General features: G+C 38.7%; 4 protein-coding genes, 2 long non-coding RNA genes and 1 pseudogene across 6 annotated transcripts; 4 read left to right on the forward strand and 3 right to left on the reverse strand.

Moving 5' to 3' along the window:
* Window positions 1-3869: 3869 nt before the first annotated feature.
* LOC144645790 (uncharacterized) lies at window positions 3870-10243 on the reverse strand. Its single transcript, XM_078505334.1, has 2 exons — window positions 9992-10243; window positions 3870-5939 (listed from the first exon to the last, which is right to left on the reverse strand). Exons 1-2 carry the CDS (start codon window positions 10241-10243, stop codon window positions 3870-3872), a joined length of 2322 nt encoding a protein of 773 aa, XP_078361460.1.
* A 2200-nt stretch (window positions 10244-12443) lies between these two features.
* On the forward strand, window positions 12444-23143 carry LOC144646261 (uncharacterized). The gene is made up of 5 exons (XR_013569377.1): window positions 12444-12696; window positions 17356-17415; window positions 18417-18489; window positions 21559-21645; window positions 22507-23143. It is a non-coding gene; the product is annotated as an uncharacterized LOC144646261 (long non-coding RNA).
* On the forward strand, window positions 13402-15618 carry LOC144646192 (uncharacterized protein KIAA1958-like; annotated as a pseudogene).
* Window positions 23144-30625: 7482 nt separating the features above from the next.
* LOC144646121 (nucleoredoxin-like) lies at window positions 30626-39744 on the reverse strand. The gene is made up of 6 exons (XM_078505644.1): window positions 39339-39744; window positions 37380-37634; window positions 35570-35777; window positions 34290-34378; window positions 33461-33551; window positions 30626-32459 (listed from the first exon to the last, which is right to left on the reverse strand). Exons 1-6 carry the CDS (start codon window positions 39621-39623, stop codon window positions 32164-32166), a joined length of 1224 nt encoding a protein of 407 aa, XP_078361770.1. The 5' UTR covers window positions 39624-39744; the 3' UTR covers window positions 30626-32163.
* Window positions 39745-42433: 2689 nt separating this feature from the next.
* LOC144646198 (vacuole membrane protein 1-like) lies at window positions 42434-69733 on the reverse strand. Its single transcript, XM_078505744.1, has 14 exons — window positions 69424-69733; window positions 69254-69318; window positions 67039-67100; window positions 66594-66795; window positions 66205-66295; window positions 65231-65341; window positions 64435-64514; window positions 58620-58704; window positions 57989-58040; window positions 55910-56073; window positions 45546-45662; window positions 44661-44722; window positions 43454-43559; window positions 42434-42926 (listed from the first exon to the last, which is right to left on the reverse strand). Exons 1-14 carry the CDS (start codon window positions 69577-69579, stop codon window positions 42774-42776), a joined length of 1506 nt encoding a protein of 501 aa, XP_078361870.1. The 5' UTR covers window positions 69580-69733; the 3' UTR covers window positions 42434-42773.
* On the forward strand, window positions 56837-65382 carry LOC144646264 (uncharacterized). Its single transcript, XR_013569380.1, has 2 exons — window positions 56837-56966; window positions 65220-65382. It is a non-coding gene; the product is annotated as an uncharacterized LOC144646264 (long non-coding RNA).
* Window positions 69734-71834: 2101 nt separating the features above from the next.
* LOC144645938 (5-hydroxytryptamine receptor 1B-like) lies at window positions 71835-74371 on the forward strand. The gene is made up of 2 exons (XM_078505453.1): window positions 71835-72723; window positions 73317-74371. The coding sequence occupies exons 1-2, from the start codon at window positions 71835-71837 to the stop codon at window positions 73736-73738; spliced, it is 1311 nt and encodes a 436-aa protein (XP_078361579.1). The 3' UTR covers window positions 73739-74371.
* The last annotated feature ends 41401 nt before the right edge of the window (window positions 74372-115772 follow it).

The following is a 115772-nucleotide window of genomic DNA, read 5'->3' on the forward strand; positions in this document are numbered from 1 at the left end:
GTGTATGCAAACTTTAATACATTGACTTTTGTTATTTACAATCAGTGTTGAATGTGTATCTGAAAGTCTTAGTATAATACTGTGCTTTTGGGATATGGCAATGTTGCTATAACTTTACTTAATTCTTATCAAGGCTTAAAAAATAAATTTGTAGCCCATAAAATGAAACACTTACAAATTCTTACTGTACTTAACATGTTCAGTAAGAAATACTATCATTAATTTTTAAGTGATGGTGTCATGGCTTTATGTCATGGGCCAATGGACAGGGCTTTTTGGTTTGTTGCGCTCAATCGAACATAAATCAACTAAAAGTTTACCAGTATTCCAAGAAATCCCCAAGTAGAAAAGCGAAATACCCCGGCGTAGTTAGCAAGTGTCACTAAGGCCCCGTCCACACTGACCCGGGTAAATTTGAAAACGCATCTTTTTTTCTCCGGTTAGGCCAACCGTCCACACTGAAACGGCGTTTTCGGTGACCAAAAACGCCGTTTCAAAACGCTCACCAATGAGCGTTTGGACTTGGAGCGTGAAATAGTGTATTTTTATATTTTATTGTAAATAATTTTAGAGGGCCACTGGTTTGTTAGTATTTTTTATGTTATTTTAGTGCTACCCTCATTAAATAAAGACTTTACTTTTACTTTTACTTACTAATGAAGCGTATCGTTTTCAAATTTACCCGGGTTAATCTGGACGGAAAACATTTTACGCGGCGTTTTCAAATTTCTCCGTTTTCAAATTTACCCGGGTCAGTGTGGACGGCCTAACAGTGAATAAATGGAAGAGGCTAATAATATGTGATGGGCCATTAGATAAGACAGAAATGCTTGTTAATTATTTTAATAAACAGGGCCATTAATTAGAGCTGGTGTGGTGATTTTTAATAGATTATTATGTCAATCCTTTTTCCAGCTAGTGTTATATTCAGGGCTAAAAAATGCAGGGCTCCAGGGCTCCAAGACGAAAATGTCAGGGCTCCAGGGCTCCATATTATCGGCTTTCGGGCTCCGGGCTCCACTATGCATGCACTAAAAATTATTTTGCAACGCAAAATCGAGTCCGCAAATTAAAACGTCCGCAATTCCGACCAGTTTTCATGAGTTTTTAAACCCAGGAAGCCGGTTCTCATGTCTCCAACTATTAAAAGTGGATTAAATATTTACTGAACTCGAGGTATCATCTTGACATCTTTCACGTGGCGTTGATCTTTGGTCAATTAGATTGTTACTATCTATTGAATAAAGTTATCAATATATATTTTACATATCTTTATATTATCTCAAACCTAAGTTACAAGTAGATTAGCCTTTTTCAGAAGTAGTATAATAGTGGTTTTAAACATCACCGCACAAATTGTATTGGCTTTGATGATTATCTGTATAAACAGTGGTAACCACAGGTTAAAAAGTGCGGGCCTTGACGCACTTAGAACTGAAAGGTACTGGTACGAGAGTGCGTATAAATGTTAGATGGCAGTGTCGATAAATAAATGATAAAATGGACAAAAGACAATGGTATTCCGAGTAACGCGTCGCGCAAGGAATGCATGTTTTTATCATTTCCTATTGCAGCGAACCAATCTATGTTGTTGATTACACAGTTTTGTGTAGTGCAATCGAGCACCCGGTGTGAACTGAGATGTGTTTTTCTCAGTCGGTAAACTCGCTATGTTGTGCTTGCCTTTTATTAACGTGGCGCGATTAATGAAAAATCTCTGGACAAATTAAAGACAATTATTCTGAGCAACGCGTCATGCTTTAATAATTGCCGCGAACTGGCCGCAAACCAGTCAGAGTTGTATTTTGATTGACAGTTGATTGTGAAGTGTAGTCGAGCACGTGGTGTGAATTGAGATGTGATTTTCCTCGGTTGATAAACTCGCTATGTTGTCAGTGCTATATATAACGAATTCCTCGAGAATAACCGTTGCTGGAATCATTCGCTTTGCCGTTGTTTTATCTGTGATATAATCACAGCAAATTTTCTCAAAAGCAACACCTATAAGACAACGTCTACAAATTGTAATGTTTGCAATCTTCCATGTGACAGAAGCGTAGATCTTATGTGACAAACTGTTGAGAGATTGACTCATTTTTCGCATTCTTATCGTTCTTGGAGAAGAGATTTTTCTCTTCCGGTGTTACGACAAACTATCGTGATTGACACATTTTTCGCGTTCCGATCGTTCTTAGTGGAAGAACAAAATTTTCAACTTCCGGTTTCTATTCGCCTATTATTAACGTGGCGCGCACGCGTAAAATGTCACTGTCAAGATTAGGGTTGCGGGCCTCTCTTGGGCCCGAAATAAAATTTATCTTACGTTACCTTAGCTACATTTTTAGACTACGAGCAGTCCCTATTTTTTCGCAGAGTCCGTCGAGCTTGAAGCGAATTTTTTTTCGAAGAGTTCGTCGAGCTTATAGCGAAAAAAATTACGCGTGGGGGGAGGAGGCGGGGCAAGGCGAGAAGCGAAAAAAATAGGGACTACCCGCTAAGCCACAGTGTTTGAATTATGCGTTGCTCTCACAACGCAAATATATGATTGGCTAACGATTGGAGCGTTGACAGCAAGATGTCAATACGTTGTTAACACTTGCATGTCATATTGCGAAGCGATGGGAGCGGGAGCTTTTGAGCTCTCGAAATCGCTTCTTGAATCGTACTTTGTCGCTATAAAATTGCATCTCCGAAGAACATTTTTAATTCAGTGTATGAGCAGCAAGCCGCCAAAGTACGGAGCGAAAATAAGAGAGGAGAATTCAACCAAAAGTAGCTTTATTCCACAGAAATTCAAGGCTCGTAAACAAGACAACGGCTGTTTTGCGCGAGCTTCGTAATTACAAGCCGGGAATAAACAAATTTAAACAAACAGAAGCGCTTTAAACACTTACATCAAGCTGCCTTTACATTAAGTAGCCCATAGAGGTGAATCAGTGTTAAAAAATTAACATTGCTGGAACTGTATAAATCGCCAGAGATAAAACTTTGCAGACGATTCATCAAAAAAGCTTTGAGTTTGATGCGTACGTGACAAACCCAACCAAGTGCAGCGGTGTCAATTGACAGTACGTCAAAATGCGGAAATATTATTGGACACGGCAAATTAGATTTGAAATTGAAGCCAAAAATCACTCGGCCGTGAAAGGTCAAACGCTGTGGCTTTGCGGGTAGTCCCTATTTTTTTTCGCTTCTCGCCTTGCCCCGCCTCCTCCCCCCGCGCGTAATTTTTTCGCTATAAGCTCGACGAACTTTTCGAAAAAAATTTCGCTTCAAGCTCGACGGACTCTGCGAAAAAATAGGGACTGCTCGTAGTCTACTACATTTTATTCGAGCATTGGGGGGAGGGGGGGGGGATCTGTAAAAAAAACTGTAGTCTCACTAAAAATCTTTGAGGGTAGCAAAGGGGGGGGTGGTGGTCCCGTTTCACGCACAAATTTTTACTTAATTCCCGCGTCACGTATACTTAAGACAAAATTTCACGCGTCACGAATTTAAATTGGCATAAGCGACAGCTCTTACCTCATTTTGCCTCAGAAACAATGGATCCAAGATACTGTGGTCAAATCATGAGGGTAAAAGAGTTTGTGATTGTTTATCATGGTGTCAGAAGCAGTTATAATGAAGTGTTTTATCATTTTGTCTTTACGATGTAGTTCACTGGGATGTAAATCGCGATGTTCGAGGATGTTCAACTGCTTTCTGCTAGCGTTCGTAAGGCGATGAGCTCGACTTAATAGTTCAATTGTCTGTAATTAGGATGAAATCTTATGTGGATAGCTTCCTTGCAATTGACCGTATAGCTACGGAATGATTTCATCACAGGTGAGAGTTTCAAACAATGAACTATCAAGGGAATAATTATTGTTTTACTGGTACGAAGCCAGCGCTCTGTGGGACAGAGAAATAACCCTGCCAGAGCGGGTATGAATTGATCTAGATAAAAAGTTTATCGCATTTCTGCTGACATCAGGGTCCACCGAGGAAGCTCCGCCTGGGTCTTCGGCTAAATCAGTTGACTCCTCGTCCGAGCCGGAGTCATATTCCGAGTCTTGATTGTCTTCCAATGTTACTTTTTCCCCAATGGGTAACTCCTTTTGGTACATGTTTAAAGGCAGAGTTCCTGCGTTATGTTTTGTTGTACACTGCCTCACTGTCCGTTGCCTTACTGCCTTGCCGTGCTCGTGAGCCCATTCACGCATTGTAGATTGGTCTTTTTGCGACATTTCTTTATTGGGCAGAGGGGACATTTTTGGGATGTCATTGAGGGATACGTGGTTTTCAGGAACTGGATAGTACGAGTTTCTGTGCGTGAAGTAATACGCTGCCCATTGTGACGTGCGCTTGAGAGATTCATGCATTGTGTTTCCGAAATCCTTTGCGTACTCAAGAGCTGTACATGAAGGATGTTTGAAATGACTGACGGCATGTTGAGACTCGACTTGCAGTGTTAAACAGACTTTTGGTTCCATGTTGAAGTTTGGATTTACCTCTGCTAGATTCAATCTTAGATTGTTGAGTCCTTTCTCCACAAGATGCACAGACTTAACTGTTTTCGATGCTACAGTGCCCTGTGGCCCGTTTGTTACTCCGTTGGAATTACGAATTTCTTGCACACTTGAAACTGTCGAATTGATGTAGGAAGAAACATCTTTTACCATCAGGTAGGCCTCCTCAATTGTGTGACTTTTTACCTCTTTGTTTTTTAGATGGACAGAAAAGGCACCATAGAACTTTCCCAGGTGTCCCAGAAACTGTATCGTCCCAGTAACTGTCGTCACCAGTTTGACTGAGCCTATTTGGCCATCCGTTACGAAAATATTGTCGCCCTCGGTGCACAAACCCATGGGCTGACCAAAGGAAGCGAAGCTACCACAGCCATTCTTGTTTCCTTCTTCTCCGTTGCCAGCAATGATAGTTACGGCGCCGTTACTTTCAATCTGCTTCACTTGTCTACTTGTCTGGTCGGTGAAGGCTACTTTCCCTCCTGAAAGCGGAGCAACTGCCTGTATACTGGAGCCTGCTTGCCCTCCATTGGCGATTGGATATTCTTCCACATCCTGATCTGCCATTTTGAATTTGGTGATTCCGTTGTTATGCGCTAACACAAGATAGCCATCGGTGGATAAGCACATGCTTCGGACTGGATCACACAGAGGTGTAAAGTCACAAAACTTGCTAACCGTTCCGCTCAGAAAGTGACCATTTGTCTGGACCTCGATAGTATATACTTCTCTACTTGCGTCACACGAACATCCCAGTAAATGGTCACTTAAGGCGCAGATAGTGGAGGGCTTGATATCTTGATCTAAATGAACAATGTCGGCCTTTTTTCCTTGACTTAGGTACATACGCTGCTCCGCTAGCAAGCATTCTTCCAATCTTTGCTTGAGACATTTCACCGTCCCTTCAGGTGATTCTCCGCGTCTTTCCAATTCTGCCACTAGGGAAGCTCGATCTTTCAAACGAGAAGCTTTCAATGTAATTCTATCTTCTATGTCAACAACTTGAAGAACCTGGTCTTCATGACAACATATAACAACACTACCGATCCCTTTCAAGTAGCAAAGCGAGCGGGCCATGGGAATCTGCGTTTTGACGACTTTTAAACGAACCGGGTTGTGCAAATCGGCTTCCACAAGACGCGTTGAACGCTTGAGAGGATTCAGGTCGAGGAAGAAAAGCTTCCCTTCCTGGCCACAAGTTATGGTGATCGGGTGGGGGAACATACCAACTTTGTTGCTCTCTGAATAGCGGTACTTCTCAGGGACTAATTGGTGAACTACGTTGCTGACTTCTTTAAGGGCATCTAGTACCCCTGGACTACTTAGGCGTATAATTGGGTCGACAGCCATGCGATCTTTATTCTGCACATCCTCTGCCTTTAAGAGTTTCCGTAGTTTTTTTCTAATGGCTGGATTACTATCATCCCTCAAAGTCTGAATTATTGATAAGCACCCTCTTTCGCCATTTAAGAGAATAAACCAGTTGCAAAAGCTACACTTCAAACTTTTTCCCACATGGACGCTGTCAGGAAAAAATGTTAGATATTCTAATGCTGGGTCAATGGTCTTACTTTCTTGCATTTGCTCGATCAACTCCATCGCTTTCTTATTACCCTCTTCACAGTCAGTTGTAAGAACAAGAACGACACACCGTTCACACTGTCTTTCATCTCGAAGACACTGGTCACAAGCTCGCAGGCATGGTGCATGGCTTGGTTGGTTCTTCTCTGCACACGTGTTACAAACTTTCCTGTCTGCCAAGCATTCTTCACAGCTACTAGCACAGACTCCTTCCGCGAAGTTCACAGTTAGCTCATTTGCAGGTGTCCGCTCCAAACAGCCTTTACACAACTGTAAAGTTTTTATTTGGCCAAGAAGAAGCTCTTTCATATCCTCCCCCGTCTTTCCCCCCTTAGTATGGTAACTAACAGCTACAGGCATGCTAATAGTATTACAGAGCGATGTGATGAATGAAACATTCACTTCAGTGATTATGTTTTCTCGAAGGAATTCTGCAGTTGGACTTGGATTCTCTTTAACAAATTTCAGATCAACGTGTTGCTTTAGGCCGATATTCCTTTTCATCCTTTCATCAAATTGAATTCCTGGTTTAATAGCCGTTCCATCGTTTTCCATTGCAATCCCAAAAACTTTCACAGATTTTGTCTCAACTAAGGGGGAAACCTTGGAAGGGCTTTCGCCGGCTAAAGTGATAAACGCTAGATGCAAATCCTTCAAAACACCACTTCTTGTAGTATATCCTCCTTTCCTTTTATCTCGCGTTGTTTTTGATGGACCCCCTAAGTTGAATGCAGCATTCTCTACGTTTCTTACTCCTCCCCTACCCTGTCCATGGTACATTGGACCCCTTATGAAGTTCACGGTACTCCCACCACCTAGATACTCAATAGTGTTGAAGAATTCAACGACGTCGTCATCAAACTTGTGGTCATAATTAATCATGATGTGCACCATGTCGTTTAAATATTTATAAAATATTTTGTCTCTCGGTACCTTGCCACTCTCAATAAGTTCGCTCAGTTTAACACACACATTGTCTGCGGCTGTAAGAACAAGAGGGAAAATCTTCCAATCTCCATCACTGACTTCATACTCTTCATCCGACATAAAACTGTCATTAGCAAAGGAGGATTCATTTGACGACAGATCATCATCTCTGAAATCTGTATCTGATTCTGCTGTAGACGCCATTACTTCCTCTTCTGTTACAAACGAACACTCGCCGAAACTATCATAAGCGTGGAGCACGGGACCTTCTAGGTCTGCAGTTGTCAGCTGAGCATAGGATTGATGTGAAGTCCCCCCTTCTTGGACACTACAAGTGGTACAATTATAAAAAAAAAATTATTGATACAATTTCTCCTAAATGTTCACATTGAAATCAAGCGGTAGACAAAAGTGTTGAAATGCACTCATTTGTCCAAAGCAATGAAACTTTTTTTATTAATTCTAAACCGAACATATTCAATATTTTTGTAACATACGTCTATAACAATGATAAAAGCCTCTGTTTTTTTTGTTTTTCACAGGCACTGGCTAAACAAAATTTAGATACAAGAAATGTAACAAGCATGTAACTTTACTTAGAAGATAGGTCTAAGTCTTGCATATCCAGAGGATCTTGGTAATCTGGAAATGTTTCCACCACCGTAGGCCTGGACGTTGACGTTGTTTGACCAGGCGTGTTTGCAGGTACTGACGTGGCGTTAACCCATGATGATAAGAAATTCCTAGACCTCTCTTGTTCCTTTTGCTCTCTGGTGGATGCAGCGGCTGCAGCGGTTGCAGATGCCCTTTTCCGGCAACAATTTTGATAATGTTCTGTTGAAAAGTTTAAATAACAAAAAAACATATTTTAAAAAGAAAAACTATGCTTGGTCAGTTTTTAACTTGGGTATCTTAGGCGCAGCAGTAAAGCTTCATTGTTTACTTACTTCTTTCAAAATAAGCTACTTTGCCTTTGCTTTTTCTGTCGGTCGGTAGCTCGATTTGCTTCCCACATACTCTGCATTTCCCACGTAAGCCATCAGTAGTGGTGCTGTGTCCTAGTTTCAACAGCCCTGTTAATGAAAGCAAGAACAACGGTTTTAACTTAGCTCGCGGTCTCGTAGTTGAAAGGTTACTGATTGAGCACATGTACACAGTTGCTGTGTTAGGGAGTTTAGATTAGCTTATCTCAGTAGCGTTACCGAATCACTGATCTTGATTGTTTTCTAATGGGAAAAATGCTTCAAAAGGCCAAAAAAAAAAATGTCGGTAGTAATTGTTAATGAAACAGTGCATATTGTCCACATAACCCACCTTCTTTTAATCGTGACAGCTCTTGTTCTTGTCGAGCATTCCGTACATAGGAGTCCCCTTTTCTGAGCTTGGCGCGCATCTCGTCATCTTCTAAGGAGCCAGCACGTCGTTTACGACTTTTCGATGAAATGGTTTCACTGGTTGATGGTTGATGAACTGGTTGCGTCGACTGAGGATTATTGGAGTCTGATGACTCAATCACTAACTTCAAGACTGGCACACCAGTAACCCAGGCAGTTATCCGTTGGACTACGGACGCTATATGAAATGTGAAAAAAAAAAAATCGTAAAAGAATTCGTAAACATCGTTAAACTATTAAACTAACAGTACAGGCTAACTATCCCCTGTTTCTGCATGGTGAATTGTGCGCAAATCGAATTATTTTTCCTATTTTTTGTGTTTCTTCTCCAGGCCCTGATAGATCTCTTCAGACCAAAATGTCTTCAAAATTCATCGGTTACCGCAAAGCGGAAGAGGGGTTTGACAATGATTTTGTACCAGATATTATTTTATTTCCTGACGCCATTATCTTGGCTGGAGGCAAATGTAAAGAGTAAATGTATAAGAAAAGTGGAGAATTTGACTTCTTATAGTTGACTTAAAATTCAAATTCCGAAATATTTATTGTTAGGGTTTTCTTTTTCCAGTAGTTTGCCAAATCATTGCTGTATCATCAACTGTATAGTGAGTTATGCTATCTTTTATTAGTAAATATTTTCCCTGAATCGTAATTCATAAAACCTCATAAAAAATTCAGAATATTAAAAATCTTCAAATAGGCCTTACGCAAAGCGGGAAGAAATTACAGTGTTTGTATGGGAATCGGAAAAAAATTGCGACGTTATTGAGCTTACACAGGTCTACACAGTACTTATAATTTCTCTTATTACGCGCCATCTTGACGGGTAGGCAAAGCGGGTAGAAATTACAGTGTTTGTATGGGAATCCGACGGCAAATATCTTTTAAAAAATTGAATCCTGGACAACTTATGAATTGTAAAGTTAAGATACTAGGCAAAAGTTTTTATTCACCAAGTTTGAAGGATTTAGCGGGGCTAGAAAGCATTCAGTTCCCTTTTTTCATTTTCCATACATTTGTCTTTAATTTTTTTCCCGCGAACCGCGTCAACTCACTAAATCTGCAGAGAAAATACAGACAAATGTATGGGAAATTAAAAACATAACTGAACGCTTTCTAGCCCAGCTACGTTCTTCAAACTCGGCGAATAAAAACTTTTCCCTAGTATCTTAACTTTACAATTCATAAGTTATCCAGGATTCAATTTTTTTAAAAGATATTTGCCGTCGGATTCAATTACTGTGATTTCTACCCGCTTTGCCTGCGGGTCAAGATGGCGCGTAATAAGAGAAACTACTGTGTAAGCTCAATAACGTCGCTAACGTATTTTATTTTCCCCACGGAGACCACTCAGACTCAGTGAAAGCGAAAGACAACATACGAAAATTGGATGTCATTGTTTACTGACCCTTTACTTATATGAAATAATTTTTTGCATGTTAAGATCAATTCAAATCGCTTACCTTGAAGCATCCCGTTTCCGTTCATGAGACCAGGAAATTCGTGTTCCCAAGCATCTTGAGTGCGTATTGAAAACACGTCAACGCCGCCGCTTTTGTTTATTTGGACCCGAGCGATAGTGACTTCGGGATTTTTTCCCAAACCTTTCGCTAAAGCAATATCCTTAAGTGCCGTAAATGCCACCAAATGCTTTATAAAATTATGCAAGTCCTTGTGACTGGCATCGATTGGCACATTGAACTTTTCTTTGTGAGTCGCTTGATTCATTTGTCTACTGGCTGATCCGGAATCACAAAGGAAGAAAGACACTAGAACCTTCACGTCGGTAGTTGTACTGTTGGTCGCAGAAGACAGGATTTCGGCATTGTTTTCCATGCTGACATGAAAGTCATGAAAATACTGAAAAACGAGAAGGCGCAACCGTGACACGCGCGAGAAATCCTCAAGACTCAAAGGTCATGCTGTCGTGATGTTGACCTTTCGAGGTCGACACCGCGGCAGAACGTCTACGCATGCGCTGAATTTAGCACTTCCGGTCCTTCCGGTCGCCTTTGCAGTCACTCAACGGGCTTCACTCGTCGACACTCGTCACGCTTTCCGTTCAAGGTCAATCATTGCCTACGTTTAGTTGTTTTGCTTCGTGAATTGCGGTGTTTTAATCTGCTGTCGTCGTGGATAACAAGCTAAATATGACCGAAACAATACTCGATAGATTTAGAAAAGGTAAGTCGCGGATTCACTAAGGTTTTGATTCTGAATTTGAGCAGTAGATGAGCTTTAATAAGCTTAAATTTAAGCTTATCTTTCACACAAGGCGGGAAGGCGGAGTTTTACTTGCCAGTTTCACCTCATCGATTAACCTTGACTAAATTCATAGCTTTGATTATTTTCAGTTCTACATTTATTTAACCTAAAACTTCGGACCTTAATATCTTTTTGGAAATGAGAGCACGCGATCGCTTCGTGTTTGTTTTTTGTTCAGAGGTATAAAAACTCAGTTGGATTACACCCGGCAGTGAGTCCCGATTTTTAATTATTCGGTTTTCACTTTTTGGTTTAAAGCAAGTTGTAAAACAAGTCTATGATTCTGCTTTTCCTTTCAGATTGAAGAGAGAGAACCGGTACGATAGTCTGAAAGTTTGAATTGGTAAATTGAACGCCATGTGCGAATCTGCAAGTTTCGTGTTTGCGCGTGAGGCAGCCACACGGACTGGAAATGTAGAAAAACATCCGCCAAGTAGACGAATATTCGACCTTGTGAGGAGGATTAAGAAATAAAATTGCCTTTGTCTTGAATTAAAACACATTATAAACTTGTTTAGCTTCTCGGCTAACAGCTTTTAATCCAGCAAAAACTCCAGGTAGTACGGGAGTATCGATCGAAGACTCAATTCATTCTTGTTGAACCAAGCAAACACTGAGCAAATGTTGTTTTCTTTCTTGTTTTGTGACTTTTTTCTCAGTGAAGGCAAGATTTATTTAACTCGCCTAAACCTGAAAGTTCAGTGGTTCTTTATTTTGGTTTTACGTAGTTTTGTTTTCTCATTTGTCGCACTTTATTTGCGAGCAATTTAAAGCGGGAAAAGTAATAGAAACCGTGAAAACGAATTGCTGCTGTCGACTGTCGAGCGCTAGCGACCTGCAAACTTCAAGCATCATTTTCAATGTTGGTGCAAGCAGGAAACCCCATGGTGCAAAAGTATGAAGCTACAAAAATAAATAAACTTTTGAAAGAGACCATTCTTTTCCTTAAGTTTCTTTGCTATTTCTTAAGTTTTGTGTTTAAACTTCGCGCGACGGGAATTTTGTATTTACGCGACTGGATTACATAGTCAACCGGAAATACAAAACTGACCGGATGTTAATTTTCCACCCATGCGCAGTGCGTTCTGCCGCGGTGTCTTCGAGGTCTGGTACCTAGAGTATTTCACAATACTTGAGCGTGACGGAAGTGGCCGAAAATGACATTTCAAATCTTTGTCTGTGTTTTCCAGATGATGTCGACGTTGGAAAAGTTGGAAAACCTCAGAAAAACTTGAAATTTTCACGAAATGAAACAAATAATTCACGAGTCACGCATATCCTACGAGACAAATCACGCGTCACATGCATTCATATATTCACGAATCACGTTTCTCTTTTAGTTATTTTCCCGCGTCACGCATTTATTTTTGCCTTCATCACGCGTCACGCAAAAACCCTTTGCTACCCTCATCTTTGTGTCATTACTTTAAAGAAATAAGCTAAAACAGCATTTAACGTTTCTACTTAGATATAAAATAAACTAATCCTGCCTGAAAGAGTATAAATAGACTTTAATTAGTCCCTGAGTCGATTCAGCTTGAATGAAATTAAAGATGATTCAAGAAGATTATTTTTTTTAAAACTGTTACTTTTAAAACTTATTTTCCCATGGTTCGAAGCAAAGGTATTTTCCCGTAATCATTTTCATTTTTGTGTGAAGACAAACCAATGAAAAATTCATAAGAAAACTATTCGGTGCGTGGTCGCATACGTTTGAAAATTTAAATTGCAAATTATTCATATTACCAAAGAAGTGTCGCGTTGTTATCTTTGGTCGAACGTTGATCCAAGTTTTAAAACTCAAGCAACAGAAATCCAGGAAATATATCTTTGCTATCGTCTATTGCTACGGGAAAGGACTGAGCTTTGGTTTGGGATTGCTCATACCTTTGGAAATGTTATGAAACACAAAAACGTGCAGCAAGAACTTGGCTTCAAGCAAACTTTTCAAGCACGTGCTTCGGAGAAACCAAAGTTATTGCAGTTTATTCCCACTCAATGGAGTTTGGGTCCACTTTAAAAAGGTAAGAACTGCCTACTTAAGTAATTTATAATTTGTAAGCGTAACTTACGATTTAGCTTACCGTTTTCTTGGGGAAAGGTCGTACAAAATATTCAAAGTAAGATATATGAAGTTAAGAGCTAACGCGCACTTGACTGTGTTAATATGTATTACTTGTCAAACAAAGATGTGTGTTACATTTTGGAATTTTACCCATCTAGGATTGACCCCATTTGACATTCCTTAGTATTCTTTGGCAGCAAATTTAAATTATAGAGGGATGTGATGTATTTTACGTACTACGAATTTGGTCATAAATTCAACAGCAGATTTCCAAGTATGTTCTGTAAAACTGGTCGTTTTTTACTTTCACTCAGTTAGTCCCTGATTCTTCGGCATACTGATGTCATCGCAGTTTCTTAATTAAATCTAATCCTTACGGCTGGTTTCAATGAAGATTGCTGGATTTGGATTTGATTTCATATACGTTCGTAATAGTAATTGGACAGAGTGGAGTACAATTCAGGGAGTAATCATAACCATTACAATTTCCTTGAATGTGATTGGTGAAAAAACTGCTTTATTTTTCAATAATTATTCTGTAGAGTTGTAATCGGACAGTGTAATCGGACAGTTGGCTGTAATCGGACACCTGTAATCGGACAGTTACAACAGCCAATCATAATAAGCAAAGTAAATTAAATACACCAATCACAGGACTGATGACAGTATCCATAGCAACTACAACTTACCCTCTAAAACTGGGGATTTCCAAAATGGAGGAATTTCTTACTTTAGACAATGTCTCCACTGGAGATATTTTCCCCAATGTCAGTTTTGAGTTATTTCCACAGTCATTTTGGGAAAGTGAAGCTAGTTTGTTTGGAGAATTGTCAACAACATTACAAGAAACACAGTCCGTAGTGACCGCCGCACCGTCTATGTCCGCAGAAATGCAACGAACGGAAGAATTGCAACAGCAAAAGTCCACTCCAGCTGAAAACATTTCAGAGACGTTAAACTTGGTTCCACAAATTGAAGAAGAAGACCAGTCCCGTTTTCCTGTAGTGTCAAACGAAGAAATAACAGAGATAAACGAGTCGGCTGCAAGCAAGAACACGAAGCGAACAACCCAAACATGGCTGACAGTGTGGCAAAAATGGTGTCTCGCTCGTAACGTCGATAATAAAATGGAGAGCTTCAGTCCACAAGATTTGGATGTAATTCTGACAAAATTCTACGCAGAAGTCAGAAAAAAGGACGGGTCAGAATACGAGCCTGATTCGCTTCGCGTAATGCAAGCATCACTCGACCGGTATCTTCGTCAAAAAGATTACTCCGCATCCATCATCAGCGGGCGAGAGTTCAAAAAGTCTCAAGAGACTCTAAATTCGAAAGCAAAGTCCCTCCGCCACCAAGGCAAAGGGAAACGGCCCAACAGGGCTCAACCCTACAGTCGAGATGAAGAAGAAATCTTTTGAAGGGAAGGTCAACTTGGAAGCCACAGTGGTCTTGCCCTGACAAACGTAAATTTCAAGAATCTCGCAGAGCACTTGGGTTTTAGAGGTCGCCAGGACCACTATAACGCCTACGTTGAAGATTTCTCCATCGTGGAAATGGCAGATGGTGACAAATGTGTCCAGTTTGAAGAAAATCCAACCAAAACGAGACAAGGCGGATTGAGAAACAAAACCCGAAGCTCTCCGCAGCAAATGTGGTCAACCGACGGCGGTGATAGAGATCCAGTGCGACTTTTTGAAGAATGGCTTGAACGTCGACCCCAACAACTTAAGAATTCCGGTCCACTGTACCTCGCGATCATCCCTAGGCCAAATTCAAATGTTTGGTACGCAAAGTCAAGAATGGGGGAGCATCGAATCAGCCAAATTATGAAGTCCGTGGCTAGCTGTTTGCCAGAGGGTTGTACGAAGAAAATTACAAACCATTCCACAAGAAAGACGGTCGTAGCGAAATTAAAGGAAGCAGGTCAACCACGTCACAAAATCATCCAAGTCACCGGGCATGCCAGAGAGTCATCTTTAGATGATTACGACCAAACCAGCGAAAGCGAACGAAGGCAGTTATCACACATTACAAGCGGGTATACAGCACCGTCGTCGACTTCGTCAGCTCCTGTCCAAGCGTCAACATCAGCAGTTCGTTCTTTCAATCGTCCAGAGCCGTGCCAAGAAGCATTGAACGCGAAAGAAAACATCCCCGCTAATCCTTTCACGGCACCATCGTATTCCGTCACAATGGCCACAAACCATCTTCAACAGGCGCCGTTTCAAGTCTTCAACCAGTGTGTGTTCAACACAAACAACGTGTCTTCTTCAGATCGTTCCTTGCAAAGCCAAAAACGTCGGAAGAGGCATGTAATCATCGACTCTGACTCGGACTAACCAACTGATTACGTTTAAAGTTTCTTGAGAGAGTTGTTGTATAAATTTTAGCTCCTTGAGACAGCTGTACTTTGAAAAAATACTGTACTTTTGTAATCTGTGAACTTCACATGGCGCCGTTTTACCAAGATTTTTCGTTCCTTGGTGGTTGCGCTTGGTTGATTTTTGATTGAATGACATTTGACGGAATGCATGACGTAAATTTCAAATTCTCTTTTTGTTGCTAAGTAACCGATTCGACTGAGTGGTTTTTGTCTTTATTCGATCTCAGGTGAACTTTTCATCGTTTTTTCATCGAGGTCTGTAATTGTTATGCTTTTGAATAGTTGAAATTAAAATCTCTTACTCAAATAAACGTGTTTGTTTTTCTCGGAAATTGTAATGGTTATGATTAATTGGTAACAGGACTGAGTGTCGTCCAATTCAGTCTGTAATCATACTCGTGATAACAAATCGGACTCCCGCTACGCGGTCGTCCGATTTTGTTAATCACTCGTATGATTACAGACCGAATTGGACTCCACTCAGTCCTATTACCATTATTAATCGGGCGAGTTATTTCGAAATCGGCCGAGCGCGCAGCGCGAGGACGATTTGAAGTTACGAGCACGATTACTCTCTGAATTGTACGACACGAGGTCCAATTACTAATTAATCGTGTCAATAACAAAATTGGAGGTTGGGAAGTCTTTAGGAACCTTTTCTGTAAGAAAAAGTCAAAGGTAAATTCAATTCGTTGCACAAAAAGTTAGAAAACAGCAAGAAAAACCCCATTCAAATGCGCGTGATTGACGCGCGGATGGCGTAGGTGTTCAATTACAGGTATCCAATTTGAAGTTGCTCAAATTGGATACCTGTAATTGGACACCCACGTGATCGCGCGCCGATTACGCGACAAATAGGCGCGCGCAGAACCAATCAAAATCGAGAATTTTGTTATAGATACGATTAATATTCAAACAGTTTTTGTTTTTGGGAGTGTATTATTATATGTTTATATCTACACTGATCTGACAAAAGGTGGATTCCGGGATCCGTGCTTGAAGGCCAGTCCCGCGCGCAAAAAGTGAGGTGGGGGGGGGGGGGGGATAGGGTAGGGTGGGATAGTCCTTCACCCAAGGTTGTGCCGGACAGCTGAGTCAAAGACCTAACAGCCCTAAGGAACCCAGGCTCAGGAATTGAATAGCTGGCTTGCTAGAGGGGCGGTCATAGTCAGGTTGGGTCACTTTTAACATACTTTGCCAGTCACACAAATGACATGGTATTGTTGTCATGATTGTCATGTTTTTTGGCATCTGAATCCAGCTGACCGCAACCTTGTGACAGCTTTAATAGCTGTGACCGTGGATGACAAGGCACTCCACCTACCCTCCTGGGCCAGGGGCCCTCAGGGGGAGGGAGGGTGGGTGCCGGTGAATTGCAGGCCTTTCTGTCAATCTACTAGGCACCTTTCGTTGAAACAAGGCAGAAAAACAAATAAGAACAGAGTCAAATATTCGCATATATTTCTCTAATAAAGTCCGTTATAATTTGAGGGGGGTGCAGCAAAGCCTACTCTAAAAATTAAAAATTAAATTTAAAAATTAAATATATACTAGTTATGCAACGCTTTCGAGTGGTATACTATGGAATATCCCACGAGTCACTTGTATTTTCTCGGTATACACACGAGCCTTTAGGCGAGTGTGTATACGAAGAAAATACAAGTGACAAGTGGGATATTCCATAGTATACCACGAGAAATGTTGTGTAACTATTTTATACCATGCCATAGAAAATACGCTCACTAAATTTCATCGAGAATAAGATCGCAGCGCACGATGGGAAGGTTGGGTTGAATACCGTCGAATATACAACGGCTTTCCTGTATTCTGATTGGCTGTATTTTCTATGGCATGGTATAAATGTTTATAGTGGTCATGCACTTAGCTTCATATCTCAACGAGATAGCTAGTTTACAGGCATGCCACTGAAACAGAGGAAACAAATAATTTTTAAATGAACATAACAAGGTTAAAAATCCCAACTGGCAGGAGGCAGACCAGTTGGCTATATACAAAGCGTGGTCGAGGGTTTGAACTCGGGACAACCGAGAAACAAATCCAGCTAGTGGCAAGGGCAGGTCTTGAACCGGGGACCTCCGGATTACAACACCAGCGCCCTAAACCACTCGGCCACGCTTGCCTCGCGCTTGCCTCGCTTGCCTCTAGATAAAGAAGAAAATAATTTCATCATTGTTTAAATCATTTGCTTAAACGTTTTTTATCCTTTTCTTCCAGGAATGGAAATGGGTGGAAAATGAGATTTCAAAGAGGTCATCGATGACACAATTACTTCAGGTAACTTCAGTACTATGTCTAAATTAGTCCAAAACGCAAAATATAAATATTTGGTACTTACTGAATGTTAAATGTTATATTCTGAGAACTAGAGCGGTTTTCACTTGAGTGTCGAAAGTTAATTGCGTTTGCTTTGGTTTTGCATTACTACGCTTAGTGATTGGCTTAAAAATCTCGCGCCACTTTCTCAGCCAATCAGGAGTAAAACCAAAACCAATCGTGTCTCGCTCGCGCACGTTTTCCCGCGCTTCGTGCCGGCGACATGTATTTGCTTCGAGTTTTGATTGGTTCACTGGATTGTCTGTTTCCTTTTTGATTGGCCAGAGTAATTACTTTGGTTTTGGTTTTACGACACTCAATTGAAAACTGCTCTATTGAGTAATGCATCTAGAAGCAAGAGGTCTTTCAAATCACAATGCGTCCAAATATCTGAGTGTCGAGGGAGTGGAGGAGGGGTGGGGAGAGGTTGGGGAATTTGGGTATAAACGTATCTAATAATATCTGATTCCACCTCAATTAAATGGAATAATTATATTCCTGCAACCTCAACTGGCCAGTGAACTTGTATTTGCCAAAGAAATATTGTACAATTAAATGATGACATTGGTTTGTTAATCGGCTACGTTAATGCTACTAGACGTGAATTCGATCCAAAGCTGAAACCGTATTCTTTTGAGTATATGTACTTTTACAATATTGTATCAGTGTTTTAAGCACTGTTACTTCGTGTCCAATCATTTTGTTTTCTCTGCATTAAATAAGGTGTGATTATGTCTTGTTTATTACAATTTAATGGCAATTGACAAAATGAAATAAACGGAAACAAGAGAGAAATGCCATAATGATTGTCCGTAAAACATTCGAAGACTCCAAACACCAGACAGACCATATAACTAAATTGTTTTCCATTTCTATATCTGTATTTATAGCTCATTGTCAGTTTGTTTTGGCTCCTTTATACGAAAATCATCACTTACATTGTCTTTTTTATTTCTTTGTAGATTGGTATCCCTGTGCTAAGCAAACTGATAAATTAAACCATCGTGGGCATCGAGTTGATATAGATGAACAATGGTAAGTCATTAGCTCTAAGTTAATTGTTCAACTATCTTGCATTGACCGTTTTACAATACAAATAGTTTTAAAGCCAATTGACGGAGTAACTTTAATGGTGTTTCAGCTATACTGCGCTGTTTTGAGTACGTGAGGGAGGAGAGGTAAGGGGGAGAACCCAGGTGTAATGGGGATGGGAAACTATCGGATTTTAAATTCCCGAGGTGGCGGAAAACGAGAGAATTTGGGGAGAAAAAAGATTCTCAGCATTGACGTTGTGTACAATTTTGCAACGGAAAAAGCACCATGGGGAAGGAACTTTTAAGGATGTCGCAAAAACCGGGAAATACAATATAGGTAGCAATAATTTTAAATCCCCATCCCCCCTCCCCTCAACTTACCATAGCATTGTAAGCGCTACCTTATCACCAATATGCTCCGGGTTTGACTCTATCAAACTTCATTGTTCATTAAATATCAGACCCCGTGCCCCTCTCCCCTCCACCTCCCTCCCGTGGTATGGCAAGCAAGACCCTCTCATCAATATGCTCAGGGTTTGACTCCGTATCATAGTTAATTGTTCATTGAATTTTAGACCCCCTACCACCCTCCCCCCCCCCTCCACCTCCCTACCGTGATATGGCAAGCGAGACCCTCTCATCAATATGCTCAGGGTTTGACTCCGTATCATAGTTAATTGTTCATTGAATTTTAGACCCCCTACCACCCCTCCCCCCTCCACCTCCCTGCCGTGGTATGGCAAGTGAGACCCTCTCATCAATATGCTCAGGGTTTGACTACGTATCATAGTTAATTGTTTATTGAAGTTTAGACCCCCTACCACCCCCTCCCCCCTCCACCTCCCTACCGTGGTATGGCAAGTGAGACCCTCTAATCAATATGCTCAGGGTTTGACTCCGTATCATAGTTAATTGTTTATTGAATTTTAGACCCCCTACCACCCCTCCCCCCTCCACCTCCCTGCCGTGATATGGCAAGTGAGACCCTCTCATCAATATGCTCAGGGTTTGACTCCGTATCATAGTTAATTGTTTATTGAATTTTAGACCCCCTACCATGCACCCCTCCCCCCTCCACCTCCCTACCGTGGTATGGCAAGTGAGACCCTCTAATCAATATGCTCAGGGTTTGACTTCGTATTTAGGTCGATATATTTTTAACAAGTTCGCCATGTTTTTATTGTCATTTTTATTTTTATTTTTTTATCAATTGTAATTAAATTTGGTTATCCTTAGCGTATTTTTATCTGATTGTAATTTAAATCGGGTTTTTATATTTTTACTTTTAAATTTCAAATGTAAACGCACTGAGACGTATGTAAAGTGCGTGCTAAGAACTGTTATTATTATTATCATAGTTAATTGTTTATTGAATTTTAGACCCCCTACCACCCCCTCCCCCCTCCACCTCCCTACCGTGATATGGAAAGCGAGAACCTCTCATAAATATGCTCAGGGTTTGACTCCGTATCATAGTTAATTGTTCATTGAAGTTTAGACCCCCTACCACCCCCTCCCCCCTCCACCTCCCTACCGTGGTATGGCAAGAGAGACCCTCTAATCAATATGCTCAGGGTTTGACTCCGTATCATAGTTAATTGTTCATTGAATTTTAGACCCCCTACCACCCCCTCCCCCCTCCACCTCCCTACCGGAGTATGGCAAGTGAGACCCTCTCATCAATATGCTCAGGGTTTGACTCCGTATCATAGTTAATTGTTCATTGAATTTTAGACCCCCTACCACCCCCCCCCCCCGTCCACCTCCCTACCGTGATATGGAAAGCGAGAACCCCTCATCAATATGCTCAGGGTTTGACTCCGTATCATAGTTAATTGTTCATTGAATTTTAGACCCCCTACCACCCCTCCCCCCAGTCCACCTCCCTACCGTGATATGGAAAGCGAGAACCCCTCATCAATATGCTCAGGGTTTGACTCCGTATCATAGTTAATTGTTCATTGAATTTTAGACCCCCTACCACCCCCTCCCCTTCCACCTCCCTGCCGTGATATGGCAAGCGAGACCCTCTCATCAATATGCTCAGGGTTTGACTCCGTATCATAGTTAATTGTTCATTGAATTTTAGACCCCCTACCACCCCCCCCCCCCGTCCACCTCCCTACCGTGATATGGAAAGCGAGACCCTCTCATCAATATGCTCAGGGTTTGACTCCGTATCATAGTTAATTGTTTATTGAATTTTAGACCCCCTACAACCCCTCCCCCTCCACCTCCCTACCGTGATATGGCAAGCGAGACCCTCTCATCAATATGCTCAGGGTTTGACTCCGTTTCATAGTTAATTGTTCATTGAATTTTAGACCCCCTACCCCCCCCCCCCCCCCCCCCGTCCACCGTGATATGGCAACCCTCTCACCAATTTGCTTCGGGTCAGTTGACTCCGTATCAGAGTTCATTGTTCGTTGTCTCTCTGTCACGAGGGTTTTTCTCTACCTGGTACTCCAGATTTCAAATCTACTTCGAGAAAATTATCCAAATTCCAATTCAATTTCGCTACCTCGCGAGTTTTTTTCGCCTCTACAACTCAAGGGAATGCTATGTTGTTAGAAGAAGACCAGGGAATTTTATGGCACGAGATAGCACAAGGATCATTTGATTTGATCATTTGAGCTTCGTTGCTTGTTGAATTCGGAAAGAAAGTTTGGGTAACTCAAAAGCTATATTTGCTTGTTGAATTCGGAAAGAAAGTTTGGGTAACTCAAAAGCTATATATAGCCACGTTCTGAGGGGTGGGGAGGGGGCTTATCTTAAACCGCATATCTGTTAACCTCATACAAAAGAAATATAAATAAATTTTTATTGTTTTAGTGCCGATTAGAAGCTCATTTTCAGAAAATGGTAACTAAAATGGGTGTATAACATTGAATCGTAAAGTTTACTTGTTTTCATGTTCACAAATTATCATTAATTATCGACCTTCTTGGAGGAGGGGCTTGTTAAAATGATTAAACTGCTAGAAGAAGGATTATTAGAGGGTACCTTAAAAGAACGGTAGGCTTAAGAAAGTTATGTTGACACGAACTGATTCCCTTTTTCTATCTTACAGTCACTTTGTGCTCGGATCTCATGGATTGCCCTCGCTTACATGAAGTACATACTGGATTGTATGGTTCTGTTCTGTGTGCTTTGCCAGGTAAGAATCAGTTTTTTTGTATCAAAACAAATGCATAAGCGGATCCGTTTGTTGATGACAGTGTTTCCATTTTGTCACATTAGCACAGGACTTTGCGTAGAGAACTGAGGCATTATGCTATTTAACAAATTGACTTCAAACGTATAGAGAACTTGTGAGATTGTGAGATTTAGTAATCGGCAAAATGTTTGCTTTCTTTGCGTGTAATATTGAAGATATTGGCTTTCAAAAACTGCAATTTGCTGGTTGGCGAAAGAACCTAATAAGCTCATACATTCTTTGTAAAATTTTGAGTTTTAAAGCCCGCGTTACATGGGGCTCAAAATTCTAGGGACAGTTAGTCATGGCATAAACATGCCAATTTTCACAATTTTTCACATGCTTTACTTTGAAACCAGACGGCTGAATGGATTTTTTTTAAGTCGACTATGCAATTCAATTTAGTATTTTAGAATGCCAGAATCTTCAATTGCCTCATATTTCATTAAAGATGGCTGCGGTGTTTTGAGAAATTGAGTATGTTTTTGGAAGAAGTAATCATCTGGATGCACCATTGCTATAACACAACGCTCCGAAGTTTAAAGCCTGGTTTTCACTCGCGACGCAAGCATAAGTGCAAGCATGAAAGGAAAAACTTTGACCCTTGCGCTTGTGCTTGCCGGCATCAAAATGCAATACGCTTGTGCTTTTGCTTTTGCTTGCGTCGAAGCCGTTTTCACGCACGGTGAAATAAGAGCTGTTATCCTTGCGCTTGTGCTTGCGTCGCTAGTGAAAACCAGGCTTAATGCTTTGGCTTGTCAAGACAAAGGAACTATTAAAAACCGTATTTAGTAAATGAATTTTCATTTATATTTCTTACAGGAATTCCGAAATAACGATGTTCAAGACAGGCTTTAGGATAAAGGCGCTACAGTGAAGGTGGAAAAAAGAAATAAAAGGAAGAAACCGAAGACAAGACACTTGAGGAAATACGAAACAAGGGACAAGTCAAAGTAGGACAGATAGTTAGATGTAATATTTGCTCGACAAGTTCTTCAAAAAACAAGTTACATTTCACGATTTGGATAAGCATTAACCGCTTAGGCCCAAGAATATCTGATTTAACGTTTTATTTTTGCATTAAGTTTTGCGCGCAATTTACCGTCTTATATTTAATTAGCTCCTTTGAATTTTTTATCGCGTCAAAACGTTAAAGGCCACTGTTTTCTGCAGGGCTTAGAAAATTTATTTACGAATTCTAATTGTCTTGTCTGCTAAATTTTTGGCCCTGATTTTTGTTTCTGAAATTTCGTTCAAGAAGTACCAGTTCGGCTTGCTTTCTCTCTTTGTAGAGTGACTCTGCAGTTTGAAATTTTATTCGCAAAACAGTATAGCTATTGTTGATATTTTCCACACGGAGCAATTTCTGATTGCATTGACGTTTGTCAATTATCGAGGTTTAAATTATTTTTAGAGGCAAATAACTTTAAAGTCGCCCTTATTCGAGCATTCGTTCGAGCTTGCAGAATCATTTACGAGAGAGAAGCGAGCTTTATTAATTTTGATGTGTTTTGGCTAGTAGGAAACGCTTGCTCGCTATAACATGACCAGAACGGAAATTTTGACAGCAAACATTTCGCTAAGTTTAATTTTATGTAATTTTTTTACCGTTTTGAATTTCCATACAAACCATGTATAGTTTGCAAACTTAGCGATAAAGCACGGTTTCTTGGTAGCCAAAATTTATAAAACATTTTATTTCTTCGTTGTGGCTATCAAAACGACCTAGTTTTTGCCAAATTCTGTTCTGAAATATTTTTCACGAGAAAATTTTAGGGTTTTCATGCAGCTTTATTGCCTTCAATGTAGTGTATTGAAGATAATTGTCTTGTTTTATTTGCCAAAACACTGCTTAGAAGCTGTTAATATAGAGTTTTGTACGCAATTATGTTGTATGCTTTGATTTTAATTCATGGTAACCCATGTTGAAAAATTTAATTTTCCCGCCAAAAAACTTAGAAAAATACAGGCGCTTATAATACGCTGCGCCTTTTTTTTTTTTTTTTTTTTTTTTTTTTTTTTTTATTTTTTTTTTTTTTCCCCCCAAAAATATATATATAAACCCCAATATTATTCCCCACATTTTTTTAAAAAAAAATATTTATACCATTGTACGGTGTAGTGTTATTAATAAACTGAATTTGCTTTGTCAGTTCTTTTTCGTGTATTATTTTATTTATATTCTAATTGAGACAAGTCAATAAAGTGTACAATTTTCTCGTGTCTTTATTTCATTTATTACTTTAAAATACTCAGACAATAAATACAAACAAGTGTTTGTGTAGCAATTACTTTTTATTCACTTCATTTATAACTTAATAAGTTAATTGAAATTCAATTATATTAATAAAAAGGTGTCAAGAAAATTTTTCCTCTATATACTAAGACTTTTGGCGGGAAAATTTTAAAAAATTTGCACAGCGTTTCCCCTGACAACTTTTCTGACAAAAAAGTTTGGGTGGTACCCCCTTGAATTTTTCCCGCCAAAACATTACAACATACCCCATCTTGTACACAAACTGGTTGAAAATTTTTGATGCCAAATATACAATAATTTTTAAACGATTTGATTTTCGAGTCCAATCTCTTGTTTGTGCACAAGATAGTGTATTTCATGATGACATCTCGTTAAATAGTAATCCCTAGAACGATGAGCAGCTAGAAATCTATTTACAAAAATGAGAAGAGCAGGTTAAAATTTGGACAACTGCAACGTTTCTGTACAACATTGAGAGGGTGAAAACACTTTTTATTTGAAATATTTAAGAAAGTTTATATAGACGGATGACTAAGACCCAACTATATAAACTATCTTAACTATAACGGTTCCAAAATGTCCCCACCTCCTCAATGTTCAAGCAAGTGTGCAGAAACTTTGCATTTGTAGTAATTTTATCCTGCTCTACTCATATTTCTGTAAATGGATTTCTAGCTGCCCACCATCCAAAGCATTACTATTTAACGTAATATCACCATAAAAAAATAAAATTTCAAGAAGATAGCAAAGGCAAGCCATAAATATAGTACGAAAGGAAAAAGTTGGTCAAAATTTTAGTGCTTTTTTATTCACAACTAAATACCGCAACGTCCGTCATTTTTAGCCGATTGAAAAAAAAAACAAATAGACATATCCGAGAAATTATAAGCCAATTTAATTTAAAAAAAAATTGTTTATAGCTTGCCAAGTTACCTTCGAGAAATTAAAGCGAGCAATATCAAAACCGTTCGTTTGCGTTTGCTACACAGAACAAGGCGGAATAAAAATATCATGCAAAATCTGCTGAAATTAGGCGCAGCATTCGTGCAAATAATTTCATAACCGTCGCATAAATGATTGAAAGTTATTCAACAAAATTTAAAAGATATTTTTTCCGAAAACATTAGCGCGTTCTAGTCTAGATTTTGTCCCGTGTAGCATTCAGAAACTGGTTTTGACGAAAGCTCTGATACATTCAGTAAGGCTCTAAAGATTAATGTCTGGTTATCACATCAAAATGTATTGCTATTCTATACCGTTCGTAAATATTTTGGTGACAAATGTTTGCCAATTGGCCAAATGAAACAAAAAACAAATTGAGCGATCATTTGTAACTCGACGCGATCGTTTTTACTCATATAAGACCAGACATAATTTCTTTACAACCTCACTGAAAATTAATTGACAAGAGAATGTAGGTTTCTGATTGATATTGCATAATCTAGAGTTTCCCTCCCAAACAACACTGAATTTGGAAGCGAAAGCTTTCCGTACGAAAATGCTTGACTTATCAGCCGATAAAATTATTTTCAGTATATGTCAATCATTTCAGAAACCTCAAATTCTCTCTTAGAGTTATCTTATTTTAAGGTGGCTCTGCATTGTGAGATATACAGTGTACGCCGATATTAATTTGCGCGCATTCTAATGCATTCGATGAAACAATTAAAGGAAGAATCAAAAACTAAATTTCAATATTATCTCATGTAAGCAATTGTTCCAAATATTAAGGCTTACCAAGGTAAGTTAAGAACAAATTTATATTAAATCGAGTGGGAAAAGATTGCAAACGAGCGAAATGAAATTCTTAAACATTCGAAGGTTTTTTCAATCCTCCTTTGGAATGCTTCGTAATTTTAGATCAAAAAACACAAAATTAATATCATTTTTGGCTTTCAATTTTGATTCACAGTTTCTATTCAATAATGAAAAATAAAAGTGTTTGATAATTGTGCTAATACGTTCTCATTAATTGCGTTCCAGATTGAAACAATTTGAACGACCAGTCATTTATTAATTTGGGATAAGGGCAATACCATCAATCATACACAATTCTGGTCACAAATTAAATTTTCAAAGCCTGGATAATTTAAACAAGAAGTTCCAGTATAAAAGGGGCCGGCCGGCCATTCTCACGCCCAGTTGTCAGTCAATCATCAAAGCGTAAACAACCTGCGTATTTTGCACAACTGTTACTGATAAAATGTGTTTCATTTTTGCTAGGAATATTCGTTAACGTGAAGTTTTCATATTTTTGTTATGATTTTTTGGTTTCATGAGATTCAAAGCATGTTCAGCGAAGGACCGGCACCACAACGTGCCACGAATGCAAAGAGTACAAATTTGCATTTCGCGCTCAAGAAGTGTGAAATGTGGGAGGTGCATCCCTTTTATAGCGGAACTTCTTGTTTAAAGATTGTCAGAGTTGACTTGGTTTGATCTCGTAACCAATAGTTACCAAAGGCTAGTTACTACCACGGTTTAATTTCAACATGCAGTGCCACCTTAAAATACTCTAATGACATTTCTCAAAGCAGAGCAGTCTTGAGCGACCACAGTTCGAAAGCTTTCGGAAAAAAGTCAGCAAAAATCGTAATTTTAAAAATGGTACAGTACGAAAAACGTCGAGAAATTTAATCTCATCAAGAAATCTAAGAGTGATTTGATTAAACCCGTGAAATGATACTAGACAATAAGATACAAATTTCATTGAATTTTGTTTTCTTTTGAAAACTACATTCTGCCTACAAATTTTTTCGCGGGTTTTGTGAAATAACTGCAGTGATCGCTCAAGAATACAAAGCCTCTGAAAACATGTTAAATGCGAAAGCTCTATTAACCTTTCCGATAAAATATGGCAGAATTACAAGCGGAATGTCTCGAATGCAAATCATGATAAAGTTTCCGCCGACAAAAGTATACAGTTTATTTTGGCCTGCAATTTATGGTATCACCCGCCCAATCCTATTGTACGAAACTGTCATTTCTTACCGGAAAGGTTTCAGTGTAACTAAATTCTCAAATGCAATAAAAATTCTTATCTTTGTGTTATTCACTCCAGCTTCGGACTTTTCCATGCTTGAATTCTTCCCACTTCTCGTGTCTTTACTACAGCACTTTTATTCCCTGAAAATAGAAAAGATAAACAGGATATTAGGAACAAACCCTAGTGTAAGACAAATCTTTAAAGATGTGAACATAGTTCCTAGTAGTGAAATGTTACGGTAAACGCGCGTCGATAAAACAAGGTTTGATAAAAGTATATTTTCATGAAATAGCTAATAACGATATGAAATAACGGTTCATGAAAATTATATGGTTCCTGCTTTCTATTGCACGTTTTACAAGAACTTCGACACGAAAAGTAAACCGACTCATTAAGCGCACGTGTTCGAGTTTGGAATAGCTTTTTGGGGAAAATTCTCGTTCTCAATTGAAGTAAACGCCAAGAAATAGACACTTACCATATAGTAGAACGGTGCAGTACTGCTTCCCCAACTGCCTCCGATATTCTTCTACAAAGTTTCTTCTCGTGAAGAAGGGAGAGCTTCACATCTTATCCCGTCCGCGAACTTCTCTGACTGACAAACAATCACCTCGGATCTGCGTGGTCATGAATATGGAAAATAGGAATGGACCAATAGTTAGCGAACAAATCACATAGCGACAACGCCTCTCGGCATGGTTGCGCTTTCTACCGCCTAATTTTTGCACATGCATTGTCATGGAAACCGCCCAAAAGCAACAATTCAAAAATGCTTCAAAATATTGATGCACTCTTTTGTAATTCATCGCGTTTCTTGTCAGTTTTGGGGATACAAATGTATAGATTAAAAATAAATAACGTTTGAACGCTGGACAAAATGGCAATGACGTTGATTAAGATAAAACGCGTGGTATGGCATGAAATTTTGATCATCGATTGTGCGGCCGTAATCTTTTTAATTCTTGCTTCATTTTCGATCTTGCATGTCATCACCTCATTTTTATTCTGCCTTCACAGAGGTAACAAGACTGAAAGATATTGACTTTGATATGTTACTTTCTTCTTATTGATAGCTTGTCCCACTCTAATATTTATGTGTTATTTAACTCTATTTAAATTTTTAAATCTCACTCGGCTTTCATGAAAACCAATGTAATTGATGGAATTCCGAGGTTAAATAAAGTATCACTCACTCAAGTACGCGAGCTCGGCCCAGGTCACCACCTAACTGAGGAACTTGCCAGCCAGGTAAAACAAAATAATCCAGCACGTGGTCAAAATGCTGACCTCATATAACATGAGTTCCCTTAGGAACTCACCAGCCAGGTAAGACAGAATAATCCAGCACGTGGTCAAGATGCTGACCTCATATAACATGAGTTCCCTTAGGAACTCACCAGCCAGGTAAGACAGAATAATCCAGCACGAGGTCAATTAGCCTGCGTTGCAGACGAACAAAACCCCGGTATAGTGCTATACAGGGGTTTTGTTCGTCTGCAACGAGGTAGAGGTCAATATGCTGACCTCATATAACATGACTTCCCTAAGGAACTCACCAGCCAGGTAAGACAGAATAATCCAGCACGAGGTCAATATGCTGTCCTATGATAACATGAGTTCCCTAAGGAACTCACCAGCCAGGTAAGACAGAATAATCCAGCACGAGGTCAATATGCTGTCCTATGATAACATGAGTTCCCTAAGGAACTCACCAGCCAGGTAAGAATTAGTTCAGTATAACATTAGTTCCCTAAGGAACTCACCACCCAAGTAAGGGAGTAAGACAGGATAATCTAGCACGAAGTCAATACATTGGTCAATATGCTATCCTCAGATAACATGACTTCCCTTAGGAGTTCACCAGTCAGGTAAAGGTGGATTTCCACTGTCGCGTAAAAAGTAATAAAAAGCGTTTCTTTTTTACGTGTGTTGAATGACGTAAATGCCCGCCATCCTTAATTATCAAGTTGGTGAATAAATATATCTTATTAACCACGCGCGAGGGCGACTGGGCGAATATGGCCCGAGGTCTTGACAGTACGGATCGAGCGCAGCGAGGTCCGTACAAAAAAGACCAAGGGCCAATATTCGCCCAGTACGGTCCCGAGCAAGCTGGTTAATAAGAGATTTTTACACGACTGGAAACTTTGTGTAGTGAGAATTGCTACCCGGTAGATGTCCTGGAAAACAATGTGCGGCAAAACTTTTCCGCGCGCTATTAAAAAAAAAGTTATTATATTTTCAAAGCAATAAAAACTCCGAAAAAATCTTGCAAAAAAAAATCTGCAAAAATCTTGCGCTAAATCGCGCTGGAATTAGCGCGGGATCATCCGGTACAAAACCCGGTCCGATACTTGGAAAATATCGGCCCCGCGGGACGGAATAAGTAATCTGATGGCTGATTCAGTTATTGGCCCTCGGACCGCCTTAGTCGTGTAATAAAGTGTGTTATTGGCGGCCACATTGGAGGAGTGAAACAATAAATTGTGTTTCCTTTGGGAAAAAACTCACCAGCCAGGTAAGACAGAATAATCCAGGACGAGGACAATATGCTGCCCTAAGATAACACGAGTTCTCTTAGGAACTCGCCAGCAGGTAAGACAGAATAACGCAGTATGCTGTCCTCAGATAACACAAGTTCCATATGGAACTCATCAGCCAGTTATATGATCATATAATATGACTCATATATTATATGGCTCAGATAATATGAGTTCCCTTTGAAACTCACCAGTCAGGTAAGACAGAAAAATCCAGCACGAAGCCAATATGCTGCCCTAAGAAAACACGAGTTCCCTTAAAGGAACTCGCCAGCCACTAAGCCTAGTAATGCAAAACCAAAGCAAACGCATATTACTTTTAACACTTAAGTAAAAACCGCTATATTGTACTATGCAATATCACAAGCCCTGGCTTTTATAACTGTCGCAAGCCAGGAGATGAGAATAGGGATATATTTCTATTTCGATTCATGTTTCGCTTGATCTTGTTGGTTTTTATATGGACTTTATGTCAAGCAACTATTTTAACAGTTTAAAAACTAGTTATGAGGCAAGTTACTGCCCCAGGGGGAGGGGGGGGTACTTGCAGTATACATGACGAGGGGGGGGGGGGGGTCCGACGGAGCTTCATATTGCGAACCCAAAAAAATACATGAGCCTGAAATTTTAGACCCCCAAAAATACCTGGCATCAAAATTTCTTCCCCAAAAAGTACCTCGATACTGATTTATTCAATCAAACAGACTTTAAGACCTAAAAAAATACATGACAGATCTCTTGACCCAAAAAAATACAGAGGATGTAAATTTTTAACCCAAAAAAATACTTCGGACCTCCCCGTCATGTATACTGCAAGTACCCCCCTGGGGTTACTGCAATGGCTGCAGAAAGCAATTATTTCAGCAACTGATGTCCCAATGACTTGATCTTCACTGTGAGTCCACAAATTTAAGAAATTTTGGGAAAAGAAGCCTGAAAAATGCAGGGATTCAAACCGGTGACCTATGCAATGCTACGTATACCAACTGAGCTGCGAAGCCATAACTTGTGTCATTGCTTGCTGCTGACGTTTTTCCCATTACAGGACAAGGTGAAAGTCAGGCATGTTAAAATGCCTGCCAAAGATGTTTCCCTCTGAACAATATATGGATCAAATGTTCTTAAAAATCTAAACTACAAAAGATTTAAACCGTCCAGTTACTTAAACACACTTTAATGCCAAAACTCTGGATAAGGTTACAGTGATTTACAAACATACTAGCATTGTTGAGACTATAAAATAGACTATCAGAAAATAGTTACTTTTAAAAGTTAACTTACTTGTACGCTTTGCGGACCTACTTTTTCCTGCTTACGTTAGAGACAAAACGTTTTTGATGACAGTGCTACCTAAGTCACATTAGATTGTTTTGTTTTGTTTTTTTCTCATTTCAGTAGAATCCCAATAACTCAAACCCTCGGTTTCTTGAAATTCCCAATTTCTCAAACCAATATTTGTTGCCCTTGGATAGTACATGTACCTCAAACTTCTGGAATTCTCGATGCAATTTTTGTTTCCCCTCGAGGTTCCAGAAATCGTGATTCTACTGTTATAGGTTAAGTTACAGAATAAGTGCTTTAACAATCACTTGCTCACTGACTGTCATAGTAATGAGTATAGTGGCAGGCCTATCACATTAACTAAAATGTTAACTAAAAAAAGTCAGATACTAATGCAAAGTTTAACCTGATTATCAAGTTTAACTTCTTGTAATCCATTTCAAGTTTGTCTGATACTCCTGTAGGGCTTCTTACATTATAAATTGCGAGTTAGCCCATTTAAATCCAGGCTCTATGTAGAAGAATCACATCAATTAATGCGACAGCCAATTTTAGATTAAAAAAGCAAGACATACCCCCTGCACTACACTGCATGTGACTGATTGCGTGACCAAGTCTGTTTAAGTTCAGTTTGTATGTTGTGGAATTGCTTAAGGTAGTGTGATATGGTATCGCCTAAAATACATAAAATTGTAGTGTGACCTAGACACATATTTACTTATTTTTGTTGTGTCAAAAGGAAACCATAATAACCAACAAATAATTTTGACTGCAATCTACAGTCAATGCAAATACATGCAATAATTATTATTACTGATTACTGCTAACTCTTAACCATTTATTCCTAATTATTTTCTTGTCACTGAGACAAATGTGCAGTTAATAAATTACATTATTTAAACAGTTACAAACTTATTGCCTTGAAGACATAGTAACACCTAACAATAGTTTAAAAAATTGTTCTAAAATTTTAAAGAGATGCTGCCAATTGTTAGAAAAGTGGTTTTCAAATGACTGTCGTAAAAATAACACAAAAGAAGCAAAATTTCTGCTGCCCTCTCTGGTCGTTCAAACACTCACGGACATACACTGAATGAATGAGGAGGTAGCTTAAATCCTGGAAAAAATAAAACTGTTATTTTTAAAACACTAACCTATCACTTCATCCCCAAAAAGGCTTTTTACGACCCAATAAGTATGCGCTACAACACCTTGTAAACCTATGCAAGTACATGTGCAAAACAGGTAGTTGGTTGATTAACTGAAGTTACACTACAAGTGGTTGGAGCACAAGTGATTTTTTAAACTCCAGCCCTCTTCAGAGCTGACAAAACACAAAACCAGAGGAAATTAGAATTATTTCTCATCCTGACAGTCAAATGAAAAGTAACACACTAAAATGACACCATTGTACTTCAGCCCCTCAACTTTTTGCCATCCAGCTTATTTTCACTATAATCTGACACAAACTTCTGCACACCCTCTCTGGTCAACACGTCCTCCTCCGAGATGTACACCATTTGCGACGGGATATCTAGTATCACCAGCAGGTTGTCGTCATCAGGAAGTTGAACGAAGTCGCGCAAACTGTCAGATGTGTCATCACCTTTGGTGTAGAAGAAGAACACTGGCGGCTCTTCCATTTTAAAGTAGTGCTCGGCGACTGGCTGGATGATCTCTTGAGCACTCTTAATAGAGGCATCTTCACCGTCTGGAAGAAAGCAGTAAAATCATTAAACATATACAGCTAAGGAAACAGAAAACTAAGGCAACTCGGTAGAGGAAGCTTTTGGCTGCAAATCATGTTGACTCCTATCTTAGTAGACATAATGAATCCAGAACTCGCGGCAGCCATAATTTTAAATATACGCAATATAGAGCGACGAAAAACGCGTATTTTTACTCGTATTTTCCGAGGACCATAAGAAAGTGGAATGCACTCCCTGTGGCGATTGTTGAGTCCGACTCTCTTACGTCTTTCCAGTCTGGACTGCGCGAGCATTTTTATTAATTTAGTGGTTTACCCATATAATTTTAAAATTTTTAGATTTTTAGAATTTTTTAGATTTTTAGAATTAATTTAGAATGTTAAAGTTATTATATATGTACATATTGTATTTTTACTTATTGTTAGACGTTGGTGTGATATCCGTATGGACTTTTTACCAACATATTAAATGTAGATGTAGATGTAGATGTAGATGCAGTCATTTGTATGACTGCCATGAGTCTTTCATATTCTGCTGTTAAAACTTTAGTTGAATGTATAGAACAGGTTTATTTGTTACCGGTATATATGCCAATGACATGCATGAAAGTCTCCTTTTAACTATTTGGGTGCTTTTTCAAGCATTTTACAGGAACCAAATTAAAAACTGTTAAAGAAGTATTAACAAAAAGGAATATGCTGAGACATGTAGTTCTAAAGATTACGTTACACACTGCTTCTAGCTGTAAATCGCACAACAGTATGACTTCCGTGACTGGTGTGACATGACTCCCAATGTACTCCGACTGATAGTCATTTTAGTGATAATAAAGCTTAATTTTTTTTCGGCCTTTTAAAAGCTTTTCTTGTGCTGTGTCATGCCTTTCATGCAAAATAACATGTTATACTTAGTGGTTAAGCTTCCAGGCCCAGTTCTAAGCTTTGTAAGTTTTATGACTGACTAGATGTGGTCATGCAAGTTTCAAAATAGTATTCACGCTCACCTGTGAAATAAATCAAGCATGCCTCATCATTCACAGTGCTGACTGTCATTTCATCCAGAACACTCAAAGGCTTGGGTTTCCATGGAAAATTCTGTCAAAAAAAACACACAAACACATTAAGAATCCAACTTACAAAGTACACGTACATCTTTCAGTGATGTAAACAGATTGTTTCCCTTGCTTTTAAGGCAAATCATTGGGTCATTACCAAGTGCGAGGCAGCAAGGCATGTGATCTATTCCGGTTAGCCTCGTAGCACTTTGGTTAGCATAAATGGCAATACTACAGTTAGCCTAAATCATTCTGGTTAGCCTACAGGTAGCTTAGGTAGCTTGCGGGTAGCCTTTTTATTTGGAGTAGGGATTTCTGCCTTGCATGCCTCGCTGTCTTGCCTCGCATGCCTCACGGCCTTGCCTCGCACGCCTTGCTGCCTCGCACATTTGTAAGACTCGAATTATTAATAAAAGTAGAATAGGTTAAGCCAAGATAAGTTAAGTTATTCACCACTTTAAAAAAAATTGAGAAGAAACCTAAGGCGAGATGTTCACGTTACAGTCACTTATGTCCCACAAGCAACTGCAAGATGAAACTCACCCCAGATTTCCTCACCTTTCTAAAGTGGCAAAAGGCAAATGATGTGAAAAGGTATTTAATTTTGCAAAGACTTTTGTAAACAGTCATGCTACAAACCTCCAACATTAAAAGCACAATTCAAGAGCTTTTTCAAAAAAAGAGAATAATTGCATGTAGCAAGTCCTACTCTCTTGTTATCAAGAAAAAACTAATTGTTTCTTTAATAAGAATATCTTCTCACTTTACATTGACTTACCTCTCCCTCTGAGTCACTTGAAACAAGAGCACGGCCATTTGAACTGAGGATTTTTTGATTCTCGTCCACAAAGATCAATGTAGGAATACCTAGCAATCAGGAAATAAATTGATTTACTTGATAAGTAAAAAGCCAAATCGGTATTATTTTCACCTGTAGGAGGTGTGGTGGGCAAAATGTTAGTGCATCGACCTTTGCTTCAAGAAGTGAGAGAGAAATACAGGCTGAGTAATGCAGGCAAATGTTTTCTCTACTTCTTAATTAAGTGAATAATGTAAGGTTATGTCTGCATTCAAGCCTAGTGGCCTGTACCACCCATGCACACATTACTTGGGTTTCTGTGTACCATGAAATGACCAGGAGTATTTCCACAAAGGTGCACATTTTGCTTAAAGTAAACAAAAGTGTCACAACATTTTGTGAACACAAATTTTTTGTCAATCGCATTGACCTTGGCCAGTTGCTTGAGCTCGGATCCCTTAGTCTGTAGTTGAGTGTGTACTAACCACAGGACACTGTAACCTGCGATCAGGTGTTCTTTTTTTGAAAGTGAGAGGGGAAAGTAAGGGAGGGAGGACATGATTTCAGGTTAAGGACACTGCACCTCTTGTGAGTGACTAATGTACAAGTCCTATATTACTAATATACAGTAAATAGCAACATTGTAAAAATTAATTTCTTTTTTTGGTTTGTGAAACATGATTAACAGGGCACATACTTCGGCAAAATAAAATGGTTGTTGTTGTTGCTGTTGTTGTTACTTCAAGTGGGGATTGCAAAGTTGCTAGCTACATTTGTACATGTAACAGTTGTATAATTTTTCTTGATTAAAATTAATGCCTTCTATGTTTATTACAAACTTGGCCTAATTATATAGTAATGAACCTGGTGTTTTTGACTCTGTAGTATCTGTTTATTACAGCCTGTTCTTTTTGAGCAATGATATTTATTTGTTATTTCTGACAACCATATATCTTTTCACTCCAGCTACACATACCGGTAATAACACATTAAATAAATAAATGTAGTTGAGGGGCATATTTACAACACCACCTTGTTAGCTGTACGTTTTGGCGAGAACAGCTGGGGAGCCATTGGGTGTTTTTTATAAAACAGTTTTTCCACTTGCGCTTGTTGGATATGAGAAGTTATTGCCAACTTAACGCTACACGCCTTGTTGGCTATCTACCATCTCATACCTAACGTGCGCTCATGGAATAACAAAATACTTCTGGGGGTGGGGGGGGTCAAAATAATAGAACATTAAGGTGATGCCTTACCTTGGACTCCAAAACGTTGGGATAGCAATTTGGCAGCTTCATGATTGTATGGTTTAAGAGACAGCCATGGCATTTCCTTGAAGTATTCTTTGAAGGCCTCTTCTCCGCGGTCTGAACTAAGAAAAATGATTTCGAAAGGCTTGCCTTTTGCAACAATTTTATTGTAGGTCTCAACCAACTTTGGTGTGAAGCCTCTGCAAGGAGGGCACTACAAAATAAAAGCCAAAGCCACTTATAAGAATTAACACAAAACAGAAGTGTAACAGCAATAATTATTAATTATAAAATAATCATTGTTTAATCATTTTTGAAAGGAGACATGTTTAAAAACCCATTGATGCCTGGTGGGTTTTTTTTTTGTCATTTCCTGGTCAGTCATGAGTTAAATTAGATCTAAACTACTCAAAACAGGATTTGCAAAATGAAAGCTTGCCTGGCTTTTTAGCATTGTGTTTTATGGCATTTTTGCTTGGGCATGTGAACAAGTCAAAACTTGACATGAACCTCTTTCGACTTTCCGTTATTTTTTGTTTTTGTTTTTGCTCTTTTTTTTTTTTGCTGCAGTTGATGGCCTTCTAACAGGCTTAATTTTAGTTCAAGAATTTCTGACAAGCATCAGTGAGATGGAAAAGAAGGGTAGAGAAGAAAATTTTCTCTAAGTTTTTTACTCAAATCTCTAACCCTTTTCATACAAATTTTGCAGCTTTGCAAACACACAACTAAAAAAATAATTATTATATTAAATTATAAGAACCAAATCTTTTTAACATGTTGTTATTATCAGGGTCAGGGTTTTAAATGTTTAGCCTTGTATATAAAACATTGTTACACTGTGCCTTTTAAGTAATTAAGTATTGCATGTATGTCAATTACACAGTCAACTATTTATTGCGGTTTTCAGTGAAATACAAACTCTAAAATTCAATCCTCAATTAGTTTACGCTTTTTGCTGTCATCAATCATCTTAGAGGACCTCTTGGGAAACAGGAGCTCACTTCAACTGGGTCAAAAGGTCACGTCTGTCAGTTGTTTGTCTCCATTTTTCATGGTTCGTTAACTGTCGCCATAATTATAATTATGATTGACGGCAATTTGAGAGTGCTTTATCAGAGAGGAGCTCTGGGGAGCTTAATTCAGGTATCAATAAGGACTCTGTCATGAAAACTCCAACAAACTTTAAACAACTAGAACTTACATGTAAATGTTTAGTTGTCTAATGTCTGCGAAGTTGTCATGAGATCTTCCAGTCTAGGACTTAACACCTCCCAGTTTTAGCTCTGGCAGGTAGGTTAGGTGTAAAAATCTTCTATTGCGAGTCAACCTTTTGTTCTTATTTTTTTATGATAAGAAAAGGCAAGATTTTAAGGAACTGCCGGGGACAGAGGGTAGAACTTCATTATCCATTTTTCCCATCCTCTGTTAGTGTTACCGTAAAGTTTCATGTATAAGTCACATCCGCAGATAAGCTGCACCCCCGATTTGGAAGCTTACATTGCGAAAAAAAAATACAGACAATAAAGTTTGAAGTTCAAATGAAGTTCTATTGGCAAACAAACAAAGGCAAAATAGGCACGGTTTCAATACACTGACAGGGCAGTTGTTGCAAAGTTTAATATGAATTGTTTTTGTTTTATAATATCAGTAACTTAAGTTTAAACTGTCAAGTGTTACCCTCTTAAAATAAAAACTTTACTTTAATACTTGACTTTTACTACATAAAATTATACATGTACTTAACTTAATAACTTCGAAACTAGAATCTTAAATAAAGTTGTAAAAAAATACAAGCACTAGCAATTGTGTTGCATACCCAGTGAGCAGAGAAGTAGTAGCCGATAACCTTTCCAGCCAGATCTTTAAAAGATTTCTCTTCTTGCTTATTGTTTACCAGTGTCACTCCTTTCAATAAATCGCTAATTCCTTTTGGTCTCCAGGGGAAGTTTTCACCTGAAGAATCCTCTAGGAGCATAGAACGGCCATCCTTTGTAATGACTTTTCCATCCTTCCCATCTAAAAAGACCAGTGTTGGGATTCCAGAAACCTTGTACTTCTTTGAAAGATTATCCTACAGAAGAAAATTGAATAAGAAAAAGCACACATGTACATGGCATTCAGAAATACACTAAAATGCATCTTACTAAAACTAGCAAATAAAACTGCAAGAATTTTGTGAGACACTCAGATAGAGACGGTTAATAATGGGAACACCAAGATGTAGCTTGACAACTTGGCCTCTAATAGTCCTTTTTTTTTTACTTCTTGCATTTTGATTGTCAAGAAGTTATCAAATAATATCCTCAAACTCGTTTACAATATTCTACATCAAGCTAATACAAAGGAAACCATAACTGTGATCATGGTTTGGAAATCTGATCTTAATTAGCACGATTTTTAGGATTTTATTTCTGTGGGGTCTTCAAATAATAGTGGAAATGTAAATAATTAAATTCATTTTCCATTGTTAAAGTTTACAGGTCTTTGTACATAGGTGGCAGAGCAAGGGGGCAGGGGGGGCTGTAGGCCCCCAAACAAAAATTTGGGCGGGAGGGGGAGGGGGGGGGGCTCAGTCCCTCCACATTTTGGTGCCAAAAATATTGCGAGGGCAGTGTAAAATTGGTTTGTCAAGATATTCCGTCACATGAGGCACCTCTGAGTGAGTTGAAACATCTTTGAAACTTCCTTGGAAGTCTTCGGGAAACTTTATTTATCTTCGGAAAAGTTCAAAAAATGATCGGAAACATTCGTATTGCCTTCAACCAACAATCGGAAAATCTCCGGAAGTCTTTGGTCTAGAAACTGCTCAGAAAACAAAAAGTTGCTAGATCGGAAAAAAGTTGCTCCAAATATAAAAACCTGCCGAGTTTTTTAAGGACAGTCTTAGTCCCCCAAATTCGAAAACGTTCTGTAACCTCTGGTTGCATTGTTTTAAAATGTAAATGAATAATTAACAATATCTAATAATAAAAGTGATAATTTGACACAAACTAGATTAGACTCACTGGAAAAAGCCAAAACAATCACATCACAGTCGCATGACAGATTTAGCCTATCCATCAATCCAAACAATTGACAGCTTATTAAGCTTGAGTTAATCCCTAAAAGAAACCATCCTTGCTTATTGGCATACTTGTTAGCTTAATTTTGATAATTTGCAACATTAAAAAATAAGAAAATCTCGGTAAAAAAAACATGTTTTTTGGTAGATGAACTAAACACAAGCTACTGTAGCTATGGTAACCACAAAATGAATTGTTCATAATCAATATCGTGAGAATAAACAGCTGACTCATTTCACACAATTATGCGGAAAAATCGAGCTCATGTATTTCATTGTAGATTATAAATTCCATTCAAACTTAAATATAACTTAAATCTTCAAAGAAATTAAAAAAAATCAAAAAAGGAAGTTCAGTAGCAGCAGTTTCATGACTTTCCTAACTCAACGATGAGTTTAAAATGTTCTATGTAAGCTAATATATTTTTTTAAAAAAATTACAAATAGAATTTAGGGATCGCCCGGGGGTTAAATTTCAAAATCGCTCACATTGGTGTTGTTTTCCTCAGCAACGAAAGTCGCTGCAACCGTTTGTACACGATCGTTTGTTCACCGCTCCCAACACGATTAACTACAAACAGCAATCTGAAATATTACACCTTCTTGGACTAATTAGCTTTTACCGTTGAAGGTTAAAAAATCGAAATGTAAACGAATTAATGAGTGTGTTTTTTTTTTATGCACAACTGAAATTATTAATTTAAGCACACTCACCTTTCGACCACGATCCGCAAACGGCAAGGCTAACCATGGCATGTCTTTGTAATACTCCTGGAATTCCGCATCGTTCTTGTCCGAGCTCACGAAAACTATTTCAAAGTTTTTCTCGCTGTGGTGCTTCTTGTAGAATTCTGCCAGTTTGGGCGTGAATCCACGACATGGAGGGCACCAATGTGCAGAGAAGTAAAGACCGACCGTCTTTCCTTCGCCGCAAATGCTCTCGATCGCTTCCGTTCCCAGCAATTTATCGCCTAGAAGACTCTTGAAAGCTTCAGCCATACTGTTATCAACTGCGGTGATTTTTTGTTGCTGGAATTAAACCAAAACAGCGATGAAACCTTGCAAATTCAATGCAGCTAGTTCTAGAGCGTGAAGCAAGTTTGCGAGACAGACACAGCAAAAATCCCTACATTGCCTGATGGGTAATATAACGGATGACGTCACGTATGGGTGTATTAAAAGAAAGTAACGTCATAGTTGCTGCACCTGTTCATTTCACTTTCGTCGATTGGAAACCAAAATATCTGGACGAATTTTATTTAAAGCCGTGAACTAACCTACTATGTGGGGAAGAAGAACCTAATTATATCACAAGCTATCACAAATGAGAACGAGTTGTGTTCATCTGCGAGGCATGTTTTGCATCAAAGTGAATGTGAAAATATTGACTGTTTTACCATTTGAGCTTATTTATGCCGAAAATCTCAAAATGCTATCTCTTTACATGTAAAGGATAACAAATTTGCATTAACTTTGCCATTGTTTTATTTCGAGAACAGCATTTTAATCAGCCTTATTTAGGCCGAAAAATTTGGCTTCTTGAAGCTGGCAGGGTTCCAGACTCACGCGGGCGCGAATCCCGCCGGCCGTACGGGAGTAAACATGAATTCAGAAATTATGCATTTTTTTTTTCAGCAATGAACAAACTCTCTACTCATCCTATAAACGTTTTGGGTGAGTTTTGGGAATATTTTGAAGGAAACAGTTTTTCTCAAAGGATTTGAAAAAAATATATGAATATTACTGTAGTCTAAAGTAATTTGACGTTAAAAATTAGTAGACAGGTAGATGGACACCGAAACGCTCGGGTTGCGAGGGGGTCAACTATCTGGTGGTGTTTCAAAAATAATTTTCTTTCTTCTATCTCCTAACTCTTTATACCTCTTAAAATTTCATTCAAATTCACATTTACCCTCGCATAAAAAAAAAATAAAAAAAATTTTACAAGTTCGACGAGCGCGAATTTCAGCCGACCTACACCGGACTAAATAATTATAATGGCTGGTAAAAAAAAAAAAAAATCAAGGGTGCGTTCCTTTGGGATGATCCGACGCAGGATCAATGATGCAAGATCATTCAGATCATGGTGCAACAAAAGTACCGATAAATCATTGCCCAGACTGAATTCATCGGCTCCTTTAATGCACCGTGATAGGACTGATCTTGGATCATTGTACTGATCCTGATCCGGATCATCCCAAAGGAACGCACCCTGAGAAAGACAAGTATTTTAGTAATTTGCGCCTAAGTTAGTATTTTGGGGTTCACATTGCAAGGGTTTTTCCGACGCCCAGGCAAACGAGCCATCCACAAGTTCAATTTTTATATTTTTATTACTTTAAGGTCAGAGATTTGGGAAACTAAACGATAAAAATCGCGAGTAATGTTTCAATATTTCACTAAATAACACAAGTCACAAGCTCACTGGATGAGTGCAGTTGTGAAGACATCGCAACAACATCCGGTGTACATATCGTGTAAGAAGCTAGACCAAAAACGTAAACGGACGAGTGGTAAAAAAATGATTCACTTTTAATGGGGAAGTTGCAGAATGCAAGTTTCAAGTTTGATTTTTTAATTTCGAAGGAAAAGCAAATAAATTCAAACGTCATTTTTTTGTAGATTGTGAAAATTTCAGTTCTTTTTTGGGAAATGAAAAATGAAATTTCAAAAACGGAAATCGAACTAGAATATTATTACTCTTTTATTTTCCACCTCGCGATTTCAGGTTCGTTGAGATTTTTTTTTTCACGCCAGCCAATCCGATTCCTAACATTTTTAATTTACTTTTCCTTTTGTTTTAGTGTCTGTTTACGTTGGCCCTACCGGGAAGTGGTCATGTTTCCTTTCATAAACAGTATGCACAAAGTCACGAAAATATCGTTTTTATTGGTTTTGCACTTAACTAAGAGAATATTCTTTTTCCTTTTTCCTACACGTTGGTCAATACCTCTAATACAAGCACACATCGAGGTACACGACTCAAAATTTAATAATAATTGAAAACGAACATTACTACAACAAGCGGACGATAAAATAAAGGAGCTACATTAAATAAAGCGGTTTGAAAAAGGAATAAGCCTACATGTATGTAAGTGACGATTCCAAAGAAGAGAGGTAGAGTGTTTAGGGGGGAGGGGGGGGGGGGGATAAACAAACAAAACAACCACTCACGGGTAAACAAAATTAGAAAAACACACACACACACGCACGTACGAGCTAAATTAATTATTTCCAGGGCAGTAGTTACCAGTAATTCTTGGTAAAGAGGGAAACGCGAGAAGCGCGAAAAATTTTCATTTCATTTTTCCACCACGCGAGTGTGCCGCGCTACGTGGTTTACTTAAATATCCGTTTTCGAGTAAAAGTCAATAGTTCTCGATGTTTTTCTATCGTCCGTTTCTGTTTGCAGTGATGCAGAATGCTCTGGTGGTATGGCCCTGGCACACAAAGTAGGGACATGCCACGGCGACATGCAGCAGGGACAAAATCACCATAAGAACACACACAAAAAAGACAAGAAAATGTAGCGGGGGAGGGGGGGGGGGGTGTTGCTGCGGCACGTCCCCTAAAAAGTACCAACACACACGAAAGGACTTATCACTTGCCCCGCTACATTTTCTGGTGTGTCCCTGAAACATGTCCCTTTAAAAGCTCGGCTGAAGGCTACACTTGACTAAGCCTAACCCAAGTTTTGTTCCTGCTTACGACTGATCATAAGATACATCCAAGCCTGATCAAGGGCGAAATTCCCCCTTATAGCCCCTCGCTTTTTTTTCCTTCCAAGGAGCGGAGTCCGAGGAGACGAATAAGTGCAGCCTGTTTTTATTTTTCTCTTCTTCGACTCTTGTTCTGCAGAGCATGATGTTCACAAGTTATCACCAGAATTTTCACTCTTCGTTCAAACGCAGATGTAAAGAACAGCTGCATATGAGCTCTGCGCGTCCGCGTACCTCCCTAGACCAGCAAAGATTGCCCTGTGATTGAAGTCAAAGCCCAAGCCGTTCGATATTTTATATTATCTTTGTCCTCCTGCTTATTAACTCGGGATATTTATTCACACTGTGCGATATTAAAAAATTTCAGGTGAAAGTCACTTAGTACAGAATCACAGCTTGAGATAAAAAATTCTTGGATCTTGGATTTGAATTACTCGCCCTTTGCAGGCTTCTGCGATTGTCTTTTTCTCTCATCCAAGCGTTTAGCGTAGGCCTGGGCCATAGAGTTGATGATTGACAGCAGGAAGTAGATGATCATGGCGATAACAAGTTTCTCAAATATCCACGCGAGAATATTTGGTTCCTGTGGAGGAGGAAGAAAAGAATTACACGATCAACTGTTGAATTCCTAAAGTTTTAATGTAATACCTTACTATAGGAAATTAACGATACATGTTATTAACGCGAATTTCAAAAATTCGCGTTAATTTCATGTACCTTAATTTACGTCATTACTATTTTCCAGCATTGTTATTTTAAGACACCTTTATTAATTATTTCCGTAAAAGTTATGTTGTTACGACATCTACTTCTCCGTCAAAGCTACAGGAATAACAGAGGCAGTGAAAAGCACAAGGATAGGATGTATTCCATCCCTGGACCCTTTCACTGAATATTATTCACCATATGGTCTGTTTAAATATCTTTGTTGTGTATAGTTTATCAGAATTAAACATTGAGTTCTGTTGTTGGACGTTGTTGTTTTGTCTTTTAAATAGCGCAGGTTGCTATAAAAATTACTACGTATCAAATTCGCGTTAATTAAGTACATGCAAGCATATTGTTTTGCCAATAAGTTTTCTAGCCAACTACCCGTTCGCCAACACTTACTGAGGTGCTAGTCCCTTGTCCTGGTTTTTTATGTAATTTCTCTTTTTGCTTTTCCAATGCTATCTTAAAAGGTTTCTGAATATATGGGCCAACGGTGGGAATGTCCCTACAGAAGCGGAACAAAATAAGTAAGTACACATATAGTCAAAATCTTGACTCATGCAACCGATGAGACTGTTCACAGTCCCCTATTTTTCCGTGAAGTCGTAGAGATCGATCGTTCAGTCCGACGGGCCGCCATCTTGGTTTACGAACGCGAGCGAAAACTGGGGAGAGTGCAAAAATCCCGTGGGTGGCGGGGCGGGATTTTTTCTAGCAACCGAGCCATTTGGTCGCTTTTCTCGATCTCCCAATCATCCACACATTAACTTTACCATATCATAGAAACACATAACACTTTTCCGGGCCTTACATTATTTTCTTAATTAAGCACAAGGGGCTCTTGGCCGCCTTGCTGGGTTAACTGGCCCACAGTGCTAGAACTTATGACAGTATCGTGAATGACCATGAAGTGACAAGGAGTATTGCCACTTCCCCCCTGGATGGGATGCCAGTCCACCACAGATGAGACCCAAGCATTTTTGTCTGGTTGTCCAAACAATGAGCTGGTACCCACCACTAGGAGGAGAGAAGAACTTTAAGAGTAAAGTGTCTTGCCCAAGACTGCATGGGCATAGAGCGGTTTTCACTTGAGTGTGGAAAGTAAATTGCGTTTGCTTTGGTTTTGCATTACTACGCTTAGTGATTGGCTTACAAATCTCGCGCCACTTTCTCAGCTAATCAGTAGTAAAACGAAAACCAATCGTGACTCGCTCGCGCACGTTTTCCCGCGCTTCGCATCAGCTACCTGTATTTGCTTCGAGTTTTGATTGGTTCACTGGATTGTCTGTGTCCTTTGTGATTGGCCAGAGTAATTACTTTGGTTTTGGTTTTACCACACTCAATTGAAAACTGCTCTACCCAAGAACGCAACACAGTGGCCCCAGGCAGGACACAAACCTGGAGTCCAACATGCTAAATATAGTCACATAACTAAAAGGAATACATAACATGTAGGTATCGAAAATGTTTTGATCACCGACACCTGTGGTTGATTTATGCTTATACTAATGCCTTTTTGGTAAAATCATGCAGTTTCTTACGGCCCTCTGGCATTTGCTCTCCTTTAACAAGCATTAGGGGTGCAAGAGACAGTGCTATAACTCACCCAACAAAAGATAAAACTGCCTCTACATAATGCTTGCTAAATGCTAAGATAACAAATGTTTTCTGGAAAAAATAAATAAAGTTTGTAAGTAAACAAAAACAACAACAACAAATAAAAAACAAACAATACTTATTGTAAATTACTGATTACTGATTAATAACAGTCGTGCATGGTTAGCCAAATGTGTGTCAATCAACCATGCCAGTCAGTAACATGTATGACATTATGAATATCATGGACATTATGAATGTTGTACAGTTGTGTACAGTCAAGGGAGGCGGCATGATCGAGTGGTTAGAGCACTGGACTTGAAAATGAAAACCGGAGGTTTTGAGTTCAAATCCAGTTCTGACTGGATTTGATAAAAATGAAGTTTAACTCCTCGGCTACATTTGTAAATAGCCAATTGGTTTGCCTCCTAAAGGCCCGTTTACACAGGCGATTTTTGTCATGCAACTCAATGCAATTTTTGTCGCGCCGAAGTTGCATCAAGTTTCGAACAGGTTCGAAACTCCTATGACTTGCGGCGATTTTATTGCCGCTAGTTTTCACGCGTGCAAACTCGCGATGATTTCATGGCGATTTTATCGCCACGATATCGCGCAGAGGTTGCATGAAGCCGTCGCGATATCGCGGCGACATGATGCAACTTCGGCGCGACAAAAATTGCATTGAGTTACGCGACAAAAATCGCCTGTGTAAACGGGCCTTAACAGTTGTGAATTTTAATCGCATACTGTATTTGTTTCAGTGTTTGTCTGCATTGATCCTGAAAAGTCCCACTTGGGAAAGAGATCAATTAAGTATACCGTAACTATTATATTTATCATCATATGTACAGTAAGCACAATAATACAGTATACTTATTTTTAAACAATCAATTACCTGAATGTGCATCTTTATTACAGCCTTGCCAATAAGTGTTGCTCCAAAGAAAGTCCAAAAAGGCACAAGACAGTGACCACATGTGATACCAGCTAAATCAAACAGAGGGTTTGGGACCTGCACAACATGAAAACAAAACATGTCTGAATCAGCGTATTAATGCTTTGAGCATGGGTACAAGGCAGCGTGGCCAATGGTTAGAGCGCCAGACTTGAAATCTGGAGGTCCCGCGTTCAAGTCCCGTTCTGACCACTATCTGGATTTGTTCTCGGTCGTCCTGAGTTCAAATCCTCGGTCATGCTTGTGAATAGCCAACTGGTCTGCCTCCTGCCAGTTGGGATTTTTAACCATGTTATGTTTATTTAACATATTATATTTTTTCAGTATTTGTTTCATATACACGGTCCCACAAGCTTCTAGCTTTAAACACAAACCGTGTATAAATAAAGTTGCTTTACCTTTTTTATTACATAGTTTATAGTTGGATGTAGAACTTATCAAAAGGAGAAATGCTTTGCTTTGAAAAATAGTCAGAAGATAACTGGGTGTTCCGAACTGAAATGTTATGTTAATTTTGTGCAAGGCGCGTTTTGTATTTACCGCGTGGGGACTAAGTCCTAGTGATGAGTTTATGATATGTTGAAAAAGATACGTGTAGTCGAACGCTAGTCGAACACGTTGCGTTTACGTTTTATGGAATAAATCGTTCATTTTCATGGTCCTTCGAGTTGGAGATTGGATTTGGAGAAACAGTATCGACGATTGATCGAGCAAAAGGAGTGTTGGATTAGTTTATTGCTGCGAAGAAGTTGGTTTTCGCATATCGGCGATTTGGCGCCAAAACACGTGTTGCATCAGCTCCTTGATCGAGTGGAACTTCTGTGAATGTGCAGAAACTGTGTTGTTGCGATTATTTGAGGTCAGTGAAATTAATGGTGTTTCAAAATGTCGAAAGAATTAGAAGCTATCAAGAAAAAGAGAAAATTCCTGAGAAAATCTGTCACAGACACGTTGAAGTTAATCGACGAAGCCTTGTCACAACAAGATAATAATGCACGAGTTCAAGTGTTGAAAGATAACGTCGCTAGTAAGTGGAATGACTTGCAGGAAGTGCAAGCCACGATGTGCACAATGTTAGAGGATGAAGAGATCGATACGGAATGTGTGAGTCATAATGACTACGAAGCGCCTGTAATTGAAAGCATGGCGAAAATGACAAGTTATTTGGCAAGTAAACATGTTTCCGAAGTGCAATTGTTAGCAAGCAATCCACCCGCATCCCAGTCGTCCTCTCAAGTACAAGTTAAGCTACCCAAGATTAATCTACCAACCTTTGACGGAAATGTTTTGAACTGGCAACCCTATTTTCAGTCGATAAAAGTTTCGGTAGTTGACAATCCGTCGTTGGCAGATGTCCAAAAATTAGAGTATTTGATGAGATCGCTGAAGCGGTGAAAGGTTTTGCAGTGGTACAAGCGAATTACAAGCAAGTTTTGGAAATCCTAAAGGAAAGATTCGGGCATGCAAGGTTAATACTTGATGCACATGTAAGATCCTTGATTCATTTGCCACGTTTGACCTCTGATGATGCAACCTCCATGCGTAAATTCTACGATGAAGTGATTTTTTTTTTTTTTTTTTTTTTTTTTTAATATTTTTAATTTCTTGCCATACAAACATACAGTACAAAATTACAAAGAAAAAAGAAACACTACTTACAATTTAAACATTACTTACAGTCCTAACGCTACTTACTTACACTAATACAATACTTACTTACACTACAACAATAAATTATTACAAGCTTAACATTACTTACTACAAACAAAACACGTTAAAAAATAAACAAGGTATATTATGCTATGGAGAGCAGAAGAAAAAAGAGACATGCAAAGCAAACACCAGCTTTCTAAACAAAAGGTCAAAAAGCAGGTTTCGAAAAAATAGAGTGACCTAAAATATTTTCGGTGGAGTTTTTTTAAAAGGTAGAGTGGAAAAAGGAAATAGTCTAACTTAATACAGGAATAAAGATATTCCATTTTCTGTAATGTTGAGCAAGTGTACCTTTTTTCCTGGCAATGTAAAATTCTAATTTAAGAGTAGCTCTTAATTTAGCCTTAAAAACTGGTAAAGAGGGTTTAATCTTATCAAGCTTACACCTATAAATAAAATATTTTCCAAGAAGAAGAATATGGTTAACTACCATAGAGTCTGTATCGATATCAAACTTACCAAACAAAACATCGGTGAGAGAAAAATTTAAAACTTCATTCTTATGGATGGCCAACCACGACAATACCTCTTTCCAGAATACCTCGCTTGCTTTACAAAGAAACAATAAATGCTCGAGGGATTCATCTTCAGAGTAACAGAAAGCACATAATGGCGAGTCTACAATCTTAAATTTATAAAGTCTGTCATTTGTATACACAATATGGTTTAGTAATTTGTACTGAAAAGCTCTTAACTTTGTATCCAAAGTAACACTAAACGCTAGAGAATAGATTTTCTTCCAATCGACGGAGAGATTTGGATAGTCATTTTTAAATTTCTTTTGGGCAGTAGGAGGAATTACTTTACGAGAAAGAAACTCTTCATAAACTATTTTGGAGGGAATGTTAGAAATATCCAACATTTCCCCCTTTATTGGCACTTCAAAAGAATTTGCAGGGCAGGAGTATGGTTCACGGTATATACTCTCACCCTTGATAATGGAGCGCCATTCCTTTGGAATGGCACTGACTACTCCCATTAAAAGGAAAAATTGACTAGGTGATAGTTTTGACCTGAGAACTTTATCACTTTCCAGAAACGTATTGTCTTTAGAGACTAAATCTCCGATTTTGCTTATCCGTAGATGGATCCTGGTCACAAAGCTCTTGAAGGATTGTCAATTTTTCCTCTAGAGATGTCAATTTCGCCTTCCTTTCCCTCGCTTTGCGTTTACTGTATGAAATTGTCTCCTGTCTAATTTTGAATTTAATGAGATCCCAAAGCAATCTGGGATCTTGTATATCCCTAAATTCGTCAACCCAAACCTGGTATCTATCGTTTATTAGAGCTACATAGTCATTGTCATCTAATAAACTTGCATTGAACTTCCAGAAGGAAGGACCGTGTGATTTTTCTTCTATTCCATTAACTGACAACAGAATGGCTGAGTGATCAGACTTTATGGAAGGAATAATGCTCACCTGATCGATCTCCTCCTGCAAGGCATTATCGGTTAACCAAAAATCAAGCCTCCTTTGGATCACAGGAGTTTTCTGTGTCCAAGTAAAACGTCTTATTCCTGGGTTCCTAAGTCGCCAAATGTCTACTAGATCGTACAGTAAGCAAATATTCTCAATCTGCTTAGCTGATTCCTTTAATTTTGGTTTGCCCCCACAACCATCAAGGTTGGGGTCTAAAATAACATTAAAATCTCCCCCAATGATTATTCTACAGTCGTCATCTATATCAATGTTATCCAATTCCTCCTTGATTTTGTCGAAAAAGTGAGTTTGCTCACTCGTTTTGTTTGGAGCATAGATGTTTACTAATAAAAACTTTTGATCTTGCACCAGCGCCTCGAGAAAAATAAAACGACCCTCTTTGTCCTGCCGCATGGACTTGATTTGGAATTCCAAATTATTTTTAATTAAAACAAGCACGCCTCTGCTATGTACAGAACCATGCGAGAAATACATCTCACCCTTCCACTGCTTTTTCCAAACATTTTCAACTTCCTTAGTACTATAGGTTTCCTGAATAAAGCAAATGTCGACTTGTTGTCTCATTACCCATCCAAATACTGCTTTCCGTTTTTCAAAAGAACGAATCCCACGAGCATTTAAGGATAATAGTTTAAATGCAAAGTTGCTTGCTGTCATGATTTTACCACAACTTTTAGAATTTGTAAAAGGCCACCAATGCAGCTGTCAATGGAATAACAAAAAGCGTTACCTGAATTCATTTCCATACAAAAGTTGTGAAGAAAAATATTGCGTAAAGCAGGCGTTTGTTTGCGGAAAAAAAAAAAAAATTAACACTCTCCCTTATTGCATTTGCAATTAACACCCTACAAGACACTAACGAATAACGAAAACGACAGAACATAAAAGGTGACCAGAAACACTGTTGTGCCACCGTAGAACGACTCGAGGAAATTGATTGAAACAAAAAACAACATAAAAATAAACACAAACTAAATACGAAAACTAAGCGGAGAGGGGAAATGATGATTACAACGGTTATTTGTTCCCCATAACTTCGTCTATTAAATCATAATAAGGAGAAAGCAAGGCCATTTACGACTGAGGCAAGCTTATCTAGTTACAAATTCGCGTTCAATATAAGTTCAAGCTGTGCCTAAATATAGGCATCAAACAATCAAAACAAAAAAGTAAACGTCAATAATTAAAGTGGGTTTAAGTGTCCATCGATATACAATTTATCAGGTTCAGCGCGGCTGAAATACGCGATCTTACCCGCTTTTCTTGCATCGACCAGCTTCTTCGACTGGAGCTTCCTTCGGTTAACTATTTCTTTTGGCAGGTCTGCAGCGATCCTATACCCGGAATCTTTCAACGACTTTCCTTTTGAGAAAACTGCTTCTCTGTCGCTATATCTAAGAAACCGAGCGATTATTGCTCTAGGGCTTCCATCATCATGAGGCTTTCCGATCCTGTGGACCCTTTGAAATTCGATACCCATTGTTTGGACACCACATTGCTGTTCCAGGAAAGAATTAAGCACCATGCGACAGTCTCCGCCTTCTTCTTCCTCGCTAATGCCGTAGAAACGCAAATTTTCTCGCCTTTGATACACTTCAGCATACAACAGTTTGTTTTCCAATTCTTTGTACCTGTTCTCACAGAACTCGCTCGCCTTTTCTCGGGCCGCTGTCGCTTCGTTGACTTGCGTATTGAATTCCTGGAGGCCATTTTGTAACTCTTGTACGGCCGTCCTCGTGGTCGAATGAGCATCTTCTAATTTTTCCACTCTGCCTTCTAATGAGTTGAATTTGGTCTCCAGGTTGGACACCTTAGTGTTTATCTCCTCAAGTTTATTGTCCATGATCTCTAATCTTTTTAAGATAAGATCTAATTTCGTCTCCAAGGCGTCCGCCGACATTTCGAAGACCTCAGTAGATCGCTCGGGCGAGGTACCCGAGTTAAACTCTCTTGCTCGTTTTTCCACGGGCGATGCACCAGACGCGCTCGAATTACTGCTTTCTCTAGTTCGCTTGGGATTCATAAGAGTTTAAGGCCTAAAAACATCATTAATTGACGAAGTTACGCGGAGCAGTCTGAAACACGTCTACAGCCTCCGCATGCCTCGACCCAGTTTCAACGATGAAGTGATAGGTCACATTCGCTCTGTTGAGTCCATGGGTGAAAAGTTTAATTCTGAAATTTTGGCTCCAGTTCTTGTGCCTCTAATAGTCGACAAGCTGCCAAAAGAAGTTGTGGAAAAATGGGAATTAGAGCTTGATGAGGAGAAAGCTAAACAGGACTGTGTGGAAGTGAAAACACTGTTTGCTTTCTTGGAACAATTGATAAGAGCTAAAGAGTCTTCACAGCCTCCTTCTCTTGATTCGAAAGCTTTGTCAAAGGAGAATCCTGGAAATCGTGATGGTCGTTTTAAGTTTACCGGTCACAAAAATCATCCACCTTTGTGTGCAGCAACGCAAGACAGCAAGTGTGTCATTTGCTACAAAAACCATGGTTTGAAGTCATGTGTCACTTTCCTGTCATTGCCTGTGAAAGAAAGATTCAGAAAAGCAACGTCTAAAGGCCTGTGTTACCGATGCCTTGAATCTGGTCATAGAGCTGAAGTGTGCCAGAAACCTCCATGCAAGCATTGCCAAGGCAGACATCACAGTCTCCTGCATCTGGATTCAGCTCGTCCTCCCTTGGAAGAAGTCAAAGTGGAATCACCCCCTGAATTACCACCCTGTGTCGTCCCCAGTTGTTGCAGTGAGCTGTTGCAGTGAGCTCAGGTGGAAAGGTGATTCTGCAGACCATGCCAGCTTTGTGTGGATCAAATGGTTGTTCAAAAGTTGTGAGATGTTTTTTTGATCCTGGTTCTCAGACATCATTTGTTCGGCAGAGTGTAATTGATGAGCTTGGTCTTGATGGAAAGAGTGTTAAAATTGCTGTTTCTGGATTTGGCGGAGAGGCCACCAAGAGCACTTTGCGGAAGAGATTTGCGTTAACTGTGGCACCTATTGATAAATCAGGACAGCCTCAATGTATTGAGGCACTTACTACACCAGTAATATGCCGGCCAGCTGAAGCTGTGGATATTCATCCATCAAGATGGTCTCACCTTCGAAACATAGTATTTCCTGAAGAATTCCCTAGAGAGGAACAGGAGATTGATGTGATTATTGGCTTGGATTTCTATTATTACTTTGTGACAAGAGACATTGTAAGAGGGGGTTCCAGTGAGCCAGTTGCAGTTCACACAACTTTGGGTTGGGTCTTCTGTGGACCAACAGGTGGTCATGACCAAGAATGCACTGTGTCTATGAATGTTCAAATTAGTGTTGAGGAACAATTGAATGAAACACTTCAAAAGTTCTGGGATTTGGAGTCCATTGGTGTTAGACCTGCTGAAAGTTCTATTTCTACTTCCCATGCTGAAGATGTGGTTTTGAAGAAGTTTAAAGAGACACTAACGTACAATAATGGTCGCTATGAAATATCCTTGCCATGGAAGGAAGATTGTGTTTCATTGAAAGATAATTACCGGCAAGCGGAAAGAAGGTTGTACAATCTAGAAAAGAATCTGCTTCATGAGCCAATGAAAGCTGTGTCATACAGAGAAGCGATTAACAAGTATGTTGAGAAATGGTGTTGCTGAAGAAGTACCTTGTGATGAAGTTACACCGACAGATGGGGGTCCTGTGTTCTATCTCCCTCATCACGCGATCATCAGAGAAGACAAGCAGACAACCAAGACAAGAGTCGTGTTTGATGCATCAGCGAAAGATAGTAAGGGTGTCTCTCTGAAAAGCTGCTTAGAGCCAGGCCCAGCGTTACAACCGGATTTGGTCGGAATTCTTCTGCGTTTTCGAAAGAATGTTGTTGGTATCATGTGTGACATAGAGAAGATGTTCTTGCAGATTCGGTTAAAAGAAGAAGACAGAGATTCGCACCGGTATCTGTGGAGAGATTTGGACCCCCAGGCCACGCCTAAGATTTACAAAATGACCAGGGTCACATTTGGAGTTGTTTCCAGTCCGTTTCTTGCCATTGGCACTATTCAAGAGCATGTGAAAAGTTGTAAAGAAACATTCCCTGTTGCATCGAGTGAAATCTTGAGGAACACTTATGTTGATGACTTTGCTTCAGGGAGAGACAATGTACAGGAAACACTGAAATTACAGCAAAGTGCTACTGAGCTTATGCAGAAAGCTGCTTTTAATTTGACAAAATGGTCAAGCAATTCCTCTGAGCTTATTGAGGCCATACCAGAGAGGGACAGAGCAGCAGTTAGTCTTGTCAGCCTAGAAAGTGGTCTAGCAGAAACACATCCAATCACGAAAGCATTAGGATTAAAGTGGAATACGCACACTGACAGCCTTGTCTTTGCAATTGATGTGGACATTGTTAAGTCGAGATCAAAGACAGTGTACACTAAAAGAATGGTGGCGTCCTTAGCAGCAAAGATATTTGATCCGATTGGTCTAATCGCACCCTTTTTAGTGAGGTCAAAATTGATTCTTCAAAGCTTGTGGACCAAGGGTGTTGGATGGGATGAGGAAATTCCCATGGAAGTCTCTTTGAAGTGGAATCAGTGGGTTCTAGAGCTTTCTGTACTTGAACACCTTCAAATTCCGAGATGTTACACTGATTTGCCATTAAGTCAGAACCCTAAAGTGGAGCTGCACGCATTTGGTGTTGCGTTAGAAGTTGCTTATGCCTCTGCAGTTTATCTGAGAGTTGTTGGTGAAGATGGAAAGGTATCTACCAGTCTTGTAATGTCCAAGACCCGAGTGGCTCCTGTAAGGAAGATTACCCTTCCGCGGTTAGAGTTGATGGCTGCTGTAATTACTGCTAGACTTTGTACCTATGTCAAAGGTGCAATCGATTGTCCCATTAGCCGCATTGTTTGTTGGACAGACAATTCTTCAACGTTACACTGGATCAGAGGAGCAGCCTCGCAGTGGAAACCATTTGTTGCTAATCGCGTTATTGAAATTCAGTCGTTGTTGGATCCCAGTGTTTGGAGGTATTGTCCAGGACCGCAGAACCCAGCTGATCTACCTACCCGAGGTTTACCTGCAAGTCAGTTAAGAGAGAGTCATTTGTGGTGGAAAGGACCCTCTTGGTTGCAAGAGTCCGAAAAGGATTGGCCCAAGGATTTAAGGTCAAAACCTTACAGTGAAATTGTTGACCCAGAGAGGAAGAGTAAAGCTAGTGTCAGTTGTGTTGTGCAACCCAAAGAGCCATTTATTGATTTCACAAGGTTCAGCAAGTATAGTCGCTTGCTAAGAACTGTTGCTTGGATCAGAAGATTCGTTAGCAACTCAAGAGTGAAAGAAGAGGAAAGAATTGACAGCCCTTTAACTGGTTTAGAGATACATCATGCAGAAGAATGGTTGATATCTAATGTACAAAAAGAACGTTTTCCTGAAGAAATTGCGTCAAGTAAACAGCATGGTCCAGTGAAGGACAGCAACCTGGCCAATTTAAACCCAGTTATGTGTCCGACTAGTCGTTTTCTTCGTGTTGGAGGAAGAATTCATAAGTCACTGTTACCAGAAGAGGAGAAACATCCTATTATCTTGCCTTCTAATCATCCTGTTGTTAGGTTGTTGATTGATGATTTTCACCGCCGTGAACTCCATGCTGGAGTTGAACACACTTTGTCAGTTTTGCGGCAGAGATTTTGGTTGATCAAAGGACGATCGACTGTCCGTCAGACACTAAGGAACTGTGTTGTTTGTCGCCACTACCAAACAAGCCCTTTGGTCAGCGAATGGCACCACTTCCCGAAGACAGAATTCAGCCTGCACCACCATTCACTAACGTGGTTTTAGACTTTGATGGTCCTTTGTATTTGAAAGACAGTGGCGAAAAAGTCTATATCTGTTTATTTACATGTGCAGTTACCCGTGCAGTACACTTAGAGTTGGTATCTGATATGACAACTGAGCGATTTCTCCTTGCTCTGAGCCGCATGATTCACAGAAGAGGAATGTGCAGCATTATTTGGTCAGATAATGCAAAAACTTTCAAGGCTGCTAACAAGGAGCTACAGCAATGTTGGAGAGTATTGGAATCAGACCAGACCCAAACTGCTTTGTCTGAAAAGAAGATTCAATGGAAGTTCATTGTGGAAAAAGCCCCATGGTGGGGTGGGTTCTATGAGAGGCTTGTAAAAAGTGTCAAAACACCACAGTAACTAAAGAAACTATTTGCCAAGGCAATGTTAGATGCTGAGCAGTTAACTACTATTTTAACTGAAATTGAAGCACAGCTGAACAGTCGTCCTCTTACTTACCTTGGTGCAGACCCTGATGACTACAGTGTGATTACCCCTGCACAAGTTCTGATTGGCAGAAATCTTCAAGCGTGTCCGACTAAAGACACTCGTGTTTCAGAACAGACGTCAAGAGCCCTCACAAAACGTTTTCAGTATCATCGGAAGCTTGTAAATGGATTTTGGAAGCGTTGGCATGCAGATTATCTGAAATCCCTCGCACCTCTCAAGAAGTGGTATAAGATTGGTCGTGAAATCCGCAAAGGTGACTTGGTCCTAGTGAGTGAGGATCGTGTAGCTCGGGGTCAGTGGTCACATGCACGAGTGGAAGACACCCACACAGGCCGCGATGGTCTTATCCGGTCCGTTACTTTCGAGTTTGTGACTGGTCATACCATATTAATACAGAACTCACTTACCAGGGCTCGACACTAACGGTGGTCAACTGGACATTGGCCAGTAAAAATCACCCCTTGGCCTGTAAAAGTTTGGAAACACAGGCCATTTTGGCCTGAAGAAACTCTTGACTTCAGTTCTGACAGAGCTGTGCAACCACCAGTCAATTCATGAACTCTGAGACTTTCAGACTGAAACAACCAGAGTTCATGGGTTGACTCATAAGGGAAAGGCAAGTTGTTCAACCATTACTTTAGCTTAATTGTAGTTAACCTAATTATTTGAGTTGCTCCTGCACCTGGCCAGTACAACTTGCATTAATTTTTGTCTAGTGAAAATCTGAATGCACTGGACAATGGACCAGTACACCAAAAAGTTAATTTCGAGCCCTGCTTACATGTATTAAAAGCTCTGTTGAATATCAAAATGCGGTGTGACATGGCATAATGGTAATATGACACAAAAATAAAAAGCTGGCTGCCATTTTTACTCACCGAAGCACAAACAAGTATGCCAAAGAATCCCACACGCTCAACTAAATCAAGAACCATTTTCTTTATTCTAGTCCACAAACTCTGATCAGCAAGAGAAGTTAACCTTTCCAATTCTTCAACCTCTTCAAGTTCTTCGTCATCTGGGTCAACTCCAGACAAACGTGCTGAAGAAAGACATGTACATGTATGACATGTTAGGAAAAATCTTCTAAAGTTTCTTTAGAAAATTGGCAGTAATTTGTAGGAAGGTGCTTGTCCACTATCCCTGCAATCAACACTTAAAAGTTAAGATTAATGTTCCGCCGAACAATTGAGAAATAAAGGCAAAAATAAAGGTATTAAAACAAACCCATGGTATGGTCACAGTTTTAATATCAAAATTTTAACTTTTTAGCTGACTGAACGCGAGAGAAATGAATTTAAAGCTCTCTATATCTTAGTTAAAACGAACGTTTCTGGTTGGTTCAAAACAAAATAACACGCATTTTAAACTTTTTTAACGAGGTTTGACATTAACTTTCTTGAGAATGCTTTTAGAATTTCATAGCAGGGTCAATTGGAGACTGAAATGAATTACAGTGAGATGTTTCAAACAGTTTACAAAATGTCACCATGGGATGCTATAGGCGGTAATGAATTTTTGCACTTATTGCTCGAACTTTCAGAGGAATCTATCTTAAACAGTCACAGAGAAAATTTACATTTACATTAATACATTTATATAGCACTAAAACTATAAATATTCTAAAGCGCTGTTTACTAATATTTAAAAATAATATAAAAATATAAAAATTAGAATGAACCTACATACAAATCAAACTAGAAACAGTGTGATTGAAAAGTTAAAACGCTTAAACGCGAAATGCTTTCTTAAAAAGGAAAGTCTTCAATTGACTTTTAAAAGTCTCCACTGATGACGCTTTGCAAATGTCAACAGGAAGCTCATTCCACAGGGAGGGGCCTGCCTTGGCAAAGGCTCTATCCCGTATCTCAGCATCAAGTTCTCATGTGAACACAAGATGGAACCTGTTTCAGATTCATTTCAACCTCATGTCAGGTAGGAGTAATGTCCCACTGAGTGCACTACAACATGGCAACTTGAAATGAGACATGATTTACATGATTGTTTACATTTATATTTATACTGCACATAAATACACAGGGGTGCGAATAATTTTTTTTCACTTGAAAGGACATATGTCATAGTAAGACAACCATCTTGGTCAGACAAAACAAAATTGTGTTCGGACATCAGTAAAAACAAAAGGTTGAATTTTTATTCACTGTTGCCGTAAAATGATTTACAATCAAAAGTTGTCCAGACATTATGTCTGACCAAACTTGGTATTTCGTCGGACATAAGCAAATTTTGGTTGGCCAGTGTCAGATGACCAACTGTTATTTGCGCATGCAGTCCTGTATAGTACATAATACTTATACAGTAGAACCCTGGTAACTCGAACCCTGAAGGGAAACGAAAAACAGTTCGAGTTAGCGGGGTTTCGAGTTATCGGGGTCGATTGAATATTCAATTTGCCAGATTAATAATTGATAGTTTACTGATTTTTCAGCCCTTCGGTACACAGTACAGTACAAATTAAACTTATTTCGTCAGAAACTCTCACAAGATCATACATTTTTAGGTTAAGAGTGGAAAATGACTATCAAATACGTGATCTGTTCGTTGCAAAATTAAAATCAAATTGCTGTAGTGCTCGTTTTAGTGTTTATATCCAAATACACGACAGCAAGAGCTAATGGCATAATTCAATGGGCATCCGTGGCGAGTTGCAAGAACTAGAATTCGAGTTATCAGGGTATATTTGACCCAAATTTTGATCAAGAAAACAAAATTTAGTTCGAGTAAGCGGGGTTTTCGAGTTATCCGAGTTCGAGTTAACCGAGTGAAAATGACTGAAAAGTGGGGTCAAATCCAAGGGAAATGGAAGTTTGTTCGAGTTAGCGGGGTTGTTCGAGTTATCTGAGTTCGAGTTACCGGGTTCTACTGTATACACAATCATAATACTTGTCAGAGAAGTGGATGATGTAAGTAAGACATCATGTTAGTAGTTACTGTACCTGCTCTTGCCATGAAATAAGGAGGGAGTTCTCCAATGGCAGTACCTGCACCCTAAAACAGTCAATATTACAGTACTGTAAGTTACAATGTGTGTAATGCAAATGAGAACTAGCTGTACAAGACATGTACTAAACCATATTGCCTGATTAAACACCAGAGACTCGCATTAACGCCAAGATTTCAAGGTGGAGTTGTAAATAATCCCCTGAAGCACTTATTTGAGGTATAAAAAGTTGTGGTTGTAATGGCAAGATATATGACTGTCAATTGAAATAATAATGTATAAAACTCCTTGCTAAATAATCTTGGTTCAATTGTTGTTTTCCTTTGTTCTTGTGCAATATATAAAGGTAAAAAGGAAAAGGTAATTATTTTATTTAATATCAAAAGCATGGGGAGTAGTTGCCCAGTCTCCCGAGCAAGAGGCTCATGATAAATGAACATGGAACAAAGAAAAAGAGAAATTGAACCACAACATTAAAATGGATTTACAGGCTGTTCAATGAGTAGCACAAGCAACCTGTCTAACTCCCCCCCCCCCCCACCCCCTTCCCCCAATGGAATGTGTTTCTGTAGAAAATGCTAGAATAATAAATAGAGACAATACAACTGCACCGACCATCAACTTACCCACATAAAAGCCTCTACCCTGACTTTACTCATGATAGTCCACATGTTAACCTGGGATGTGTGGTCGTCCTCGGGACACTGGATACTAGATGCAACAGTTTTTTTGTAAGTGATTGTCAGCTTTAATCAAATAAATTCAATACCTTTCAAAATCTTTGTGTATTTATACCCAGATACCTTAACTCACTTCAATTAAAACAAAACAATTTGACAAAAAGAGACAGCATTCACGTCATTGTATATGTTGTGGTTTAATTTTATGTTTGGTTTAAAATTTTTCAAACCAGTTTGATTTTTATTTTCTATTGTCTCACATTCATTATCATAATCTGAAACAAAGGGAAATAAAAATCAAACTGGTTTGAAAAATTTTAAACCAAACATAAAATTAAACCACAACATATATACATATATTCTTTAAAATTGGTAACAATTAATCGCAATGAATGAGAATTAGGAGGAAGGAGAAGAAAGGAGGGGGGGGGGAGGGGGGGTTATAACCAGGATTTGTATGGCACATCTAAGAGGGTCCTGCTCTTAGAATCGCCTGTACATATGCAAGATAAATAAAATCGATTTTCTCAAACTTTGTCAGGATAAAGACTTATACTTACTTGTTTCAAAAATGTATCTTTGAGATTGTTTCGATTTTTATTTTTTTCGTCGAGACGACTCTTCGGATTTGGCCGCTCGAAGCGCCAAATTCGGCTCTAAAATACCACTTTTTTCGAAGGCGAGCATAAAAAAATATGATCCGTAGCAGTAAAGGCTGGTACATAGTATTAAAATATCATCTTTCAACAGTTATTTAACGCTCTCAGATCCGAATAAAATTTAAATCTGAATTTTTATCAAATTTTCAAAATTATACGCTTCGGCCATGTTGCATCACGCTTAAATTTAGGTCAACTTCGTGAGCCGAAAAGTCAATCTGGTACATGGATTAGGCTGTCAAAACTATTTTTCTTAATAAAGGTATCACTTCATCTTCGATTTTATCCAAAAACTAGATTAGGTAAATAAAACGGAAAAAATCGAGAGCGGCTTGAAAACATGACACTTGAGCTAATTACTTGGCGGTTTGACCTTTCATGTTGCGATTGTTATCGCACGCATTGATCTAGAAAAGTTCGAATTTGGGTCTTATCCCCCGTCAAATAGTATTTTTAGTCTCCCAAATAGCCGAGAGAATTCATTTATTATGTTTCAGAGTCAAAATCAAGCCTCAAATGAGAATCTTTAGCACAAGTTTATTTTGAATTACCTCGCCGTTTGGCGACATCGGACAATGCACGCAACGAAAATATCAATTTATAGATCACAACCGATAAAAATCTTTCGTAAAACTCGAAGAATGGATAGTACACTAATTAAATAACATGTTTTCTTACCTCAACCGAGCGTATTTTGACGAGAAATTGTAGCACGGTTGCTGCCGTTGCTTGTACAAAGCGTTCGTTTGCAAGTTACATATTTTCTTATCACCCGGATGTGTGACAGCGGTTCGCTACTTCCTGGTATCAAATTTCCCGATATTGCGGTACACGTGTTTGTGGGAACAAACGATATTGCCCTTGGAAAACTGCTGTTGTTGTCTTGTTTTTAAAATTAACTTCCAACTGTGTTGTGCACACTTTGGGTTGCGAAATACCTAGCTGGAAAACTAGTAGAATTGTGCTTTAATTCACGATCAATGGCTTCATGTGGTTTTGCCACACTTGTTGGAGGAGCGTGCGGATCCCCAGGGAGGTGGGGTACTCCGGGATCAAAGTGACGGGGATGATCGAATGGAGGCAAAACTCAGGACCCAAAAAAATCCCTAAGTCTCCCGACATTACCCAAAAAAATCCCTGGACCAAAAAAAACGAGCAAAAAAATCCCTAGTCAAATTACCCCTAAATTGCCAAGGCCGCGCCAAGGCACTTTAGTTTGATTTTAATCCCCAAAAAAATCCCCTATTTAAATCAAGTCACCCAAAAAAATACCTGCCAAATTCTCCTACCCAAAAAAATCCCGGAATCGAAAATTTCGACCCCCAAAATATCCTTCGCACATCCCGCCCCGTCACTTGGATCCCGGAGTACCCCCCCCCCCCTGGGTGCGGATCCAGTGCCACTAATCCGGCTAATGTTAAATGTGTCGTTGTGGGAACCTACCGTGTTATTGGAGACTCTCTATTAGATTGTGAGGCGAAACTCGTACTCTCTCGAGGAGGTTAGCAGCTTAGTATACCGTATTTACTCGAATAAGCGCCGCGGCGCTTATTTAATTTTTCGCGCTTCAAGTGCGGCGCTTATTCGAGGGCGGCGCTTATTTGAGGGCGGTGCTTATTTAAAATTTGGACGCCACAAGGAATCTTATATTTTACAGTAATTGAAAATAGCGTCTTTTGATTGTCAGTATTCGTCTCTTGCTGAAAACAGAAGTGGTGCTAGCTGTCCTGGCAATGTTCGCGACCTTCACAACATATACAGAACTACCAGAGAACTACATATTGTAAAAATGTTGGATAGAAAACTTATGGGCAAGCGGAAAAACAAACACATTAAACTGCAAAACATCGCTTTTGATGGAAAGAAATGTCCCAGTTTGTTTTAGAACTGATTTGTACTGCTGTTTTAGTTAAACGGAATCCCTCGAATAAGCGCCGCACCGGGGCTGCGGCGCTTATTCGGGGGCGGCGCTTATTAACTTTTTTGTCCCAATTGCGGCGCTTAATCGGGGGGGGGGGGGCGCTTATTCGAGTAAATACGGTATGTTTTGTATTTTAAAATAATTGGTCAAATTATTTGTGTGATCGTTGACTTTATTTGCGTATTCCAATTATGAACAGCTTAGTTTTAAAAAGAAGATGCATTTAATATCGGGCCTTGTCTAGTTAAGGTCGCTATGCACAATCTGATTACAAAATCCCGGTACTGTATCACACATTCTGCATGATCGTCACGCAAAAAAAAAAAAAAAAAACAATCAACCCTGTTCCCAAGGGAGGAAAAAGAGAGAGGCACTGGAAACGAGGCTGGTAAAAATTCAAAAAAATCTTTACGCATTTGGTGTTTTACAGTTGTCTTTACAGTAGCCTGCGAAGAACGGGGCTATGAAGTTTTTGAATGCGCATTTAGAAAACGAGCGTTTTCCAAATGCACACCCAAAAACTACGTAGGTTACTATAAACTACGTTGTCTGGTTTGTCACGCTGGTCGTAGCGGGATCTCATTAACACTAAATTTCCCGCCTTTTTATCTCGTATCCAGAAATGACAGAAATTTTTTAAAACATCCTGCGAAGCGGGTCTGTTGGGAGGGGGTGTGACTTTGAATGGAAACTTCGGTTAAAAAGCTGTAGTATATCAATATTTTCTCGCAGGGGTGTTTGATATCGACGAATCTCACCTTAAACTGACTATCGGCGGTATTTTTCTTACAGTTCCTGGTTAGGTATCTATTTGCCCAAGATGCCAATTAATTTATTGAAGGCAAAGATAACACAATCGTGTCAGGTGGAAAGAAAAAAGGAAAACTAAACTAAGGATGATTATCATTATAAATATTATCCTGTGTCGCACCTTTTTAGAGTAAAGAATTGGGGACAAGAAAAGTGACCGAAAGCAAAGAGTTTTTTCATTGTTAAAGCAAAATTTCCACTATAACCAGAAGTACATGATCTAGAAGACCACATCTCTGGTAATAGGTCTTGTGCTATCGGATTTGCGTGTGCGCTATTTTTAGAACAGGCCTCGCGCGCGAAAATTACGTAGACGGCTTTTGGCGCGAACTGTCAGACGGTTATAAATTAAAATCAAAATTTAAGAGTAATACGACTGTCAAAACGCTAGAGTTAAATAATGGCCAATAAAAATAATGTGTTTTCAATTGTTGTATCGCTCGCTTTTCGAAAATATTCCCAAACAATTTTCAGTTAGCAGTTTTAATATCGAAATTCAGAAAACGAGTATTCCAAACGAGCTTCAAGTCGTGGTTATTTTTGTAGCTCAAGAAAATATTATTTTGTTGATTTAAAGACGTTCAGCAAAGCGAAACATACTTTCTTTAACCAAAAAATAAATATTTTATTCTACCAATGGTTTCGTTTTCTTTGGTTTTTATTCCCCCTTCGAGCGCGCATAATTTGCCTGTGTAATATTAAATTCAAGGAGTTTATCACTGTATTGAAACGGAAAGCAACTTTTTCCATCTCTGGTTATCATCGGATGTTTTTCCATCACAGATCTCATAAAATTAGATCGATGCTTCCCCTTTATTTCGGAGTATTTTTTGAATTTGTTTTTAGTTTTAATTTGTTATCTGAGTGAAATGTTTAATGGCAAGGTCACACGGCATTTAGATTATGTACTTCTGCTATAACTTGCTTTATAGCCTTTAAATTTAGCGTTTTCTTTTTTTTTTTTTTTGAGTCGTTTTTCTTTACACATTGTACAAAACCCGTCCCCCACCTCCCCAGTCTTCAAGGGGTGCTTGGGTACCCTGTGTCTGTGGTTAATATGTAACTTGATAACATTCGCCGACAGTTTATGGATTTGTAGAATGGACGCATTTACGTTACCACTTCTCGTCAAAATAGGCTCGATAAAGGTAGGAAAATGTGTAATTAATTTAGTTTACTATCTATTCTTCGATTTTTAAGGAAGATTTACCTCGGTGGTTATTTATAAACTGATATTTTCATTGCGTGCATTGTCGGACCTCGCCAAACCGCCAGATGTAATTTGCAGAATTTGTAACTCAAAATAAACGTGCTAAGAATGTTCATTTGAGGCTTATTTTTACTGTAAAATATAATAAATGATTTCGCTCGGTTATTTGGGAGACTAAAAATACTATTTGACGGGGAATAAGACCCAAAGTCGAACTTTCTAGATCAATCTGTGCGATAACAATCGCAACATGAAAGGTCAAAATGTCAAGTAATTAGCTCAAGTGTCAAGTTTTCAAGCCGCTCTCGATTTTTTCCGTTTTATTTACCCAGGCTAGTTTTTGGATAAAATCGAAGATGAAGTGATACCTTTATTCAGAGAAATAGTTTTGACAGCCTAATCCATGTACCAGATTGACTTTTTGGCTCACGAAGTTGACCTAAATTTAAGCGTGATGCAACATGGCCGAAGCGTATAATTTTGAAAATTTGATAAAAATTCAGATTTAAATTTTATTCGGATCTGAGAGCGTTAAATAACTGTTGAAAGATGATATTTTAATACTATGTACCAGCCTTTGCTGCTACGGATCATATTTTTTATACTCGCCTTCGAAAAAAGTAGTATTTTAGAGCCGAATTTGGCGCTTCGAGCGGCCAAATCCGAAGAGTCGTCTCGACGAAAAAAATAAAAATCGAAACAATCTCAGAGATACATTTTTGAAACAAGTTAGTAAAAGCCTTTATCCTGACAAAGTTTGAGAAAATCGATTTTATTTATCTTGCATATGTACAGGCGATCCTAAGAGCAGAACCCTCCTAAGAGCTCAAGTTTACCAGTAGCCAACTAACCAAAGACAAGTAAAAATTAGGTTTTGGCTTCCAGGTTTAACATTTCTACTGGTCACTTCGGCTAGTGAAGAACAGGAAAAAAAAAATCAGAATATTCAACAGTTCTTGAGACAAATCAATATATTGAACTAGCGAAAAATTACTTTTGTTGGGTAAAATCTGACATGCTGCTAGCCAATTAATTGGGTCAGTAAGTTAATTTTCTCCCAAGTCCTGAAACCCGAAGTTCCACAGACATCAGTTTAGACTGTGTGTCTACAGTAAGTAGATATTTTTTCCCTGACTTGTAACATGTATGATAAAAACTTACTCATCAGGATATGGTGGTTCAGGGAAGTCTAAAGTGCCACATTCCCATGCAGCTAGCGTCACTGATGCAATGTGAGGTCCCTAGAAAAATGAAATTATAATAGCATTTTGTTCTCTATGCAAGAGTTACATAGACAATCAACATCTTCACCCATTACTGTACATTGAGTGAACTCAGCCATAACAGGTACTGCACTATGGGTTAACGGCCCGCTGGGTATTTGAAGCCCTTGCCCTATACCAGACCACGTTCAGCTGATTTTTGCAACCCTATACTAGACTAGACACCGTAAATCCCTACCCTATCCCAGACTTGCATTTTTTAGAACTGTGTCACTATCAGTGTTTTAATGGAAAACCATCTGTCAACAACGATGCTGCGATGATTTTATTTACGTTTAGGAAAGTATCTTTCTCTCCTGAGTTTCTATTCCTATTCTGGACTAAATTCGTCATAACACAGAGCAGTTTTCCAGCAAATGCTACCCTTTTCTAGACCAAAACTGTCTGATTTCTATACCCTATCCCAGACTAAACTGCTTAAAAACCATACCCTTCACAGCGGCACATACCTATATAGCTCATGTATGGGAGTGCCCCCCCCCCCCCCCCCGGGGTTAATGGCCCTTAATGACAGCCCTGAAGAAGTCGATTATGGCAAAACTTACATAAGAGAGATTACAGTGTAGGTCCTTAGGCCACGACAGGCAGCCTACCACATAATGATCCATCCATTACATCTGTTATGTTTCAACTTAGTATGCTTAATATGTGTTATTTTGTTAGCAAGTACTTACCAAATACAGGAGAAAGGTATGCAGGCCAGTGCCGAGTCCAACAGATGAGAGAATCCCAAGACCAACCCAGTATGCCCACCAGAACAACACAGACTTCATCTGGCTAAAGGACTGCAAAGAAATTACACAAATATTCACAAAGGGGGTGTTATCAGGCTTTTAGCCAGGTGGGAGTCCAGGAGTCCTATGGACTTTCTCATAACTGCAGAAAAACACCTTACATGCTTCTCAGGCCCTCCAATGGGGACAAAGTCAGGCCTTAAAAAATTTTGGACTCCCACTTTTTAAATCCTGGCTAAAAGCCAGGGTGTTATTATATAAAAAACCCTGGTCACACTGTTCGAACTGAACATTTTGATGTTACTTGTACAATCATTGTCCCAATCCTAAGGTTTTGCTAATCCAAACTCTGGTAAACAAACATTATCTACAGTCAGTGTAAATTATTTCAGGGATGGAGAAAACCATTTACCCACTCACCCAGACAAGTCTCAATGATTTTAAGTGAGTACAAACTGAACAGGTGCATGGATGAGGTCCGACATGCATGCAACTCCTAGTCTCATATGGAATTCTCCCTTTAATTTACAAGCATACTCAGGCAAATTGGAAAAAGAATCTAGCAATCTAACGAAAGTCACTTAGGGCTTTATTCCCGGCACCCCTTCAAATGTACATTTTTTGAGTGCATTTTTGAAAGTCCTATTTCTGTTACAGTGTATCTCAGGCATTATCAGAGTACATGCAGTACCAGTGCATAATAATTATAGTAAGATCTGACCATCATGCAGTTATTGATCAAGATTCACTCTGATTATTTTTTTTTCATACTGTTAACGTGCAGTTAGAAACGTGAGTTAGAAACTTGAGAAATCCTCGTTATACTGTTAATGTGCAGTTAGAAACTTGCAGAAATCACTCAGATCAGTCCTGAAATTAACAATAACTTATGGCATGCAAATATGTACATGTACCTCCTGATGTGCTCCCTCCAAGTTATATGCAAGAGTGATCAACACAGAGATCAAAACTATGGACGTCACAGTCTTCTTATGTTTCAATATTCTGAAAAAATATATACAAAAAAGAACATTATACGGTGGAATCCAGATTTCTTGACTTGCATACCCTTGAATTCTAGAAACCCCCAAAAACTGGAACCAAAAAGTCGTTTCCCATAGATCTGCTTTACTCAGGGAAACACTACACAATTTAACTACCAATTTCTTGCACCATCAGAAATCTCAGAAATCAGGACTCCACTATTTGATCAAATAATTAAGGGTTAATGATTCCCACATCTGAAAAACAGCAAAACTTGACTGGGGGTACATATTAAAAATAAGTTATATCATTATATTACCTTTCCTTATAATCATGTAAAAGAATTCCCATCTCGAAACAGAAGTACGTCAAGGTTACAATGGGACGTCGCCAAAGGACGATGCCATGTCTCTTTTTCTGATCAAGTTTTTTCTGCTTTTGCATATCCTCTTCTGACATCACAACATCACTGATTCCATTAGAAGGTAGAGTTTGATTATTCACCACATGATCATTTTCAGCTGTTGCAGAAAAACACATGGGGAGGCAAAAAAAAATGTATAAATTATACCAGTATATAGAAGCAAAGCAACAAAGCAAGATGAATATTAAATGCTGTGGCCTTTAATTTTTCTTTGTTTCAAATTATGAAAATAAATAATTAACATGCAAAAGTCAGACTGAAATATTTGACAGTATTGCAGAGTGCAAGTCACGCTTTTTAAAGAGAAACAGAAGTTTTGTTTCAGTTAATGTTCACATACCTTGTTTCATTTTGTTTCTGTATCTTGCTTCCCCAGTATTATTAGAGGATTTTTGTTGCTTGCTACAAATAAAATGAAAAAATCTTAGGATGCATTCAAGTGACCTAGATTATATCAGAATAAGGTGGAAATACAACATACATGTTTGTATTCTAGATTAGTATATACTCAAATAGTGGATATAGCATTTTTGGTGCGCGCTGATTGGCTGCTCAAACCCTGATTATCCTTTGCTATTCACCTCCGAGCAACTCGCGTGCGAAAACTGTACTTATTAAATGTAATTAACAAGTCAAAAGTCATCCTTTAGGGCTATAATTATTATCTCACTGTTTGAGTATATATACTAAAACAACTATTCACCTCAGTGTTGGTGGCTATATCCACCACTAGCCACCAACTCTTTGGCGAATAGTTGTTAATTATATTTAACAACAGTTACTATTCACTGAAGTGAAGGTGGCTAGTGGTGGATATTTACCTCACCACTTTGCGGCTCGGTAAATATCCACCACTAGCCACCTCCACTTCGGTGAATAGTTGTTAATTTATTCCAGAATAGCTATTTAGAATAGCCATTACTAACAATGGTAAAAGAACTGATTGGAGTCCAATTCGGTCTGTAATGCATCAAGTGATTACAAAATCGAACGACCACACTTTGCTTTTGTTAATCAGGAGTGTGATTACAAACAAAATTGGACGACACAAAGTCCTGTCACCAATTAATCAAAACTATATATGAGAAAATTTGAGAAACAAAATAACAATTGATTAAACTTCTTCATGAACAAAACAAAAAGCAGGACGGTGCCTTTTTTGATGGAAATGCACGATTCACTTTCTCTGCAAAGAAATTTCCTACTCTTATTTATTTTTACAAATCATAATTTATGTTTTGGAACAACTCCTTCAATTGCTCATACAAGGAAATGAGAAAGGGCATCTCTTTTGAACTCAATCCAGCAGTATTTTCTGCTTACTATTTTTTGTACAGGCATCAGATACCAACCGGTATCTGGGAGGCCATGGGTTCGATTCCCGTCGGGGACTCAGATTTTTTTCTTTGTCCCACGCTCGTGTCATGTTGAATAATTTCTTCACTATTTATCACCAAGCTTGAAATTTACCATCTTTATTATGTTTGATGTTTAACTTCACTGCCATTAGTCACCAGTTTTGTTAGCTGTTTGAAAAATTAAGCTGAACCACGAAAAGGAAATACCATCATTATCTGCATGGATTATTCCAAGTATTCTTTTGCCGAGAGCACAATGTTTGGAAATGCATTTAGTGTATACTGTACCTGAATTGGAATGGCAACCAAATTGAACAGATGTTCAACGTTTATTTCATTTTTTATCACCGCAGATGTTAGCGGTAGCCCATGTAATGTTCTCATATAATCGCCCTGAACACAAGAAAACTCTTTGGAGTGACAGAGGCGATAGAAAGGATTCGAAAGGATCGGGGCGATTATATGAGAACCAGCCTTAATGAGCTCCTGAGAGATCTCCATGACATGGGTAAATAAATTACATTTTTTTACAACAACAAAAAATCCACTGTGTTATTCATCAAAGACACAAATTATGTACATATAGGCTAGGGACCTTTGTAAACTTTTGTTATTTTATACTACAGTGTAGCTGATTGGCAACAAACCTACACAAAGACAAGGGGATAATTCAACCAGTGAAAGAACAGTGTGATCAACTTGATACAGCTGATAGATGACCTCCAAGAAAGTTTTCAACACAATACAAGCTATAAACTATTAGTTAACAAGCTATTATTACGACACACTATTTTAACACGTGCCCATCATAAATCAAAGCATGATTTCCGAGTTTGGTTTAAGTTGATTACGAAAATTAGAAATGGACCACACTAAAAACTCCAAAGCCATCAAATAATGAATTTACAAATCTCTTCCTACTTAACGAGCAATCATAAGCACAAAAAACGAAAAAAAAAATTATTGCATTTGCGTAAACAAGTCTGGGTTTACTTTGACTAGAATTTGAACACGTAAGCAAGCTTATGCAAGTGATCATGAACGCGCAGAACATCTGATCGAATCATGACTAGACACATAATTAATAGCTTTAAAATTCTATGAATGAACGGACTTATGTAGCAGCCTTGTTGACTAAATGTATTCTTGCAGCGACATGGCAATCTTAACTAACGGAGAAAACTCGAAATTGCTTACCTATTGGTCGATTCTTCGGGCATTTCGTTCGGAGATCCTAAATCTGTGTGCTCCAAACGAGCAACCTACAGCGGAAAAGCAACAACTTATTTTTGAATATTTAAATAAAGATTATTTGGTCACCGTTTCAAGGGACAAAAAATTAAAGTGTCTGGAAAATATATAGTTACCAATTCTGCTTTCAAGCCTTTTGTAGGAAAACCTCGTCTCTTCAACTCTTCTCGTAATTTTACTACAGTCCACGAGTTAAAATTTGACGGAGCTTCGGAATCTTTCGCCGGGCTTCGTTCGAGCCGTCGTGGGCTTCGGCGACTGCGCTCGGCCATAGATCGCGCGGAAATACAGGTTAAAGTTCTATTTGTAAGAACGGTGTGCTGACAGATCTCTCAATATGAGAAGAAAACGGACATTTAGGTGTCGAAATAGTCCACCGGACAAAGGAAAAGTGCGGAAAAATGGCCACCGTTTGCAATGGGAATCACCGCTGGAACCAAGAAAGGTTTACTTTTGGTAAAACTCATACCGCTGACCGAAGCGCTCTGAAGACTGAAGATTCGTCGGTACAAGATTGACTTCCGGTTTCACAAACTCGACTCAGAAACAGACTGAAGTATCACTCAATTATGCATTTAGAAATCTCGGATTTAGCAAATGTTGAACCAATCCAATAAAGCGTTTTTCTTGCTTTTTTTGTAAATAAATCTGAGTTGCCACGGGAAGAAAAGAAATCCAATTTGTATTGCGCAGTTTACATTCATTAGTCATAACTGATTAAAACAGCCAGACACCTCAATTCGACATAACGAACATTTTGGCCTAATAATTTATTTTTGTCGTTCATACGGGACATCGTAAACTTAAAAATACAACTTTATTTCCGAAACGATCGAAGCGTGAAATTAATACAAAAATTTGCATTGAGATTAATTTTTTTAATGTCTGGAGTATGCAAAAAATAGCTTTGCAGGATAAACAGTTAAGAATTTTTTTTTATTTTTGATGACGTCATTATGCGCAGATTGTATTAGGTCTTTGTGTATAAGCGTTCGGCCAAATTAATCCTACTTTCCCTGGAGAAGATGCTAGTTTATTGAAGGTCACCTTCCAGAATTTAATCAGGGCTCCATGCAACTAGAAGCACATACTGCTATTCTTTCTAGAACAACGTACAGATTAGTCAACGTTATATACCGGAACTCTCAGGAATATAGCGTGTTTTCTCCTGTGAAAGGACCCCTGTAGACTCTGTGGCGTCAAGTTAAAACCGCAAATTAATTATAACTGAATTAGACTTAAAGAGGGTTCGTGTGAAACACTGACTGATTCTTGATATGAAGTTGCAGCGCTGTTTGCTTAGAAAAGGTGACCTTACATGTCTCAATAAATGAAAAGCCTTTTCTTTAATCAATCGATATTTGTGTTATAATTCGTTTTATTATAAAAAGCAAAGCAAAAGGAAAGAAAAACAAGATTATCATTTTACAGAGCTTGGAAGAAAAATAAAAGTATCATGTTACAAACGGACAAAGGTATGGTATTACGGTTGTTGAGAGAAGCATTAGTATCACAATCATATTCATAAAACAAAAACCATCTTACTGTCAATTGTTCACCTCCGTTGCATTTTGCGCTATCCTTGCAGTCTCTGAGTTTTACATCAGCGTGTCCATTGAAAATAATTTAATTCCACTGAGTTCCAATACCAATCAGATGAAACAAATTTTTCTTCATTTTTGGACTCAAATAAATTGTCTCCCAAATAAGACGATCCGTCTCAGTTTGCGTATATTAGTTAGACATGGTGTGTAGATGTTGTGCGGGCAAACTGATTTATTTGTTAGCGCTTTCAAGCGGAGAGTCAACTTGCTTCCGGTGTTGTGTTGCAATGCGTATTGCTGATGGGGAAGACCAAGTTTTGACTTCCTGTGCCGGTGCTGTCATCTGAAACCATTTCTCCAAACAACGGACTGTCATTAAGGATGGGCCGATACAGGTTTTTCAAAACGATACGATATCGATACGATATTTTCTTTTTTTCTCGATATCGATATCGATATTATGACGTCATTTCCGTCCTGATGTCATTGGTTTGTCTCGTGACCATACAAAGGACAGACCTGGCATTGCAAATGTTAGCCAAGAATGTTGATTTTGGTCTTTTTATTTCACTGTTGCATCAGCAATGTGTGGACATCAAGTCAAGGCAAGAAAAATTCAAATATTGACAAGAACATCAATATTTCTTTGAGCAAAATTGCATTTTTTAACCTCAGGTGCTGACCAGAAGACCGTAGGCTCAGGTCACGTGTGCAGTATCGAAAACGTATCGAAAGTGCGATATTTTTCGAAAGTATCGATACTTTTCAAAATTGTCAAAATATCGGTGTATCGAATATTTGGTATCGAGTATCGGCCCACCCTAACTGTCATTTTGTTGGCTAGTGAAGTTTCGTTATGATGTGCAAATACTTGATGGTTGTTGAATTGCGACCGCCATTTAAAACGAGCAACGACAAGAAGGGAAGCACAAACTCATCAGGCACTAAAAACGCCCTTTACAACAGCTAACCACCCAAGAAAAATGGCCAACTTTACTGCAGATGAAAACTTCTTAATCAAACTTACCGAAACACTCAACGCATCGCCAGCAGGCACAGTTGAAGTTTTTTCCGCTTTAATTAATTTAAACATTTTTCTATCCTTCACCGCATCTCTGGGCAATGCTTTGATTCTCATCGCTCTTCATAAAGTCTCTTCTATTCATCCTCCGACGAAACTTTTATTTCGATGTCTGGCGCTCACTGATCTTTGCGTTGGCCTTCTTGTACAACCACTTTATGCAACCTTAATGTTGTCTCTTTTGTCAAAGATGAACGTGAATACTTTGTACTATGTTTTCAAAGCTTATGGAGCTTCAGGGTTGATTTTGAGCGGAGTATCCTTCTTGACATCAACCGCAATTAGCGTGGACAGACTTCACGCCCTGTTGTTGGGACTAAGATACAGACAAGTCGTAACATTAAAGCGAGTTTGTGCAGCTATAACTTGCTTTTGGTTATTTGGTGCTTCGCTTGGATGGATCTGGGTGTGGAGATTAGACATCGCCTTGAAGGAGACCTTTGTTGTTATCATTCTTTCTCTGGTCACTTCGATTTTCTGTTACACGAGGATCCACCTCAAACTACGAGATCATCAAGCCCAAGTACAAAACAATGTCCCTCAAGGACAACCGAACGGAGAAGGAATTCCACTGAACATAGCAAGATACAGAAAGTCAGTTTCTAGCATATTGTGGGTACAGTTGGCATTAGTTGCCTGTTATGTTCCGTTTTGTATTGCAGCTGCCACGGTGCCACCTGGGAACTGTCGTGGCATGGTTTGCTACAGAGACTCTTGTTTACCTAAACTCATCTCTAAACCTGCTAAACCCAATCCTGTACTGTTGGAAGATCCTAGAAGTGAGACAAGCGGTAAAAGACACAATCAGACAGTTTAACTGCTCTTAAAATACATGCTATAAAAACGGATCAACATCACTGTGTAAAATAAAATTTACAAACAGTGTATGCCAAATAGGCTCGAAAAGAAGGGGATTTTGCCTTTTGCATCGGTTTGCAAGACAGAAACTTTTAATAAATTCACTTTAATGTAAGCCACCAATGAGAAAACTTTAATACTGCCATGAAAAAAGGTTAGTTTTTATAAGGGACGCAATTTTTAACATCGTATTCTGAATGTGACCCAGTTTGTGAGCCGAGTCTCTATTGACATTTTATTGTTCTTAGGATGAGTATGGAACTTCTAACACTAACTAACTTGAGGCAAATTAAAAAAGTCGCTTTACATTTAGGTTTCTAACACATCTTATGCTAGTGGGGGATCGCAGATTGTACGATACAGAAACCTCAGTAATAGCTCAACTAAAGTAAAATTTTGAACTGTACAACGTTTATGGTTTCCAGGTACTTTGTGTTCGGTTGATCGAACTGGTAACGACCTAATCTAAAGTATTCCAAGGTATAGAAAGGTTCCAAGCGAAAGATAAAGAACAAAAACTGATCGCTCTTACTCGACTATATTATGACAAGGAAGGTAAACATCAATTTTCTGTTACAAGAGGATTTTCCTCAAACTTCGGCATCATCAAGCACAAGTACAAAACAATGTCCCCCAAGGATAGCAAGATACAAAATGTCAGTTTTTAGTATAATGTTTACGTGGGTGCAGTTGGCATTAGTTGTCTGCTATGTTCCGTTTTGTATTTCAGCTGCCACGGTGCCACCTAGGAAAAGTGTCGTGGCTTGGTTTGCTACAGAGAACCTGTCAGAGACACTAGTTTACCTAAACTCATCTCTAAGCCCGCTCTTGTACTGTTGGAAGATCCGAGAAGAGAGACAAGCAGTGAAAGACATGATCAGACAACTTTACTGTAGCTTTACATACCGTAGCTGTATTCGAACCAAGTTTGAAAAAACGTATGCATGACAAAACTGGTACCTGGTTCTATTCGAATTGAATTTTCGTATTTTAATAAAAAAAGTTAAAAAAAAAAACTTCTGTTTATCTTAGCTGTAAGGCGCAAACTACATGTAAAATGTGTTTTATATCCTAATATATGAAGTGACTCGATTTTATTTTGGTCAAATACGTGGAAATGAACATGCGTTTTATAAAGCAGCTGGCATGGCATCTTAGTTCACTAATATCCAGTAGACCCACTGTTCAGTGTAAAATATTCTGAAAATTTTACTTTCATCTTTATAAGTTTCTAGTTCCTTTACAGCTGTTTTTAACCAAAACGGATGTCACTATTTTGGCTGAAAACTGAAACGCTTTTACTTCCCTTACATGTACAGTTGCTTTCAACTAAGGCGGTTTTCATTTTAAATTCGGAAAATTCCCAGTTGTAGTGAGCGGAGTCAATTTCACTCATTCACTTCCTGTTTAACATAAGCACGCAATGCGTGCAAGAGTTAAGTCCTGCAGAGAATTAGACCTGTTTTCTGATTACCTACATTCATTTCCAGTAGTATTACGTAATGAAAACATGCCTAATTACTAGGATATTTAAGTTGCTTTCTTTTTAATCATCATCACATGCCTTTGACCCTGTAATATAGCCGAAATATTGTACTAATATCAGTTTTCTTGTAATAAACAAAACTTAATTTTTGCAATGATCTCATTTCTCGGCTTTGCCTTCATTTTGTATGCGTTACGGTACAATAAATGATGTTTATAACGAAATGATTTAAAGACATACAAGTACTTTTAAAAAATAATAAAAAACAAAAAGAAAACAATTTACAACGAACGGGGTAGGGGGCCTGCCCTAGATAAGCAGACAATAAAAAAATTTCTGGGTGCCTAGTCGAGGCAAACTTTCGCCAAAGTATTGAAGGGATTCTTTTTTTCTTTTTCTCTTTAAACTTGGAAAGTTCCGAGTTCGGGCGATGAGGGTCAATTTCTGCCTTTAACTACAAAGATAAAACAAAGAAGAAATCTGCAACTTAATTTAAGAAAGCAGAGCCGGGTTGTTCCAAAGCCGATTAACAGTTGATCGAGGGTTCAATTCTCTTCTATAAAAATGCTATTATTACTTATGTTTTGAGGAGTTTGATATCAGTCGACATCAAAACTGGAGGACAGAAAATAAAAACAGAAACCCTCAGTAAAAAGTTAAAAAGCTAAATTCAATATTGAACCTTAACCGTGCTTTGAACAACCCGACCCAGGTGTAAAATTTCAAGTGAAACTTAGGAAAAAACTATAACCCATAACATTCGAGTTACAAAAAGAAAAATGCTAGGTTACAAAAGGCAACATGATTAGAGGTTCCCTTTTGGTAAAAATACAAAAGGATACAAAAGGGAACATTTTTGCCGTTACTTTAGAAAACAAAGTAACAATAAGGAATAAAATATGTTCCCTCTTGTAACGGGTCAGGCTAAATGGCGTGGGTTGGTGGGTTCTTGTAACATAAACCTAATATATCCTTCGTTCTTTCGTTCTTTAGTTCGTTCATTCTTTCGTTCGCCCTTTCATTCGTTGGTTCGTTGGTTGGTACATTCATTCCCCCCTTTGTGACACCTTAAATTAATAACCCCTCAGGGGGGATGCGGCGAATCATCTATATGTTAATTTATGGATCGGCAAAAAATGTCCGATCTTGAAAGGTAGGTATATGCACACTAAAATGCTCGTTTGCGCCATTTCGTAAAGTAGGCACAGAATCCTTTGCTCCGAACACACTTTATAACATCTGAGATGTAAGAACAAATTTAAAGTATGTAACTTCATGTAGGTAATTCTCTTAACATAATCGAATATCGCTTATTGCCGTAAACGGTTTGTGGTCATTCATGATGGGTTTCTCCGGAAAATTTCTAAATCAGCAGGAAAACGATTATTAAAAAATAGATATACGCTTAAGCTGAGTTATCAGTCCACATGATGCAATTTTTATCGCGTTTTTTCCTGAAACGTGGCGTTATAAACATGAGTAATTAAACATTTCATACCCCTGTTATCATGCAATAAGTTAATTTACAAGCCCCCGGATCTGTCTTTTCAGACCCTTAAAGACTTAATAAAGCAACTTCATCCCCAGGGTGCCTCCCCCTCCCATTTTGATGGGAAAAGCGCCCTGGGGATGAGGTTGCTAAAAAAGGCATATAGATTTGGAACGTTCATCCACCATGGGTGAACCACCACGCAGTGTACCCACCATGGGATGAACCACCACACAATGCACCGGAACCACCACACAGTGCACCAAAAGGACTGGGCACCACAAAGGATACAGTTCGCGTGACAATAAGGAAAAACATGACATGAACCGGACGTAGACATGAAGATCCTTCTACCGTAGTAGTAGTAGTAGTTTTCTTTTTCTTGTACGTTGTTTCTTGTCTAGTATTTCGTAATTAGCATTTATTATGTTCTGGTATCGTAATGTTTCCCATTATAAATATAGCTGAAAATCAGCGTTAGTTAGTTCACGTTGTTGTCTGCCGAGTTTTCGTCTGTGCGCGTCCGGGAGTCGTCCGGGTCTGTTTGATTCTTTTATCATCCGTCCGCTTCAGTCAACGGACTTATATAAAACGTGAAATAATGTTCTGAGATGGCGGTAGGATCGAACCGTGGTCTTGCCTGAACTATAGTGGCATATACAACAGTAAACACGTAAAAAAGCCCACAGACTTGCGCTTTGCGTATGGTAGACAATGGTGCAAGAATGTCACAACGAACAAGCCGGAGTAAAAACTTAAACATTGCCCTAAAAAGTCTACATAACGAAACGCTCAATCAAACTGAAGCAATCAACATAAACTTAACGACGTCTAACGTCTCTCTAATACAAGGTCATAGCTTTCTCGAAATAAAGCTACGCAAGACGTACGCAATCTCTTTTTTTCAAACTGAACCTAACATGAGGTCAACGCTCAAAAGTTCACTAAATCATGCAAACAATCTTGCAAATATATTTTAATTTTTTTGATTAGATTTCCCATCATTTTCTCAACAAAGATTGCGTTAAATAGTAGCGTGACTTTCGATAAACGACATACGATACGCGGGAGTTATTAAAAGCTGCGAGAAAGGTCAAACGATTCCTTTGTTCATAGCGGCCCTGTACATTATAAGAATTAGAAATTTCTTTCTACTAAATCTTATAGATCCCATCATATAAATTTAGTCTGTTTCGTTTATACACTGAAGACTTCCATTCTAACTGCACAGGAGTATTTTGCTCTTGTGTTCTACGCGGCGATTTCTTGTAAAGTTTAACTTGAATTCTGTTAGTTTGCGCTAAACAGAATAAAACATCCTGCCGATCGTGCGGTGGCATAAAGCGCCCGGGATAAAACGATAGTCGTTCAATGAAAATCGTTCATGTTAAAAGTCACATCATCGACTGGTCATCGATTTCCAATATCAATCAATTAATTGACATCGATTGATATCGATTAATATCGCTTATCATCGATTATTGGTTTCATCGATTGGTAAGGCCGGGTTGTTAGGAGGTTCACTGTGTGGTGGTTCCGCCGCGTGATGGGTACACTGTGTGGTGGATGCCATGTGTCATTGGTGCACTGTGTGGTAGTTCATTGTGCGGTGGGTGCACTGCGTGGTGGTTCATTGTGTGGTGGGTGCACTGTATGGTAGGTGATGTTTGTGGGGGTGCACTGTGTGGTGGTTCTGGGCACTGTATGGTAGGTGCACTATGTTGTGGTTCACCAGTGGTGGGTGCACTGTGTGGTGGTAACGCTGTGGTGGGTAACGTTCCAAACCCTGCTCAAAAAAGGAGATTTACTCCTCAACCTCGTCCCCTGGGTCTTCTCCACGATGATTTTGAAGACCCTGGAAACGAGCTTGATATGCTTCCGGGTTTTAAATTTGAGGTTTTACGTTAGACAGCTATGTCAATATACTTATGGGAACTGATGATGCTTGCGGATGAGCGCGAGACGTGCTGTTAAGAACGTAAATTGTCGTGCAGCAGTGATCTTCAGGATTACATTTCAACAAAATAGTAAATGCAAATTTTTAGAGAGAATATTGAAAGTCTCCATAGAAACATTTACAAGAAAAGAGTTAGCGGTTTCCCATAACTACAACGCAAGTAGGCAGTATTGAGCTCCACTTCAGGTCGTGGAAGAAATTAAAAGAAGAAAATTGCAGTTCTAGAAGCCGACTTTCTGTTGCTGCCGTTTCTCAGATTTATCTAAAGCACTTAAACAACGTGTCTGAGCGACATTGCATGTGAATGCATACTTTGACAACACGAACGTCACGCTTTATTTCTGGGGCGTGCGTTGCTGCACGTTCAACATTTTCGTATCGTCACGTGTCGCACGTGAGGTGAAAAAGCGCCTTTAATAAAGCGAAAAGTTATTGAAAAACGTTTAAACGAAATTACACGAGCGGGTGCAAACTTGTATGATTACAGAATTCTTGCTCGCAATGGTTGAATATTAAGCAGTTAGAGGCTTTTAAAAGACGCTAATTTAAACTGAAAGAGATTTTGTGAAAAGATGTCAAGTCGAGGAATTTTGATAAGGGCCTATTCGTGGCTTTCGCGATAAGATATCACGCAAAATTGGTGATCAACTTCACAGCTATTCGACGACACAAAAAGAAGAGGTTAAAATTAATGCAACTCGAATGTTCCAATCTACTAGGTTAAATGTCTGGGAATGCTATCAGGGATTTTTTTCAATCATTAAATTTTACACAGTTTGTGTGATTGGACATATTTGACATCAAATTTAACAACTTTTGAAAAGTGCTCATGTTTCACGCGCACAATATGATATCACGCGAAATTTGAATACGAGCAGCTACAATACTTCTTTAGGCATGAGAATATCTTGTTAAAATTAGGAACAACTGCACTAGTTTTAGCTCGCTAGATCAAAAATTGTTGAGAAAACGGACGCATTTTTAAGACGTCACTTTTAAAAGTTTTCACGATGAATAGCCAGTGAAAAGATGTCAAAATCAGGAAGTTTGACAACTCCCTATCAATCGCTTGCACGATATATGAAAACCACGTCAGAAAAGAGAGCAACTAGAAAACCTTTTAATGAAATAGGGCGAGCAGGTTAAAATGAGAAGAAAGCAAAAGTTTTAGAAATTAAAGCTAAAGTAACAAATTCTTCTCTTTAAGCTTTTGTTTCGAAGGGCTTGCCAGTAGCGTGAATTTCAGCGGTCTTCTCAGAATACGGCTGAAATTCAGGCTAGTTTGCCAGCTGGGTGGCAAAAAGTTGACTTCAAGCTCTAAAAACTCACGTTATGAACGATTTATTCTTGTGCAGGCTAGCAAGTATTTTGTGACATGTTTGGCAAAAAACTGTAAACAACCTATTAACTCTGATGAAAGGATTTGAAATGATTATCTTGCAAAACTGCCATAAACACGTGATTTGTTTGCTTGTCAAACTTTGCTAGCATGTGATAATGGGTACAACGGGAAATAAAGCTATTATGCTAATGTTTCGGCGTTTCGTGTCGGAATTGTTGTCTGAAAGATCAGGAACACAGCTAATGCAAGCAGACGGACGAACATACAATTCCCAGGAGGCTACCGAGGCAAGTAGTTTTTTTTTGAAGTTTAGTTTGTATCTAGGAATTTTTTTTAAAACATTTCGCATTCATCATTTGGTGCACGTGTCGCAACATGCAGATGGGCTCCAAAACGACATCTGCAAATTGATTGTAGGGCTCTTGCTACCTTTGATCTAACCTATCAGTTTCTCCTTTAACTGATTTCATTGTTCCAACTGCCGAGAGCCATAAAGTAATTAAAAATAGTCACATGGGCACGGGTGCGTTATCGCAACGGCCTTTCATCCAGTTCATCTTTGCAGCATAGGACAGCGGGCCTTGTATGGGAAACTGATTGGCTTTCTTGTAATGCCTTAAATGATTGATCTGTCCAAGTGAAAAAAGCCTTTGTTAGGGCACTCGAATACGGCACACTGAAGACTGCAGACGATGGACCGTTGACTTAACTAACTGTATACATGTCCTCTTCGTACCATAAGGGTGCCTTTTTGCTGTGCCACGCAGATATGACAAGGCCGAGTGACTGAATAAGTGAGAGAGTGAGTCGTGCAGTGAGGAATGTCCACAGTCATGACTTCAACAGCTTTGTCTCTGGATCTGCGCTCTGCCGAAGAACGCCATTTGAATCGAACCAAACTTGTCCCACTTCCTCTTGTTACAATATTTCTCTAGGTTTCTATATGCCGACCTCCAGAGCGCATTCTCTTAGGAGTCCATGTCTGCATGGGCAATATGAGGGCCGTTTTATTAAAGGATGGTTTAAAAAGTTGAATTTTTTTCTTTGTTTGGTAAAGGAAATGTGGCAGGTTGTTTTTTTTTTTCGTCAAAATCTGTTTTTATTGAATATAAAGCTAGAATATTCCATTTGGCAATCTGTTACCTGCATGACAAAACTTTCATTCTTGACAAAATTATTTCTGATCACGAAGAGCTCTAAGTGCACACACATCAACAATTTCACGAAAGCCATCTCAGTGGAAATGGTGAATTGGATGCTAAATAAGTACCTTGTAAATTAAGCACAAAAGATTGGCGAAGCACAAGGCCCGCAGACTTTTCTTTTCAATGATCATATTAATTCATCGCAGTCGGGTCCCGCAAGTGCCCATTGTATAATTGTCTTTGTAATTGAGCATCCTTTTGTGACTCCTCTTTTGTCTCTTGTGAGAAGATACGAAGCAAGTGACGTAGGCCGTTGGAGTTTGTCGCTGTTCAGACACACATAAAAAGAGTGCAGCTAAATCAATAAGCTTAAAAAGACAAACGTTCTTCTTCCTTTTCAATGGTCACGAACGTTTACTTTTAGCAAATGTGATAAACATTGAAATAAATAAATTAACAAAATTACTATATTTAAAGAGGAAGCCACATCAGCTCTAGCTGGTTTTCATGCGGGTCCTCTATCCAGGTCGAATTGTAATTTGGAAATGTTGGTTTTTCAAGCGGAGGAAAATCTGAAAACCCAAAGAAAAAGTCCCTTGGAGCAAGGACGAGAACCAACAACAAACTCGACAACCCACTTATGGAAGCGGGCCGGAATCGAACCCGGGTCACAAAGGAGGCAAGCACTCTCACCACTGCTTCATCCCTGCTCCCCACTTTTGAAATATTGCAAAGATGGAAATCCTTATCCTGAGGAGTTGTATTTTTCTCGCGAGCGAATCTTGCTCTCACTCCTACTCCGCGTTATAACCATTTTAAACCAAAAGAAACGCTTTTGCAAGTTACCTTTTAGTAAGGCCTTTAATCCATGCATCAGTTCAGGCATTCATGCAACACATGCACGCGTGAAATTGCATCCATGACCCCTTCCATGCATCCATGCATCCATGCATCAACGCATCCATACCAGCACGCATCTGTATTCATCCACCCGTCCGTCTGTCCAATTCGAACACAATTACATCTATGACACCACCAATGGCCGTTTTCACACTAGAGACGGACAAATCGCCTAGACGGACGAATTGCCTTAGTGTGAAACGGGACGGACATAATTTAGGACGTCCAAGTCGTCTGAATTTGTCCGTCGATTTGGCCGTCTGGGAAGACGATGTTTTGAGGACGATTTGGTCGTCTGGACGGACAAGTCGTCTAAAAGCCGTCTTAAATTCACACTAGACGAACAATTCGTCAGACGACTTGTGCATCTAGACGATTTGTCCGTCTTCTAGTGTGAAAACGGCCAATGGCTCCATTTAGGCATTGATCCATGGCCATGCATGTTTGGATGCGTGGACAGATGCATGAAGGCATGCACCAATACGCGTAAGTAGGCAACCGTCATCAAACCTTAGTCATACCCTAAATAATTACGCAGCCATTTCTTGGATGGTCAAGAAACACCTTTTAACCCAGCCATAGAAATGTCTGTAAATTTGATGTCTTTAAAACGCGGAAATATCTCGTTTAATATTCCATTCACCATCTCTAATGGTTCCTGAATTTGTCCCATCTATACATAAATTATCGCATATGTCTCGCCAGGCTAATCGTCGTTTACGCCAATGAGAAAAATTATTTAAACTAACAAGGATATAGGTTGTTTTTTAAAACACCGGCCTATATCGACGTAAGATCGACGTAAATAATCGACGTAAGATTGTTGTTAAAATAATCGACGGCTATTCCCAGCCAAAGGGAAAAATTTTCCAGCTTTTGGTGAATCACCTACTCTTTAAAACTTATGTTAGTCGCCGAGGGAAATACAATAGAAGCATTTCCGACTTTTTTGACAATTTCAACACTTTGGTCACAAAATACCGATCAATTTCCATTGCGTTGCGTTCAGATTTGAATTAAGAATAACGAAAAGTTGACCATTCCTTCCATTACCATATAGTATCACGCTGATATCTGAAGTACTGAGCAGAATAATGATCTTAAGACGAATATCTTTAAATAGAAAATATAGTTTCAACTCCAGATAAAAATTGTTGAGAAAACGGACGCATTTTTATAACCTTACTTCGAGATGCTGTAATTTACGATAGCTAACAACAGATGTCAAAATCAGGAAGTTACAACTCCCTGCCTATCACTTGCAGATAATGAAAACCGCGTAGGAGTAGAGGTTACTAAATACTTTTAAGAAATAGGGCGGAGGCTGAAATTGTGAAAGAAAGTAAAATTTCTCTTCTCCTGCTATCAAGCAATAAATTTTCTTCTGAGCCATTTTTACGAAGGCGGATATGAAGTGGGCATGCTTGCGGCCATGCAAAATTACAGAGCTAATTCAGTTACTGAAAGTGGGTGTCACTGATGAAAACCGCAACTTAAATACCACTTTGAAAATCTAACAGTTTTCTGCAGTAATATGCGACAGTTTAACGAAACAAACATAAACAAACAACAAACAATTGCAATGATATCAGTTCAAAGCCGCAGCTCTATGTTTTGTTTGCTAAAACTCTGTTCATTTCTGCAGCTGATATACATGCATCTTATCTAAACTATAGGAATATCGAAAATGGAGCTAAACATGAGAAAGTATAGGGGGTTTTTTTATTTTCAATTTAGACTATGTGCTACATGATGAATACAACAACACACTCGGGAAATTATTTGAAAGTTTAGAAATGTTATTCAGATTTTCGATCCAATTGCCCAATAATTGACCTAATTGCCGGAGGGTGTATAGATCCCACGAAAAACAAGCAGATAATCCCTTCTTCCGTAATCTTACGAATTTGATTTTTGGGAATCGTTTTGTCGGAAGGGCGAAACGATTCGATTCCAATATGCGCCCCTTCTCTGTATAATCGCCCCCTTTTAAAACACAGATGCTTTCCTCTACGAAGAAGAAGCGCCCTCCGTGCCCCCATTTTAAAACAAAAATGCGTCTTTGAAAAGAGCGGTTCATATTCCAATAAAGCACCCCTTCTATTTTAAAGCACCAATGTTTTCTTTAAAGTAGCGCACCCCCCCCCCCCTATTCCGATATAAGAGCCCCCTCTGTAATGCAAGCGCTTGCTCCGCTGCTCACACTTGGCTCGCTTGCAATTTTCGAGAGACTGCTCGCAGCTAATTTCAGAAAAGTATAAAAGCAGACGAGGAAAAACTTCTTCCCAATTCTGGAAGCTCATTAGCTCTCATTCTGTCTGAACGTGATTGAGTATACTAACTTACAATTCATCAGTCGTTTATTTAGCTACTAAAAATACAAGCTGCCGGCTGTTTCATGAGTGCCGAGATAGCTTGACTCTTTCCACCAACTAAGCCCAAAGTTACTTTTATGCTCAGGCAGGTAGATTCCGAGCAAAATGCACTTTTGAAAAATTACAGGGGTGCATGCACTCAAAATGATGAGCTCAGACCATAGAGCCATAATCAAGAAGCTCGTTTAGCAAGGGGGTTGCGGATCACATTTTCAAGATGTAAAGCCGTAGAACGGTCATTTCTCGTTTTATCCAGTTCATAATCTTTCACGTAACTACCGTAACGGTCACGGAATCAGAATTCACGGCAAACTAAAAACGAGTTAATTTGACTCTAATTTCACGGAATTGTTTAACTACGGCTCACGGATGTTTAGCTGATTACGTTTCACGAGGAAGTAATGGCATTTTACGCTTCACGCAAAATAACAAGTCAGATCACAGCTCACGATATACCCTTTATCGTGTACTCTGAATAAAGAGGGCTAAGAAGCGACTAAGGAGAAAGAACTTTTAAATCAACAACAATGCTGTCAGGAGTCTACGATACTGATGTAAGTAAACAGTTCTCGTGGACTAAAAAAAAAGTTGATTATAGCTCTGATTAGAAAAATTGCACAATTGTGGTTATAATTATTTAGCTGCTACAGTCGTTTATGTTTTTTTTTTAGTTTATGGCACGATTTCAAATGTATTTTTTTTTTCACATTCATATTCAGTCCATCAACAGGATACACACACACTTTTTTTTTCAGTAAACATGATGAATTTGTGCAATGATATATGTAAGCTACATTTCATTAACTCTAACTTGCGGATCTGGCCGCCGAAGATATGTAGAAAACAGCAACGACAGTGATACAAAAGAATGACGTTTCATGCAAAGTAAAATCACTACTGGGAAAGAAGTTTTCCCGAACACTCCTTGCAGGGCTCAAACCTATAACCTACCGAATACTGGTCACACGTTAAGTAACATAATCACGATTCAAGTCATACTTGAACTCGATTCTCGTTTCACGGAAGAGGAATCGAAATAAAAAAGAAAGAAAGAAAGGCAAAAAGCATTTAACTTACCATTATGTGTCATTTCAAAGCGCCGCCATAAACTTAAAAATAAACTGACAGTATGCCACGGCCTGTTGCAATGCACGGAAATTAGCAAGTTGTAAGGTTTCTACTCTCCCTTAACTACGAAAAGATCTAGAAATTTGGAGAGAGGTTAATAATTACTCTGTCAGCTGACACTGTAGAAATATAAGTGCTTTAGTTTTATGAGCAACAGGCCACCAAGGAAGTTAGAAAACTATAATGTCTCGTTGGTTAATTGTGTGGGGGGGGGGGACTGCAGTTTGTGTGCACACTAACCTTAAACCGCTGCTACTAGTTTAGATCGGATTTAGAAATAGAGCCTGTGAATGACCCTCGTCCACGAAGCCTTTATCATACTGGGACTTGATTAATTGTAGTTCTTCCGAGACGAAATTGCTGGATTGCTTTCCTGAACTAAGTTTACAAAGTATTTCGTGTTGGATGGATTGGCAACGGAAGACACCCAACGCAACACGCCGGTTTACACGATACGATTTGTCGGCCCGATGTGGTCCAGAATGTATAAGAAAATGAGTGCTCAGTTAAAAATCGGCCCGATTCTTAAAAATCTGTTGCAGTGCCACAGATTTTAGAAATCGAACCACTTTTCTTCCTCTCAATTCAATTTCCTCTCAATTCGGGCCGACGAGTCGTAGCGTGTAAATTTGCTTGGAACAAATTGGGCCGACAAATCGTAGCGTGTAAACTGGCCTTTACAGCATTCACTCTCACTGATCTCATTGAAACAATTCAACGTAGGTGTATTCAGCGTTATAATTGGACAAAAACTCTCGATGAACCTACGATGAATCGTTTAAGTGGAAGTGAAGTCACCCCTGCCTCTTTATTTCTTGGGTACATAAAATTCTGAACAAACATGATCGGCGAGCAGAAAACAACCAACACCCACCAGAAAAACGAAATATGGTCTTAATGGGGCGAATAGGTACATATATGGCAATGAATGAGTCAGGGTGAACTGACAAGATGGGGGAGCAGAGATTACGGAGCATTTGCCTCCCACCAAACCCGCCCGGGTTCGCTTCCAGCAGGGAGTCATATGTGGGATGAGTTTGTTGATGGTTTTCGTGCCTCAGTGCTCCGGGGGTTTAATTTTGAATGCTCCTCGGGTTTTCCGCTTTCCTTCCTCTTCAAAACGAAGTTGACATTTTCAAATTACAATTCTGTGTGAATGGAGGACCCATGAAAACCAACTATATGGTGGCTGATGTAATGGCTTTTATCTCTAAACATGGCAATTCATTTTAATTTCTGTTTAAAGTTTAGCTGAAGACGTCGTGAATCGATTTTCTGAATCTTAAAATTTTTACTAGCAACTTACAACACAGCCATACTTTCAACTGAGTGGAAAATTGCTACAGTATTGCTCGAAATTCTGACTAAAAAATTAAACAGTTTTCTCAACCCGCGCAACATGCATCCGTTCTGACAACTGACAGATAATTCAAATTTAAACTGACAAATAGAGGTTTTGTTTACAGTGATTTACTGACAATTTTCCGGAACTCTGCCAACTGGCCTCTTAATAGAGGGTGGCGCTTAATAGAGGCTCGACTGTAACTCACGCAATTTTAAGACAAATCGTCTCTTAACCGACCTCAACATGGTTTCTGAAAACCAACAATTTAACCCAAATGATACTGAGAGCTTTGCCCATGTCAGTTTAATAATATACCTGCCCAGTCAGACTTTCTTACGTAAAAATTGGAAAATTCGATAACTCATAGATAAAAATATGCTGCATTTCTGTTTGTTTAAATCGAACTTCAAATCAAAACAAGAGCTGAGTTATTACACTTTCACAACAGAACTAAACATGTCAATAGGTAAATCCAAGTCAAAACAATTACATATCAGTAACAAAACCTGTAACCTTAATTTTACATTTCACGTCATCGCTCAGTGAGCGCCATTACTCAAACTGCAACATTTATAAACCGTTCAGTGTACATACGCAAATTAGCGAATGCGAAAAGGAATGTCCGAAACATGGTTTATCTTTCTAATGCCTTTACTACTCAAATCATAAATCACTGCCTGTTTTCAACGATTCACGAATAAAACAAACAATATATCACATCCAGGCGGAGTGTTCTGCATGTTTTGTCAACATTCGATATGGACAGAAAATGATCGGCACTGCTAGCTGAAAAGTGGATCTTATAAAGCTTCATGCTTGTGGCACAGATGCAATCTGTGTTAATACGAAAATTTATTGCATTGTACGCTCTGATTTCTGAACTGAATCCACCATATATAATGCAAATTTAATTGCTACCGAATGATGTCAAAGAATTAAGTACAGTATGGTTTCAGCCTTAGCGGCTTTTGGCTCGTGGGTTTAGCACACGGACGTTTACATCCGGAACTCGGCCCCCGTAAGTTATGTCAGTTTTTCGTATAAACTGCAGAGGCGGTTTTGCTACTGTTAAACAATCTTGGCCTTATTTGGACGCAATTATACACAATATTAATATAATTAAACATGCATTGCTTCATATTGTTGAGTCCAAAAGAACATATTTTCCGGATATTGATATGAAATGAGACTTTTTTCGTGCAATAATTCACGGTTGGCACGTTCTCTCAGACCTTATGTAATAGTCGGTCTACTCATAATATATAATGTTACTTAGAAATGCCGGCAACGCTTCAGGTTATTTGAAGAAAACGTGGCACGAGGCTTGTGCGCGTGACTTAAAGGAGCAATGTCACGATATTTTAAGTCATTTTTTTCTGATTACTTTCAAACTGAAGGAAACCTCAAAATAACAGTTTCTAACATAGAAAAACAACACATGTACAGGCCGGTAATAGAAACGCGAAAATAACCAAAGATGGTAATAACTGACAAAGATTAAAGCCGACTTCGAACAACAAACATAGCTCCTTTTATAAAGTATTAATGTGAATCTCTTACGAGCGGGAAGAGATTCCAGTACAGGTCTTCTTGGGCACGCTCATAAGCCTCGTGCCACGATTTTTTTCAAATAGCGTTTAACAACGAACTCGCTTCTATTACTAGTGAAGGCTCAAGAACAAGCCGAAACGTCAAAAAAACAATATACAGAGTCAGCGACAAACTCTTTTAATGTCAATATGTCATACCCTAAGCACTCGAATTCAACATTTTGAATAGGTAAAAAGAGCCCCTATATAGCTTAGCTCTCTGCTACAACGACAAAAAATTGTCATTTTAACGCACAATAAAACATACACAAAAAACAACAACAATAACAACCAGCCAATGAAGAATTAACAATAGAAATTCGATGACATAGACTTTGCACTTTGCTTCGCTAGTTTAACAAGGAAATAATCAGTGCCCTTGTGTGGGAAAAATTAATTACAATGTGCGATGATTTATATTCTTGCAGCACGCAGCTTAAATGAGGGTGCGTGTTTATCAATCAACCTTACAATTGCAGGTTGCAATTGCAACCTAACCGATACAAAATGAAACTCCCACTGCCATACTAATATTTATTCCGTTACCTATAAATTCTCAAGCGCCCAGTTTTTCTTAAGATCACTCAGTTATTTTTTTGGGGGCACATTTTCCCTGCCTTTAGAGACACATTTCTTTGAGAGTGCGTGCATTCAAGAACGGTGTTATAGTACAGGTTTGGGTAAGTACCTTTGTTTATTATAATTTATTAACTGCTTTTAAAGACTAGTAAAGCCTTTGTAAAAAGAGGATTGCACGTAATACCATGTCACTGTGGCACTAAATTTCATTTGACGGATTGGCGTGGTTTTTTGTATTTCGTGATAAAGAACGAATTTCTTGCAGGGAATTAATTTTTGCAATTTTCAGGAAGTCTTTTTCAATTGAAATTACATTTTGTTTTTTACTTGAGCAGCAGTCAAAATACAGGTTAAACATGCGGATGTTTAAAACGTTTCAAAATAAGTGTCAGTCTATTTCAATGTCTTGTTCTAAAGTGGCTGACTGCTGTGATCAATGGATTATGATTTTTTTTTAAAAAGTTCTGTTTCGTTTGATATATTTTCGCCCGAGTAATCGCAAGCATTTTCATTTTCTGCACAACGATATTCTTAGAATGTTTTGGAAAAAAAAAACGTTTTAATAGGCACCAACTTAATTTTGATACTAATGTGTATTGATATTTCCCGACTATGGAATAAAGTTTGGCGGTAATTTTTGTTTGCACCTTTTTGAAAATGTCGCTTGTTTCGTTGAATCGCATCCATTTTGAACTCTCATCCTTCACAGAAATGAATGTACACAGGCCAAAGTGTTGGAAAAAAAAAGACGCGAACAATATATAAGCGTAATACTTTCTTTACTACACAAGCGTTTGATTCAACTGTTTACGTAACAGCAGCCACGCCTACAGTGGGCAAGCGGTTCAGTTGAATTTCGTGAGCTGTTTGGTTATATTGCCTCCTACTCTTTGTCATAAAAACAGTAAATTGTTTTTAGTTCAGCTAAAAGTGTATATATGCGAATTGTTTGTTTTTTTTTGTATTCGTTAAAATATAGATTTAATTTCACGTGAGTCGTATAATGTTAAACAGTCGGTTGCATTTGATCGTAGCTTTCACGTACTGGTAACATTTTGCTCGCGGCCAAGATTTTTAAAAAATTCTGGGATGGGTTATGACGCCTTAACGTGGAAAATAAAAGAGAAATAACAAAGAATACTGAGAATCCAGAATTGAAATGAATGCACACAATGTTACTTCACATAGCTAATGAAGTTCCGCCAAATGTCGTGACCAGTTGGATTCACGTTACTCTTTGAGCGCGTGAAAAGATATATAGCTCTCGAGCTCTCACAATTTTCCCCATTCAGCTGGTTGTACTAAGCAGCTTCTTCTCTTAAGATCTATCCTCCTTCGGGACCTTTGCTACTTGGTAAATGTACAATGTACGTAGGAAGTGCCACTGGCGTACACGTAAACCGAACGTTTTCAGATTGGATGATGTCGATTGCAGAATATAGAGGTTAATACATAATCTACAGCGGCTTAATCTGTTTTGAACAGAGATTCTGATTTCTGTAGGCTGATTGTTTTAGGTCGATCAACCTTTTTACCTTAGGCCTCACAAAGAGTGACCAAAATCGAATTTCTTATTGTATTAGCATTACATAATCAATCAGACAGGTTTTGGAAATGCCAAAAGAAAAACAAAAGGAAAAAAATGGCAATAAAGTGACCTTTTTGGTGTGTCAACCCTGTTTTGTCGCTATCATTGAAAGACAGTATGATGATAGATTGCTGTTTAGCTGACAATTTATTAAAAGATTTATTATCGCAGAACATGAAATTATAGCTTAATTTTTTAGCGTAACAGTGCTCGCAACCGGGGTGTGAGTAGGAAACGAGAGGAAACGCGGCGGAAAATGCGGGGCGTGGGGAATGGGGGTATATTTTATTAACATAATGTTATGTAAGTGTCCACCAACGCAAATGTTCATATTTTGAAGTTAAATGAAAACTTTTAATTGACTTTTTAACCAAAAGTCTAGTTCGAAAATGTCATGAAAATGAAGTGAGTTCTTTAACTTCAGTTACTGCATGTATCTTAAAGCATCTAAGAGTATTGCTACTCTTAGTGGATGGAATGTGTTCATCGTAGGTTACCCTCAGCATTTTGTTATGTTGCCCTTTAATTCGCCGGTACCCATTTATACTCGTGGGTGGAGAGAGGTACTATGAGAGGAAAGTGTCTTGCCCAAGAACAGAAAACAAAGGCCTATGTGGTGGGGGGTGGGGATGTATGGCTCGAACCCGGAACGCTCGAGCTCGATCCGAAGTCCAGCGCCCTAACTACAAATACCTTTTACAAACAATGGTTTTTGTGACAAAACATGACCACTCAATACTGGATTATTATTACCGCGCCAGAAACGATAACTACAGCATAAAATGCACATATAGTCTTGCCTTGTTTGTGCGTCTCTCGCGCTTGTGAGTTGCTATTGTCGTGTTAATTTGGATCTTTTCTTTTCCTAATTTCTAGCTGCAACTTCTCCTTCCACGAAACTTAAAAGGAAAAAGTAGACTTTCCAAAAACATAGATGCGTTTTTTTTTTCTGGGTGAACGTTTCAGTCTCAGAACAACATATAGCTGAATTTTTTGAGTACATTTTTGATTAGCATCCTTAATTCCTCCTCAATAGCTGGACATGCAGCCTTCTGCATGTTCTGGTACAACTCTGCCAAAAACATATAAGTGCCGACACGTTCCTCTGGCTTATAAAGCACGAAGCGACTAGTAGTGTCATGGCTACACCTTCTCAAAGGGAAGCTAGTTCATCGTCCAACAAATGAAGAAAAGCGAAAAGCGGAGATTGGCACAGCCCCATGATATTAAGGAAACATGTGCGACCGCTCATCCCGGTTTTCCGTAGCATGAAGCGACTAGGAGTATTTGTTCTTCCCCCTGGATGGGATTTTAGTCCATCGTATGGTCATCCCCCAGCATTAACCTCACCGGTACTCATTTATACACCTGGATGGAGAGAGGCACTATGAGACTGAAAGTGTCTTGCCCAAGAACACAACACAATAACCCTGGTTAGGGCTCAACCAGTCGGACTGTCTGTTCAACAGCCCAGCGCGCTACAATAATTATGCTACCGCACCTCTCAATTTTTTCCTGAATTTGACTATGACCTGTTAAATGCAGCACTTTTCACCCAAAATTTGTAGATCATGGCTTCAGTAATTTCGACAACGCCGGCTAGATGCTATATCCTTAACTTATTCTATATATATCCTTAATTTACGTTCCTTTGTCTGCCATCACAAATAAGTAATTTCAGACAAACGTGTGATATTTGCTCAAACAACTGTCGTTTACTCTGACAGATGGAAGCGTTGTTACCATGGTTCCATTATAGACATGAAGCTATTTTGTTCAGTGGGAGTAACCCTTTCAACCTTCACTTGCTGAAAGCATGTCGTGTCCCATTGTTTACAACTGCAGACTAAGGCAGAAATTTGCAACTTATTGAGCGTGCAGTTTAGCAAGCAAACATCTGCATTGACCATTTTGCTACAAATTGATAAGGACATCCTACTCGATATTATTACGAGCAATTGCCAACAGCAACAGCTACAACTTGATAAAGGTAAGAGGTTGCATGTGCGCGAACTCTCGCTTGCGTCCTTTCTGAACAGATCCAATATTTGCATTCAACACATAACCAATTATTCAAAACCAAAAAAAAAAATCTCTCAAGGGTAAGTTGTACTATCCAGCTGAGCTGTTAAGAAAGCACTTGACATTTGCGGTGTGGTGTTTAGGGCGTTAGCTCGGCTTGTACTCCCAAGAATGCTCATGTCGGTTTTAAACTGCAAATAATCCCAAATTTTTTGAAAACTGATTATTGAGATAACAACAGCACCAAATTTGAATACAATTTATCTCCAGCTTTTATTTAAATGGTCACACGCTAGAGTATCATCCATAGACTTTAAAGTTAGAACCATGCACCTTGTACTGTATAATGAACAGCATCACACAAAAGAACTGCTCGACAGCTTTCATTCAAATGATCACACACTAGAGTTTCATTCATAGACTTAAGACATTGTATATCAAAACAAATAGCAATACAGCAATGAAACTGAGTAGTGTTCAATAGCTTTCATTTCATCAACGGAACTGGCGAATCCTATAAGCAGGATCATATGTGGTTCACAAGCGCTTGCCGCGAAGTTGCGCAGGCTAGTATAGACGTAACGGAATTTAAAAAAAACATCAATTTACAGGGACGTAACCAGACTTTTGGCATAGAGGAGGCAAGATCTTGCTTGCAGGTTCTGGGACATGCTCTCCAGAAAATTTGAAGAGCTAGTAGCTCTGAAACTATTTCTTAAACATTTTTCATCAGGCATTTCTGAAAAAAAAAAATCAATCTTGTTTAACTGGGGATTATTTTCCCAACTAAACATATTTTTTGTTTTAATTTTGGGTCAAAATTAAGACGAGGCAAGTGCCTCGTCTTGCCTCTTGCTAGTTACGGCCCTGAATAAAATATAAGCGCTCTTTTGGAGACTAGTGGCTCGACAACTCCGTGCTTATTTAAGGTCAGATTTAGGATGAAGCAATATTTATCATGTTGCTACAACATTTCACTGGTCCCATTTAAACACCTAGGTGGGGAGAGGTATTAAAAGCCGAGTTAAGTTTCTTGCCCGGCCTTGAAAGCAACACAATGACCCCGGCCAGGGCTCAAAGAACCTGAGAGCAGCGCAAGTACCATTACACGCCTTGAAAAAGTTACCCTTTTTAAGAGTGAGTTAACAGTCGAGATCGTGGGCGATATGTTTTGTTCTTTTCAGACCTCATTCCGCGCATCGGTAGCTTCATTGTGGCTAACATATTCGTTGGCTGTCCCCTTAATAAACTATTTTACGAAGTAAGGCTCGATTAAAGTCGACTGAGCCAAATATAGGTTGAGCGCTAAGCGACTAAGCAATTCACAATGACAGGTTTTAATCGTTTGGTTGGTTTAATTTTACTCTGCTTGTTTGATCAGACGTGCCGATTGAAACATTTCCATTAAGTAAGTGGTTGATGAAAAGCTGTCTTTAAGTTATAGAGCAATGACTGCCTTGATGTACGCGTATATTCTCTGAACTAGTGACTTCGTAGTGAAAAAAAAGTGCGCGCAATTTGCTGTCACTCCCAATGTGCACTTATTTGTATTTTAATAAGTCTTTGAACGCTTCATCAACATTTTTTTAAAAGTTCTGTTCTTTTTGAAAAGTGGCACATGACAAGAGGTGCTTACTTTAGTCAGCTGCAATCACGTACACCAAACAAAAAGTCTAGACCTACCTTAATTGCCAAAACGTGAACATACAGAAACTTTTTCCCCACGTTTTCAGCGTTTCTTCTTCCTTTATCAAACACTCTCCCACGACTTTTTAGCTTTCTTCATCCGCTTTTCCACGCCACGTGTAGGCGACACACGTTTACAAGCTTTTACGCGTCAAGTTTCACAGCAACAAGTTATGTTCTTGTACAGATAACATCAAGCTGTATTTGCATGTACATCAATCTGCATTTGAAGTTTCATCATCTGAAAGTGAAAGCTTTCGTCGATCCGTCACGCTTTCGCAAGTAAACAATAATATTCTGATTGAACACAGCCTGAAACCCATGTGACGAAAAAAAAAAAAGATCTAAAAAAGTTCCATTTATATGAGTTCTCGTAATCGTTCTCGTGTCCCGAATACTTGAAAAAAAGAGGTTTGTTTTTATCAGTACTAGGATAATGAGAATATGAGAATAAAGCTGAGCATTAAAACCCAGATTCTGGCCTTCTTATAAAACTGCACATCTCATAAACGGTTTTATTCTATTTTTCTCTTAATTTAAGGAAAAGAACGATTATAAAACACTTAAAACATTGTTTTACAGTGCCAACGCAGAACAAAAAGTATTGCAAGACGCCCCTATACACATACATTTTCGGATAATCAATCAGACAGGTTTTGACAATAGCAAAAACTGTCACAAAGGGATACTTTCTTGGTGTAACAACCATGTTTTGGCGCTATCAGAGATTGCAGTTAAGCTGACACAAAGCATTTATTTTAAGATTAATAACCGCAGAACATGAAATTATAGCTTAATTTTTTAGCGTAACAGTGCTCGCGGCCAGAGAGGGAGGAGAAAACGTAACGAGAGGAAACGCGGGGGAAAATGCGGAGCGTGGGGAGTGGGGGTATATTTTATTAACATAATATTATGTAAGTGTCCACCAACGCAAGTGTTTATATTTTGAAGCTAAATGAAAACTTGGAATTGATTTTTTAACCGAACATCTAGTTCACAAATGTCTTGAGAGTAAAGTGAGTTCCTAGTCTAGCAGCTCACCGGTGTTGTGTTATAAGTTCAGTTACTGCATCTAAAAGCGTTTAAAGAGTATTGCTTCTCTTGGTGATTGGAATGCCTGCATCGTAGGTTACCCTCAGCATTTTGTTTTGTTACCCTAACAATCACCGCTACCCATTTATACTCCTAAGCCCGGTTGTTCAAAGGGTGGATAACGCTATTCGCCGGATAAATCGCTATCCAGTGGATAAGTTTTAACAAAACATACTACGCTTTTCACTGGATAGTGAGTTATCCAGTAGATAGCGCTATCAACCCTTTGAACAACTGTGGCCTGGATGGAGAGAGGCACTATGAGAGTAATGTGTCTTGCCCAAGAACGCGACACAAAGATATTGGCCATGGCTCGAACCCGAAGTGCAGCGCACAAACCGACAAATAGCTCTGTTGCAAACACTGTTTTTTTTTTGACGAACCCTGACCACTCAACACTGCCTAGCCTGAAGCGACACTGAACTACGTCGTATAATGTATATGGTATTTTGTTAGTGCGTCTTGTGTTGTTGTGTTGCTACTATTGTGTTGCTTTGCAAATGGTTCTTTTTTTTTTTGGTATTTCTTGCTGTACTTCTCAGTCTTTCCACGAAAACTCAGCTAAGGAAAAAAGTAGACTTTACGAAAACACAGATGCGTTTATTTTTCTGGTTGAAAGTTTCAGTTTTAAAACAAAAATTACCTGAACTTCTTTGAGTTCATTTCATCAGCATCCTAAATTCCTTTTAAATAGCCGGACAGCCTTTTGGCAAAAAATCTGTTTATACCACGTGGATCGAAGGACCAAATATAACCAAACATTATGTCTAGACATAATGTTATTTATGTCGAGGCATGTTCATTTGGTAACCCGTTGGGAGGTTCCGTACCGGGTATCTAGGAACATGCATCGATATGATTATAACAAAATATGCGACCGCTCACACCGGCCATACTCATATCAATAGTTCGCGACACTGCTATATAGGGTCATATCAGTAAACTCCTGTGCTTTTCCCGGTTTAATAAAGATTTCCCAACATTACAATTTTTTCCTTTACAATTTTTCCTTAGCATGAAGCTTACTTGAACCGCAGGCAGCCCAAGCGCTCTCTGTGAACCACACAAACAACATAGCGTCGAATTATAAGGGTTTGTATGAGATTTATGGAGGTAGTTAAAAGTGAAAATTTTTAAATAAAAAACTTATTCCATAAGTGTGTTGCTTGCTAATTCTGGTGCGGTTATTTTACCGATTAAGCTTGATTCAAGCGTTTTTTTTATCACGGTTTTTTTAATCCCCTTGATTTGAGCGTTTTTTAAATCCCAGTTCCCCAAATCAAGTTTAATCAGTAAAATTACCACACCAGAAGCAAGCAACACACTCATGAAATAAGGTTATCCATTTTTGTTGCGAATTTTTGCCTTTAACTACCTCCATGTTTGACTTGTAAAAAATCCCATACAAACTCTTATAGCTGACGCCATGTTGTTTGTGTGGTTCATAGAAAGGGCCTCCTATGCTTCAACCTGTTAAATGCTGCACCGTTCATCCGAAATTTGTAGATCATGGCTTAATTTCGACAATGCTGACTAAATAGTTACTATATCCTTAATTTATTCTCTTTTGTCTGCCATCTCAAATGAGCGATTTCAGACAAGCGAGTGATATTTGTTCAAACAATCGTCGTTTACTCTGACAGAAGGAAGTGTTGTAACCATGGCTCCATTATAGACAGGTAGATATTTTTTAGTGGGACTGACCCTATCAACCTCAACTTTTCACCCTTCGCGCGCTTAACACAGTTGTGTCGCTTTGTTTACAATTGCAGACTAAGACAGAAATCTGCAACTTAATGAGCGTTTATTTGAGCAAGCAGACTCTTGCGGTGACCATTTTGCTTCAACTTGATAAAGGTAGGAGTTTAAATGTGTGCGAACTCTCGCTTGCGTCTTTTGTGAACAAATTCAATATTTGCATATAACACATCTCATTACTAATTCAAGTCAAAAACAAAAAAAACGTAAATCGCCGCCCGGGTAAGTTGTAGCTAGCCAGCTACTGAGAAAGCGGCCTTGCATTGGCTATAAGGTGTTATTAAAGGGCATTAGCTCGGCTCGTACTCCAAAACGTTCTCGGCCATGCAGGTTCAAAACTCCAATTAATCCCAAAATTCATTAAAAAGATAATTGAGTAGCAAACAACACTAAACTTGAAAACTGTTTATCTCCAGCGTTCATTTGAATGGTCACACTCTAGGGTTTTATTCACAGACATAAAAGTTAAAACTCCTTTAATTGCTCAACAGCTTTCATTTAAATGGTCACACGCTTGGGGGTCATCCATAGACTTAAAAGTTAGAACCACCTTGTAAAGTGTCACATGAAAGTATTGCTCAACAGCTTTCATTTGAATGATGCACACACTAGGATTTTATCCATATACTTAAAGACATTGTATATCAAAACAAACAGCGATACTGCTATGAAACTGAGTACTGCTCGATAGCTTTCATTTCATCAACAGACGTAGCCTACGAGCAGGATCAGTTTGGGTCACACGCGCGAGCCGCGAAGTCGCGCAGGCCAGTATAGACTTAACGAGATTTAAAAACATTAAATAATTTAAGCCCTTAATTGTGGGAGTGAAAGTAAACGCTCTTTGGGTGGAGACAAGTGGCTTAACCACCCCGTGCTTAACTCAGATTTACTTAGCATGAACGGGAGAGAGAGGGGGGAGAGGCACTATGAAAGTAAAGTGTCTTGCCCAGCCGTGAACGCAATAAAATAACCGCGGCCAGGGCTCGAAGAACTCAAAACCTGACTGCAGCGCACTTACCATTACGCGCCATGAAAAAATACCCTTTTCCTACTTAAAGAAAGTGAAAGTTAGATGCCAACAGTCGTTATCGCGGGCAGTTGTTTTGGCCTTTTTACACCTCGTTCGCATCTATAGCTTCATGTAGCTTTCGTTCTTTCACTGCTGGCCCCTTAATAAACTAGTTCAGAAAATAAGGCTTATAAAGTTAGAGTCGATTGAACCAAATCTAAGTTGAGAGCTGAGCGACTAAGCAATTCACAATAACAGGTTTTTATCGTTTGGTTGTTTTAATTTTATTGAACTTGTTTGATCAAAAGTGCATACATTGAAACATTTCCATTAAGTAAGTTGTTGATGAAAACCTGTCCTTCAGTTATAGGGCAATGACTGCCTTGATGCACGCGTAAATTCTCCGAACTAGTATACAGAAAATGTATGAAAATCGGTAAAGAGAACTGGTCATTCAAGAAAGGTCAACACAAATTATGAAGGATATCAAAGTCGATCATTATTAGCAGTAAGTGACGGGAGTGACTAGCTTGTCACTTCTGTGCTTTGTATTCAGTGTGAACAAAGAACTGTGAAAAAATAATAGTGAGAGCAGAATTAACGAAAACGCGTGCAAGAACGTTTCCATTACATTATTTACTGCCTTGTTATTGACTCATGATTATAGGCCGCTTCCTAGTGAAAATAAAAGTGAGCGCAAAACTGCTCTTAGACAATGTGCACTGTTGTTTGTGTTTTAATATGCCTTTGAACGGTTCATAAACATTAAAAAAAAATTCTATTCTTTTTGAAAGTGGCACATGACAAGAGGTGCTTACTTAATTCAGCTGCAATCACGCACAGCTAAATGGAAGTCTAGACCCACTTAAATTGCCAAAACGCGAACAGAAACTGTTTTTCCCACGTTGTCAGTGTTTTTTCTTTCTTTATCAAACATTCGCCCACAATTTTTTCAAGCTTTCTTCATCCGCTTTTCCACGCCACGTGTAGGCGACGCAAATTTCCCTTTCGTAAACGGTCGTTGCCATTTGAAACGGTCGATGCCATTTCTCAGAACGGTCGTTGCCATTTGAAACGGTCGATGCCATTTATACTTTGGACCAAATCGCATGAAAGGATCTTTCAAACTTCTTGAGAGTATCAGATGTTTGTTTAGAAATATCAAGCGATTCCAAAAATTATTTTGGTTTTCTAGTTGACGAAATATCCGAGCTTCGGTATACCATAAGATCGCTATGTTCTCGACACTTGTAAAAAATTTGGCTAAGCCCGGAAGTAAGAAATATTAAAACAGAAAACTGCACAAAACCTCACGCAAACGAATGAATGGATGAATATCTCCATTTACTTTAGTAACCCAATGAGAATATTCTATGCCTGTTTAGAAATGCCAAGCGATTCTTAAAATTATTTTGGTTTCGAAGTGGACGAATTCTTCGAGCTTGTACATACTATTTTAATGTCGAGAACGTAGCGATTTAAAAATCGCTACGTTCTCGACATTCGGCAGCCGGTATGCACAAGCTCGAAGAATTCGCCCTGAATTCGTCCACTTCGAAACAAAATAATTTTAGAATCGCTGCATCTAAAGATAGATTCTACTAATTGGGATTCATCCATTCAGTTGATTTCTTTCAATTTCTTACTTCGCGATGACAGCCAACCAAATTTTGTCTACAACATACCTCGTTTTAACGACGAGGGTGCGTGCGACGTACAAGGCGCGCAGGCACAGCAACAAGTTATTTTTTACAGATAACATCAAGCTGATTTGCATGTACATTAATCTGCATTTGAAGTTTCTACTGAAAGTGAGAGGTTTCGTCGGTCCGTCGCGCGTTCGCAAGTGAACAGTAATATTCTGATTGAACGCAAGCTAAGGCCTATCGCAAGAAAAAAAACAAGAGGGTTTTTATCTGAGCATTAAAACGCAAATCCTGGTCGCGTTGTAAAGTGTAAAACGTGCACATCTTCAATCTTCGAATTCACATCTTATTCTATAAAACACGTAGCTGTTTCGACAGCAACCGCGCAGAACAAAAAGTGTTACAAGACTTACAGACAAGTTTAAACTATAAAATGCGCCCAAATTTACATTTCTGGAAAGTAAGCCAATCAAATTCGTGAAGTTTTCTTTTACTTATTTTTTTCATGATGACGGATTAACCACGACAAGCTTCCATAAATGTCGATTAGCCTACTCTATAACACGACTAAGATTGTGAGAAAGGTTGTTTTCAGTCAGAAATTTAATGCGTTGCCTGCATTAGTATGTCAAGAATGGAGCATGTTTTCTCCGTAATTCTTCTCTATCGTTCACAATCTTATTTGTTTGATTTTTAAGGTCAATCATTACCTCTTTGGTTTTAATCCACCTTAGTGACGTATTATTTAGAACTTTTGCTCGATATCACAGCATGAAAACATAACTTTACTGTGGTGTAAAGCTCAAGTAAAGCTGGCGTAAATTTGGAATTTAATCTGCTTCACGCTAACTTTACATATTTTTTAAAGCTGACCTTCATGCCAGCTTTATACTCAAGTTTAAAGGCAGGGTAATGGGACTTCTTTACGCCAACTTTAAATCACATTTACACATGGTAGCGTAAAGATTGGTTTAACTACTTTTAACAACATTTAATTGATGGTGTAAAGTTGGATAACCAATTTTAAACCAGATTTAACCACCTTTAATTTCACGTAAATCCCATTTTTTATGCTGTGTATATTTGAAGGTTTTGTTATGATATGTTAAAATACGACGCTCGTCGCTTTTGAGGATTGATCGGTTGAAATAAAATGCAGAAACGATCGGCTAAGTTGACACACACTCTTTTTTAATATAAGACAAATGTCAAAAGGACGGCTAATTTTCGGCCGAGGCTGAATTTTCTTAACTTTTTCGAAGATTTAAGCCTAAAATGTTTTTAGTTTATAAATTTTAAAAACAAAGTGGTATATAAATTTATTCCTATCTGAAATGTACCTGTTCAGTTTACGTCACCTATGAGTGATGACAATGTTGGTTTCAAATATAAGGATTTGAATAAAGATGCATTCATTTCGTACATATTTTTGTCACTTACAACATATAGAAAAAATAAAATTCGTTCTTAACCAAATATCTGCCTTAGGCACGTTCTTAGGATGCTGTTAAATTTTGGCCTTTTATCACCCTCGATTTTCTTATAAAAAAGTTCTGATATATCAGTATAAAAAAAGAGTGTGCCTTTTCACGCGCGCACTTTCTTTTCCAAGCTGTTGCTTAGCAATTAGATCGGAGGCAAAGTAAACTAACTGACATTGCGTTACTATTTGTGAGAGCTGTTTTTTTCCATGCATTGTGAAATACAAAAAGCTAATTGACCGCGCAATAAAAATTTATTTATATCCCTTTGTGTCAGGGCCGTTTAACGGAAGTGGAAGTGTTCATCGACATATGCCCGCAATGAAACAATATTACGAAATTGACGTTTTGTTAATAAAAGCGGAAGGGGAAGACCTTAAGAAATTATAAAAGGGAAGTTGTTACTCTGAGTAGCAAATGCATGCAAGGCAGTGTTCTTTACAAATATTTCAAGGTTTCAAGACTTGTTTAGGAAAAAAAAACATTTATCGGGGTGAGTCCTTCGTGGAAAAAGAACACAGGTACACTATATTTTTCTCTTGTAAAATGTTTAGATAGTCTTAAGGAGGAGACAAAGCCAATCACCTGGTCTACATAGAGCGATGTCTTCAGAACAGATTTTCTTCGTCACAATTCTATGACTTCAGAACCAAAATAAACTCAGTACATGGCTATAATACCAGAATCGGATACCTGTCCAAACTTAGCAAACCAAGAACAGAACAGGGCAAAAAACCCAAACATATTTTAGAGCAATAAATGATTGGGCCTCACTGCCAAACGAACTAAAGAGGCCAATACCGATTTAATTTTCAACAAAATTTGATTTTTTTTTTACTAAATCGCTTTTTACCCTGGGGTTTAAACAATTTTTAAAACATGGTTTTAGATTGCTGATTTCTATTTTAATTTTAGTGTATTTTAATTTATTAGATTTAAATTTTTAGAGGACCCTCCTTAAAACCACTTGATGATGATGATGATGAGGAGGATTGTTATTATTATTATAATAGAGCCATGCACCGCTTTTGAAAATGAACGCGAAACGCGTACGCGAGCGCGAACGCGAGCGCGAAACCGCAGCCCGTTTTTAAAACGGAGCGAAAAATTTTAACCTGTCTAGTTTTTCACTGCGCCCAGTTATTGTTCGTTTCAGCCTTATCAAGCTATCTATTTTGTTCCCGTTACAATAGTTAAAAGCAGACCCACAAAGTGTTGGATATCGACAAGTTTATTGTTTTTTTTTTCGCTGGGCGGCAACGATTAGGTTATTCGCGCGTAAAATTTTAATTCTACCCCAGTTAATTGGGGTTCTTTATATGCCTTCATATAGTGGGTCGCCTGGCTCGAACACTTGCCAGCGTCACTGTGTTGTGTTCTTAGGTCGTCTTAGCCAAAACACTTTACTCTTACAGTGCCTCTCGCCAACCAAGAGCCGTATAAATGGGTACATACGAAATGATAGCGCAACCTTAAAAATTGCTGGGATTAACCTGGGATGGACTATCATGCCATCCATAGGAAAAAGCAATATTTCTACTGTGTAGCACTTCTGCCGGTTCTAAGTTTTGCGATTTTTGCGGATCTTTTTTCCAAGGTTCCCGCAAATAAAAATACCATTCCATAGTAGAAATTCCATTCCATTCAAAATTATGTTGGTGCCAGTTAAAACGTACAGGACCCTTAATTTGAGCTTTAAATAAAAAATGTTGAACGAGGTTAGCCAAAATTTGTCAGTGGGGAACAGATCAATTATTTGCCGAAGCCTGACAAATCACGACAATTCCTTCCTTTTTTTAAAAAAAAAATCGCCCCTGTAAATTATCATTCTTATGTTTCCTTATTGTTAAAGGTCAATTTGTACAACTCAGATATATCATGCACTCGTTGTCTTTGTACTTAGCCTTGTTTTTTAACTATTGTATTGTATTTGTTTTCAGTAATTTTCGTTATTTCAGTCAAGCATTGTAAACACTCGTAACGTGGCGATCGCAAATATGTCTGCAAACATGTCTGTTTTATAATTTGATTAAAAAATATTGTCCTGCTTCTTCGATGTTTAATCAATAATAAGTAAAACATGACAATTGTTTTCTAAAAATAAACAAAGCTGTGTCTACATCTTTTTATTCTTTTACGGACACTGTCAGAAGAGTAAATTACACAATTCGATGTTGGACTTAAATTAACATGATGCATACTCGTCGCCTTTCTTAAGCACTACAAGCAAATGAAGGTAACAGTTTTTGAGTTATCTCTTACTATGCTTTTTTTACATAGCAAAGGAGTTTTACATTTTTCAGTATTCTATCGCTTTACTATATAGCTAACCCCGCCTTCCTCCCCCTTTGTGGATCATGTATCAAGATTAACTGAAGCAAAGATTTGCCAGAATTGTCCAAAGAGGAGTTAAATTCATATCTGAATTTGTTTCATATCAAACCTAATTTCATCGAGAAAGCAAGCTATACATGGAATTCAAGCCTGTTTCTATGACGACAATACGTGCAACTTTATATCAGTCGTTTTCTTGATCTCAATGAAATTTACTTGTTTTTAAGTAGGTCTAGTCAAGGGCAATGAATTTTGCCCAGAGGCCTATGGCATGTGGCCGCTACATTGCTTCATTTTATGTACTATAGTGTAGTTATTGTTCAGCTCTGCATATGTTTTCGCGTGTTGCAGTTCCCCAGAAATTGTCATCGTTTATATTGATCTTTATACCATGCCATAGAAAATACAGCCAATCAGAATACAGGAAAGCCGTTGTATATTCGACGGTATTCAACCCAACCTTCCCATGGTGCGCTGCGACTGTATTCTCGACGAAATTTAGTAAGCGTATTTTCTATGACATGGTATAAAATAGTTACACAACACTTTCTCGTGTATCTATGGATATCCCACTGTCACTTGTATTTTCTTGGCATACACACTCGCCTAAAGGCTCGTGTGTATACCGAGAAAATACAAGTGACTCGTGGGATATTCCATAGTATACCACGAGAAAGCGTTGCATAACTAGTATATATATCAGACGTTTTATGTAGGCCCGTGGTTTAATTTTTGTCCGGGCAGGGCCGTAACTAGCAAAAGGCAAGACGAGACACTTGCCTCGTCTAGATTTACACCAAAAATTAAAAAAAGAGAAAACCATTTATTTGGGAAAATAATCCACAGTTGAACAAGATTGACTTTTCAGAAGAAATACCATGTAAAAATGCCGAAAATAGCGTTAGTGCATATAGATTTTTAAAATTCGCGTCTCGCGCTATCAGCGATCGCCGATCTTGCTTCCTCTATGCCAAAAGTCTGGTTACGGCTCTGCCGGGTAAGTTCGTTTTCTCTTAAAATGGACCAAACAAAGTTGGAGGCATCGCGAAAGGGTATTTGTGAGATAACGTGAAAGATACGTTGAAAGTCGCTTTCCATTTCATCTTGAAATGCTTCAGCCTGAAGTTTATATTGCACACTTTAAAAGAGGCTGAAAAACACTTCACCACTAAGCCGCTACGACTGTTAGAAGAGAGTTTCAGTTGGATTTACCGAGGTGTATGCGAGCTTAACAATCTACAACCGTGTCAAAAGCGAGTACATAGGCGCGTATCATACTGCGGATGCGAAGAAGCGCCACAAGGCTGGACAAGCAGCTTTCCTCATCATCGTTGCCCGCATGAACAGTTAAGTTGCCACAACATGTTGATGCTAACGGCTTTGAAAAAATGAGAAATTTACCTACAAGAATTGAACTTCAGCATTTTTGTTGTACGGCCGCGACATTCGAATATACTTTTACCCCTTTTAAGTCGAGCTCTGCCTTTTATACCAGACTGAAAACCAAAAAAAGGGAATACAGGTGAAAGGTTCAGGAAATTCGATCATTTTTTGTTGAAACAGGCTGCATCACTCCATATGCTGTATCACTGCGCGCCCAGACCGGACCTTTTCAGGCGGTGGGGATTCGTCCGAACCCTCCGAATCCCGCAGCCTACGGGCCTGCTATAAAACACACCGTTTGGTTTTGCGGCCTCCTTTTCAGCGCAAGATTTATTTATTTATTTAATCAGCACATTTTCTTGTAATTGGCTTCAGAAAACTTTGCCAATCAGTTTTTACTCTGAAAAACTAATATTTTATAAAATAGTTTCTCCGCCCGTGCTTGTTGGATTATTCCAAGTAATGATAACGCACGGTTGTGCAATAATAGATGCTTATTGACCAAGCAAGAAGGTCAAGATGTTTCCTGCGTAGCTTCGCCTTTAATGAAACCATATTTTACGCCAGGTGGCTGGCACGAGGCAAAGTGTGAAAATTGAAAATTCTCGGTCGGCTTGAAGTGTGTTTTGATGTCTAGGATGGAATCTTTTTTTAATCCTTCCCCTTTAAACACCGTGGTATCGAGGAAAGTTATCTCGTTCTCTGATATTTCGGCCGTGAATTTGATGGTAGGGTGGAATTTGTGGGATCATGATAAGGATCGTATCATTACTTGTTTTTCTCCGTCGTGCAAAATATAGAGGATAATACATGGTTGCGCGGAGATATGAAATTTATCTTCCAGTGTTCAAATTGATGTCACGAGTGAGCGCAACGAACGAGTGAGATATCGATTTGAACACGATTTTGTTTCATGTATTATATAAACCTACTAATTACGATGTTTTTGACGATTTTCCGAAGATTTCCGAAGATTTTCAAAATGTTGTCCAATGCCAGTCGTACAAATGTTGCCGAACATTTTCCGAAAAGTTCCGAAAAGTTCCGAACATTGCCGAGGAAGATCCAAAGATGTTTCGACTTAATATCGATAAACTTTGGCTCAATGAGCATTGAAACATGATAAACTCTGCGAGCTGATTGGTCAAAAATGATGTCACACGTGTGGATATCATTTTTATCCACATATATGTGTGATACAATTTTTTTCGATCTGCTACCACTCGCTATACCACTGCAGTTTATATAACAAAATTAACAATTTTTGAACGAGGCTGAGTAAAATATCGTGATTTGTCAGTGGCGAGTAGATCTGCTCGCGACCCGAGGCGCGACTCGCGCGTGGGAGGGTTAAAAGCCTGGTTACGCATACAAATACTGCATTTTAATGAACGACAATTGTGGATAAACGCACGCACGTTTTGTAAAAGCGTTGGTCTGTTCGAAACGTGATGCGAGGTTCGTTTTGCCAGGTTTTTAATACGTCAGTATAGACTGTGGGTTAAAATGACATTTGTTCATTTTTATTTATTTATCACAAGACAATTTTTCTCGTGGTTAAGCCGCCTACAAAATAGTAACAATTTAACAATTAGCACGCTTTCTATAGTCTGGTACGTGTCATCAAAACTGATTCGACTGAAAATGTAAACCTGTTTTTTCTACAAAGCCGTCAGTTCTTTTAACGTTTTATCAGGTTTTATTTACACCAGCTAGCGACGTCGATCTCCGTGAAAAGTGTCATGTCTACACAATGCTTTGTTTTGGAAACTCAATGTCTAAATTTATGACTGAAAAGGTTCCTTATGTCAATATAATGAAGTTATTCGTGCAACGTTTCATGTTTTTTTTTCATTTGTTTAATGCTTTGGATGTAACAAAAATAGCTTGAAATCATGACGGTTCGACTGAACTCGTCTCCCATCCAGCTCAGGTGCACTTTACCGTTCATCAGCTTCACGTGGTGGGCCCGGCCAATGAAAAGGAAGAGAAAAATGAAAAAATAGATATTTTTTAAAAAAATAATGTATCTCTATTTCTTTCGCTATTCGAGTCCACGCCTGTGTCTTTTGTGTTTTTGTATACACTCCTCCGAACGGCCTCGGAAAACGTTGATCAAAATCAACCGTGGCCTCTGCCACTTTGTTCAAATGCTGGAATGAGTGATTTAATTGGCTAGACACGGCCAGGCGTAAACAATCTTCTGGAGCTTATGCGCTTATTCGTTTTCACTGATGATTCTTGTGCTTGTGCTTGTGCTTGCGTTGAAGCCGTTTTCACTATGAAATATATACTAGTTATGCAACGCTTTCGAGTGGTATATTATGGATTATCCCTTTTTTTTTTTTTTTCGGTGTCCCGCGCTTTGGGGTGTGTGTATATAAAAAAAATATAAGTGTAAGTGGTATTTTTAATATATCGAGAGTTTTTTTTTTTTTTTTTTATTATAAATATATTTTTTTTATTTTTGTCTCCCCCCCCGGGGTGTTTATTATTTTTTTTTTTTTTTTTTTTTTTTTTTCTAAGAGCTGATATGCTTGCGCTTCTGCTTGCGTCGTTAATGAAAACCAGGCTTTACTGTTTAGACATGGACAGCTGAATAGCATAAGCATAAGTCTTTTTCTACTTTCTGTCAACATCAAAATTAAAGAAACCCGTGTCACGGAAGGCTCTCAAGTTCGTGGCTCGTAATTCCTTCCTTTTTTAAAAGAATCGCCCCTTAAAATTATCATTCTTATGTTTCCTTATTGTTGAACTGGGCCAATTTGTACAACTCAGATATATCATGCACTCGTTGTCTCTGTACTTAGCCTTGTTTTTTAACTATTGTATTGTATTTGTTTTCAGTAATTTTCGTTATTTCAGTCAAGCATTGTAGATAATCGTGACGTGGCGATCACAAATATGTCGGCAAACATGTCTGTTTTATAATTTGTTTAAAAAATATTGTCCTGCTTTCTTCTGATGTTGAATCAATAATAAGTAAAACCCGACATTTGTTTTCTAAGTATAAACAAAGCTGTGTCTACATCTTTTTATTCTTTTACGGACACTGTCAGTAATTTGAACAATTCGATCAGTTGGTCTTAAATCAATTTGATGCATACTCGTCGCCTTTCTTAAGCACTGCGAGCAGATCTAGGTAAGAGCTTTTGAGTTTATCGATATCTATTCTTTTTTTGCATAGCAAAAGAGTTTAACTTTGTTTATTCTATCGCTTCACTAACCCCGCCTCCCTCCCCCTCTGTGGATCAAAGATTTGCCAGAATTGTCTAAAGAGGAGTTAAATTTATATCTGAATTTGTTTCATATCAAACCTTATTTCATCGAGAAAGCAAGCTATACATGGAATTCAAGCCTGTCCGGGTTCGAGTCCCGGCAAACCTGATTTTTTCAGGCTTTATTTTCACAACTGCTTAAGTTGTGTTCATAACTGCGAGGATCTTCTCTCCATTTATTCTTCATCCGCAGTTCATATATATGATTTCATATATTGACTATTTCATCTTCATCTTTCCCGGGTATATTACGAACCAATTTAATGACCAGCTCTCAGTTGGCTTGTTAGCTCAATTGGTTGGAGCGCTGCACCGGTATCGCAGAGGTCAGGGTTTGAGTCCCGGCAAGCCTGGTTTTTTCAGGCTTTATTTTCACAACTGCTTAAGTTGTGTTCATAACTGCGAGGATCTTCTCTCCATTTATTCTTTTAATCCGCAGTTCATATATATGATTTCATATATTCACTATTTCAGTCTACAACCGTGTCAAACGTTACATATATAGGCGTATCATACTGCGGATGCGAAGAAGCGCCACAAGGCTGGACAAGCAGCTTCCTTATCATCGTTGCTCGCATGAACTTGAAGTTCAGTTGCCACAACTTAAAAGGACTGTGTCACCGATTTTAGCTAAATTTAGGCATGGGAAAAAGACCATCAAAATCCCTTAAAATTCAGTTGAATATGAAAATTACCAGTCTTAAAACAGTGAAGGAACATTTTAATAACACACACAGTACAAAAGAACGTACGGATGGCCAAAATTGACGAAGATTGAAACGCCCTGAAGACATTTGGTTTCATTGACATTTTGGTTTTGCGATTTGAGTTTTTGATATATGACTGGATTTATGAAAACCAGGTTAGTGAAATTTTCACCGTTGTTAGCGCAAATCGACGTAAACGCGTTTTTTCGCCAGAAAAAAAAATCTCCAAAGTAGACGATATAAAAACTAAAGTGAATGTCAGTCTTTTTTTCTCTCCTCCTCTCTAGCTCTCTTCTACCTTTCAGCGCTGTAGATTTTTTTTTCCTTTCTCGGCATGTTTTTAGGCCACATCGCAGTGTGTATTGGTAAAAACACTCAGGTCACCGGCTTTTCTTTGACCACGTTTTCATAAATCCAGTTATATATACTGTTGGGCTGAACAGTTTTCAAAGTTAATCTCATTTGCTTTAAACTTTAAATTAAAACGCCCTGAAGACACATTTGGTTTCATTGAAGCCATGGTTTTGTCTTTTAGTTTCATAGAAGAATTAAACTTCAGCAAATTTGTTGTACGGCTGCGACATTCGAATCTGCTTGTTACCCTAAATCAATGAAATCAATTTGAGCTATCACTAAAGACAAAGACAATTTGACAAGATAATTTGAAATTGTCATGTCAAATTTTTATTTGAGAACACGGAGGCAATTACTGTGTTTTTTAAAATTGCTACTAGTTTAGAATAGTACTCAGCCGAATACGGAATATATATCAGTCTGCCAAAAGGCAATTTTCTGTGAAATCGTCAGTTGTCACATTCCTGTATAAAGCAATAACTGCATTGTTTTTAAATTGATACTATAGTTAAGAATAGTCCTCAGCAGGATTTGGTATATTTTCATTCTAGCAAAAGAGAATTTCTGTCAAATCATCTTGTCGAATTCCCATTTCAGAAACACAAACCATGACTGTTTTTTTTTTGAAATTTTTACTATGTTTATGTGTGACTGGAAACATACATCTCAAGGGCAACTCTAAAGGGCAAGGCATTTCCACTATACGAGCCTAAGACGGTAATGCATGTGTAAAGCAAAAAACGGTATTTACCTTTTTTTTAATGTTGGGAAAACTGATATCTCTGATAAGTTATTTTAGGTACTTATCTAACAAATGTGTACAGCCTGGACATAGACATGTGCCAATTCAATTTTTTTTTAGGTGAAGGCACTGATTTTCATTAGAATTTTAAGCCGTAATTGTCCTGTTATCTAAAGCTGCGTTCACATTAAATCTGAAACATGTAACATGCTTTACCTATAACATGCTTGTTATTGCATTGTTCACATCAGGTGTCTGCAGTTTCAAACACGTTTCATGCCTGGTGTATAAATTTATGCGGTTTTACGGTACTTCCATAAATCTTATACTTCAACCGAAAAATGTAGCACGAAATTAGTATAAAATTCCCATTAATTCTTTTGTTTTGTGTCAATTTTCAAGCCCTTCGAAGGAGAAGGGCTTCCAAGCGTTTAGCAAGGAGGCAGTATTGTCAGTGTTTACGCAAACTTAATTCGATACACGAAAAATTGTTTGTGAATTTTAGTTTTGCACTGCAATGGTGCATGCTTGTATCTGCACCGTTGTTAACTTTCGTGGCGATGTTCTTCCAAATATTCTGCTTTCTATCCATCGCCGATAATTCCTGTTGTATCGCTTCATTTGGTCTCATAGTAGGCCCAATTTTCTTGGAGCTTTTGGGCACTCGCTTCCTCTCCGCATGTCCGCCATTTTTAACGTGCTTCGTCTGATCAAGATTGAAAATACCTCGTGAGGTTGTTTCAATCATGCTCAGAATAAAGCAAAGCACCGTCTGATGTGAACACTTTTCATAGCAAACCATGTTTCATTCGTGAACAGACGTATCATGTTTCAGCCTAGTGTGAACACAGCATAAGACGAGGGCCCACCAATTTTAGTAACTGGGGGAAAATCATGAAAAAACTTAAAGCCCGTTCAAACCCTGAATTTTTTCAGGCTTATTTTCCCCAATTGCTTAAATTGGTGGGCCCGCAGTAAGGATCGTGCCATTTCTTGTGTCTCTCCGCCGTGCAAAATAATCTTATTTATTCTGTCGTCTATTCCTTGAGTGCCAGTGGCCGTTTTTACGATAGAGACGATAAAGTCGTCTTTAGACGTTAAAGGCGTCTGGGATAAAAACGGGACGCATTTAATAGACGGCTTTTCAGAAAAAAAAAAACAAAAACAAAAACAAAAACAAAAAAAACAAAATAAAAAGACTGGATTCTACACTCGGAGGACACTGGACACGAAAACGTTTTAGCCATCAGACGTTAAAGGCGTTTGTCTTATTTACTGTTTTAATGCTAGACGTTAAAGTCGTCTCGAGACAGCTTTAACGCCTCAAACGGCTTTAACGTCTCTAGCATAAAAACGGGCAATGTCTGATAGACTGCGAACCAGTCTCTTTCTTTTCCGAAAACAGGAATGCGAGCGAGCATAAGTTCAACTTTTTCGGTCGCGCCTAGAATTTCCGGAACAAACACTGGCTGCTTGCAGTGTAAATGTGTGGCTTTATTACTCAGTTGGTAGAGCTTCGCACCCGTATCGCGGAGTTCACGGCTTCGAGTCCGGTTGAAGCCCCCAATTTTTTTTTTGCTTGTTTTCCTTTTGCGTAAATTTGTGGGATCACGGTGTGGATCTTGTCTTTGCTTGTTTCTCTCCGCCGTGCAAAATATATTTAACAATTATTGAACGAGGCTGAGTAAAATATCGTGATTTGTCATCGGCGAGTAGATCTGCTCGCGACCCGAGACGCGACTCGCGCGTGGGAAGCTAAAAAGCCTGGTTACGCATGCAAATACTGCATTTTAATAAACAACAATTGTGGATAAACGCACGCACGTTTTGTAAAAGCGTTGGTCTGTTCGAAACGTGATGCGAGGTTCGTTTTGCCAGGTTTTTAATACGTCAGTATACACTGTGGGTTAAAATGGCATTTGTTCATTTTTTTTATTTATCACGAGGCAGTTTTTCTCGTGGTTAAGCCGCCTACAAAATAGTAACAATTTAACAATTAGCACGCTTTCTATAGTCTGGTACGTGTGATCAAAACTGATTCGACTGAAAATGTAAACCTGTTATTCTAAAAATTAAGCCGTCAGTTTTTGTAACGTTTTATTTATACCAGCGACGTCGATCTCCGTGAAAAGTGTCATGTCTAAACAATGCTTTGCCTTTGGAAACTCAGTGTCTAAATTTATGACTGAAAAGGTTCCTTATGTCAATATAATGATGCTATTCGTGCAACGTTTCATGTTTTTTTTTTCATTTGCTTAATGCTTTGAATGAAACAAAAATAGCTTTGAAACCTGTAGATCTATGACGGTTCGACTGAACGGGTTCTCCCACCTCAGCTCAGGGTGCAAACATTTTTACCGTTCTTTTAATCAGCCTTTATCCACAGTAAACATATAGAAGTAAAACTAAAGAGCTTTATGATTGGTGTTATGTTTATTTTGATGGCCGTAATTAACATAACGGGCCCTTTAGCAGTGGTTTTTGCTTGCGACGCAAGCATATTGCGCAAGACCAAGTTTTCATACAAATACTTAGATATGTAACCGCAAGTAAAAGCCGAATCAAAATGTTTTGACCGTTGTCTTGCCTTTGTTTTTCAGTGTTTGTATGGATCTCTGTTTACCTAATCTCAGTTGTATCACGATTACAACCATGACTTCTTAGCCGGATTCTGTCAGTAGTGATTTCCTAAACGTTAATTTTTTCACGAAAAACATTGATATGCAGCAAATAACCTGACTTAAAAAGTGAAATTTGCCACGCAGTTTTTGACTTAAGCTTTATATTCTATGATCTCGAATTTGTGAATATTTCAAACTCGCGTAAACCAAAATGAAAATAATATTGCAAAATTCAACGCAGGTGCGTGAAAACACTTTTAATATTAGCCAGGCTGTTACGCAATATAGAGAAGTTTGACGTCGACGGTAGCTACTTTTAGAATCATTGGCGCTATTGATAAAATTGGCCTTTTTGTTTGTTTTTTTTTTTTTCAATTTTGTCGCTTGTAATCAGTTAAATCTTCCCCAGTCGTAAATACTCTCATTTAATTTCGGCTTGCTATCTTCTTCTCGGTGTTTTTCTAACTTAAAAACTGTTATTTTGAGGTTTCCTTTTAAGTATTTTTGCACATTAATGACTTGAATATCGTGACATGTTCTTTGAAGAACATATGGTCTCGGGTGCATGTATCTTACGTGAGTGTGCATGTTAATTTTTTCTATTAATGGATTTCAACTAATTTGTATAGTTTAGTATTGATCACCGTCTACATTGGTTTTCGCGAGTGTCGTCAACTTCGCAAGAAAATTAAACTACAAGCTCCCGTTTTAGTATCAACGTTTACAAAACGAATTAGCAAATTAAACAAACAGAAAAAGAGGCAGTCAAAATGGATTGTCGCCAACGTGTTATTGCGCAATTTCCCATGCAGCAAGATTCAAATTGTTTGGACCGCATTAAAACCCTTCTCAAATTTGCTTTGGTGACCAAAACTCTCTGAAATCTGAAAAAGCATTTTATATTGTATTTTATTCGGAGTAGAGGACTGTAAGGACCCGTAAGGATAGAACTGGAAAACATCACTTTGCAACGACTTTGTGTTTCATTGTAAGTACATAAGTAACGTTCGTGTATCGCTCTTAACAGCAATTTTGTTTCGTGTCATGAGCGGATACTTCGTACGAAATCACCGTGCTACTAATGGCAAAACTATAGCTACTGAATATAATTATAATTGGGTCTGAAGAAGTTAGCTAATTCTGAAATCTGAAGATAACTTATAGCTCAAATCTGCTGCAGTGGTCAAAACTTTCTCTCTCAAAAAACAGCATTTTATATGTATCTGAGAAGAGAATGTAATACTAGGAGAGAAGAAAGCGTTAGTTCAACTTTGTATTTTATCGTAAGTACTTTGTTATACTGTTGTTGGCTTGGAAACCATCACTCCTACCAGCAATTCTCTTTCGTGTCACGAGGTACGACATCTTATAATTACAGATCTTAAGAAATAACCCTTAGTAATAGCAAAAGCTATAGCTATAGCTTTAGGATATATAATTGTGTCTGGAGGAGTTAGCTTAAACTAAATGCTGCTAAACAGCCAAGACTTAAATTCACAACGAACCAACGGCGCACTGAACAGTGCAACATTTCAACTGACAAGTGAACTTGCCACTTCAACGAGAGAGTATGCATGACCTTTCCTTACCAATGATAGGAGCTTCTTAAGGGTTTCTGCAGATAATGTCAGTAAGGACGACGTTTTGGCCACAATTTATGATCAATGCAAAGTTGGCAGATAATTGAACTCAAAGTTTTGCGGTTTTCTTCTGACGCGATGGCCGGCGCGCAGTTACAACAATGGGGAGGAGTGAGAAATTCCCTACCCAGAAATGTGCCCGCTACCAATTTTTCTCTTATTTTCGCCGTATTGCCGCCAAAAATATCCGATAGTAAGCCATCGCGACAAACAAAAAGACTTGCTACTTCGTATTTCTAAAACATGCTTGACCTACTTTTACCCAAGCCTTGCACATCAGTTCATAGCCGGACCTTTTCCTAAAATTATTTCTGTAAGTTTTGCCAAAAACTTGCTATGAAACAGAGATAAGACCTATGGATCCAAATGACAAAACCATAGTTTCACTGCAACCAGATGTGTCTCCCGGGCGTTATAAATTAACGTTACAAGCAAATGAGACTAACCTTGAAATCTGTTCAGCCAAACAATATTTCAAAAACCCAAATAACAATCCGTTTCAATCTTCGTAACTTTTGGCCATCCGTACCCGTTCTTTTGTATTTGCTATTGAAATGTTCCTTCACTCAGTTTTAAGAGGTTATTTTTATATTTCATCGAATTTGATGGTAATTTACGATGCCAAAACTAAATTTGGCTTAAATCAGTGACACAGTCCCCGGCTTTTACTTAAAGTTTAAAAGCTTGTTTAAATACGCCAGACTAACGGTCTAACATGGTCTAACTTGGACTTGTTTATTTTCATGTTGTTTTTTGTGGGTAGTACATTGTAGTTGAACAATTTGACCCGATCGAAAACACCTTTCTTGAAAAAGATTGTTTTTATTCAGAATAGTCCATTTGTCTGAAGGGATGAATAACATCTAACTATGTAGGATGTGGTTGAGATCTAATACCTCCTTTTTGTTTTTACAAAAGTCACGTAAAGTGATAACCCACACAGAATGCCGTAATATTCACTAAAACTTACAAATAATAAATCGCCTTTTTGCCAGATCAGGCAGTTAAGGTCAGTTTAGCAAGCCGTAGAAGAGTGATCAATGACAATAATAAGCTGTGAATACAGCATAACTTTCTGATAGAAGGCAAATTTTAGCAAGGTTGAAATTATGTTACCAAGGTACTGCCAAGTCTGTAGAAAATCTATAGCGGCAAATTTTGAGCAGAATAAAGGCTATTTTCCGTTCTTTGCGGCATCGAGTATTATTCTGCCGGGAAGAATAAGCAATTTTCGAGCAAAAATTGGTAATCAATTGAACTAGATAAGAAACAACCCACAGCAAATAAATGTCTTATAATAAAATAATGTGACAGAAAACGAAACCAGCTCGAAGCCCACATAGATTGACAAAGAGCCTGGAAAATATTCACTCTCAACCAGTGGTATTACTCACAACATAACCAAATCAGTCTTACATATGCCGTCGTTTAGACTAAAAAGAATCGCTCTCGCAGAAATTTGACCGTCACAACGGAGAACAGAAAGTTGAGACATTAATTGAGCAGAGTACGAGCAAGTGCCACGTCTGCTTAAAGCAGAATAACAAACAGAACAGACGGCATTTCTCGATCGAGAGCACTGCTTCAAGGCACAACTGGCCAATTTATCAGTGAGAAGTTACCCAAGCCTAACTATACCAAAGGCGCGGTGTGAAGGGGTAGAATTTAAGAACGTGAGAGCAATTTGAGATTCCGGGAACCGAAATCCGATCTTTAACATAGTCCTTCATAGTATAATTCCTTGTTTTACTGAGGGCGATTTATATTGCCACCGATTATGGCGGACCCGGATACATAACGTTGGCGTTAGAAAGTATCAACGAATTATCACTTATTACAGAATTTTTGAGTAAGAAAGAAAGAAACTTATAGCATTCCCTTCTTCAGAAAAAAACGCTATAACTTAAACTTCATTTTCAGTAACCAAGCTTGCAAATAAAAGCGCAGTTAAATGTAGTTAAAGAGAGTTCAAACAATGAACACTGATAAAAAGCAAGACAAGCCTCACAAGGCGATAGAAATTAAAGGGGCGGTAACATAGAAAGGGATAACATAATTAAAACTATATACTTATAGATGCAAGCAGTTATTATGAAAAACGTAGTATACAACATAATATGCTAACGTATCCACACAGGTCTAAGAGAGTGATCCCACACACCGTTATCGCAGCTGTGACATCAGGCGTATTCCATCCCACCATATCAGCTCATATCACGTATAAGCCTGCCGACTTTAAAGCAGTCTACACTCATATATAAGCCGTGTGAGCAAACGGCTGACCATCATACGTTACAAGCAGG

Source organism: Oculina patagonica, chromosome 3, assembly GCF_052425735.1.
Source record: "Oculina patagonica isolate OP01 chromosome 3, crgOcupat, whole genome shotgun sequence".
Taxonomy (NCBI): Eukaryota; Metazoa; Cnidaria; class Anthozoa; order Scleractinia; family Oculinidae; genus Oculina; species Oculina patagonica.

Coding starts and splice junctions, on each gene's coding strand:
- LOC144645790 (XM_078505334.1), bottom strand. CDS start 10,243: ATGGAAAACAATGCCGAAATCCTGTCTTCTGCGACCAACAGTACAACT. Junction 5,940..9,991: donor GTTTGGGAAAAAATCCCGAA/GTCACTATCGCT, acceptor TCAATAATTCAG/ACTTTGAGGGATGATAGTAA.
- LOC144646121 (XM_078505644.1), bottom strand. CDS start 39,623: ATGGCTGAAGCTTTCAAGAGTCTTCTAGGCGATAAATTGCTGGGAACG. Junction 37,635..39,338: donor TTGCGGATCGTGGTCGAAAG/GTGAGTGTGCTT, acceptor TTTCTTCTGTAG/GATAATCTTTCAAAGAAGTA. Junction 35,778..37,379: donor ACTACTTCTCTGCTCACTGG/GTATGCAACACA, acceptor TTTATTTTGTAG/TGCCCTCCTTGCAGAGGCTT.
- LOC144646198 (XM_078505744.1), bottom strand. CDS start 69,579: ATGGCCGAGCGCAGTCGCCGAAGCCCACGACGGCTCGAACGAAGCCCG. Junction 65,342..66,204: donor TGGAGGGAGCACATCAGGAG/GTACATGTACAT, acceptor ATTTCTTTGCAG/TCCTTTAGCCAGATGAAGTC. Junction 43,560..44,660: donor GCAGTTTTATCTTTTGTTGG/GTGAGTTATAGC, acceptor CCGCTTCTGTAG/GGACATTCCCACCGTTGGCC.
- LOC144645938 (XM_078505453.1), top strand. CDS start 71,835: ATGGCCAACTTTACTGCAGATGAAAACTTCTTAATCAAACTTACCGAA. Junction 72,724..73,316: donor TCCTAGAAGTGAGACAAGCG/GTAAAAGACACA, acceptor AAAACTGATCGC/TCTTACTCGACTATATTATG.